The sequence below is a fragment of the Dasypus novemcinctus genome, chromosome 18 (genome assembly GCF_030445035.2).
Source record: "Dasypus novemcinctus isolate mDasNov1 chromosome 18, mDasNov1.1.hap2, whole genome shotgun sequence".
In the NCBI taxonomy this organism is placed as follows: domain Eukaryota; kingdom Metazoa; phylum Chordata; class Mammalia; order Cingulata; family Dasypodidae; genus Dasypus; species Dasypus novemcinctus.
In genome coordinates this window covers 69,270,177-69,414,355 of record NC_080690.1, presented here as the reverse complement: position 1 = coordinate 69,414,355, position 144,179 = coordinate 69,270,177, and the positions used below count along the sequence as shown (strand labels likewise).

At 39.2% G+C, this 144,179-nt stretch overlaps 4 pseudogenes; all 4 read left to right on the top strand.

Annotated features, from left to right (window-relative positions):
* The first annotated feature begins 30,414 nt into the window (after positions 1–30,414).
* LOC101424518 (chondroitin sulfate synthase 1-like) lies at positions 30,415–32,420 on the top strand (annotated as a pseudogene).
* A 4,897-nt stretch (positions 32,421–37,317) lies between these two features.
* On the top strand, positions 37,318–52,538 carry LOC101425416 (uridine-cytidine kinase 2 pseudogene; annotated as a pseudogene).
* An 11,209-nt stretch (positions 52,539–63,747) lies between these two features.
* Positions 63,748–127,874, top strand: LOC101422756 (chondroitin sulfate synthase 1-like; annotated as a pseudogene).
* Positions 127,875–130,850: 2,976 nt separating this feature from the next.
* LOC131274169 (uridine-cytidine kinase 2 pseudogene) overlaps positions 130,851–144,179 on the top strand; it is a 16,811-nt pseudogene continuing 3,482 nt past the window's right edge.

The following is a 144,179-nucleotide window of genomic DNA, read 5'->3' as shown; positions in this document are numbered from 1 at the left end:
GCAGCAATGCCCAGAGATGTACTCACCAGATGCAATGGATGTGTCATTATGATGGGGGAGAGTGTTACTGTTGGGGTAGTGGTGGGGATGGTGGGGGTGAATGGGGACCTCATATTTTTTGAATGTAATATTTTTAAAAAATGAATAAATAAAAAATATGAAGACTAATATATTACCAAATTAATAGGAAAATGAAATAGCAATGATGGGTGTAAGGTTTAGAAAGAGAACACACATTAATTTAGAAAAACTCAAAGTAAAAATAAATTGGGGCATTAAAAAATGAAAAATACTGTGAACTTTCTTTTGACATTTTGTCTTTCATCACTGTAATAGGTGTTGCCCTGTATGTACAGTAGGAAGGCAATTTCTTTCATTTCTTCCTCATTGTCTACATCCTTTTTTCCCCCTAATTTTTAATTTTGTCTTCAAAAAAGTTCAGATCACAGTAAAGTTATATATACAATATAAGGGACTCCCATATATCCAACATTAAACACATTTTCCCCTTCTCCAACAAAGATATTTTGACATGTTCATGTCATATTTCCTGTAGCTGATGTACTGATATTGAAACATAGCTATCAAACATGGTTCCATTTTGGTTTACATTATGGTTTAAATTTTAGCCTATAGACTTTGCACATTTTTGGTGAAATTCAACATATCCTATATCCATCATTCCATTGCTCCCCAGCTACCCTGCTTCCATCTATTCTATTCCTCTCTCCCCTCTCCTCATGGTCCAAAGTGACAAGCAAGCTTCACTGATTGAAGGACCAGATTAACAGATACTTGCAGCAATGCTGAGGCCTGACATACTAGACTGTCCTCCCCTGTTGGGAGCTACCAATTCTCTCAAGAGACACAATGCCCTCTGTTTGAGAACATCAGGCCTCCCCAGGATGTGGGTACACCTTCCCACTCATTGTATGGTCTCCATGCAATAATATAACACACTATGACAAGATGAGCACTCACACACTCCCTGGGAGACTACCCCTGTGCCAGATGCCCCCCCTTAAGTACCTTAAACAGGTAATCCTTCCTTATTCTATTTTCTAAAGAGTTTTCTCAACATTATAGATTCAACCACGTACCCTACAATCTCCCATGTTCAACTGTTCCCCTCAACACTCCCCCAATTCCTTGGACCATCTGACCATCCTCCATCCCTAGCCCCCCTCAAGCCTGCAAAGCCCCACCCAATAGTGCCCCTATGCCCCAGTCTCATCCCTTCCCTGTACAAATACTTAACCTCTACTTTATCATAGATTTCACCCTTGTAGGTCTCCTCTACCCCCCCAATTTCTTGTAAGCCTATCATCCAGTCTCTAGCTCTTTGAGACAGCTTCATTTGCTTATTTCTTATCAGAGACATGTAGTATTTGTCCTTCAATGCCTGGCTTGCTTTACTCAACACAAGGTCCTAAAGATTCATCAATGTTATTCCATGTGTTTGTACTCTATTCCTTCTTATAGCTGTGTAGTATTCCATTGTGTGTTTATACTACATTTTGTTTATCCATTCATCTGTTGATGGACATTTGGGTTGATTCCAACTTTGGTAAAAAATGAATAATGGTGTTATGCACATTGGTGTGCATACATCAGTTTATGTCCTTGTTTTCAGTTCTTTTGGGTATATACCCAGCAGTGAAATTGCTAGGTCATATGGCAAATACATAGCTAGTTTTTTGAGAAATGGCCAAACTGTCCTCCAGAATGGCTGGATCTTTCTGCATTCCCGCCAGCAGTGGATGAGTGTTCCCATTCCTCCACGTCCTCTCCAGCATCTGCAGTCTTCTATCTTTTTGATAGCTGCCAGTTATATGGGAGTAAGATGGTGTCTCATTGCAGTTTTATATTAAAGATTTACTTAATTTATTTCTCTCCCCTTCTCCCGCTTTGTCTGCTCTGTCTCTCTATTCGCTGTGTATTCTTCTGCATCCGTGTGCAATATCAGGTGGCACCAGACAACTGCGTCTCTTTGTTGCGTCATTCTTGCTGTGTCAGCTCTCCATATGTGCAGTGCCACTCCTGGGCTGGCTGCATTTTTCCACAAGGGGTGGTTCTCCTTGTGGGGCACACCCCTTGAGCGTGGGCACCCCTACATGGGGGCACCCTTGTATGGCACAGCACTCCTTGCATGCAGTAGCACTGTGCATGGGTCAGCTTATCACATGAGTCAGGAGGCCCTGGGGATTGAACCCTGGGTGCTCATATGGTAGGCAGACACTCCATCTGTTGAGCCACATCAGCTTCCCTCATTGCAGTTTTGATTTGCATTTCCCTAATAGCTAGTGATTTCATGCATCTTTTCATGTCCTTTTTAGCCATTTGTATTTCTTCTTTGGAGAAACATCTGTTCAAATCTCTTGCCCATTTTTTAAATGAGTTGTTTGTCTTTTTATTTTTGAGATATAGGAGTTCTTTATATATGCAGGATATTAGTCTCCTATCAGATATAAGATTACCAAATATTTTCTCCCATTGTGTAGGCTTTCTTTTCACTTTCTTGACAAACTCCTTTGAGGTGCAAAAGGCTTTAATTTTGAGGAGTTCCCATATATCTATTCATTTTTTGCTGATCATGCTTTGGGTGTGAAGTTCATGAATGATTTCCTATTATAAGATCCTGTTGTTGTTTTCCTATGTTGTTTTCCAAGGTCTTTATGGTCTTGGCTCTTATATTTAGGTCTTGAACCATCTTGAGTTGACTATTATATAAGGTGTGAGATGGTAATCCTCTTTCATTCTTTTGCTATATCCAGTTCTCCAGCCACCATTTGTTGAAGAGGTCATTCTTTCCCAGTTGAGCGAGCTTTGTGTCCTTGTCAAATATCAGATGACTATATATGTGAGAATCTATATCCAAACTCTCAATTCGGTTCCATTGGTTAGAGTCTGTCCTTGTGCCAATACCATGTCATTTTGATCACTATAACTTTGTAGTATGTTTTAAAGTCAGGTAGTGTGATTCCTCCAGTTTCATTTTTCTTTTTCAATATGTCTTTGGCTATTCGGGACCTCTTTCCTTTCCAAAGAAATTTCATAGTTAGTTTTTCTAGTTCATTAAAAAATGGTGTGTTGATTTTTATATTGCATTGAATTCGTAGATCAGTTTGGGTAGGATAGACATCTTAATGATATTTATTTATTTTTTCTTTTTTCAAATTCTACTCAATTTATTCATTTAAAAAAATTACATAAAAAAATATGAGGTCCCCATTCACCCCCACCACCCCCACCCCACCACTCTTCCCACAGCAACACTCTCCCCCATCATCATGACACATCCATTGCATCTGGTGAGTACATCTCTGGGCATCGCTGCACCCCATGGCCTATGGTCCACACCATAGCTCACACTCTCCCACTCACACTCTCCATCCAGTGGGCCATGGGAGGACATACAATGTCCGGCAATTGTCCCTGCAGCACCACCCAGGACAACTCCAATTCCCGAAAATGCCTCCACATCTCATCTCTTCCTCCCATTCCCCGCCCCCAGCAGCCACCATGGCCACTTATTCCACACCAATGCCACATTTTCTCGATTATTAACCACAGTAGTTCATGAATAGAATATCATTAAGTCCACTCTAATCCTTACTGTAGTCCTTCTTCCTGTGGACCTTGGTTTGGTTGTGTCCATCCCACATCTATGTCAAGAGGGGGCTTAGATTCCACATGGATACTGGATGCAATTCTCCTGCTTTCAGTTGTAAGCACTTTAGGCTCCATGGTGTGGTGGTTGATATTCTTCAACTCCATGTTAGCTGAGTGGGGTAAGTCCAATAAATGAGAGTGTAGGAGCTGAAGTCTGTTGAGGCTCAGGGCCTGGCTATCATATTGTCAGTCTAGAGATTCAAATCCCCTAGATATATCTTAAACCCTGGCACCAAATACAATTCCAGTAAAGTAGCATGAAAGGCTTGTGAAAAGAGATCACATCTGAGTCCAGTTCCATCACGCAGAAACACCAGCTCCAAAGAAGGGCCATCTGACATGGCAGTGAACCCCATCTGCCATGACCATAGAACCCATGGGTCTCTTTAGCCCTCAAAAGAACCAATACCTGGGGTTAATGATATTTAGACTCCCTATACATGAACAGGGAGTATTCTTCCACTAATTTAAGTCTATTTTGATTTCCTTAAACAGTGTTGTGCAGATTTCTGTGTATAAGTCTTTTATATCTTTAGTTAAATTTATTCCTAGGTAATTGATGTTTTAATTTACGATTGTAAATGGTATTTTTTTCTTGTTTCCTCCTCGGATTGCTCATTATTGGTGTACAGAAATGCTACTGAGTTTTGCACATTGATCTTATAACCTGTGACTTTACTGAAATCATTTATAAGTTCTAGAAGATTTTTGGTAGACTTCTCAGGGCTTTTATGTATAGGATCATGTCATCTGCAAATAGTGAAATTTTTACTTCTTCCTTTCCAATTTGGATGCCTTTCATATCTGGTTCTTGCCTCAGTGCTTGAGCAAGTACTTCTAAGAGAATATTAAATTGGAGGAGTGATAGTGGACATTCTTGTCTTGTTCCTGATCTTAGAGGGAAAAATTTTAGGATTTCACCATTGTAAATGATATTGGCTGTGGGTTTTTCATATATACCCTTTATCCTGTTCAGAAAGTTCTTTCTATTCCTATCTTTTGCAGTGTTTTTATCAGGAAAGGGTGCTGTATTTTGTCAAATGCTTTTTCTGCATTTATAGATATGATCATGTGATTTTTTCCCTTTGATCTGTTTATGTGGTGCATTACATTAATTCATTTTCTTATGTTGTACCATCCTTGCATACCAGGAATGAAACCCACTTGGCCAGGGTGTAGAATTCATTTAATGTGTTGTTGAATATGATTAGGAAGCATTTTATTGAGGATTTCCACATCTAGGCTCATTACAGTGATTGTTCTGTAATTCTCGTTTCTTGTGGTGACTTTGTTTGGCTTTGGTATTAGGGTAATGTTGGCATCATAGAATGAGTTAGGTAATGTTCCTTCTATTTTGATTTTTTTTGAAGAATTTAAACAAGATTAGTGTTATTTCTTTCTGGAATTTTGGGTAGAATTCACCTGTGAAGCCATCAGGTCATAGCTCTTCTTTGTTGGAAGGTTTTTAATGACTGGTTCTGTCTCTTTACTTGTGACTGGTTTATTGAGATCATCAATTTCATCTTTTGTCAATGTAGGCTGCTTAGGTGTTTCTAGGAATTTGTCCGTTTCCTCTAAATTGTTCTTCTTCTTGACATGCAGTTTTTCAAAGTATGCTCTTATAATAGTCTTTATTTCTGTGAGTGATACTATCCCCTTTTTCATTTCTTATTTTGTGTATTTGCATCTTCTCTCTTTTATTCTTTGTTAGTCTAACTAAGGGTTTGTCAATTATACTGATCTTATAAAAGAACCAGTTCTTTGTTCTGTTTATTTTTTCCAGCACTTTCTTATTTCGATTTCATTTAGTTCTGCTCTGATCTTTGTTATTTCTTTCTTTCTTCTTCCTTTGGGGTTAGTTTGTTGTTTTTTTTAAAATAATTCCTCAAGTGTGCAATTAGGTCTTCATTTTTAGCTCTTCTTTTTTGATGTGTACATTTATAGCTATGAATTTCCCTCTTGGTACAGCTTTTCTACATCCATAAGTTTTGATATGTTGAGCTGTCATTTTCATTAGTTTCAAGGTAGTTACTGATTTCTTTTGAGATTTCCTCCTTGACCCACTCTTTGTCTAAGAACGTGTTGCTTAATTTCCATATCTTGGTGCTTAATCTGGGTCTCTGGCCCTTGCAGATATCCAGCTTCAATCCACTGTGGTCAGAGAAATTATTTTGAATGATTTCAATCTTTCTGAATTCATTGAGACTTTCTCTATGGCCTAGCATGTGCTCTATCTTGGAGAATGATCCATGTGCACTTGAGAAGAATGTATATCCTCCTGTATTTGGGTGTAGTGTTCTGTATATGTCTATTAGGTCCAGCTCCTCTATTATATTGTTGAAAGTCTTTGTTTCTTTATTGATTCACTGTTGACATGTTCTGCCCAATGGTGATAGTGGTATATTAAAGTGGCATATTAAAGTCCCCCACTATAAGGCATCTATTCCTTCACTTAGTTTTTCCAGGGTTTGCCTAACATATTTGTAGGCACCCTGGTTAGGGGTATAAAAGTTTATGATTGTTCTTTCTTCTTGATGTATTATCCCTTTCACTAATTTATAGTGTACATCTTTGTCTCTCACAGTAGATTTGCTTTTAAAGTCTATTTTGTCTGGTATTAATATAGCTACTCCTGCCTTTTTGGTTATTGTTTGCCTGTAAGATTTTTTTTCAGCCATTCACTCTCCACCTCCTTGAATCCCTGGGTCTAAGATGTGTTTTTTGTAGACGGCATATACATGGGTCATATTTCCTTATCCATTCTTCCAATCTGTGTCTCTTGATATGTGAGTTTATTGCATTGTCATTCAGTGTTATTACTCTCAAGGAATTACTTATATTAGCCATATTTTCCTTGTATTTGTGTTTGTTATATATTTCTGCTTTTTTTCTCTCTTTTTGTCTCTTTAGTTGTTCTTACACTCTCCTCCAACTCTGTCTCTCCTGTTTTTTTCTTTTCTCCTGCAGAACTCTCTTTAGTATTTCTTGCAAGGCAGGGTTCTTGTTGGCATACTCTTTATTTCTGTAATCTGTGAATATTTTGAACTCTCAATCATTTTTGAAGGCCTGCTTTGTTGGATAGAGTATTCTTGGTTGTAAATTTTTTCTTTTAGTACCTCGACTATGTCATGCCACTGCCTTCTTGCCTCCTTGGTTTCAGATGAGAAATCAGCACTCAATCTTATGGAGCCTCCTTTGTATGTGATGGTTCTCTTTTCTCTTGCTGCTTTCAGTACTTTCTCTTTGACTTGAGCATTGGATAATTTGACAAGTATATGTCTTGGAATAGACCTGTTGGGATTTATGCTGTTTGGGGTGCATTGTGCTTCCTGGACATGTACATCCATCTCCCTCAATAGGTTTGGGAAATTTTCAGCCATTATTTCCTCCAATACCCCTTCTGTCCCCTTTCCATTTTCTTCACCTTCTGGGATACTTATAATGCATATGTTTCCATGTTTTGTGTTGTCATTCAGGTCCCTAAGTTCCTGCTGGATTTTTTCCATCTTTTTATTGATCAATTCTCCTATCTGTTTGATTTCACATGTACTGTCTTCCACATCACTAATTCTTTCCTCTGCCTCTTCAAATCTGCTGTTATTTGCTGAGAGTGTATTTTTGATTTCTTGGATTGTGCTGTTCATCCCCATCATATCCGTTATCTGTTTCTGTATGTTTAAACTTTTCTACTGTATTCTTTCCAAGTGTTTCCTTAATATTCTTAATCTCTTCCTTCACTTCATTAAATTGGTCTATGATATACATTTTGAGAACTTTGATTAGTTGTTTGATGTTCTGCTCCTCTTCCTGGTTTTTAGTTTGTTCATTGGATTGGGCTGTGTTTTCCTAATTATTGGTGTGGTTTGTAATTTTTTGTTTTGCTGTCTGGTCATCATTTTTACCTTGATGTGTTTATTCTGTTGATTATCTTCTCTGTCTAGTCTTTGGGGTTTATTTCAGTGTTGTTTTTGTGTGCATGTTAAGTCTTCTCTTTGATGCTTTGTTCTTCTTATTCTAATTCCTTGTTGTTGTCTAAGTTCCTTTGAATGAAAATATTAGGGCTGAGGAAAGGAAAAGAGGTAAGAAAATAAAAAGTATAATAGTAGCATTGATAGTAAATATTGGCAGAAGAGCCATGTGAGATCTAGGAGAATGAATATTTAACTCATGTAAGCTGTGTAGAATTAAAACAGTAAAAAAGTGGAATACCTATAATGAGGTGGTAAACTGAATATGGGGAAGAATGTAGTATGAATTAAAAGGCCAGTGTGATCAGGAGACAGGGAAAGAGAAAAGAAAGGACTGTACTATAAAGAGTGAATAAAAATAGAAAACAGAATAGAGGTGTTAGAAATAAAAAGTCAGAAAAATTGGTGGCTAAAAAAGAGAGGTGAAATTTAAGAGAAAACAACAGACAATGGAAGGGAAAAAGATATAAAGGAAAGGGAGTAGCATTGGTAGCCAAAATCAATACATACAGAAAAGAGGAAATTAAGGATGAGGAAGCACAGCAAATAAGAAACAATGGCTGCAGCACCTTAAAGAAACAAACAAAAAAGAAAAAAAGGGAGGGGGGGAAGGTAAAAGAAAATAAAAAAGGGCCATGAGTGGATAAAGAGGAAGGAAAGACAAGAAAATGAACCAACAAAAAGGACCAGATAGAACCTCAAGCAAGGAATTCTCTTCGCAATTGAATAAACAGCTTAGGAGTCTACCCTTCCCCCTTTCATCATCCTCACTTCCTTCTCTCCCAGGGAAGCAGGAAGTCTGTGGGAGCACTCACTTTGGACATTCAAATGGTATCCTGGTGAACAAAGTCACCACAGAAGATAATGACTCTTAGTTTCTTTGAGAGAGAGCACCCATATCTTGCCAGGAACCCAAAATATGCTATTGGAAGCTTACAAAGCATGTCCTGCTGTCTCCCTCCCTTAGCAGTGCTACAGAGGACTAGTTAATGTTCTGATTCCATCCTCTCCCAGACCAAGTTTCCCTATCCCAGGACTTTTAGGTAAATCAGTCTCTCTCAGCAGATTCACCTCTCCTCTCTTCCTAGCCTCTCTCCAAGTCAGCTGGTATGCTACTCCAAGCTTGAAAAAAGGGGGGAACCAGAAAATTTTTTTGTCTTTATTTATTTTTTAATGTTACATTAAAAAAATATGAGGTCCCATATTCCCCCCCCCACCCCACTCCTTCCCCCATAACAACAACGTCCTTCATCATCATGAGACATTCCTTGCATTTGGTGAATACATCTCTGAGTACCGCTGCACCTCATGGTCAATGGTCCACCTCATAGCCCACACTCTCCCACAGTCCACCCAGTGGGCCAAGGGAGGACATACAATGTCTGGTAACTGTTCCTGCAGCACAACTCAGGACAACTCTAAGTCCCAAAAATGCCCCCACATCACATCTCTTCCTCCCACTCCCTACCCCCAGCAGCCACCATGGCCACTTTCTCCACACCAGTGCCACTTTTTCTTCGATTACTAATCACAATAGTTCATGAATAGAATATCAGTAAGTCCACTCTAATCCATACTCTATTCCTCCATCCTGTGGACCTTAGAATGGTTGCATCCACTCCACATCTATATCAAGAGGAGGCTTAGATTCCACATGGATGCTGGATGCAATCCTCCTGCTTTCAGCTGTAGGCACTCTTGGCTCCCTGGTGTGGTGGTTGACCTTCACCTCCATGTTAGCTGAGTGGGATAAGTCTAATAAACCAGAGTGTAGGAGTTGCAAGTCTGTTGAGGCTCAGGGCCTGGTTATCACATGGTCAGTTCAGAGATTCAGGTCCCCTGGGTATACATTAAACCCCAGCACCAACTACAGTCCCAGTAAAAGTAACAGGAGAGACTTGTGGACAAAGATCACATCTGAGTCCAGCTCTGTCACACAGAAACACAAACTCCAAAGTAGGGCCAAATGACATGGCACTGAACTTCATCTGTCATGACCATAGAATGTGTGGATCTCTGTAGCCCTCAGAAGAACCAATACCTGGGGTTGTCTCTACATTATCTGTCTCTGGGACTCTGCTCAAGTGTGCATAAGGGCAACCTCTTTGATACCCTCCTGGCTCTTTTTGGAGACTCATAGCCAAATTATCTCATTTGTCCTTTCCTTTTCCCCCTTTGATTCAGGTCAAAAAGCATTTTTAACTCCTGGTATTATATGTAGACTGAGATATTCTGCTGGTCTGAGTTGACCCTTTTATTCAAGGCCATTTTCTAGTTACATCATTGGCTGGTACTTGGTAGTAATCCCTCGGTGCCAGGGAGGTTCATCCCTAGGAGTTATCTCCCACGCTGGGGGGAAGGCAACACATTTACATGCTGAGTTTGGCTTCGAGACTGGCCATGTTTGAGCAACACGGAGGTTCTCAGGAGGTAACTCTTAGGCACCCTGTAACTCTAGGCCTTGTTCTTATTTCAGGTGCACAGGCTCACAAGCATAGTCATTAGTATCAAGGGCTCATTGTTGGACCTTCCTTCTATTTTGGTCTTTGCTGTTGCACTTGGGGGATTGTTGCTGTTACTGTAGGGACTGTGATAGAGCTCCCCTGGCTAGGAACTCAGCATTCCCTCAGTTTTTAATTGTAACCACTATGAAAATATCCAAACATTTTTATGTATCCTGGATATATGCCCTGTAGAACTCCCTGCCAACCATGTGGGGGACCAGAAAATTTAACTTGCATTCCTCAGAGTTCCTCTGCACCCCTCACCAAAACCCTCCCACTCTCAGAGTTTTTCTGAGACCAGAGGGCTAGGGAAATGCCTGAGTTTGGGGAGTGCTGGGTTCAGGGAATGCGGGCTTGGGAGAATGCGGGTTAGGGGAATGTGGGTTTGGGGAACGTGGGTTACGGAGAATGCAGGGTTAGGGCAATGGAGGTTCTGGGAACATGGGTTTGGGGATTGTGTGTTTGGGGAACACAGAGTTTGTGAAGGTGACCGTGTGACCAACAGTGTTCAGGGAATGCTGTGGCTATCAGCCCTAGGGAAAGGGTTTTGCCTTCTCACAGTCTCAGGCTCAAGTGTCAGAAATCTGTGGTTTTACCTTGAGCAAGCTCTACTTTTGTTGTAGTTTCTCCATATCAATGTCCATATACTTCCTGCTTTGTAGGTTCCTAGAACTGCTCACTCAGGCAGGTTCTGTCCCTACACAGCTGATTGTTTTGCAGGAGAGATGGCAAGGGTGCACTCACTTGGACGCCATCTCGCCCTACACTCCAAAAATTTCTGATAGTGGGAGGATGGTGTAGATGTATTTCTCCTTATTTACCCAGCTAAGTGTGGCTAAAAACTCTGGACTTCACATATAAAACCAGCGTAAGAAGATGCTCAAAGGAGGAGAGAAGGCAGACTAGCTATGAATGCTCACATATGCCAAACCATATACTGGAGGTTTTGGCAACCCAGAAACACCAAATAGCACAGACAAAATGAAAAGTCCCCCCAAAAGTCGTCTTTCTAACCAAAGCACAAGAAAAATGGCATTCTTGCAGGATAGAAAATGTTAGACAATAATAAATATAATATCCTTACCCCCACCTGCAAATGTTGAGGGGAACACTTAAGTTTCCACCATTCCTTGGCTGTTGTGTCATCTTGTGTCAGCTCTCTGTGTGTGCAGCACCATTCCTGGGCAGGCTGCACTTTCTTTCACTCTGGGCAGCTCTCCTTACGGGGTGCACTCCTTGTGCGTGGGGTGCCCCTACGCGGGGGACACCCTTGTGTGGCATGGCATTCCTTGTGGTCATCAGCACTGTGCATGGGCCAGCTTCACATGGGTCAAGGAGGCCCGGGGTTTGAACCGTGGACCTCCCATGTGGTAGACGGGTGCCCTAACCACTGGGCCAAGTCCGCCGCCCCACTCTGCATTTAATTGAGGGAGTTCTTTAATCCCACATGGCCAGTGGAGGGGAATCTCTTGCTTGAAGGTGTAAACTCTCTCAGTTCCTTGGTATGGTGGTTGTCCATCATCTCCTCCTTGTTAGTTGTCCTGAGTGAATCCAATGAACTGGAGAATCTCCACTGAGATTCAGGGTCCAGCTGTCACATGGAGTGTCCCAAGATTTAAGTCTCTTGAATGTACACCTACCAACTCTGGTACTAATTATTGGTTCAAAAGGACAGAAGTGTCATGCATAGGGAAAACACAGCTGAGTCCAACTTGTCACACTGGGGAGCATAAATTCCAAATTAGGGCCCATTGGCAAGGGACCAAACTCCTGTGCTATCTACCCTACCTATAGTGTCTGGATGTCTCCAGAGTCCTCTGGACCCCTTTATTTGGGATAGTAACTATTTTCCTGCCTCATTCTTCAAAATATCCCAGCATCTCTGATCTTGATAGTCTTTGGGTTTATTTGTGGGATTTCTTGGCCTTCTCTCTGGATTCCAATATGGGAAGAACTCATTCCCCATTGCTTTTTTCCTCTGCAGCTAGAAAGATGTCCAATTCATAGCAGGCACATCATATAAGTATTGAATAAAAAAATGAATGCCATCATATTATCTGCTTCTTGTCCAAATTCAGGATATTTTTTCAGTGTTTATGTTTCTTTTATTTAAGAAAGGTTTTGCTTTGTCTCAAGGGCATTCTGGGACCTTAAAAGGCAAAGTCTGGAATAAAATAGAAAAAAAAAGCAAATAGAAAGGCTTTTGGCTGTGTGGGGTGGTATAAGAGAGCTGACGATCTGTTCTGCATTCAACTCACCATAAATCCAAACTGTGCTACGTGACAGGTTATGGGGAATGTAGATTCATTTGATGTTGGCACACATGGAATCTGAGTAGCTGCAAAAGGAGGTGCACCACGAAATCCATCAGAATTTTAAACAACATGAATGATATTGGGTAAAAGTGTAAGACCATGCTAAAAGTTTACCGGTAAACATTGTTTCATTATTTACCAAAATGGTTGCTCTAATTGGCAAATCTTCCATCATCTTATAATTTCTGCACCATCAACAGTGCTGATATTATATTAAACTAAAAAAAATGTTTAGACCTTTGATGTTACTATTTCACTTGCAGAATTCATTTATCTAGACTATATATTTATGTAGGACAATATGATATATTTTATTTTGGCCTTCATATTTTCTAACACATTTTCTTGCAAATAGGAGTATAAAGAATATTGGAAAAATTTATTCTTTCATCTGATTAATTTCCTTAATTGCTAGTGGGTGACCCTTTGCTTAACTGGATTCCATTGTGTGGTAAGATTCAATGCAGGATCTTTACCTTATGAACAGGAATTAAATTATTTTAATTGGTTGTATCAAATACTGGAAAAGCTAAATAAAAGTGTATGATTGATATTTACCTCATCCTCCAGTATTCTCCTCTTTCCTAGTGAATCTTCAGCTCGGTGCTGCATTAGCCTCTCCCACTTTCTCAGGTTAGTAAAAAACATATATTAAAAGTCAGAGATGTGTTTGATTTCAGGAGGACTTTGAGTGTTTTGGTATCATTCAGTGAGTGTTCATTACTTTGATCCTTGTCATTTACAAAGACTAAATAACATCAGAGACTTTTTAAATACAAACAGTGAGTATGGTTTTTCTTAAGCAAGAATGTTAGTAATATGCAAACAAAAGAACATGCAGGAACAAATTATTGAGGAAAAAATATCTTGCATCTGAGGAATTATAATTAAATGTAGTTTGATGTGGCTGAAACCTACATTTGTAGAGGGACAGAATAAACATGAGACCAAAGGGGTAGGCAAGAGCCGAATGGTATAAGCACAAGAATGGCAGTGGAATGTTTGTACTTTACACTGAAAGCAAAGGGGAGCTATTAAAGAGCATGGATGGTTGATTGTGGATTGGGAATGGCACAGAATGTGGGGAACTGAGATAGGAGGCTGTTTTAAAAATCAGGATCAGGAATTACCCAGGCACTGGTTAAGGTTTCTTAACCAAGGTCTATGGCACAAATGAAAAACAGAAACTAGCAAAGGAGTGATGCGCAAAGTTTGGAGGGGAGAAATGAGATCGAGCAAAATACATTCCTTGAAAGCACCCTAATTCATGGATCACAGAAATTGGATCCATGTCTTCTGAATGTATGTCTGTAAGGTTTAGGCAACATGTAAGCAACTCTTAGATGGGCATAGGTCTTGAATCCTGTAAGGGAGTCTTTCCTCTCTGAGTCTACAATCCATTCTCCCATCCAGGTGCAGCGTTTATGAAGGAATACCACCGGAACCTCCAAGCCAGGTTGGGGGGCCTGGGTGGGGTTCTGGTTGACCTTCAGGACTGTGAGGTCCTCCCTGAGAATGAGAAGGAGCTGGTGGAACAGGTACAGACCTGGCAGAAGAGGAATGAGGCCCTGCTGAGGCTGGTGGAGACACAAGAAGAAAAACATAATGAGAGGCACAACAAAGTAGGGAACAGAGGTGGCTTAAGTGATTAGGCATCTAACTTCCACATCAGAGGTTCCAGGTTTAGTTTCCAGTGCCTCCTAAAGAAACAGAGAAGATGAGCACCAAATACAAATAGCAAGGGGTTGGGGAAAAATCAATCAATCAATAAAAAGAAATCCTTTTAAAAAAATTTTCAAGAGCTTTTGTTACTGAGCAAAGGCTGGCTGCCTGATGCACACAAAAATCAATGCTGGGACACCAGGATTTCGAGAAAAAAAAAAAAAGAGCTTTTATTGCAGGGCTGTCAAGCAAAGAGATAGTTTAAAAAAAACTCACATCTGTCTCCCCGAGTTTAAAGAGCTTAGGGGTTTTTATGCGATGCAAACAAAGGGAGGTGGAGATAGTGCAGTCACATATTGACTGGTTATGTTTTGGCTGCAGTTAATAGGACGTGTATAAGCATAGATCATTCGGCTTACAAATGTTATAAATTGTTAACGTGAGACAACAACTACAATAACGAAGTAATGAAATAAGTTGAAGGGAAGGGCTGTAAATATAAGGGACAGGCATCTGTTTAGAGCAATACTATAAATTGTTCAGTTAACAGAATATAACAACAAGTAAAAAAAAATAAGTTAAAATAACTATAATTAGAAGCAAGACCACTGTAGTCTGTGATTATGTGGCAATGAAGGATAGGAATGCCTGAGAGATACACAGTGATCCTTATGATCACCTCTGATCACTGCCTGGAGAGAGTTTCCAGGCCATGGAGAAGGGAGGGAGTCCCAGGCAGTATCTGGCAGCCTTCATGAGTTGCAGAGACAGAACTGTGTCCAGGGGGGACAATGTGGCAGAGTTCACAGGTAGAATATTGGAGAGGAGAGGACTGGGAGGAGAGAATGCCTGCAGTCTGCAAAGGGTACCCACAAATATTCAGCGGAGTACTGATCTGCACATGCTTGTGAGGCTGGAAGAAGAAGCACCTGAAAGAGTTAGAGGAGAAGCAATATGAGAATTTACGTAGGCCTGGGAAAAGTGCCTGCTCCCACCAAGCCACACTGGAAAAGCTCATAATTCACGGGGCACTGGGTTGAGTACTTAGAAGTGGGGTAAAATTAGCCTTAGACCAGATGCCACAGTGCCCCTACCTAACAGTGGTTAAAGTCAAAACCTGTGAAGATCAAACTGTTATGAAGTAATTTAACTATGTCCCAGAACCAAGGCTAGGAATAGTTATAGGAATACAAAAATATCATGCAGAGTAAATCATCCTATTAATAGAATAAACAAGAAAACCCATGTGATCATTTAAAAAGATGCAGAAATAGAATTTGAAAAATTCATCATCCATTTATAATAAATACTTCCAGGAAACTAGAAATAGAAGAAAATTTCCTCAATTTGATAAACGACATTGATGAAAAAACCTACAGCTAACATAATTAATGGTGAGGGACTGAATGGCTTTCCTCCAAGTTTGGGAACAAGCTAAGGATGCCTTTTACCATCACTTCTACCCAGCATTTGTACAATAAGAAAGAAAAAGAATTAAAAGCCACAAAGATGGGAAAGAAACAAGGCACTTTTCTTCATATGGAGGCAACATGATTGTCTACATGGAAAATCCTACGGAATCTACAAAAAAGGTGCTAGAATCAATTGAATTTTGAAAAGTCACAGAATTTAAAATTAACAAACAAAAATCAATTGTATTTCTGTATGCTAGCAAAGAACAATTAAAAAATTACCCATTACAATATGTTCAAAACGATGAAATAGAGAATCCCAATAAAAGATGGGTAGGAACTGGGCATTGAAAAATGTAAAACATTGTTGAGGGAAATTAAAGATCTAAATAAATGAACAGAGATACCTCATTCATGAGCCAGAAGACCCAATGTCATCAAATACCAATTCTTTCAAATGGATCTACTATTCAAAGCAAAAAACAACGCGAATCTCAGCAGGCTTTGTTGGTTGAAACTGACAAGGAGATTCTCAAACTTATAGGGAAATGTCAAGAGCCAATAATAGCCAAAACAGCTGTAAAAAAGAACATTACCTGCCTTCAAACACTATTACATAGATTTCCGATTCTAGGAAGATGGAGTAGACATACTTCACCAGCTAAGTGCAACTAAAAATTCTAGATATTATGAACTTTTTAAAAGCATAAGAAGTCTCTGAAAGTTGAAGAGAAGAGGGTAAACTGGCTAAGGACTCTCCTATATGCAGCTCATATTCTGGAGAAGGTGGCAATGTTGAAACACCAACAAGCACAGGCAAAAAAAGCCCCAAGAAAGGACTTCTCCCTCCAGCCAAAGGCAGAAAAGTGGCAGCATAACAAGATGAAAAATGCTTCACAATTATCCTCCAGCCACACACCAGAGAAAAATTGCAGTTCTATTCTCATTCCCCATCTGTCCCTGCTGAATGGAGAGCTAGACTCCCACTCTTGCTGGGCTGTAACAAAGGCAGAATCTGAGAAGGCCAGGGGATTTTCCTCCTCTTCAGGAGATAACAAGCCCCCTCCCACCACAGTGCCAGTGGAGCCTGTGGGGGGGCCTGGGTCCCCGCCTGTGACAACAAGGCACCTCTCCCCCTCCACACTAGGGTAATAGCAGAGGACGCTTAGTGAGAGTCAGACCTTTCAACTCACTCAGTCCTAATGAGCCTGTCCTCCCCAACCACGTTACGGAGACCACATGGAGAGCGGTAACCAGGCCCCCCTTCCCCTCCCAGCCTGGGTGGTACCAGCTGCGCACTGCTTAATTCCTGACCCACAGAACCAGGAGAGGGGAGAAAAAATTGTTCTAAGACAATAAATTTTGGACAAAACAGCAGTAGCTAAACGGAACGATATGCTATTGATATGTCACAATAATATGATCATGGGCAATTTTTTCACTTGGCTGATATTTTCTGTATTGCTGACAATAAGCATTTATTATTTTCATACACAAAAGATAATTTCAGAGGAATGGACATTTTTTCCTATTTCCATCAGTTCTGTATCTTCCTTTTAACTTTGTATACGCCTTTTTGTGTGTGTGTGAAAACGTGAAATATTTCTTACTGTTGAAAAACAAAACACATAGAAAAATCAAAGATATTTCATAAATAACCTGAATTATTCACTATCTGGTGTTTGAATTTCCTTTATCACACCTAACCATGTAGAAATCCATCACTAAGTATGGGAAATGAGTGCTACCAGAAGTCACTCATTTGATTTTTAATTCCTAGAATGCTAGGAAGTTGAATATATATTAATTCTACTGGAGCCTTGACTATTGAAAATAGCTCTCTTTGTATAATAGCATGTATAATGCCTTAAGTTAAAAATATATGAAGAAAATAGTAAATTAATTTCTTTTTTTTTTTTTTAAGGATTTATTTGTTTATTTCTCTCCCCTTCCCCCCGGTTGTCTGTTCTCTGTGTCTATTTGTTATGTCTTCTTTGTCTGCTTCTGTTGTTGTCAGCGGCACAGGAATCTGTGTTTCTCTTTGTTACGTCATCTTGTTGTGTCAGCTCTCTGTGTGTGTGGTGCCATTCCTGGGCAGGCTGCACTTTCTTTTGCGCTGGGTGGCTCTCCTTACGGGTGCACTCCTTGCGTGTGGGGCTCCCCTACGTGGGGGACACCCCTGCGTGGCAGGGCACTCCTTGCGCACATCAGCACTGCACATGGGCCAGCTCCACACGGGTCAGGCCTGGGGTTTGAACTGCGGACTTCCCATGTGGTAGATGGACGCCCTCACTGCTGGGCCAAGTCCGCTTCCCAGTAAATTAATTTCTAAATTTCTTCTAAACTTGGGTAAAAATCACTGTTTCTTCATTGACACATTTCTTTTTGTGTGTGTGTCTTTATTTTTAGATTTTTATTTCCCCCTCCAACATGCCTCCCTTGTCTGTCTCCTCGATTCTGCTGGCTGTTTGTACTCGTTGTCTGCTTGTCTTCTTTAGGAAGCACCAGGAACCAAACCCAGGACCTCCCAGGTGGGAGGTGGGCATCCAACTGCTAGAGCCACATCCACTCGTGACAGTTTCTTGGAGACTAAGGGAAGAGGAAGGTAAGGCAAGATGTATTTATGGCTGAGAAGCCCAGGAGAAGAAAATTCTCCCTATTAATGTGGAAAGCAATTCTAGGCAACACTACATGTAAAATCTCACCTTCTCACAATAAAGCCAGAAGTCTTGCAAGAGCTCTTCATTCAGGGCACTCAAGTTAAATCTTAATGGTTGTGTTTAATCCTGTGCTTGCATTTAATATTTTATCTATGACTTGAGTTACCAGAATAATGTAAATGCAATTGATGTAACAAAGCACAGGAATTGGGAAAAATGCAAAAATGGGCAGAAAATCCTTTGCCATTAGTGTACAGGAATTTATTGATTGGTCAAATTTTCACAGAACAGCTCCATGGATCAGGGAGTTAGAGAGCAGGTAAGTGGGCTCCAAAGAACTAGCCAAAGGAAAATGAGGAGGTGCCACCTAATTCTGAATGAGGCCTGGCTAAGTAACACTAAAATAAGCAGAACCTGACATTTGCTATCTACTCTTTGACCCTTCTATTTTATAGCCATTTCTTTGGTCCCTTGATTAGTATATAATTTTCCATTCTTTTACCTTTATCTTCTCTTTATCATTGTATTTGAAGTGAATTTCTAGTAAACAGCCTATAGCTGAGGCATTTTTTAAACCCCTTTTGGCAAGCTCTGTTTTTTCATTTGTGTGTTCAGGCTATTTAAATTAATGCAATTATTTTTATGTTAGGATTTAGGTCGGTGGTTTTAAAATTTGTTTTGTATTTGGCCCTTCTCTTTTCTGTTCCTCTTTTCCCTTTGCTATCTTTTATGGGTTATTTAAATATTTCTGAATATATCTTTTGTGTTTTTGATACTTTCTCTTTGTATGTTCTTTAGTGATTATTCCACAGACATGTGTGTGTAAACTTTCAAAAAACTCATGAAGCGACCAGTCTGTTATGTTTATGCAGATATCTACCATTTCTGTTGCTCTTCATTCTTTATGTTCCAAGGCTTAATCTGGTCTCTTCCCTTCTGGATGAATAACTGCCTTTAGCAATTCTTTTAGAGAAAATCTGCTGACTCTGGATTCTCTTAGTTTTCTTTCTTCTGCAAAGGTGTATCTCACCTTCATTGCTGAAAGATCTTTCCTGGATATAAAATTTTGGGATGATAGTTCTTTTTCTTCAGCACTTTAAAAATATTGTGCTATGTCTTTCTGGCCTCCTTGGTACCTAAAGAGACATCTATAGTTATTCATATCATTGTTTTCTTGTAAATAGCAAGTAAATTTTCTCTGGCTGGTTGCAAGGTCATTTGTTCTTTAAAGATCTTTAGTTTTCAGCTGTTTCATTACGATGTGCCTGGGGATAGATTTCTTTGGGTTTATCCTGTTTGAGGATTTCTCAGTGTCTGAAATGTTTAGGTTTATATCTTTTTTCAACATGAGTTTTCAGCCATTATTTCTTCAAATACTTTTTCAGCCCAGCATTCTTTCTCCTCTCCTTCTGGGATACTGACAACACAAATGTTGAATGTTTCTTGTTTTTCTACAGGTCCTTAAGACTCTGTTCATTTCTTCAATCATTTTTGTTTCTATTGTTCTGATTGGGTAATTCCTGCTGATGTACTATCTTTAAGTTCTCTGACTCTTTCCTCTGTCTTCTATATTCTGGTATTGAGCACATTCGCTGATTTTTAAAAATGTTGGTTATCGTGTTTTTTCAGTTATAAAATTTTCATTTGTTTCTTCTTTATATTTACTATTTCTTAGCTGATAATTTTAATTTTAGCATTTCTTGCAAGAGTGCTCATGATTGCTAATTTGAGCAGTTGCTCTTTGGAGTCTTTTTCAGATAATTCCAACATCTGTGTGTCATTGCATTGTTTGTGTCCATTGATTGTCACTTTTCACATGAGCGTAGATGTTTGTGCCTTTCACCAATAGGCTGAGTTATTGTGGTTTGTATTCGGAATTTTTGAATGTTATATTGTGAAACTCAGGGTCTTATTTATTTATTTATTTATTTATTTTAATTGATTTTGTGAAAATATTACATGAAAAAAATATGAGGTCCCATTCAACCCTACCACCCCCACCCCACCACTCCCCCCCCAGCAACCCTCACTCCCATCATCATGACACATCCATTGCACCTGGTAAGTACATCTCTGGGAATCTCTGCACCCCATGGTCAATGGTCCACATCATGGCCCATACTCTCCCACATTCCATCCAGTGGGCCCTGGGAGGATTTACAATGTCTGGTGATTGCCCCTGAAGCACCATCCAGGGCAACTCTAAGTTCCAAAGGCGCCTCCACCTCTCATCTCTTCCTGCCATTCCCCATACCCATCGGCCACCATGTCCACTTTTCCCACTCCAATGCCACCTTTTCTCTGTGGACCTTGGATTGGTTGTGTCCGTTGCACCTCTATGTCAAGAGGAGGCTCAGATTCCACATGGATACTGGATGCAATCCTCTTGCTTTCAGTTGTAGGCCCTCTAGACTCCATGGTGTGGTGGTTGTCCTTCTTCAACTCCATCTTAGCTGAGTGAGGTGAGTTCAATAAATCAGATTGTAGGAGCTGAAGTCTGTTGGGGCTCAGGGCCTGGCTATCATATTGTCAGTCCAGAGATTCAAATCCCCTAAATATATCTTAAACCGCACCACCAACTACAATTCCAGTAAAGTAGCATGAAAGTCTTGTGCAAAGAGATCCCATCTGAGTCCAGTTCCGTCATGCAGAAACACCAGCTCCAAAGAAGGGCCATCTGATATGACAGTAAACCCCGTCTGCCATGACCATAGAACCCGTGGGTCTCTTTAGCCCTCAAAGGAATGAATACCTGGGGTTTTATCTACTTTATCTGTCTCTTAGACTCTGCTCAGTTGTGCTTAAGGGCAATCCTTCTGAAAACCTCCAGACTCTTTTTTAGAGACTCGTAGCCATATAAACTCATTTCTCCTTTCCATTTCCCCCTTACATTAGGTCAAACAGCATTTTAAAGTCATGTTATTATATGTAGACAGGGATATTCTGCTGATCTGCATTGAACCTTCAATTCAAGGTCATTTTCCAGTTGCATCATCAGTTGGTACTTGGTAGTGATCCCTCGGTGCCAGGGAGGCTCATCCCCAGGTGTCATGTCTCATGCTGGGGGGAAGGCATTGCATTTACATACTGAGTTTGGCTTTGAGACTGGCCACATTTGAGTAACATGAAGGCTGTCAGGAGGAAATTCCCAGGCACAGTGCTGCTCTAGGCCTTGTTCTTATTTCAGGCATATAGGCTCACAAGCATAGTCATTAGTATCATGATCTCACTGTTGGACCCTCATTCCTTCCTGGTCCTTACCGTTGCACCTGGCAGACTGCCGCTGCTCCCCTAGGGGCCATGACAGAGCACCCCCGGCCAGGAACCCAGTACCCCCCCAGCTTTAGTTTATAATTGTTGCCACTATGAGTATATCCAAACATTACCATGCACCCTGGACATATGCCCTGTATAGCTCCCTGTCAGCCCTATATCACCTGTCAATAGTGTCCTATACCAGTATACCTCTGCCACCACTGCCGAACCACTCTGTGATCCAAAACCTCCCGAAAATTGAAGCCCAATATAATGTCAGGATCCCTTACTAGCAAAATGGGATAAGGCGATGGGTTTAAAGGTCAGATACAGAATACGTGTTGACTTGGAAAAATTCTACATCTTATCTTTTTCGTTTTCTTTTTTTTTTCAGGGTCTTATTTATATCCATTGGAGAATGCAGATTTGTTTTCTTTTGTTTCAGCTGTCTGTGAACTGGGATTCCAATGTCAGTTCAGTTTTCAAATCCCATATAATACTATTTGGGTGTATCCTGTGTGTATGCTCATACAAATGGGATGGAAGTCTACCTGTTAACTCAGGTCTCAAATTCTTTGTATGCTAATTAGGAACAGATTGGAGTTAAGCACCGGAGATCATAAACAACTCTATGGGGTAGTATTCTGGAGCTCTTCTCTCCACATTATTTTGTGACCTTCTATATCCTAACTAGAAGGAGAATCAAACATTTAAAGTTGAAAGTAAAACTTTACAATTTTTCAAAAAACAGGAAAACATGTTAATTGTTAAAAAGAAGAGAGAAGAACAAATTATTTGAGTTAGATTGGTGAATTTAAGCATATAAATTAAAAATAGAAACCAGGTAAAAAGAAAACACAAACCAGAAAATGGAAATAGCAAATGATATTTACAGCATAGAACAAATTATTTAACGTCATTACAAAAATTTAAATGGGCAAAAGTCATAAGAAAAATTTTGTAGATCATGAGCCACAATGGACAATAAATAAATTTTTAAAATTTCAATTCATTGTTGCATCAAACCATAAAGAGTGATCATTTTACATTCATCAAATTGTTAAATGTTAAAGTCTCCAGTACCTAATATTGGTAAGCATGTGGAGAACCAAAAATATTTAACTACTGCTTTTAGTAATATAAATGTCTACTTTGGAAAATAATTTGAAGTCATCTAGTAAAACAAGATGACCACATACATTTAAAAATTCCACACCATTTTATATACATTAGAAAAAAATTAAATAACTGTGTTCCAAGATACACACAGAGCTCTGTTGATTATGGCACTCTGCCCCATGTAAAATAAATAGAAATAACCAGATATTTACCAATTAAAATTGAAAAATGAAAAAAATACTGTGTATTCACAAAATTCATTACAACAGAGTAGGGAAAATGAATTAACTATAGCTACAAATGTCAACTTCGACATTTCCAAAAAATATATTTGACAGGAAGAGCCCAATTTTGATAAGTTTAAGAGAATATATTGCCATCTATATGAAGTCTATGCAAACATTATATATATACATATTTATATACACACACACATGTTAAATCTGTAAGGAAAAGCAAAATGAAACTTTCGGGAATGATTACCTCTGGTGGAAAGGGAGGAGCATGGTAACTTACAGAAACACACATGGGAGCTATTGACAATATTCTGTTAATTAAGCAGCACTGTATATGAATATATGCTTTTTATTATTTTATCTCTTATATGTTATGTATGAAATATTTAACAGTAAACTTTTTGGAGCAATTAAATGTTTGTATTGTGGCGTGCAAGTTTGAAAAGAAAACAGAATTTATAGCAAACCATGTATATTACACTCCTGTGTAATACTTGTAACGGTTGGGTTACAATAAAACCCAAAGAACTTTATTTTGCTTGAATTTTATGGAAATTGGAGCACACTGTAAAAGAAAGAAGCACAACAGGCTCAGGTGGGAAAGAGAATGTGTTCTCTGAGGTTCTCCTCTGTGGTCAAATTATATCTAATCCTCTGGTAATTTCAATTAGCTTTAGGAAAATTAACACCTGATCACTTCTGTAGAACCTGAAGTATTTATTACATAGTTCAACTTGGGAAAAGTACATCCTCAGATTATGACTTTGCACTTTTAATTAATGAATCTGTCACATTTACCAAAAGAATCACTTTGCATCTTTCAAAATGATCCACTGTAAACAGTCATTGAGACAGCAGGTGGCATGACATCACTGTCCACTGGGAGAAGTCCCAACATCTCGTACCTGATATATCATCATTGCCCCTCAGAGCCAGCCTCTTTGAGATGCCTCCCTGTGTGAAAGCCGGCTGTCTTTAGTAAGTATTCTGCGGTACCCAGCCTTGAGAATGAGAGCTAGGTACAAAGGGACTTTTTTCAATATTCCCATTCCTCATTTTGTATTCCTTACACTTAAAGATTTTTTTTTCAGATTTACCCTGCCATTAATTTTCTGTTATGATACACATGTAATTGTCTTTTTTTTGTTTCTTATCATGACTCTTTCTCTTTTATTCCTTTACTCAGTCCTTTTCTCTGTGTTGCTTAAACTTTCCTCAGCTTTTATTTATCTTACTCTTTAAATTCTCTTACTACTATCTAAATTCTTTCATGGTCTCTAATCAATTTAATTTATTTTAAAAGTGTATCATACTTCCTTAATTGTATTTTGGCTTTTTTTTCTGTATTATTAAAAATTATGTGGAAATTCCATATAATTCCATGTATTGCCATATATTCCCATCTTTCATATTTTATTTCATGTTCTCTTTTTTTTTAAGAAAATATGTATTTATTTCTCTCCCCTACTCCCATCTGCTGTTTCCTTCCCTGTGTGTTCTTCTGTGTCTGCTTGATTTCTTTTTAGGTGGCACTGGGAAATGATCCTGGGATGTTCCGGAGTAGGAGAGAGGGGCTCAATCTCTTGTGCTACCTCAGTCCCGAGGTCAGCTGTGTCTCTTATTGTCTCGTCTCTGTGTCTCTTTGTGCTGTGTCATCTGGCTGTGCCAGCTCTCCTCTCAGGCAGCTTGCTGTGTGGGCCAGCACTGTGTGGGCCAGCTCTCTGCTTGGGCCAGCTTGCCACCTGGGCCAGCTTCCCTTCACCAGGAGACGCCAGGAATCAAACCCTGGACCTCCTAATGGTAGACGGGAGCCCAATCACTAGAGCCACATCTGCCTCCCCATGTTCTTTTTTGTTCTCTATAAATATTTATTTCCATTTGTTATAATTTTCCTCTCTGTTTCGGTTCATTACAACCTTTTCTACTCTAGAGTTATACACACTTTTGTTCATCCCAGCACTACTCAATTTTTATAGGTAACACTATTTCAATTTATTGGGCTTGTTTTTTCATTTAAACTGCTTGAATCATATTTAAATGAATATATAACCTCATTTCTTCTTAGAGATTATATACATTTTTATCATTTATTGATTCCTAGTTTCTCCGTATTTTTATGCTATTTGAAGATATTCTTTACAATACATTTTAAAAATTATATATACTGATATGTGGGAATTCAGATACTTTTTATACTGACTGATTTCAGCAGTCTTGAAAAACCCTGGTTATAATTCTGATGAGTTAGCCTGTGGTTGCATAGATTCCCTTTTGAAAAATGATATACTCTTTCAGTGATAAAATATAATGTTATATATTTGCCTTTCTTTCTTAACTATAGAGCCCAGGGGGTCCAAAATCATGAGGAATAGAAGTGGTGATAGCAGATATTTTTCTCTTATTTCTAATCTCAGAAGACAAACTTTTAATATTTAACTTTTAATGTTTTATTTTATTTATTTATTTTTATTTATTTTATTTCTTTTTAATGTGATATTTACTGTTGACATTTTTAGATGTTTTTATCAGGATAATTTATTCCATGTTTTTATTAATTTTGCTAAGAATTTTATCTTAAATTTATGTTGAATTGCATCAAGTGTTTTTATGCATCTCTTGTGGTAATCATAAAATTTGCTCTTTTAATCTATTAGCATGGTTAATCATACAGATGAAATTTCTAATGTCAAATTTATCATCTTTGAGATAATCCTGTTAGTCGACTATTTGATTCTGTTTATATATTGTGGAATTAATTTTACAATTATTTTATATAGATTTTTTTCCATCTATGTTCATGAAATTGTCTTGTAATTTTCCTTTTTATACTATCCTTGCTAAATTTTGTTACTAAGATTATACTAACTTTATAATATGTGAAACCCTGTAATGTTCCCACTTTTTCTATCCTTAGGAAGTATTTGTAGATATTATTTATATCTAGTATTTTGGCATACTTTAGTAATGAAGCATTCTTAGGAATTTCTCAGGGAATGATTTTTTTTGGCATAGGATTCAATTTTGTTATCTTTATTATCATTGAAATAAACCCCTTTATATGCAAAATTCCATTCTCTTTAAGTTTGCTTTTTCTGACTTTCTGTTATTCTACTATTTGTTTAGGTGTTATAAATTAAGTCTTCTAGGAACTTTACCACCTCTTCTAAAGTTCCAAATTTATTGACCTAGTTAGTAGTGATAATATATTTGTTTTTAATGCCTTCTCTTTTGCTATCCCTTTAAACATTTTAATCCTGATTTTACAGGTGTCTTTTTTTTGGGAGAGTTTTGTTAATTTTATTATTCTTTTCCAAGAAGTGACGTTTTGTTTCCCTTTCCACACTAAGATTGTTGTCTATTAATATTTGCTCTTACCTTTATTAATTTCATTTATTTCTTTTTGAGAATTTATTTTATTATTCATTGTCTAATGTCACCGCTTTCTTCTATGGTTCTTACCTAGTCTTTGCAATTAGCCTACAGAATGGAATCTCCATAATGGGTTTCCATAATAGAGTTTTCTTTCACTAAGTGAGTACCTGTAGTTGGAACAAAGTGAGATATGAATTATTTATTTATTTTTTAGAAAGATTTATTTATTTATTTATTTATTTATTTATTTATTTATTTATCTCCCCTTCCCCCTCCCCACGTCAGTTGTCTGTTCTCTGTGTCTATTTGCTGTGCCTTCTTCTTTGTCTGCTTCTGTTGTTGTCAGCGGCACGGGAATCTGTGTTTCTTTCGGTTGCGTCATCTTATTGTGTCAGCTCTCCGTGTGGGTGGTGCCGTTCTTGGGCAGGCTGCACTTTTTTTCGCCCTGGGTGGCTCTCCTTATGGGCCGCACTCCTTGCGTGTGGGGCTCCCCTACGCAGGGGACAACATCCCTGCGTGGCAGGGCACTCATTGAGCGCATCAGCAGTGCGCATGGGCCAGCTCCACTTGGGTCAAGGAGGCCTGGGGTTTGAACCGCGGACCTCCCATGTGGTAGACGGACGCCCCAACCACTGGGCCAAGTCTGCTTCCCTGAATTATTTTCTCTTATTTAAATATTTGTCCTTGATTTATATCTTACTATAATTGTGCTCAGACAATTTCCTCTATATGAACTAAATTTTGCAGATCCTCCAGTGTTTGCTGAATGGCTGCATTTACTAAGTGTCTCAACAGTGCTTGAGAAGAGTGAAGATTTTTCAGTCACTGTGTGCATTGTTGATCTACGGCAGGTAGGTAGAGTTCATGAATTGTCTTGCTCATATTTTCTACATCCCTATTGATATTTTGCCTGTTTTGTTAATTGCTAAAAGACTGGATAAAATCTCCCACCCATAGTGATGGAGTTTCCTATATCTTTATATCATTCTATCTTTACTTCATATATATTGATGTCATGTTGATTTGCGAACACAAATTTAAAATTTTTATTATTATGAAATGACCCTCTTTACATCCAGTAATGCTATTTCCTTAAAGTTTCTCTGGTTGCATATTAATGAAGGTGTACCAGCTTTCTGTTGGTTAGATTTTACAGGTTGTCATCTTCCATTCTTTCATTTTCAAACTCTCTGTACCTTTTTTTGGATATGTCTCTTATAAACCACATGTAAATGGTTTTGAAATCTAGTTTGTCTGATAATAGTACAGCAACTCCAGCTTCCTTTTGATTAGCATTTGCATGGTGTATCTTTTTCCACCCCATTTCTTCCAACCTGTTTGTGCCTTAGTGGGATCCTAGTACATAGCACATATTTGGGACATGATACTTCTCAGTTTTGCCATCTCTGCTCTGTTTATTGCCATTAAATGTCCTCAAAACTATATTAGAGAAGTTGTAAGCATATAGGAAAATCATGTGGAAAGTACAGAGTTCTCATCCACCCTCCCTCTCAACACACAACATTCCTTATTATTAACATTTTGCGTTAGTGTGGTACCTTTGTTAGAACTGAGGAAACACTATTATAATAATTATATTATTACTTATAATCCGTAGTTACATTAGGATTAATCTCTGTCTTTTTATTAGAGTATTTAGTCCATTTTCATTTATTGTAAGTATTGATATGCTTGGATTTAGGTCTGAAATTTAGCAATTTGTTTTCAGATTATGCCTTCTGTTTTTTGTTCCTCTGTTTCACCTCTCCTAGCTTCTTTTGCATTAACTATTTTTTTGTTATTTTAGTTCAATTCTCTATTGAACTTTTCACTGTATCTTTTTACATTATTTTTCAGTGGATGCTCTAGGGATCATAATATTCATCCTTAATGTTTCACTATCTATTTAGAGTTAGTGTTGAATTACTTCAGGAAACTATTCTTCAAATTGTCACCATTATCCAAGATTCTCACTATTTTTCCCCTAGAATCACCAATTAATTCTTTTAAAGGGCCAGATCTTTCATGAATTACTTCAACTACTGAACTATTTTCTCCATCTTTTCTTTGGCTTCCTTGTGCTGAATTGCCTTTATCAACCCGTTCTTTCTAATGTGGATTTTATGTGTCTCTCAGAATCCCCTAGATTAGTATTAACCAAAAACGACTTCCCTGAAATTGAGAAGAGAGAAACAAAGCCCTTGTTATTGTTTTAAAGGGGTCATGACAATTAGAACTAATAGCAAACAGAGTCATGGGAACTTCATAGGCTTCCAGATGTCCAGCTCATCTTCCTGATAGCTGGGCCCTAGAAAGAAGTGTCGAAGCCAACTGGCAAGTATGAGCTGTAGCTTCACAGAGGGGGTAACTTCCTCTGACCTCCCTGTGAGCTTCCCCTTTACAACACCACTACAGTGGCTAGACTCACAGCGATGCCTGTGTTTTCCATCAATTCTTCCTGCCCACCTGCCAGTGTTTTAGGCTCTCCTGGTTATTGGTTTTATTTGATCCTCCAACTCCTCTTTTCCAGTCTCTCCTACATTTCAGTAAGTTTAAACTCTGAAAGTACTTCCCTTAGTTTAATAAAAAAAAAGTTAGTCAGTCTGGTTTCCTGATTGATACAACCTTTAGTATCAAAAGTGGTTCCAGGGTATCAGAAACTTCAGAAAGGAAATGAGGTTTTTCCCCCTCTCATCTGACTACATTTTAAAACATTAAAACCACATCGTCAATGGAAAATGAATACTGGTTACCTGCCCCATGTGGTGGCATGACATTGAGTTAAATTACCACCTGTAGTTATTTGGAGTCAAATATCCATGGAGGGCAAGGCTTTGTGCAACCACATACCAGCTTCCATAGAAAGTTGCGGTGGAAATAGAAAAGATAAAATGGTGGAATATACTAGTTGCTTCTAAGTGCACTGGAAAACTTGAAGGAAAAAAAATGATGGATTCAGAGGATGTCAATGATGTCTTAAAATGAGCCCTTATATCCTAGAGTCACAGAGTTGAGGTTTCTGAAAATGAAATTCAGAATTTGCTCCCAAGAGTGGCTGAGCAATAATAACATGAAATACATTCCTGTCTCACTGTTTTACTAATTTTAAAGGTAGCGCTTTGACTAGAAAAGATTGGGACACTGAAATTGTGGTAGGGATATCTGGAAAGATCTTGAACTCCCAAGTTTTGTGACAAATTTCAACATACAAATGGTCCTTCCTCACCTTTTCTTAGTATCATATCCTCTTTTTGCTTGAAAAAAACTTAATAACCTCTCCTTGTCCAGGAAAGGTAAACATTTTTAGACCCATTTTCACAATTCTCATTAATTTCAAACCTTTACCCACACTCAAATCCTAGCAGGCCTTGGTATGTCGGATAAAAGGTTAACTGAGATCAGGTACCATGTACGGCAAAAGAATCGCAAGAATTTACCCTTCTATATAAACAGAAATCTGAGGAATGTGGGATCTAATGGCAGGAATGTCATGGGATGGCATCAAATTCATTGGTAGGGATGCCGTTAACTAGACATTCTGAAATTGTCATCTTAGCTCAAGCAGCTGGGTCCATCTACCGTATTCTTGTTAGCATGTTTGAATCTTTGATTCAGAATTAGTCTGAATTATGGGAACGGGCATAACTCAGTGGTTGAGCAACTAGTCCCCATGTCCGAGGTCCAGGATTCAATTCCTGGTACCTCCTTAAAAAAAATGGTCTGAATTAAATAAATTTATGTTGTCAGAAATTATTTGGTACATGTGGGGGAAGTTATACAAAGGCCAAGGAAGATAGGAAAAATGGAGTGGGTTTTCATTACAACTCAGTAACCTACCTCCCCATGTACCCCAGGAGATCCAAGATGATGTCCCCTTCAGCAAGGATTGAGGAAATCCTGGGATGAAAGTGTATCCTACCTTCAAAATTTCTGTAGAGACTGTTTTCTGCAGGCTAGGCATGACATTTAGTAACATCATCATTAAAATGAGCTCCCCGATTTCCGTGAGGAAGATGGGATCCTGTAGTGGCAGAAGTCAAAGTGGTGACATTCAACTGTCAGAGACAAGGAAGAGGTGTTTTACTCCAATGGGCAATAGGTCCAAAGACTGAGAATGGCTTGATGTACAGAGATCTTTGGCATAGCTAAGTGATCACGGGGTCCAGGGCAGTGAATTAAATGGGAAGACAACAAAAGCCTTTTTAGGTGGGAGTGGGGCCTGTGGGTGGCTTGGGTTGGATGGGCAGGGGCGCCAGGCTCCGTGGGCTGCTCGGGCTGGTGCTGGTTCCTGTAAAAATTACATTCACGATCCATAACAGTCAAATTCACCAAGCCATCACATTACACCCCAACATAAACCCACCCTAACAGTACTGACTTCACTGCTCTATGCTTAGGGGCGATAGCTGAACTCCATCCTGGCACATAGAGCTCCACTGAGAAATTGTCCTCATGAACAAATAGGGTAATCCCGAGATTTAGAAAGAAGCTCTGTAGCTGGAACGCCTCCTTCTTTTGGGAGGTTTCAGCCCCAGGAAGAGATTTTGGAATGGGAATTTCTTACTGTAAAATATTTGTATTTGGCTGCTGATCGTCAGTCCCCTCAAAGAAGGATGGACTCTGCCCAGAGAGAAACTTTGGATGATGTTGTCATACAGGTTATAGAAATGATCAATGCCAAGGCCAAGGACAGAGGTCACCTGCTTGGTTTTAAGGAGATTCACCATGTCCATCCTTGCGTTAATTCCATGCATGGGTCTGAACAATCCTGGACCTGCTGCTCCTCCTTAAAGAGCACAGAGGCAAGAAGATGATGGGTCCATGCATAAGTGTTACCATAAGCACTGTGATTTCTAGTAGACAGGCCTTCCCGACCCGGCCATGAAGGACAAATGCATTTCTTAGTGAAAAGTTGATTTATTGCGAGTGCACAAGCAAAGAACTAGGGGAATAATCCCAAAACCAGTTCAAAGTGAAAATGGGAGCTAGGGTTTTTATAGGAAAAAAGAAAAAGAAAAGGGGTATTGAGAAGAAAAACAAATAAAAGCCAAAACCAAAAAGACAAAACCAAAACAAACAAAAAACCGAGTGAGGCCAAGGGTCCTGTGAGGAGAATATGAGCAGTTTCTCAGTCCTGTTTTGTCTCACGTACATCAAACTTGTAGTCGATTTCAGCAGCTAAAAAATTCAGTTTAGATATAGTGGTGCAGGTGCAAAGCTTTCATGGCCCCTTTCTCAGGCAGCCGCTTAAGGATATCAAGCCTTTTGTCCCTGAGAAAAGTTACAGAGGCAGGCATGTCTATAGCACGTCTTCAGCAAGATCCATTGTGGAGCACAAAGTACAGGCCAACAAAATTAACCAATAATCTGGATCCCTATCCCTTCTCTTGAATTCCCTGAAGAAGCTGGTTTCATTTCAGCTCCTCAGTCCAAAAAAAGAATACAAAAACCCAAAGATGAAAAGATAAACATATTGATTCCTGTGTCTGGATGTTTTGATATGTTTGTGAGATTCATGGGAAACTTTGCAAGGCATATCTTATCCCAAATCAGAATGTCAAGCTTGTTCTGCTTTTCAATTCTGATTCCAGCCCTGACAAGTCCAAAATGTTTGAACTAATGAGAGATTATCCCAAACATTATCCTACAGCTGATATGCAGATTTTGCCTGTGTCTGGAGAATTTTCCAGAGCCCTGGCCCTTGAAGTAGGATCCTCTCAGTTTAGTAATGAATCCTTACTCTTCTTCTATGACACTGACCTCGCATTTACTATAGAATTCCTTCAGGGATGCTGTGCAAATATGATTCTAGGCCAGCAAATGTATTTTCTAGTCATCGTTAGCTAGGACAATCCAAAGATTGTTTATAGATGGAAAGATCCCAGAGACAACCATTTTGCATTTATTCAGAAAACTGGCTTCTGGAGAAACTCTGGGTTGGCATCACTTGCATTTATGAGGGAGATCTTGTCCCAGGAGGCCGCTTCGATGTTTCCTCCCCAGGCTGGGGGCTTGAGGATGTGGACCTTTTCAACAAAGTGGTTCAGGCAGTTTTAAGACATCCAGAAGTCAAGAAGTCGGAGAAGTCCACATCCATGATCTTGTCTTCTGAGACCCCAATCTTGACCCCAAGGAGTACAAAATGTGTGTGGGGTCCACACAGCAATTGGCTGAAATGTGACTAGAGAAAAACAATCAAGTGAAGTAGAAGCAGCATTAGTAATGACTCAGTGAGGACAGCCTAATGTGCAGCCTGCTGGAAAAAATATTTATATCATCTATTTTTAAAAGGTTCTTGAAGTCCATACAAGGATATACTTTACATGTGATTTTCTTACAAAAGACTCTTTTAAGATTGAGGTTTTGGAGCAAAAATGTGATCAGTGTTTGCCTTTGAACACATCTTTGCTGAACGTTATGCACCAGAAATGCTAACCAGTCCTATGATGGAAAATGTTGGATGCTCCTACAAAGTGTTATAACAGAACACTGCCATGCTTGCAAATTTTCCATTGTGCCTGTTAACATTGCATAGATTCTATCTTTTATCTTTTCTACAGCAGTTTTTGTTTTTGTTGTTGTTTGTTTTGTTTTAAGGTACTGGGGCCCAGGGATTAAACCCCAGACCTGGTATGTGTGAAGCTGATGTTCAACTCCTGAACTACCTCAGCTCCCCCAGCTTAGCTTCCTCGTCTGTGTGCTTCTTGTTTGTTTCTTTGCCCCTAGGAGGCACCGGGACATCCTGTGGGGGAAGCGAGTGCCCAACAGCTTGAGTTACATATACTCCCCTACAACAGTTTTTATTCAAAACAAAACAAAGCAAAACAAAAAACAAATCTATTTTTTGTTCAGTTGTAAAGTAAGGAGATGTGATCATGATTGTAGTGTCATCTTAGGAGAGCTTTCCAAAATTGATTGTTTCCCCCAAACTGTGCTTCCTGTGGCTCTGTAATAAATATATATTAAAGTGAGGGGAGTGAAGAAAATGAGTGCAGCTCTTTTGTTGTACAGAGTAACTGTCACTGGTTTGGTCTAAATGGACCCAGCAATAAATTTCCAAAAGGATTTGTTAATTCCTTTCTTCCTGACCCTTCTCTTTAAAGTGTAAAATATTACTATTTAGAATGGAAAGAAAAATTACTGTAATCTAATGCATACAGCTTAAAGAGAAAAGAGAAAATACTGATGAAATCATTGGGGTTGTCAAAAGATGTTTCTACAATCCAAGGTCCACAGAGAAAAGGTGGCATTGGAGTGGGAAAAGTGGCCATGGTGGCTGATGGGAATGGGGAATGGCAGGAAGAGATGAGATGTGGAGGCGTTTTTGGGACTTGGAATTGCCCTGTATGGTGCTTCAGGGGTGATCACCAGACATTGTAAATCCTCCCAGGGCCCACTGGATGGAATGTGGGAGAGTATGGGCTATGATGTGGACCATTGACCATGAGGTGCAGAGATGCCCAGAGATGTACTTACCAAATGCAATGGATGTGTCATGATGAAGGGAGTGAGGGTTGCTGGGGGGGGGGAGGAGTGGTGGGGTTGAATGGGACCTCATATTTTTTTAATGTAATATTTCTACAAAATGAATAAAATTAAAAAAAAAGTTTATTAAAAAGTTGTAAAATTAAAAAAAAATCAACCAAAAAAAAAAAAAAAGATGTTTCTAACTGCAGGTACTGCTCCAGCTGTGGTTTCTTTACTAAAATAAACACAGCCTCTGGAAACTGGTATGCAGTTATTGATTTTGTGAATTCCTTGTTTCCCCTATACCTCTTAGTAAACACTACCAGAAGCAGTCTGATTTCTCTTGGGAGGAATAACAGTATACCTTCTCTGTTCTGCATAAGGGAAATACTAATTCTCCATCTTTTTGTCATCTCTTTTCCCCACTCCCGATTTCCCCCAATAACTAACATAAGGTCTATTAATAGTTTTGAGTCCTAGATCACTGGAAATTAATTTACATGATACCAAATGTTATAGGAGGAACAAATATCATACAAATACAGTCATGTAAGGATGTCCTTTTATATCCTCTTTGGGGAGAGGTTTTCAATGTTTTCAGCTCTTTGAGGAATAATTGCACCATGTTACATGGAAGCATGACTTTGTTATTATCTTTACTTGGAAGTTAAAGGGGTATATATAGATGTCAAATTGACAAAGGGGTGGACTCTGCTTGATTTCAAGTTGTCAGCTTGGGCTTATCTGTTGTCTAAGATTCAGAACTGCACTTCACAGAATACCCTTCCGTGTAAAATTCTGGGTTGGGTTGGCAAAAAGAGGACCCTCATGAACTTGGGAAGGTAAGAATGAAGCAGAGGCCACTAATCTTGTCATATTAGGGCATTCAGAGTCAAGGACAGACACAGAAGTTCACAGCAGGCCCCAGATTCCAGATTGTCTGCTTCCAAATGGCCCCAAGCCAACTACCAAGCACAATGTAGTATCCTAAGATTTGGCAGCTTTCACAGTATCTCCACAAGCTACCTTGTCACAAACCAATCTCAGTGACCAGACATCCATGGCTACTTGGATTTCCCTACCAGATCCTCCCTACACTCCTATTCTACTTCTCCAGAGTATTGTGGTTAGTGGCTTGCTCTATTCCTTTGACTCAACTCACCTTTCCTAGACCTTGACTTTCTTAGCCCCTCCCACATTGATGTAAACTTAAATTCCTCTACTGAATGTCTTATTCCAAAAAGGGTTTTGTAGTTTTATTTTCCTGATTGATAACAAATGAAGTGTTGTTCTAGTTATTTAAAATTCCCTACATGCATATCCTATATCTGGACAACTGTTGGCATGCCTTTATTGCTGCCTTAATCATCGTTTTAAATTATTTGCGTGTATTTCTACTCCTGATGTTTTATTGAATGTCAAACATTGGGTATTTTAACTAAAAGGTTTCGGATGATATTATCTTCCATTGCAGGGTGCTTACCTTTTCCTCTGGAGTCTTGTAGAGTGGGTGCCGATAACCATTTATCCAATCAGGTACTGTACAGAGAGGAGCCTGAGTTAATTTCAGATGAGAGTCTAGGAAGTTATTCAGGGGTTCTCTCCTGGCACAAAGAAGTCTGAACAACATAAAGACCTATGGGAATTTGGGGAATTGAGATGGGTGATAAAGTTACTGACAAAGAGAAGGTGTGTGGACTGAGGGGAGAAATGAAGAAAGAAGTCTGATTAACATTAAGGAATGAGTAAAGGTCAATCTTAGTGAATTGGACAGAAAGATAATGTTAAAAAAATCTTCAGTGGTGAAGCTGAAAACTGTCATGCCTCAAACTAAACATAAGATGTATTTTCAAGAATGAGTGTATGGTCAACAATTGTCAGCCATATTGAGTATCCCAATTTCAAAGAAATCAGTAATAAAACCTAAATTATAAAGTTGATGGAAAAACAAATAAGATAATGGAGGACAAGTATCTCCCATGTCATATGTGTTCAATAAATACTTTGGTCTCTCCTCCCTCTCTGCTAGATAATGAGAATATCACTAGTGTGGTAAGGACAAATGTCAGAGTAGAGAATTTGAAGGAAAAGAACACAGGTAAGTTTAGAATACTTTCGTGGACACTTTCAGCATAAAAACAAGACACATGGAACTCACTAGAGGCCTGTGAAGTAAAGAAGGATTATGAACTAAAAAACAACACCTGGGTGAGTAGAAGAATGAGTTTGAGAGAGAATAATGTAGTAAACAACTAAAAAACGCAGTAAATATAGATGAGGTAATAACCTTATGAATTTGAATGTCAGCCTTAATGAATGTCATACTCATTCCTACCCTAACTACAGTGTGCAGCTACTAATTCTGTTGACATAACAAACATACAAACAAAATGCTACAGCAGAATGTGGGTTTTAGATATGGTGTCGTCGGCAAGATACATGTATGACTTGGTCTATCTGTTTCTCAACCTTCGTATGGTTACTATTTTGAGCCAGAAAATTCCTTGTGATGGGAGTAGTCCCGTGCATTGCAGTATATTTAGCAGTATCCCTGTCTTCTACTTACCAGATGCCGGCAGCACCCCCACCCAGCTGTGAGAACCCAAAATGTCTCCAAACACTGTCGATTCTCCCAGGAGAAAAGGGCACAAAATGGCTGCCAACTGAAAACTTCAGTATTAGTTAAACATTAAAAGTGATGACTATTTCCTTAGAAGAATTGTTTAATGTACTCAAAATCTTATAAAGATGTTCAAGTACGCATGCTAATAATCTCTGTTCCTTAGAAAAGTCAGAATTTTAAACCTAAAGATTTAGAGGTAAAATGCAACCTAAAACTGTGAAAACTTGTTTTTCATTTAGGCCAAATGAAGGGTGTTAGCATTTACATTCCAACTTCTTCATAAAACCTAATCTGCTTTCTAGGATTTGTGAGAATTCACTGAATCCATCCTCTGGAACTGCCTCATCTTGGCCTGAAATACAGATTGTAACATTTGAACACTTTGAATTAATTTCTTCCACAGTCTGAATTATTTTTAAAGTTTACATCTTAATCTATTTATGTTTTATGTGAGGTCTGATTGGGCTAATTAAATCATATAAAACACCATGAAGAGCATTTTTTCAAGTGACATGATTTGGGGGATTTTCCTTATAGCTCAGTTTTGTATTGGGTTCATGGGGAATTTACTGCTCTTCGTGTTATATATGTACACCTTCTTAGTTCAGCCTCACCTAAAGAAGCCCATTGATGCGATTCTAATACACTTGACTTTGGTAAATGTCATGACCATCATGTTCAGAATCATTCCAGGTATAATGGCATCATTTGGAGTAAGACAATTTATGAACAATATTGGTTGTAAAACAGTATTGTACATTTACAGAGTTACCCGGGGTCTTTCTATCTGTAATACCTCTCTCCTGAGTGCATGTCAAGCCATCATTATCAGTCCCAGTAATTCTAAATGGGTACAGCTTAAATCTGAAATTCCCAGGCTCATTTTTCCCTTTTTCCTTTTCTTCTGGATCATCAACATGCTGATATATATCCGGGTTATCATAAGTGTAGGAGTCAATAACAACGTAACTGCTGTTCCAGCTGGGTTTCATGATGTATACTGTAAAACTGTGGAGTCTGACCCCCTCCATTCAGCGGCATTTGCAAGCGCTATGGTGATTCGAGATATCCTGTTTGTGGTCCTCATGGTCTCGACCAGTATCTACATGGTGAATCTCCTCCAAAGACACCACAGGAGAGCCTGGCATATTCACAGCACCAGCCTCTCTTCTCAGTTATCTCCTGAAATCAAAGCTACACAGAACATCCTTTACCTGGTGGTTTGCTTTGTTTTCTTTTATTGCTCAAATTGTTGCCTTAGCATTTATATGACCTATGGACCTGAGAAATACCTGAGATTGGAGAGAATTACTGGAATCATTTCATCATGCTACCCAATGCTCTGCCCTTTTGTGCTGTTGAAAAATAATAAAATTCTTTCCAGGCTTACTTCTTTCCTTTCAAAGAAGAGAATTACTTTTCATAAAGGAAGATTCAATGGATGTTTCTGACTTGCCACACCTTCTTCTCCAATAGAAGCGTCACTATAAAGATTTATACAAGGGGGAAAATGTCATAAAATTAGAAAGTGCCTAGACCATTCAATGGGGAAAAGAATAGTCGCCTCAATAAATTGTACTGGAATTACTCTTCTGGGATATCTGCCTGCAAAAGAATGGAGACGAAACCCAACCTCTCATCATATAAAAAATTAAATGAAAATGGATCAATGGCATAAATATAAGAGCTAATAATATAAAGGCCTTCCAAGAAAACAGGGAAATAACTTCAGGAACTTGTAGTCAACAATGGATTTTCACTTTTTATGCCATAAACAAAAGCAACAAAATTTTTAAAAAGTTGATAAAATGGACTTCATCCAAATTTAAAAGTTTTTGCATCTGAGGACATTATGAAGAAAGTGAAAATCGAACCTATAGAATGAGGGAAAATATTTGGAAACCATGTACTTGATAAGGGCTTAATATCTAGAATAAAGAACTCCTACATCTCAAAAACAAAATGGCAATCCACCCAAGTAAAAATAGGGCCAAGGATTTGAATGCATATTTCTCCAAAGAAGATATTCCAATGACCAACAAATAAGTGAAAAGATGCTCAACATCATTAACCATTAGAGAAATACAGATCAAAACAACAAAAATCCAAAGAAATATAAATATAGTGGAATACAAGAAATATGGTTAAATATCGCAAAAGTAGCAAATAAAGGAGAAACAGGAATAAAACCCAGAGGAAATAAACAGAAAAGAAATAAAATGTGTGGTTTACATACTCATGTATAAATAATTACATTAAATGCAAATAGTTTAAACATACCCTTTAATTAAAAGAGATAGTGAGAATGGGTAAAAGAAAAATGACCCAACTATATATGATATCCTAGAAACCCATTTCAAATATAAGTAGGTGAAAAATAAAAGAATGAAAAAAGATATACCATGTTAACATGAATCAAAAGCCAGCTGGGGAGAGTTGAACTGACAGGAACTGTCTGAATCAACTACTTTGAATTCTGGAGTCTAGTGGAACACTATGGAGGAAGAGATATGGTAAGTTGCAGTGAATTTCACCCTCCACTCAGCAGCTATCATTCCTCATCTCCCAGGTACAGGCCTGGGGACTGCAGCCCAGGCTCCTGAGCATCTTGTGGGTGCCAGGATGGGTAGTCTATAAGGACCCACTTCCCTAAAATTCTGGGGTGTATGGTCTGATCTCTGATGACTTCTTTGAGTCAGCTACTTCAGATCACTGGTGGGCTGGCTCTGAAGGTGCAAATTTTCCCAACTCCTGTCAGGCAAAAGCAACAGAGGAATCTTAAAGAGGCACTCTCTAATTTTTTCTCCACTTGTCACTTTCAGTTTCCTGTTTGGGGCAAAAGTAGTTTGGAAAAGTTAAGAATTGTTGCTCCAGTCCCCAACAAAAGCAGCAGCAACAACAGATAATCCCAGAGGAATGGGAGAACTAGATTTTCTGAGTTACAACAGTATAATACTCAGAACGTCCAGTTCTCAACAAAAAAATTACAAAGAACATAAGGAAGCAGGAAAGTATAACCCATTCACTGGGATAAAAAGAATTTACCTGAAAACATCCTTGAGGAAATTTATACATTGGAACTATTAGTAAAAGACTTCAATGGGAGCAAATGTAGCTCAGTGATTGAGCATCTGCTTCCCATGAAAAGGTTCTGGCTTCAATACTCTGTATTCCTGAAGAAAAAAAAAAAAAAAAGACTTTATATCAACTGTCTTAAATATGTTCAATGCAATAAAGGAAACTATATACAAACAACTAAAGGAATTTGGGAAAATATTGACTGAACATAATTAAGAGATGGAAATGATATAAAAGAGCCAAACAGAAATTATGGAACTGCAAAGTGCAGTACTTGAAATGAAAACTCACTAGAGAGATTTAACAGTAGATTTGAACAGGAAGAAGAAAGGATCGGCAACCTTGAAGACAAGATAATTGAAATTATCCAGTGTGAGGTGCAGAAAGGAAAAATGAAGAAAATTGAACAGTGGCAGAGGAACATGTAAGATGCCATCAAGCATACCGACATACACATAAGAACAAAAGAGAGAGAGAGAAAGGGCAGGAAAGAGAATTTGAAGAAACAGTAGCAAAAAACATCCAAAATTTGATGAAATATATGAATATACACATGCAGAATGTGCAACAAACTCTAATCAGGACAGACTCTAAGATGTACACACCAAGATACATTATAGTGAATTTGTCAAAGTCTAAAGACAAAGAGAGGAATTCAAAAGCAAAAGAAGGACTTCTTAAATATTAATATAAGTGATCCCCAGTAAGACTGATAGCAGATTTCTCATCAGAAATCCTGGAGGCTAGAAGACAGTGGGACAACATATTTAAAGTTCTTAAAAAATAAAATCTGTCAACTGATAATTCTATATCTGGTAAAATCATTTCTCAAATAAAGAAGAAATTGAGAAATGTACAGATAAACACAAGTTTAAAGATTACCAGAAGACCTGCCCTACAAGAAATTCTAAAGAGAGTAATTCATGCTGAAATAAAAGAACAATAGACAGTAACTCAAAGCCACATGAAGAAATAAAAACACTGGTAAAGATCACTACATAGAGAAGATGGGTGTTCAAAAACTATCTGTGCTGATACATGGTATAGCATGGATGAATCTTGAAGACATCATGCTAATTAAAATAAGCCATACAGAGAAGGATAAATATTCTTTGATTTCTCTTATATTAAATACTTAGAATAAGCAAATGAATAGATACAGAAAGTAGATTAGCATTTATCAGGGCTGGGGTAAGGGAGAATAGGAGTTATTGTTTAATGGATTTGAGTTTCTGTTTTGGACGATGAGCATGTTCTTGAAGTAGTGGTGAAAGTACAGAACATTGTCAATGTACTTAAATGTCAGAGATGTACATTCAAAAATGGTTAAAATGATATTATGTCCATGTACTTTTACCACTATTAATTATTAGGGAATAGATAGCTGACAAGACTATAAATAGGCAGGGTCAAGTGGTAGAATGCAACTGCCAAATTCTGCTTATTTTGGGGAGATACTTAGCTAGGAAAGCCTCTCTCAGATTTTGTTGGATTCTGTTCATTTTCCTCTTCCTGGTTCTAGGAAGCCCATTTATCCACTTTGTATCTCCATGTTTCATTGAGGTGTTCAAGAAAATTTGAACCATCAATTTCTCAAACCAGTCTATATACTAGGGGGAAATTTTTTCTGCCATGTTTGCATTTTCTTCCTTCCTGTACTCTACCACATTAAATGTACTTAGAGTATTCAATAATTCTAGCAACAGCTAAAATGTTAAAGGTATTGTGTATGAAAAAAACACAAAATATTAATACTTGTGATACCAAAACAGTCCTGAATAGGGAACTTGTTTTAAGAGTTCCTGACTTTAATTGTGAGAAGGTATGATTCAAACCATGTTTACTGAAACTCTTTTCCACATGTAATGGTTTGAAGCTGTGTGGACCCCAGAAAAGTATGTTGTTAAAGGTAATCTATTCTGGTTAATGTAAATCTATTGTAAGTAGGACTTTTGATTAGGTTACTTTAATTCGGATGTGGCCCAGGGTGGGTCTTAATCCTCTCCCTGGAGTCCTTCATGAGAGAATGTAATTTAGAGGGAGAAGAAAAAGCCATGGAAGAAGCTGAAAGTAATGAAATCTGGAAGAGAAGGGGAGACCAGCAGACAACACGATGTGCCTTGCCATGTGACAGAAGAATCCAGGATCACCAGCAGCCAGTCTTCAGGAAGAAAGCATCAAAGATGATGCCTTAATTTGGACATTTTTCTCACCCTTGAAACTGTAGGCTTGTTAATTAATAAATTCCCATTATTAAAAGCCAGCCCATTTTATGATGTCTCCCTGAGCAGCTCTAGCAAACTAGAATATGCATGAATAAGGAGAATTTTCTTCTCACGCCCTGTCCACCATAAACTCATCCTGCCTTGCCTTCCTCCTCCCTCCATTCTCTAAGAAATGTGTCAATGAATGATACACATCAGGCTTATATAAAATTTAGAAGAAATATTATTACTCTCTTTGGATATCATTGAAGTTAAAGCATTAGGGATGCTACTACATAAAGGGGGATAATTATCTTCAAAGATTCAGAGATATGGAAAATAAATTAATGTAAATCAAACTTTTTAGCATCTAGTACATCTAAAAATAGAAGAAGCTGCTTCTGGTAGTAGTCATTCCCCATACTTGATGATGAATTACTGTTCAGTCAGATGTGGTGAAAGAGATTCAAACAACAGAGTGTGAGAAATGTAGGCTATTTCTGAAACAGCTTTATTTTTTCTATTCTGTAGGTTATTTTCCAACCATAAGAAATTACTTCACATTTCACAAGAAAGAAATATGGTAAATAAAGCTAAGAGGGAGATCCAGAATAGATGTAAAGAGGGAAAATGTCCATTCATTGAAGCGATTTTCTCTTTGCAAAAATAATAAATGCTTATTATCAGCAGTATAGAAAAAATCAGCCAAGTGAAAAACCTGTCATTATCATATTGTTATGATGTATCTATAGCAAGTAGTTCCTGTTACCACTTGTTTTTTTTTAATCCAACATTTTTTGGCTTAAAATAATTTATTATTCTGTCCCATGATTCTGTGGACCAGGGGTTGAGGAAGCCCTCAGCTGGTCCATCCAGGCTGGGACGGGGAGCGGCGCCTGGTTACTTCTCTCCTTGTGCTCTCCAGCGACACCACCTGGGGAGGAGGGGCTCTAACAGCGAGTGGTGTTGAAAGTTCTGACTCTGAACTCAGTCTCCAGTGGTTCCCCAGCAGGCTGCACAGACAATGTGGTGGGAAAAGGGGCTTGTTATCATCCAAGGGGGATGAAAAATCCCTTGGTCGCCTCTAATTTTACACTTCATCACAGCCAAGGAATGGTGGAAATTTAAGCATTCCCCTCAACGTTTGTAGGTGGGGGTGAGGATATTATGTTAAATTTATTATTGTCTAGCATTTTCTATCTTGTAAGAATGCCATTTTTCTTGTGTTTTGGTTAGAAAGTAAACTTTTGGGGAGAATTTTTGTTTTGTTTGTGCTATTTGGGGTTTCTGGTTTGCCAAATTCTCCAGTATATGGTCTGGCATATGTGAGAGTCCATAGCTAGTCTACCTGTTCTCCTCCTTTGAGTTTCTTCTTACGCTGGTTTTATATATAATGTCTAGAGTTTTTAGCCACAATAGTTGGAAGAATAAGGAGAAGTATGTCTACACCATCCTCCCAGAATCAGAAACCTATGTAATAATATTTGAAGGCTGGTAATGTTAAGTCTTCCACCTGTGTTCTTTTTTCAAAGTTATTTTGGCTATTCTGGGGTCTTGATATTGCATTTAAATCTAAGAATCTGATTATCAACATCTCCCAGCAAAGTCCACTGGGGTTTTGATTAGGATTGCTTTGAATATACAGATCCATTTGGAAAAAATTGACATCTTAACAATAACAAGTATTCTGGTTCATGAATGTGGTTTCTCTCCCTATTTAGATCTTTAATTTCTCACAACAATGTTTTACAGTTTTCTCTGTATAGTTTTCACACATCTTATGTTGGATTTATTTCTATTTTATATATTTGAAGTTATTGTAAATGGTATAGATTTTTAATGCCTGCTTTTAATTGCTCTTTACTAGTATATAATACAGAATTGAATTTTTAGATTAATTTAATTTTATTTTATTAGTTTCTCCCCCACCTCATTGTTTGTGCTTGCTTGTGGGCTTGCTATTTTGAGCTTGCTACTTTGAGTTAGCAACCCACGAGGACCGGGCGGGCTTCCACGGCTCGGCGGTGAGCCCCTAGGCCAGTGCGTAGGCCTAGGTTCTCCAGGTGTGGGGGACGCGCGGTAAAAACCATGGAGACAGCCTGTGAGAGTGAGCTAGTCCACTTTATTGCGGAAATACACTTGATTATATAGGGTCGGGTTAAGGGAGGGGTAGGAGCTGGGGCGGATTAACTACGGGGCGGTAGTGGATAGGCGGAGCCGTGCAGGCAGCTATGAGGTAAGCGGTGACTAAGGAAGGGGGCAGATTATGAGTTGGCTAAGTGGGCGGGACTGGCGGGAAGGATAGCAACGGCTGGAAAAGGGAGATAACAAAGGCTAGGAGGAGGGGTGAAGGGAGGCAGCAACACTCGCTGTCCACTCTCTGTTCATCTTCTTTTTTTAGGAGGCACCAGGAACTGATCCCAGTATCTCCCATGTGGAAGGGAGGCACCCAATCAATTAAGCCACCTCTGTTCCCTGCTTGATGTATCTTTCATTGTGTTTCCTCACTTTCATCTCTTCACTTCATCATCTTGTTGCACCAGCCCATTGTGCAGCTCGTTGTCTTCCTCGTCATCTTTAGGAGGTACTGGGAACCAAACTCAGGACCTCCCTTGTGGTAGGCAGGTGCCCAACTACTTGAGGCACATCTACTTCCCTATTGAATTAATTTTATATGTTAATGTTGGAACTCACTTAATTTTAGTTACTTTTTTTATCAAAGGATTTCCTTTATTCATTACACACAGAATGTTTTATATATTTTGAAACCTTGTGTCTTTCAAAATGTCACTCTGTAAGTAAATTATTTTTCCTGTTATTTCATTGAATAACTTCACCAGAAAAATATTTATCTGTTTTTACCCCAGATTCTCCTTCTCATGGAAAGTCTTTTCCTTCCAATTACCTGTTTTAGGTGTTATTCCTACTCTGAGTTTTTCTCATATCACCAGGGCTAGAGCTCTGATACAACCTTTTGCAGCCTACAGACATAGCATTCCTCCAAGTATAATACAATCATATTGTTCGAGGAGAAATTGTAAATAAAAGCATTTATATATTGATTACATTGACATAGTAGTATACTCCTGTGTGGATACTTTCACTTGTTTGAAAGTTAGAGTTATGGCTGAAGACACTTCCGTTGTCATAACATTTTTAGAGTGAATTTCCTCATGTCATCTAAGGGCAAAATATTAACAAAATGCTTTCCTCTGTACATGATAAACATACGGTTTCCTCTATTTTCATCCAAGGTTAGAACAATTAGTGAAATGTTTCCCACATATCTGGTATTCACATTGCTTCCTCCAATGTGAGTTTTCTCCTGTTGTCTAAGTGTTGAAGGAAAATGGAAAGGTTTCCCATATAGCTGACATTCATATGATTTTTCTACAGTGCGCATTTTCCCATGTTTATCAGGTTGGAAGACTGGCTGAAGTCTTTCCCACATAGATGGCAGCCATATGGTTTCTCTCCAGTGTGAATTCCCTCATTGTTGTCTAAGGACACAAGTTTTTCTGAAGGCATTCTCACATTGATGATAGTCACATTATTGACTTGTAGTGTGATTTTACTTATGTTCATTACATGATGACTGGTCGCTGTGGAATTTTGAAAATTGTTGATATTGAGTTTTTCTCCCATGTGAGCTGGCACTACTGAGTCAATGTAGAGCTGTGATTGAAACATTCTCCCAAATAAATCATCCATTAAAATGGATTCTCTCCAGTGTGAGAAAGTGATTGACAGTGGATTATTGATATTCTCTGCATGACATTTCTGAATATTTTTCTCTGGGTTGCACCAGCATAGCCCATTCTTCCAGGGTGAAATTTATAGCTAATCAGCGGTTATAGTATCAATGTATTATCAATTGTCTTGGCCGTCAATTGTCTTCCTCTGGTTTGTTACTCCTAGACAGCTCAAGCATTAAGCAGGCAATGATTTCAGTGGAATTCATGTTTTTTCTTTCTCATAATTCCTGAATTTTAGTTTTCTTTTGGCTGAATATTGTTGAAAACCTTTCTAATGATACAATGTTAGATTATGTCTTTCCTGCAATTATAGCATGTGGTTATCATTTCTTGTTTTTTAAGGCTTACTTTCCCTGTGTGGATGCAGCCTGAGTAGTGTCAGGGCCATGAGTGTCTCTTCCATGGGTCCCGCAGTAATGAAGCCTTTGTTCTCCTTGTCACCAGTTACTTTTTAAAATAGATTCCATAGGATTTTTTTTTATTTTGTCTTTTTTTAAAAAAGATACATAGATTATGCAAAATGTTACAATAAAAAATATAACGTTTCCATATACACCACTCCCCAAATACCCCACTCCTCCCACAGGACTTCTTTCATTAGTGTGGTACATTTGTTGCATTTGATGAGTATGTTTTGGAGCATTGCTACACAGTTTTAGTTTTATACTCCCTCCCACTCCATTCAGTGGGTGATGGCAAGATACATAATATCCTGCATCTGTCCCTGCAATATCATTCAGGACAACGCCAAGTCCCCAAAAGACACCCTTATCACACTTCTTTTTCCCTCTCCCTGCGTTCAGCAAGTCCTGTGCCCACTGTCTTCACATCAATGATATAATTCCTTCCATTGCTAGAGTCACAATAATTCCATAGTAGAATACCAGTAAGACCATTCTAATCCATATTTTATTCCTCCATCCTGAGGACCCTGGGATGGTGATGTCTACCCCCTCTCTAAATCGAGAGTGGTTTAGATCCCACACGGCTGATGGATGGGATTCTCTTGCTTGCAGTTGTAGACTCTCTCGGTTCCCTGGTGTAGGGTTGACCATCCTCATCTCCCTGTTAGCAGACCTGGGTAAGTCCAAGGAACTGGAGAGTAGGGAGAGTAGGTTTCCATAGGATTTTTTACATAGACAATCATGGTGTCTCCAAATAGAGTGTTTTTTCTTCTTTTCCAATGTGTATAATAATTTATTTACTTTTCTTTCTGTTTCACTGACTATAACCTCCAGCTCCTTTTTGAGTAGAATTGGTGGGTGCAGGTATCCTTATTTTATTCCTGATCTTGGGGGTAAAGCATTCAGTATTCACCATTAATTACTCTTTTAGCTAAAGGTTTTCCATAGATAATTTTATTAAATTTAGAAAATTTCCTTCTATTCCCAGCGTCTGAGAGTTTTTATCAGAAATGTTGTTGAACTTTTCCCAGTCCTTTTCTTCATCTATTGAGATGCGATGTGATTTTTATTCTGTTATTCTAATATGAGTCACTGTGACAGATGTTGTATTCCCATATCTATTTTTGACCTTTGTTCTGAGAAGCAGTTCATTTATATGTAAATAATTTGACCCTTCCAGTTTTTTATTTTAAGCTTTTGTTAGGAGGAACCAGAACGACATTTAATTTAAGACTCATTTCCCTCCAATTCTAAGAATTTGAACCAATGCCCTACACATTATGAGCTTTTCCAGTGTGGCTTGGTGGGAGAAGGCACTTTTCCCAAGCCCATGTAAATTCTTGCATTGTTTCCTCTCGAATCCTTTCAGGTGCTTCTGCTTCCAGCCTCACAATGATGTGCTAATCAGTACTTGGCTGAATATTTGTGGGCACCCTTCACAGAGTGCTGGCATTCTCTCCTCACAGTCCTCTCCTCTCCAATATTCTACCAAAGAATTCTGCCCCATTGTTCGACTTGGACACAGTTCTGTCTCTGCAACTCAAGAGGACTGCCAGAGTCTGCCTGGGTCACCCTCCCTTTCGTGTGGCCTGGAAACTCTCTCCAGGAAGTAACTGAGGGCAAACCTGGGGATCACTTTGTATCTCTCAGGCATCACTGTCTTTCATTACCTCATGTCCAATCTCTTTAAAACTTGTTTCTTGTACTTTATTTAGTATTTGTGGTTGTTTTAGACAAGAGGGTAAATTTAGTCCCTACTATTCTATCTTGGTGGAAGTAGAAGTCCCAATTTTTTCTTGGTTGCATTTTATGTCTCTCCTTCCCAGTTTTGTACACAATAAATAGGTGTCTGCTAGGTTACATGTCTGTCCTCAGGAGAGCCTGTGCTATGGATCCAGCCCTGCTATTGGTCTCAATGGTTTAGCCATGTCCAGTGAAAATGGGTTGGATTCTCTCTCCACGTTCAAATTTGGGACAGGGGTACCCAAGACCACCTTCAAGTTCAATTAAATATTAGAAGGACTCCCAGAATACAGCAAAGTCATCATTCTCATGGTTACAGTTTGTTACGCTTATTACAGTAAAAAGATACAGATGAAAATCAGCAAAGGGAAGAGGTACGTCAGGGAGGGTCCAGGAGAGACCAGGTGTGGAGCTTCCAATTGTCCACTCCCAATGGAGTCGTGCAGACAGTCGTATCTCTAGACATAATAGACATGTAATCTCTTTATTTTGTTAAGCCTTTAAAGAGTTCTTTGATCCATGGAAATCATGGACATGAAGAAAATACCATTCACAGCAGAGATGGGAATGGCCAAGGCTATGCAGTTACTACATGCAGTGGTCTAGCCCCTGCTGCTTTTATTCTTTCTTTTGGTTGAGATGTAACAAATGTTCATTAAAGCATATTCCTACATCAATAGCAGGATTCAGGTTTACATATATCATGCAACCACCATAACCAGACCAAGAATAGAAAATCTCGAGAAATTCAGGAGACTCTCTTTTGAATCCTCTCACCTAATAGCTCACCAAAAGAAGCTGCTATTCTGACCTCTGTTAGCACAGATGAATTTGCCTGCTTTTTAAAAAAGATTTATTTTTTATTTCTCTTCCCTTCTCCCTCCCCCCATTGTCTGCGCTCTGTGTCCATTAGCTGCGGGTTCTTCTGTGTCTGCTTGCATTCTTGTCAGCAGCACCAGGAATCTGTGTCTCTTTTTGTTGCATCATCTTCCTGCCTCAGCTCTCCATGTGTGCGGTGCCAGTCCTGGGTCGGCTGTGCTTTTTACTGCAGCTCTCCTTGCAGGGTGCACTCCTTGTGCGTGGGTCCCCTATGCGGGGGACACCAAGCATGGCCTCAGCACTGCATGTGGACCAGCTCACCCCAAGGGTTAGGAGGCCCTGAGATTGAACCCTGGACCTCTTATATGGGAGACAGATGCTCTATCAGCTGAGCTAAATCTGCTTTCCTTGCCTACATTTGACATTTGCACAAATGGAAGAGTACAATGTGGTACAAACTCATTTGCACCTGGCTTTTTCCACTCAGTATTATGCCTGTGAGATTCTGCTATGTCTCACAGCATTAATTGGTTCTTTTTCACTGTTCTGTACTATTACAGCCAATGAAGCCATTGCAATGTGTTCATGGATTTTACAGGTGATAGGCATTCAGGCTGTTTCTAGTTTGGGGATACTACGAATACTACAATAGATCATTTATAGAGTTTTTCAATTCTTCTCATGAAGAATCATTTTTTTTTAAACAAGTATCGGGGATTGAACCTGAAAACTGGTACATGTGAAGTAGGTGCCAACCACTGAGCTCCACCTTCTCCACCTCACAGAAATTCTTATTTGTGAAAAAATGACTATTTAAATTCTTTTTTTCCACCAAACTGTATACCTCCAATTTGTTTTCCTGTCCTTACTGCCCATATATTGGTCCTCTTTGGTTCTCTTTATTCCTTTCTGTAGTTTCCTGGTTTTGGCTGATATTATTTCATTTCTACCTGTTCAATTCCCTTTATTCTTTTTAGTAGTGCAAGGTTGCTGGCAATGGTTTCTAGGAACTTTTATTTCTTTGGAATGCTTTATTCTGTTTTCATTTTTCTTCTTAGTTTTTACTTTGGCAAACATATATGTTTAACAGAAAAATTGTCATCCCAATCATTTTAAATCATCTAATCCAGTGGACTGCATACTGAGATGAAGCTGGGAGCTTTCTTCTAAATTTGTGCCTGTCTATACTCACTCTCCCAGCAATCCATAGGAATTTTGGAGTAATCTTGTATCTTATGTGTCACTCCTGTGCTCAATAACCAATCAGGGCTTCCTATACATTCATGAAGGTTTACGCAGTTATTCTCAAACTATCCTATGCCCCTTTCCAATCACATATAGCATAGCCGGCCAGATGAAAATATGCAACCCTGATAAAAAACAGAGCAGGATATTCCTCATTATGCATATAATGGTCTTTTGGACAGCACTGATTCTTTGAAAAGTGAAATCTTAATCAAATGTTATCCTCAAAGTGGACATTTCCAGGCCTCCATAGCTGCACTGTTTTCTTTCCTCTTAATTTTTTTCCAACTGCTTAACCTATTACTCTCTGCACAAAATTACTCACCCGACATAAAAGGTGAAGTTCAATTCCAAATTGCCTAATCTTTCAATATGACGGAGGTATATTCTAAGTGGTCCATTTTCACTTATCTTTTTTTCATTGTTGGCCACTGTAGCTGTTTGATAGAATTGATGAACTCCAAAAAGAAATATTAGATTATGCTTGTAATCTGATCTGTACCTGAGCATGATTGAGTTATGATTACGGCGTTGCATTCCCACCCCTTGGTGCATGAGGACTCACAGATAAAGCCATGGTGAAGAACAGGGTTGGGATTTCTGATGTTAGAATTTGATGCTGAAGACCCAGGAAGTCAGCACCCAGAGGAAAGAGAAGCCAGCACCAGGAAGGAAGGAACCTTGACCCCAGAGAAAAGCAAGCCCCAGGAACGTAGGGACCCAGGAAGCCTGAACCCTCGCAGAGGTCGGCAGCCATCTTTTTCCAAATAGACTTGGGTGAGGGAAGTAACTTATGCTTTGTGGCCTGGTATCTGTAAGCCCCTACCCCAAATAAATACCCTTTATAAAATCAACCATTTCTGGTATTTTGTATCAGCATCCCCTTTGGTTGACTAATAAAGTCACCAAGTAAAGAGTATTCAGTTTCCATTCTACTAAAACCATTTCTATAAGTATTCCTTTGCTCTGTGTGAGCTGATGTATGAAAAAGAAACAATAAAAAACCCCGTTGTTGATAATAAGCGCCTCTGATGTGATCGTAGAACTCAAGAGAAAAACTGAAAAAACCAAAAACCAAAAAACAGCAATAATCCTGAAATTAAGTAAGATTCCATGCTTGCAGGTCTGATGTTGTGCATCTTTGGCCACCACATATTGTGATGAGCTTTGTCACAATTCTGGTGCCATAATTTTTGCCATAGAGGCAAGGCAATGTAAAACTCTGAATTCAATACCTAATATTACACACAAACGCACACATATTTAGGGAGTCGGTCTCTCTCTTGGTACCTAAGAACCTAATTCTTGTTCTGGTTTTTCTTCAGTCAAAACCCGGGCAGATGGGAAGTGGATTTTGCTCGAGTGATAGAGCATCCGCCTACCACATGGGAGGTCCAGTGTTCAAACCCAGGGCCTCCTGATCTGTGTGGTGAGCTGACCTATGCGCAGTGCTGATGTGTGGAAGGAGTGCCGTGCCATGCAGGGGTGTCCCCCATGTAGGGGAGCTCCATGCCCAAGCAAGGAGAGCCACCCCTCATGAAAAAAGTGCAGCCTGCCCAGAAGTGGTGCTGTACACACGGAGAGCTGACACAGCAAGATGATGCAACAAAAAGAGACACAGATTCCTGGTGCTGCGGACAAGATTGCAAGTGGACACAGAAGAACCCAGAGCGAATGTACAGACAGCAGACATCAGTGTGGGGGGAGGGGAGGTAAGGTGTGGTGGGAAGGGATGAGAAATAAATAAAAAATAAATCTTTTAAAAAAAAGCAAAAAAAAGCCCTGGGCAGAGCAGCAGGTCAGGCCAAGTGCAAAGGTCAAAAGCAACATATTCATCCTGATATAAGCTGCCCCTCACGTTCTCTCAGCACCTATCAATTTGTTGCTGGTGGGTGATGGATCCTGAAATTTGGCTTGTTTTATACAACAGTGTGTTGATGTGGCATGCTGTGACTTAGTTGCCCCTATATAGGTAATCTTAAAATAATAAAAATAGCATCCAGGTGACAGGTACAAACTTTACATTACCATTATAGGAACAGGTCGGGTGTTGGTATTTGATCCTTAAGCTAACAATGCTTAACAATTAATAAATGACATTTTCAGGACAATGTTGTTTTCAGTTCTCCTCCTCAACATTTAGTCTTGGATAAAACCAATATAAAGAATGTGGCTAGTAATTTTGGTGTTCCATCTTTAGGTTGGTCAAATATATATATATTTTCTTTTCTACAAACGCTTACGTCTGCCTTCATTGCTCTAAAGTGTGTGGTCAGGCAGAACCACCAGCAGCCCAACGGCAGCGAGCCCTTCCTCATCGGCATCAGCGGGGGCACGGCGAGCGGCAAGGCTTCCCTTTGTGCTAAGATTGTGCGACTGCTGGGACAGAATGAGGTGGACTACCTCCAGAAGCAGGTGGTCATCCTGAGCCAGGACAGCTTCTACCGTGTCCTCACATCGGAGCAGAAGGCCAAAGTCCTGAAGGGCCAGTTCAACTTTGATCACCCAGATGCCTTTGATAATGAACTCATCTTCAAAACGCTCAAAGAAATCACCGAAGGGAAAAGTGTCCAGATTCCTGTTTACAATTTTGTCTCCCATTCCCGGAAGGAGGAGACAGTTACTGTCTAACCCCGCGGACGTCGTGCTCTTTGAAGGGATCCTGGCCTTCTACTCCCAGGAGGTAAGAGACCTGTTCCAGATGAAGCTTTTTGTGGATACGGATGCGGACACCTGGCTCTCCCGCAGAATATTAAGGGACATCAGCGAAAGAGGGAGGGACCCTGAGCAGATTTTATCTCAATACATTACCTTTGTCAAGCTCGTCTTTGAGGAATTCTGCTTGCCAACAAAGAAATAAGCCGATGTGATCATTCCTAGAGGTGCAGATAATCTCGTGGCCATCAACCTCATCATGCAGCACATCCAGGACATCCTGAACAGAGGGCCTTCCAAATGGCAGACCAATGGCTGCACCCCATCACGCAAGAGGCAGGCTTCAGAGTCCAGCAGCCGACCGCATTGACCTTGCCTTCTTCCAGCCCCAACCCCTGAAACAGACAGGAGGAACGGTCAGGAGGCACTGTTGATCTGTACATATCATTTCCTCTGATGTTAGTGTAGTTAAGAAAACACCATGGAGATGAAACGCCTTTGATTTTTTTTTTTTTACTTTGGATTGGGTGAAATGATACAGAACTTGACCCTGAGCTTAAATGACAAACTGTGCCAACTACTACTGATGATGCCTAATTATGAATCCAACGTGTAACCAGTTATAAATACAAAACATACATACATATATATATAGAGAGAATGATCTATTTTTGTGTAAATGTACAAAGAATGTAAAGCTGTTTGCCATGAGTATTTTGCAGGGCTGCCTGTACTTGTGTGTTTCAGGACTAGAGCAGGAGTTTCACCAAGGGGAAATGGCCTGCTATATTCCAGGTGAGGCCAGCTCAGGCATCTGTCTGGGAGATGAGGAATGGGGGAAGGCCAGCTCATGTCACTTCAACCTAACTCCTGGAACTCTCTTGGGAATGGGGTTTGAAACCCTTAAGTGGCTTCCCTGGCAGATGCCACCTCCTTGGAGCTGAACCTTAGTGATATGATAAGAGATACTGTCTATTTTTGTTTTTTTAGTTCAAATTTAGATCTCAACTCAAACTCAGGGAAGAGGCCCACTGAGGAGAACAAGTCTTCTGCCTTTTCTTTTTGCCCTACTCCCCACGTCTGGCTGCTCGGACAGCTCAATGACTTCTTCCTTTACCACTTCCCAGTCTCTCCCAGCAGCCAGAGCTACCTCTCTTACCTTCTTAGGCAGGGATTTTATGAGATCATTTCCTGTTAAAATAGAGAAGGAGGGAGATCTACTGTGCCTGTTGTAGTGTTTAAGGAAGCACTGGTTCCTTCTGCCTACCAGGGAAGTAATTGGCCAGACACTTTGGGACTTTCCTGTATTACTGAATACATAGGAGTTGGTGTTTGGTGGAGGATTTCTGGTAACTGGCTGCTGGCAGCCCTGCCCGGGGTGGCAAGAGAGCTTTGCCCATGTAGGGGCTTTTATTTGCAGCGAGATGAGGATGGCATGCCCCCTTCGCCAGGGATTTCCACTAGCATCATCACAGCCAGGATGGTCTCCTAATTTATGATTTGCTGCATGACTACAGTGGCCACTGGGCATTAAGGGGCCAGGAAAAAGGAAGAGGGCATTTAATTAATGAGTACACAGATTGGAGTCCTAGGTTGAAAACTTAGGGAGCAGGAGAATTCCAGCTTTCCTGAGGTCTTCCTTTTGGTGGAAACTTCCTTCTCTGGAACCAAGTACACATTCCAGACTGATTTTTGGCAGAGGGATGAAGGAAGTGGAGGGAAACTAATACAGAATTCTGAGCCTCCATTTGTAAGTGCAAAAGAGCTGGAGCTCATTCATTTGAGGGTTGACTGCCCCGAGTGCTTGGTAAGCCATGGTATTAGTTATTCCATGCCACTCCTAAAACCTTTGGGGAACCTTTACCCTTCAGTTGCTTTCAGAGCCCGTTTGAGCCATATAGATAAACCTCTCACACCTAATTTCCAACCCTCAGACTCTGCACCATCCTATTCAGTTTCCCTTTTGTAGACTCCGTTTGACTCTAAATCTATTTTGCTGTTCAAAAAGTTGAACCTAGCTCCCCAGCAGCACTTTACCACCCCTGAGACATTCAGAAGATTCTGGTGCAGACTCTGGAGGGGGCTCCCAAAGGCAGCAGTAGCCTGGCTGGAGTAAGTGAGGCTCCTGAGATGCCTGCTCAGAAGGCCAGTGCTTACTGGTACGGAGAAGTTGTGGAGTCAGTCTTTTTTTAATCTTCATCATCATGCCTTCTAGAGTTCTGAGATGAAGGGTGGATGGCAGGCCTGGGTTAGGATCCTGAGGTCACAGGGCCCTTGGCCTCAAGGGGCCTGGCTGTGCTCAGGTGAAGCCCATCTCTGGGCATGCCTTGGCGTTCAGTGGGTAGGATGCTCAACTTTACTTGAAGCTCCCAGGTGCCAAACCAGTTAGTGCCTTGGCTGTGCATCCCACTGCCTTGGAAGATGGATTTTTCTTATCTCTGAGCCTTTACTTAGCTGCTTCCTCATCTACCAGTGGTGTTGGGACCAAGCCTCCAGCATCTCTGAGTAGCCCTCTCCTAGCTTGGAAACAGCTTTAGGGCTGTCCTGCCCCTTTGTAAAGCAGTCACCAGTCCTTGGTAGTTTGGCTGGGGACACTGGGCAGTACTTGCTGGTTAACTGACAAGGTTTAGACAGCTTCCCTAATTCTGTGGCACACTGCATCTGGGAAAGGAAGTGGTGGGAGGCTCTACTTGCTGGCTACCCCAGCATTTAACCCACTGAGTCTCTGAACTTGAGCTTCCTATAGGAGAAATCCTGGTGCTAGGTAGTAGTTGAAGAACCACTGGGATTCTGATTCAGGGATAGAATTATTATCCTGGAAACTACACATTTGGCATCTGGGTATCCTTGGTTGTTCAAGGAGGGGGCACATGAGCAGGTTTGGGCAATTTTGGTGCATGGGAGTCCCCAGAGCTACCCAGTGGTGCTTGCTTCTTCCTCTCTGCCCGGGTGGACCTTGGACCAGCCTTTTGGGAGTTAAACATCTGGACTGTCATGGAAGCTCCCTCACTCTAATGGAACTTCTGCCTCAGGTTTCTTCTTCTTGGGGCAGGCGAACATTGATTTGAGCAAAGTGATGGGAACCTATGTGAGGAGGACAGGAGTGTTTTCATGTCCAGGTGTCCTTAGATTTGGAATGGATAGGGTAAGCCTTCGAGGAGGCAGTGGTTACAGAACTGGACCTCCATGGGACACGGCAGGAGAGGGTGACAGGGCTGCCTCATCTGGAAAGGTCTCCTTTTCACCTTTTGTCAGAACTCATCATCCATGCTACTAGCTTCTGTGGAAGTTGGCTCCCCGCCTCTTCTGGGCTTGGGAGTGAGCACTTGCTTCCATACCCAGGTGGGGTTGCGAGTCTCTGTTAGGCCACTACGTCGGCCTGGAGACACATGTGCTCCTCAGAGCCTGGCTGGTTTGTCTGTTATCTCCTTGCTGCCCTAATGCAGCTGATGTGATTCAGCAACACTGACCTGCACTAATGTCCACGGCCGTTGGAGGGAAGTAGCCTCTTGGGGGGAGTTATTTCCCTCTGCCCAATGGTCTCCTATTTGCCTGTCAATGATTCTAGTGCCAAGAAACGGGGCTGGTTTGGGTGGACGCTAGGCTAGGTTCTGGATTGCAGAACTGTGCTTCTGGGAAGGACCGAGTGGACTTCACCCTCCTTGCCCTTTACACTTTTCTCAGGGTGGAATGGGGAAACATTTGGGGTGTGAGATAAAATGGGATGATAACAGGTGGTTGGGAAAGACATCTTTGGGATGAATCTGAGCTCAAAATCCTCTAATCTTTTGTCTTTGGGCCTTTTGCTGCCCTGCTTTAATACCAAGTGATGGGTATTAAAGATCAGGTTTTTGTTGCTTAGAGGCAGTGAGTGCCTAGCCAGTCCTGCCTCAGGAACAGGGTGAGTAGCTAAACAAAGTTCTTCCCCCCTTCTTTCAGATGCTTGCTTTTTCCCCTTTTTCTTTCTGCTGCTCTGCCTTTATTATTAGTTATGAAAATGACCACGTATGATGTACTTTCCTGTAAATAAAGACTGAGCAAAAAAAGATTAAAAAAAAAGTGTTTGGTCGTTGAAACATCCCTTTGAATTGCATCTAATACAAATTCAATTATCTCGACACCCTTTGGCAAGTTTATATGCTAAGCCTTATAAACATTTTAGGAAAGAAGATTTGGAAGACAACGCCTTACCGCACCCATCTGTGGAGTTTTCTGCACACCTTGGTTTTGATTTGGCACCATTTATGTTTTCTAGGAATAAAACAACATTACTCTCCTTCCCCAAAGTTCCCCCCTTTGTGGGTCTGCACTGTTGGGAAAGCATAAAGCAGGCTATGTGTGGAACATGATTCTGTTTTTTAAAAAATTATAATTAATTTTTTATTTATAGGGAAGCTTTCGATTACATACAGATTACATAAAAAATATAAGGGATCCCCATACACCCCACTCCCTTCCATGCTTTCCCACATCAACAATGTCCCTCATTAGTGTGGTGCATTTGTTACAATTGATGAACACATATTGAAGCATTCCTACTAACCATGGATTACAGTTTACCTTATAGTTTATACTCTGTCCTGCACAGTTTTGTAGGTTATGAGAAAATATACAATGACGTGCATCCGTCACTACAGTGTCATGCAGGACAACTCCAATGTCCTGAAAATGCCTTCAAATTATACCTATTCTTCCCTCTCTTATCTCAGAACCTCTGGTGGCCACTGCCTTTATATCAGTAAGAGTTCTCCCAGCCCACACTTTTTAAAAAAAATGTATCTTCTTTCAAAAGTTATTAGATCACACAAAATGTTATATTAAAAAACACAAGAGGTTCCCATATACCCCACCCCCAACCCCATCAATTTTTTAATTGTATTCTTTTGAAGATATGTAGATCATAAAAAATGTTACATTCAAAAAATAAAAGAGGTTCCCATATAACCCCCAACCCCCTCACCAAACTCCTTCCACATCAACAACCGTTTTCATCATTGTGGCATATTCATTGCATTTGGTGAATACATTTTGGAGCAATGCTGTACCACATGGATAATAGTTTACATTGTAGTTTACACTCTCCCCCAGTACATTCAGTGGATTATGGCAGGATATGTAATGTCCAGCAACTGTCCTTGCAATATCATTTAGGACAACTCCAAGTCCTGAAAATGTTCCCATATCTCATCTCTGCTTCCCTCTCCCTGCCCTCAGCAATGACCATGGCCACTTTTTTCATATCAATGCTACAATTTTTCCCATTACTAGTCACAATAGTTCCATAGTAGAATATCAGTAAGTCCACTCTAATCCATATTTTTTTCCTCCATCCTGTGGATCCTGGGATGGTGATGTCCATTCCCTCTATATCAAGAGGTGGTTTAGATTCCACATGGATGATAGATGCAATTCTTCTGCTTGCAGTTGTAGGCACTCTCTGTTCCCTGGTGTGGTGGTTGACCATCTTCACCTTCTTGTTAGCTGACCTAGGTAAGTCCAATGAACCAGAGAGTAGGAGTTGCAACTTTGCTGAGGCTCAGGACCCAGCTGGCACATGGACAGTCCAGAGATTCAAGTCTCCTGAGTATACACCAACCCTAGCACCAACCACGGGTTCAGTAATAGTGAAGGAAGAGGTATGTGTACAAAGGTCACATCTGAGTCCAACTCCATCACACCCAGGAACACAAATTCCAAAGTAGGGCCCATGCCATGGCACTGAACTCCAGAGCCATCTGCCATGACCATTGAACCTGTGGGTCTCTGTAGCTGTCAGGAGAACCAGTACCTGGGGTTGTATCTACTTTGGCTGTCTCTGGGGTCCTGTTGAGGTATGTGTAAGCATGACCTATCTGGTGATCTCCCTACTCTTTTTTGAAGTCTCTTAGCCACATAAACTCATTTGTCTTTGCCATTTCCCCCTTTTATTCAAGGTCAAGAAGTTGTTAACACATGATCCTACATGCAGGCTGAGATATTCTGCTGGTCTGAGTTGAACCTTTTATTCAAGGTCTCTTTCTAGTTGCATCACCACTTAGTGATTGGTAGTAATCCCTTGGCGCCAGGGAGGCTCATCCCCCAGAGTCATTCCCACATTGGGGGAAAGGTAATGCATTTACATGCTGAGTTTGACTTAGAGAGTGGCCACATTTGAATACCATGGAGGCTCTCAAGAGGTAACTCTTAGGCACCCTGCAGCTTTAGGCCTACTTCATATTTCAGGCACACAGGCTCATAAGCATAGTCATCAGTATCAAGACATCATCATTGGACCATCCTTCTTCATTGGTCTGTGCCATTGCACATGGTGGGTTGTTGCTGCTCCATTGGGGAATGTGATAAAGCTTCCCTGGGTAGGAACTCAGCACTCCCTTAGTTGTCATTTGTAAATGTAACTACTTTCAAAATACCTAACATATATTTGAACATTTTTATGTGCCCTATATACATGCCCTAGAGAACTCCCTCCCAACCATGTGTCCCCCATCAATAACACCCCACGCCAGTGTTCCTCCCCTGCCATAGTTTAACCTCTCTGTGGTCAAAACTTCTTCAACAATGAAGCCTAATATATTGCCAAATTCAATTAATAGGAAAATGAAATATAGTGATGGGTTTAAAGATTAGAAATAGAATAGATACTAATTTATAAAAATGAAAATAAAGTAAAAATAAGTTGGGGTATTAAAAAATGAAAAATATTATAAAGCTTTGTTTTTGACGTTTGGTCTTTCTTCACTGCAGTAGGTGTGGAACATGATTCTATAATCAAACCTCAAGGAATCCATTTTGAATCCAACCATCTACCAGCCAAGTCTCATGGTGTTCAAGTCCTCGTATAAATGGATGGCTCTCAGTGGTATATTCAATAGACTTATGAGGGAAGAATTTAGTAAAATAAAGGCTGATATCTTAAATTAGTCAATATATCTGAAAGTCATAGAATGTAATCATGCCACACACTAGAATAGTTATATTCCATAGGTTGAGTTATTTTGCTTATTTGAGTCAAAGATGTTAAGACTACACAGTGATCCTGACATTTAACCAATTTATATCTCTATTTTACATTTTATTTAAGTAATAGGAATTCTTCCAGCTAATGAAACAGAAAATTAAGTGCATTATAAGGATTTTATCCCATGTTTTAAATCTATGTGCTGGGAAATTAAGTCTACTTCTATTTTGCTGTCAAAGAAACACTTGAAGGATTTGTATTTGTTTGTATAAGTGCATATATTTATGTGTATGTGTTCAGGGCAAACTGATTATATTTTAACTACATTTTTCCAGACACCATATTATGTATTTAGCTGTATAAAAATTTATAGTTGACTAGGGAAAGTATGTATTAAAGAAATTATAGCAGTGAAAATATGACCATTCTTCTTATAGGCACATAAATTTTGGTGACACAAAAGTAAATTCATCAATACTTCTTAGAGGAAAAGGAGTGTTTCCCAACATAGTTGGTACTTAAATTGGTTTTAAGGATTGAACAAAAATTATTCCTGTTGAAATGATAAAAATGAAATATCTTTTTTGAATAGCATCATTTAGAGCTCTTTGCAGTTACTGGGTTATGAGTCTCAAATGGTTTTAAAGAAAACTGTGCATAATGTGAATACTTTGATATTTCTTCCCTAATATAATACTGCTGAATATACTAAGTTTTATTTTTACATTATGTTAAAATTTCAACCTCAGCATAGATCTTAAATCTGATTTTCTGAGGGGTAGCTTATAATGTTGTTGGTTTTCTATATTGATTGCCAAAAAAGAAAAAAGAAAATAAAAGAGAAATTTGGTATTTGCATTGCTCATAACCCTATTAAAACCACTTTTTAGACTTTCGTTATTAAGTATCTATTTTTTCCTTTATGGGTGAAGCCTAATGAATAAACATGCTCTGCACGTTTCTCCAAGCACTCAGATTCAGTGAGGAGGCTCCTGTCCTCAGTGTCCATCTCTTTACAAGTGCAGAAAGGAAGCTGGTTTGTTGCACAGAGTGGAATGCAGGGATCAGGCTATGAACCATCGATTCTCAACTCTAGGTAATTAGCACCGACTCATTATCATTTAATTTTGCTGACTTTCATGGAAACTCTTGAAATCTCTGGGTCATTCGGAAAATAGTATAGATTTTCAAGAATAAAAGCTCTGAAACCAGACATCCTGCGTGGAAATCTTGGCTCTGCGTGTGTCTTTGGGAAGACTTCTTAATCATGATGAGCCTGCTTCGTACTCTCTTTAGCCATTTCTTGCTGTGAGCGATAAATAAATGAGTGCCTGCAAAGCCATTATCATATTTCTTTGCTTATAGTAAGCTTTTAAGGGATGTCATGGTTATCATTGCAATAATAAAAACTGCAATAGTATCTAAAAATAAAATGAGCACAGTTCACAATGGCCAGTCCTACTTACAGTGCATCCTCTACCAGGTACACCCAGATTTCTTTGCACGGACAGTGAACTTTTGGCATGTACAATTAACCCTTGAAAACAAAACAATGCCAAATTAATGAAAAGTCACTGAATTTATTCTTTGAAAGAAATACTTAACTAACATTTACAAGTGGCACTTTTAAAAGACATGTAATCTTTTTATTTTGTTATGCCTTCAGAAAATTCTTTGATCCATGAAAATCATGGACATGAAGAAAATACCATTCCCAGCAGAGATGGGCATGGCCGAGGCTATGCGGTAGCTACGTGCAGTGGTCTATCCCCGGCTGCTTTCATTTCTTTCTTTTGATTGAGATGGAACTAATGTTCATTAAAGCATATTCATACATAAATAGCAGGATTAAGGTTTATATATATCATGTAACCACTATAACCAGACTAAGAATGCAATATCCCAAGAAAATCAGGAGACTCTCTTTTGAATCCTCTCACTTAACAATTCACCAAAAGAAGCTGCTATTCCGACCTCTCTTAGCATAGATGAATTCGCCTTCTTTAGACATTTCCTCTTGCGAAAGAGTACAAACTCATTTGCGCCTGGCTTTTCCCACTCAGTATTATGCCTGTGAGATTCAGTTATGTCTCACAGCAGTTAATTTGTTCTTTTTCACTGCTCTGTACTATTCCAGCATATGAAGCCATCGCAATGTGTTCATGCATTTTATTTGATTTTTTTAAAGATTTATTTTATTTATTTCTCTCCCCTTTTCCCCGCCCCAGTTGTCTCTTCTCTGCGTCTATTTGCTGTATGTTCTTCCTTGTCCATTTCTGTTGTTGTCAGCGGCACAGGAATCTGTGTTACTTTTTGTGGCATCATCTTTTTTTAAAAAAAGATTTATTTATTTATTTATCTCCCCTCCCCCCAGTTTGTCTGTTCTTTGTGTCTATTTGTTCCATCTTCTTTGTCCACTTCTGTTGTTGTCAGCGGCACAGGAATCTGTGTTTCTTTTTACTGCACCATCTTGCTGCGTCAGCTCTCCGTGTGTGCGGCACCATTCCTGGACAGGCTGCACTTTCTTTCGCACTGGGCGGCTCTCCTTACAGGGTGCAATCCTTGTGCATGGCGCTTCCCCACAAGGGGACACCCCTGCGTGGCAGGGCACTCCTTGTGTGCATCAGCACCGCGGGTGGGCCAGCTCCACACGGGTCAAGGAGGCCCGGGGTTTGAACCGCGGACCTCCCATGTGGTAGATGGACGCCATAACCACTGGGCCAAGTCCACTTCCTTGTTCATGCATTTTACAGGTTACATACGTTCAGGCTGTTTCTAGTTTCGGGATACTATGAATGCTATGACAGATCATTTACAGAATTTTTTTGTTTGGTTGCTAGATACAGATTTATTTTCAGTTCAAAGACAAAATATAAAACTCGGTGGTGAAAAATGTTGCCTTTTCACTTGCATTCTTTAGTAGTATTTTTTTATTCTCCTGATAATAATCCTTTTTTTAAAAAGAAAGAGGTATCAGAGATTGAACCCCAAATCTCATACATGCGAAGCAGGTGTCAACCACTGAGCTTACACTTGCTCTGCCTCACAGAAAATCTTATCTGTGAAAAATGACAATTTAAATTCTTTTTTTCACCAAACTGTATACCTCTCATTTGTTTTCCTATCCTTATTGCCCATATACTCATTCTTTTCTGTTCTCTTTATTCCTTTCTGCAGTTTCATGGTTTGTAATGGTATTATTTCATTTCTACCAGGAAAATTTCCTTTACTATTTAGTAGGGCAATCCTCCTGGCAATGGTTTCTAGAAACTTTCATTTCTTTGGAATGCCTTTGTTTTGTTTTCATTTTTTTCTCAATTTTTACTGTGGCAACATATATATACATAACAGAAAATTTGTCATCTCAATCATTTTTAAGTGTCTAATCCAGTGGATTGCACTCTGAGATAAACTGTGAGCTTTCTTCTTAAGTTGTGCCTGTCTATACGCTCTCTTCCAGCAATCCTTAGGAGTTTTGGAATAATTTGTATATTTTGTTTCACTCCTGTGCTCAATATCCATTAGGGATTCCTATTCATTGAGGAAGGTTTACACGTTTATTCTCAAACTATCCCATGCTCCTTTCCAATCACATATAGTATAGCTGGCCAGATGGAAATAGGCAACTCTGACAAACAATATAGCAGGTTATTTCTCATTTAGCCCATTTAGGTCCTTCAGATAGCACTAATTCTTTGAAAAGTAAAATGACTTCTAAAAAATTAAATTGTCCTTTTTTTTAAGGTACGTAGATCCCAAAAATTTTACAAAAAAAAAAAAAAGAGGTTCCCACATACCCCACACCCAACTCCCCCACTCCTCCCACATCAACAACCTCTTTCATCATTGTGGCACATTCATTGCATTTGGTGAATACATTTTGGAGCACTGCTGTACCACATTGATTATAGTTTACGTTGTAATTTACACTCTCCCCCAGTACATTCAGTGGGTTATGGCACGATATATAATGTCCAGCATCTGTCCCTGCAATATCACTTAGGACAACTCCAAGTCCTGAAATGCCCCCGCATCTCATCAATCTTTCCTCTACCTGCCCTCAGCAACTACCGTGGCCACTTTCTCCTGATCAATGCTACAGTTTCTTCCCCGATGTGGACATTTCCAAGCCTCCATAGCTGCATAGTTTTCCTTCCTTTTAGTTTTTTTCCCAACTGCTTAACCTATTACTCTTTGCACGAAATTACTCACCTGACATAAAAGGTGCAGTTCAAGTCCAAATTGTCTAACCTTTCAATATGACGGAGGTATATTCTTAGTGGTCCATTTTCACTTATCTTTTTTATGTTGTTGGCCACCAGGTAAACAGTATTCCAGTTTCCATCCTACTAAAAACATTTCTATAAGATACGTTAGTAAGTCTTTGCTCTGTGTATGCTGATTTATGCACAATAAAAAAGAAACAATAAAAACCCCATTGTTGGATAATAAGCATCATTGCAAAACTCAAGAGCAAAGCCAAAAAAAAAAAAAAAACCACCCCAAAATGCAAAAAACAGCAATAATCCTGAAAGTAAGCAGGATACCATGCTTGCATGTCCAATGTTGTGAATCATTCAGCACCACATATTGTGATGAGGTTGGTCACAACTCCGGTGCCATGGTTTTTACCACAGAGGCAAGTAAAGGTAAAACTCTGAATCCAATACCCAACTCTACACACACCGACACAGACACTCACACACTTAGGGAGTCGGTCTTTATATTGGTACCTCATAACCTAATTCTTGCTCTGGTGTTTTTTCAGTCAAATTCTGGGCAGAGCAGCAGGTCAGTCCAAGTGTGAGGCTCAAAAGCAGCATGTTCACCTTGAGGTAAGCTATGCCTCGCTTTCTCTCATCAGTTGTGAATTTGTTGCTGGTGGGTGAGGGATCCTGAAGAATTGTCTTGATTTAGAACAATGGTGTGTTGACATGGAATGTTGTGACTTAGTTGCCCCTACTTGCCAAGAGGTAATCTTACAATACAAAAATAGTGTCCGGGTTGGCAGGTGCAAACTTTAATCACCATTTTAGAAATCAGTCAGGTTTTGGTATTTGATCCCTAAGCTAACAATGCTTAACAATTAACAAATGAGATTTTAAGGACAATGAAGATTTCAGTTCTCTTCCTCAACATTTAATCTCGTATAAAACCAATAAAAATAATGTAGCTAGCATTTTTGGTGATCCATCTTTAGATTGGCCAAATTATATGTTATATATTTATATATATTCTTTGCTTTAAACTCTTATGTCTGCTTTCATTGCTCTAAAGTGTGTATTCATTGAAATGTCCCTTTGGATCACTTCTAATACAAATTCAATTATCTTGACAATCTTTGGCATGTTTATATGTTAAACCTTACAAACACTTTAGGAAAGAAAAGATTTGGAGGACAAAGGCTTACTACATCCATTATGGAATTTTCTACACCTTGCTTTTGATTTGGCACAATTTATGTTTTCTAGAACCAAGCACAACATTACTCGCCTTCTCCAAAATCTGTCCCTTCATGGGTCTACTTGTTGGGAAAGCATAACACAGGCCATGTGTGGAACATGATTCTATAATCCAGCCTCAAGGAATTCATTCTGACCCCAACCCTCTACCAGCCAAGTCTCCTGGTGCTCAAGTCCTGGTATTTGATGGATGGCTCCATTGGTGTATTTAGTAGACTTATGATGGAGGAATTCAGGAAAATAAAGGCCAATATCTTAAATTAACCAATATATCTGAAAGTCAGAGAATGTAATCATGCCACACACTAGAATAGTTATATTTCACAGGCTGAGGTATTTTGCTCATTCGGGGCAAGGATGTTAAGCCCACACAGTGATCCTGACATTTAACTAATTTATATCTCTATTCGACATTTTATTTAAGCAATAGGAACTCTTCCAGCTGATGAAACAGAAAAGTAAGTTGATTGTAAAGATTTTATCCCACGTTTTAAATCTATGTGCTGGGAGATTAAGTCTACTTCTATTTTCCTTTCAAAGAAACACTTGAAGGATTTGTATTTGTGTATATATGTGCATATATTTATGTGTGTGTGTTCATGGGGAATTGATTATATTTTAACTACATTTTTTATGGTATTTTACCAGACACTGTATTATGTATTTATCTGTATAAAAATTTACGGATTAGGGAAAGTACATATTTGAACAAATATAGCAGTAAAAATACGACCAATGTTCTTAGGGGCACATACATTTTGGTGAAACAAAAGAAATATTGATCAATATTTCTAAGAGGAAAAGGAGTGTTTCATCACATAGTTGATACTAAATTGGTTTTAAGGATTGAACAAAAATTATTCTTGGTGAAATGATAAAGAAATGAAATATCTTTTTAAAAGATTTATTGATTTACTTTATTTATTCCCCCACCCTCAAGATTGTTCTCTGGTCTTTCTGTTCATTTTTTCTTCACCTTCTCCATGAGGCACTAGGAACTGAACCCAGCACCTCCCACACAGAGGGTAGTGCCCAGCAGCCTGACCTCATTTGCTTCCCATGAGCTGCGGCATCTGCTGGCTTGTGGGACCTGCTCATTTAGGCGTCTGCCTGTTGTGGCAGGGTGTGGCATGGTGCGGCATCTACTTCGTTGGGGCGCGTATGGAAACTGGTCGTCTTCTTTAGGAGGCACTGGACCAAACCCAGGACCTCCCATGTGGTAGGCAGGTGCCCATCTGGTTGAGCCACATGCTCTACTTGAAATGAAATACTAATGGCTTTGCATGTAAAAGGACGACCATCAAGACATGAGTCTACATAATCATAGGAAATTAGACGTATTAACATGTTTATTATGTCAAGTGCAGATGATTCATATACGGGTCTTAGATGTTGGAAATATGTCTAAAGACGTGTTTTAGAAACTATGTTCTAGTAAGATTTTGGATTATTGTTTGATATAAAAGCACAGACTGAGGTACAAAACCATTAGATTCATGAGAAAAATGTTTATGTGCATCTGAAGAACAGCAATGATATTGTGGGTGGAGTGAGCTTTGGCATGGTGGCGGATGATGCATATTAGATATTAAAATCAGAAATACGCTATAACTCAGAAAGCCCCAATCATCCTGTGGACAAGCAGAACCTATGCACTGGACAGCTTTAACTTGTCCTAAATAGCATGAAAATTCCATGGCTTTGAAATGATGAAATTTTCTCATATGAAACAACCCGCTTTTATGTCCTAAGCCATGATCATCCACAAAAGTCACTTATGAGCTTTCATTGATAATGACTTTGAGTTGGGTTTCCAGTACCTACCTTTGTCATGGACACCCACGCAACATAGAAATTGCTATCAGTATCTTTGCTACCAAATCTGACCCCATGATATGGGTAATCAATCTGTGAATGATTCACTTTAGCTATCAATGTGATACAATTATAATATCTAGTAATGCTGGGTCATTGGTCACATCAGGAAAAAAATATTTTTGCCTGTTGATTGTTTACTTAACATAATCCTTTCTTGTTCCTTAATATATGAGCCCCAGAGTTTGGAGATGGTTACTTTACAAATTTTAAGCAATAGGGAAGGTTGAAACTATTAATTTTTCTCAATGTTCCTTACAGTGGAATTGTTGTGTAACTAGATTATGGCAAATGAGATGTAAACAAATGCTATTGTATTCCTTAAAAAAAAACTGACTTAGCATGTGCTTTTCTTTCTCTGCACATCCACTTTCCAACTACTTGAAATGTAGGGCTTTTAGTTAGAGCTCTAACAACAATATGACTCTCAATTATTTCAGGGTATGGAAATAACTAGACACCCCAATGAATCTCTGGGTTTCAAAAGAATATTACTCCTTGCCACCATTGGATAGAGCAAGCCAGTTTCCTCTTAGCAATTAGGATCATTCACTTCAATCAACAGAGTATACTCCTTCTCTATCACATTAATGGCATAAGGAACATGAAATGGTCAGGGGCAAGTCTACATTCAATTTAGTGAATCATGCCTGTCTTTTGTGGGGAATTGTCCTTTCCTTGGCAGGTAGGGCTTTGAAACCTGCTAAGCCTAAGGTGGTGAGGATGGGAAACAAAAACTACTAAAGCGTGATAATAGGTATATTATTGGAAGGGGTCACTGCCAAATCTATGCTTTGTTCAGGAGTCCATGGATTCTGGTTATGTGTGAAAGAGCACAATATAATAGATGATTACCACATCTTGTAAGGAAGAGACAAACAGGATACTATTATTTAACCTTATCTAGGCTATTCCAACTTTTTATCGGCTAGCTCCTATTCAGTGATAAGGCATAGAATAAGACCAGTGTATTCCATGAGTGTAATCTGTCACCTCTGTTCCTTCATGGTAATGATTTTCTGGCCAGAAGCAAAGTTGTACAGAAAAAGTTGGTGTAATTAAGGCACTTTAAATTCACAGATATGATGAGTTATAGAAGAAAAACCATACTAAAAATATGTATCCATCATACCTATGCACATGAGGGGACTGCAATCAATCCACATTTTCTTATTGAAAAGGGACGATATCAAAGGTAGAGGAAGGGATTTAAGGACCAATCGCTGGATAGTAGTCCTCATAGATATCACACAATCATAATTGGGAATCCTTAAAACGGTGAAGCACAGGTAGCTGAAGTGCTACAAAAATAGAAACCAATGTCAGAGTCACGGACCAGAAGGGTATCGGGAATGAAAGACAAAGAGAGATTGGGATCAGGGGATCTGAGAGCACTGAAGCCTCAAGCTCGTCAGACAAGCTTATTAATCTCAGGGGCTTCTTTATATACCCCAAGCAATCATGAGAGCCAGCAACTATCCTAGTTAGCTATTCCCATTACCTCAAACCTGTAACACAATGAATCAAAATCTGCGATTTTAATTCAAAGTACAGAATTTCAATGTTCTATACATTGTCAAGAAAGCACACCCATGAATCTTGTTGCCCAGGTCGCCCCATTCTACCTAGTCCTTGTTCCACCTGAATGTACGCATCTCCTTGCTAGATTTATGACCTGCACGTATAGCTGTGGAGACAGCATGACTCGGTAGTCAAGGAAGTAATTTGTTTCCATGGAAACAAGATGCTTTTGTTTCCCACAAACCAACACCAATTAGACTCAATCTTAGGTTAAATTGAAGTAATGGGTCTTTAATCTATCTGCTGATAAAGAGGATTAGAAACCCTCTTTTAAGGAAGGTATCATTATCCATAGCTTCTACAACTTACCATACACAATATCTATCACTTAAGCAAAAATTTCTAGGCATGGCAAGAATGAAGTAAAAGAGAAAAATAGACCTACTATTCACCCAGTCATCAAGTATGACATTCCAAGGGTTTAGCAATACTCTCCCAGAAAGTGAGGACAAAGGCCATCCCTCTTTTGGGGTAAGGCTAAATTCTTCATACACAAAGACCTCTCAATCTATTTTTGTCTTTGTTAGCAGTGTTTTTTTTTTTACCAATATAACATTCTTAAAATCTTGGTAAGCTCTTTACAAATCTGTTGCATGTGCCCAAATCCTTATGTACAATTAAAAAAAAAATAGGCCTCACTCTAATCTGAGCATATAAAGCTCCTTTTGGACAATGCTCTTAGGTTCTTAAAATCCTCTTTTAGAGCTAAAAGGTATAAGATGTACCTCTCTAAATCTTTCAGAGATCTTAAAAGAACTTACAGACATACCCTCTATTTGATCTTTGTCTTCAGGTTTTATTTTATTTTGAGAACATGTACCGTTCAGGCAACTGGAGACAATAAATCCTTTCAATTAAAAGTCTAGAAACCTAATTCCTTTAGATTCCCTTTAGACCCTCCTTGCAAAGTAAAGAGTTCCTTCTTTAGCTCTCCTCTGTGTTCTTATTCTTTTTCCTATACAGCTAGAAGCACTCAGATAACATGCTCAATGTTGTGCCTGGAGATCTCCTTAGCAAATCCAAAACTTCATTATGCACGTTCCAATCTTCTAAATTACTGCCAGTGGCAATTTGTGTACAAGTATATTAAATGAGTCTCCAGTGTTTCAAACTCCAGTAACAATTTTATCACTATTTTTCAGCTTTTGTTGACCATTTTCTCTCTGTATTCTACCCTTCTCTAATAGTTGCCTTATCACTTTCAGGCTCCGCTTTGTCAATGACAGGAACATTTTAGGACAAGAAATCCAAGACTCAATGATGCAAATATCATGCTGTGTTTAGGTGACATTAATTTCATTAAGAAATAAGACTGTAGCTTTAGGTAGATTCAGATCATGGAGTTTTATAGAGACTTAATAAAGGGATTTAGACTTTAATACTTGGCCAAATAGAATCCAAAAAGGTTTTGTTTTTGAGGAGCTACTTGAATAGATATGAGTTTTAAAAAGGTTATCCTGCATTAGGTGGGGATGGTTGGGAGAAATCATAGCCTGATTGGAGGATATTGCAAGAGCTCATGGTAGAGATGATCAGGCTATAAACTTCAGTGGTAACTGATTTGGAAAAGATATGCTGTATTAAAATATATAATTGTTAGATCTGAAAGTCTTCTCGAAACAGAAACACTAAATTTTTCTTACTAAATCTTTAGTAAGATTTTCTTACAGCAAATCTTTATTCCGAAGAAAAGCTGCCTGAGGAATGGACTTAATACCTGTGAAATTAGTTAACAGAGATATCAAACTTATCTTGATACTTGACTTCTGAAATTCAGAAATGAATCTCTGTGGCAAAAATAGCCATCTCCAGATTCTGGGTTCTATCAATATTTTCCCAAACTTGGGCTCCCTTTCAATAAGAAAATATTTTCAACTTGTTTTCCAGTAGCCACTTCCACCAAGGATATTCAGCCACAACTTGGGATACCAAACCAGTTAAAACATAGTAATTCAATAAACCAGAATATGTTTTCTAAAATGATATGATGTTCAACTACTATTTTGGTAGTAATTATGGCCTGAGGCAGGAGAGGCAGTAAAATAGACTGGTCAGGAGCATGGACCTGTTGCTGGAAGTTGAGTTTAAGGACTCAGGGATGTCGATGTGGCTCAATTGGTTGAGCACCTCTTTCCCACATGGGAGGTCCTGATTCAGTTTCCAGTACCTCCTAAGATCAGAAAAACAAACAAGGAAACAAATGACAAAACCAACTCAGGGGAGCCGATTTGCCTCATTGGTTGCCCGCTGTCTGCCTATCACGTACAAGTTTCAAACCCAGCCCTGGTACCTCAAAACAAACAAATAAACAAACAAATGAACAAACAAAAAGCAAACAAAAACCAGACCTACTGCTCCCTGACTGTGTTTTCCTGGATTATTTATCCACCACAGTCCTAAATGCAATCATATGTATCCTTTTAAGACCAAGCAAGGCAGAGGGAGTTTGGAGAGACACACATGCACAGAGGAGGAGGCGATATAAGAAGGAGCAGAGTAAGATTGAGGCAACAATGGAACTCAACCAGCAGAAGCTGGGAGGGGCAAGGAATTCTCCTCTAGAGCCTTCAGAGGGAGCCTGGAATTCTGGCCTCCAGAGCTGTGAAAGGATTCGTTTCTATTGTTTATTTTTTATATATCTTTAGAAAGTACCGGGGATTGAATCTCGTACATGTGAAGCAGGGGTTCAACAATTGAGCTACACACACTCCACAACTTTCTATTATTTAAAGCTATCAAGTTTGTTGGTTATGGCAGATACAGGAAACTAATTCACCTTTTGTATAGCAAATCATGGTTTAACCAATATTGAATATAAAAAAGTGCTTTAGAGTAAGAGTAGGCAGGTTGAGATTCTAAACCTAAAAGCAATATAGAAAAGAAGCAGAAATAACATGGGTCAGGGTGCAGCCCATTGCAATTACTTCTTAAGAATGACCATTTGTTTAGCTTTTCTTTCATTGGCAGTTCAGTTAAAGACCTTTTTCCCAACTCACCAGAACAATCTCTTTAGAGGACCCAGGGGACCATACACTAAAATGACTGATCGTTTTATTGAGGTCAAATACATGCACAGTTGATGGTTTGTTATTGGTTCTATTTCCTTAACATTTGCATGACTGTGTACAATTTACAAGGAAAAATGGGAACCTTCACTCCATTGCTTCTCACAAAATAAAACTCAACACAGTGAAACAAGAGGACTCTTTAAAGTTGAAAGTAGTGCCAATAATTTCTCAACAGGTGAAATGTAAAAGCCTTCTGGCTTCTCTATATCGCAGGTACACTGAGAAATATTATCTTTGGACTTGTTTTATATTTCATTTGGTTATTTAATGTTTTGCCCAGTAATAAATGAAATGAAGGTCATTAAGATATTTTCTGTTCATTACGTAGGAAGAAATAGTGTATTTGCTGGAAGATTTTCAGGTTAGACTACTATAATTACCCTTGAAGTTGACACAGGGGGTTCTGTTCCAGAACAGTGCTACCTTGGAATGATTTCCAAAGGAAGCATGGTTCTGATCTTTCATTTGTGCTCAACTAAATGTTTAAACTGATCATCTAATGCAGGTGTCAGTAAAATTTCCCTGTAAAGCACCGACAACACTTGTAAGGCAGTAAGTTAACTGTTTGCTCCGTGCTCCCACCCTTCAGAAAAAACCTTCTCCTTAATGGAAATCAATGGAAACTTACCCCAGGTTTGAAAGTTTGTATGTAGGTGTTTTTGAGTCATCACACAGCAGCTTTAACCCAATATCCTTCCGATTCCTGTATGCTGGGTCCAGAATTACCAGTTTCTGATTGTTCTTTTAAAGAAATGAGAGGTTCTGATAACAGTCACTGGTGATAACTCAGCTGTACAAACTATAAGAGAAGCCCAAAAGGAATAAAGGGAGAACAGTTGTAGATTAAGTGGTTGAGTGCCTGCTTTCCATGTACATGGTCTGAGTTCAATTCCCTGTACTTCCTAAAATAAAAAACAAAAAAAGGAGTAAAACACCACAAGACCCATGGCCTGCTTCAGTTTATATGAAGAAAGTATTCTCACAGCTTAAATCTCATTTCATTTCCCATTGCTCTCATTATTACAACCCAATGGTCTAAACACTTTCCATTATCTCTTTATCCTTTCCTTTGCCATTTGGGGATTATCAGACCAGCACATATCCCCATTTTTCTGCATCAATTTCTGTAGGACTAAAGGGACTCAATATATTCAGTCTTCTAGATTGGGCAGCCATGGTTGGCAATAAAACAGGGAAAAATTATGGTGTGCAAGACTCTCTCCTTGAAAATGTGATTATTGAACTATCAAGTGCAATTATTATGATTACTATGTGGAAGGAGCCATGCTTCTACTTGTCTCTTTCCTCTTTTCCAGGTCTTGTTGTTTTCAGCTTCAGGCTTCAGTGGCTCCTCTCATCTTCTGTGTTCCATTGATTTCAGCTTCTGGCTCTTGGGTCCTTCTCTCTCAGCTTCTGAGCATTTTTCTTTCTCTGAGACTTCAGGTTCTCTGATTTATAAAGGACTCCAGTAAGAGGATTAAAGCTTAGCCTTGGTTATACAACCTGATCAAAGGCCCTTGAAAAAGTGATTTAATCAAGAGATCCCACCTTTAATAGGTTTATATGCACAGGAAGGGGTTGTCTCTAAGGACATGTTCTTCTGGCATCCACCCAGCTTCCAAATGTCACATGTAAGTTTTCGCACAATTCAGTGGAAAAGAGTCTTCAATAAATGTTGCTAGGACAGTGAGATATTCATGTGAAAAAAATGGAAACTCTGATCCTTATCCCAAATGATACTCAAAAATTAATTTGAAAGAGATCAAAGATCTAAATGAAAACTAAATGAATTAAGATTCAAGTGGTAGACATAGAAGAATAAATTCATGATGTTTGCAAAGGTAATTAAGCAAGATATGAAGCATGAACCATTGGAAAAAGTATTTATCAAAAGATACCATTAAGAGAGTGAAAAAGGGGACTTGGGGTTGTCCTGGGTGATGCTGCAGGGACAGTTACCATACATTATATGTCCTCCCATGGCCCACTGGATGGAATGTGGGAGAGTGTGGGCTATAATGTGGACCATTGACCATGAAGTGCAGAATGCTCAGAGACGTATTCACCAAATGCAATGAATGTTTCATGATGATGGAGGAGATTGTTGCTATGGGGGGAGGAGTGAGGTGAGGGGAGTGGGGGGTATATGGGGACCTCATATTTTTTGAATGTAATATTAGAGAAATAAATAAAGACAAAAAAAAGAGTGAAAAGGGAAGTCAATGAATACCTTTTAAAAATCAGTCATGGGACATTCATCACGCTTGGTGAATACATCTCTGAGCACTGCTGCATCACATGGTCAATGGTCCACATTATAGTTTACACTCTCCTCCAGTCCACCCAGTAGGCCATGTGAGGACATACAATGTCCGGTAACTGTCCCTGCAGCACCACCCAGGACAGCTTCAAGTCCTGAAAATTCCCCCACATCACCTCTCTTCTTCCCATTCTCTACCCTCAGCAGCTACCATGGCCACTTTCTCCAAATCAATACTACAGTTTCTTCAATTACTAATCACAATAGTTCATGAATAGAATATCAGTAAGTCCACTCTAATCCATACTCTATTCCTCCATCCTGTGGATCCTGCAATGGTTGTGTCCACTCCACGTCTATATCAAGAGGGGGCTTAGATTCCACATGGATGCTGCTGGAGGTAGGGAATGGGAGGAAGAGATGAGATGTGGGGGTGTTTTTGGTACTTGGAGTTGTCCTGGGTGGTGCTGCAGGGACAGTTACCAGACATTGTATGTCCTCCCATGGCCCACTGGATGGACTGTGGAAGAGTGTGGGCTATGGTGTGGACCATTGACATGAGGTGCAGCAGTGCTCAGAGATGTATTCACCAAGTGCAATGAATGTCCCATGATGATGTAGGAAGTTGTTGTTAAGGGGGGAGGAGTGGGGTGAGGGAGGTAGGGGGTGTATGGGGCCCTCATATTTTTTGAATGTAACATTTAAAAAATAAAGAGGGGAGGGCGGGGCAAGATAGCATCTGAATGAGTGCACCTCAGAATCTCTCCTGCAAAGAAGCAGCTGATTAGGGTTGGAGTCCTGCTGGACCAGACTGTTTCAGGTGTTTGCAGGGCAGGAGGTGTCTGTACGTTGATTTGGTGGGACAGTGACAGAGGACATTCTTGTAAGAGGTAGAATTTTGGGTCTCTTTCATGTAAGTCGGTGTTGTGCGCAAGACAGTTCCCCTGGGGCTGGCGGCCCGGCGGTGATGATTCCTGGTGACCTTGCTGTGCTTGGGAGTTCCCAAGTCCTGAGTGGGCTGTTTTGGGGGCTTGCAAGGCAGGGCAGGGCAGGGCAGGAGGTGTCTGGAAGTCGATTTGGTGAGACAGTGACAGAGGAGATTCTTGTGAGAGGTGAAATTTTGGGTTTCTGACTCGAAAGTCAGAGGTTGTGGCTGGAGTCGCTCCCCCTAGGGCTGACAGCTGGGCTGCAGTGATCCCTGGGATCTTTGTAGTGTGGGGTGCTCCCAAACCCTGAGTGGGCTGTTTCAGGAGCTTGCAGGGCAGGAGGTGTCTGGATGTCAATTTGGTGAGACAGTGACAGAAGAGATTCTTGAAAGAGGTGGAACTTTCAGTTTCTGACATGGAGGTCAGAAGTTCTAGGAGGAACCCTTCCACCTAGGGCTGGCAGCCCATCCGCGGTGGTCCCTGAACTCTTTGTAGGGCAACACTGCCACCAGCAGGGTGTTTCAGGGGCTTGCAGGGCAGGAGGTGTCTGGATGTCGATTTGGTGAGACAGTGACAGAAGATATTCTTGTGAGAGGTGGAATTTTGGGTTTCTGACATGGAGGACAGAGTTTGTAGGCGTGACCCCTCCCCCTAGGGCTGGCACCCAGCTCCGGGGATCCCTGAAGGCTCTGTTGTGCTGCGGTGCTCCCAGGTTCCCTGTTAACTGGATGCGTGATTCCCAGGTCTGTGTCCACTAAACCCTGGTGGCTGACGCTCCAGAGACTCACACACCTTGAGTCTGCAATATCACAGACTTCCCATCCCTGAATCCACCATGCCCTGAGGTCCATCTGAGGTCCTTGATTATCCTAGACCTTGGCATTTGCGGGTTTTTTTCTTTTTTTTTTCTTTTTTCTTTTTGTCTTGATGGCTAATATTACATTATCTCCTGGTCTTTTCTCCCATTTTATCCCCCAAGGTCCTTTTTCATTTATTTAGTTTTTTTTTTCTCCTTTTCTTTTTCTTGCTTGTTTCCCTCTGTTTTCTTGGCCCACCCCCTTTTTTCTTCTCTTTTTTTCTTTTCTCTCTTTTTCTTCTTGTTTTATTTTATTTATATAATAGGTGCTGCAGGGAGTGCTTCACATTTGCTGTGTTTCCTCATCTCCATTTCCTCTTTTCTGTGTGAATTGATTTTGGCCACTTACACTATCCCCTTTCCCGCACATCTTGCTATCCTCCGTCATCTACTGTCTCTTTTTCATTCCACCTCCCTTTCTTTGGCCCTTAAATTGTCTGACCTTTAATTTCTAATACCTTTGCTCTGTTTTCTGTCTTTTATCCACTCTTGATATTATTGTCTTTCTTTTCTCTTTCCCTCTCTCATGAAAACACTGGCTTTTTAATTCATGCTATATTCCTCCCCACATTCAGTTGACTGTCTCATTATAGGTGCTCTACTTACTGCTATAACTCTATACAACTTACTTGAATCTAATATCCATTCTCCAAGATCTCACATTTTTACTCTGTTAACATTTATTACCAGTACTACTTTACACAATTTCTTTTCTTTCTCATTTTGCTTTCCCTGGCCCTAATATTTTCCTTCAGAGTGAACTTAGCCAGCAACAAGAAAATAGAGTAAGAAGAACAAAGTGACAAAGAGAAGACATAACACTTATGCAAGAACAACAACTAATTAATCCTCAAGACTAGAAAAAGAGGCTAAAGAACTTATTAAACCCATCAAGATAAAATGATGACCACACAGCAACAAAAAACTACGAACCAAATCAATAATCAGGAAAACATGGCTGAATTCAATGAACAAACTAAAAACCAGGAAGGGGAGCAGAACATCAGACAAGTAATTAAAGATCTCAAAACATATATTAGAGACCAACTTAATGAAGTAAAGGAACAGATTAACAATATGAGGAAAGCACTTGGAGAGGAAATTGCAGACATATGCAAAAAGGAAACAGATATGATGGGGATGAACACCACAGTTCAAGAAATCAAAAATGCACTCTCAGCAAATAGCAGCAGATTAGAAGAGGCAGAGGAGAGAATTAGCGATGTGGAAGACAGCACATCTGAAATCAAACAGATAGTAGAACTGATCAATTAAAAGATAGAAAAAATACAACTAGGACTTAGGGACCTGAATGACAATGCTAAAAAGCACAAACATACATATTATAGGCATCCCAGAAGGAAAAGAGAAGGGAAAGGGAACAGAAGGGGTGTTGCAGGAAATAATGGCTGAAAACTTCCCAAATATACGGAGAGAGATGGATGTACATGTCCAGGAAGCACAACGCACCCCAAACATCATAAATCCCCACAGGCCCACCCCAAGAAATATACTTGTCAAATTATCCAATGCTCAAGATGAACAGAAAATTCTAAAAGCAGCAAGAGAAAAGAAAACCATCACATACAAGGGAAGCTCCATAAGATTAAGTGCTGATTTCTCATCTGAAACCATGGAGGCAAGAAGGCAGTGGTTTGATATAGTCAAGGTACTAAAGGAAAAAAATTTCCAACCAGGAATACTCTATCCAGCTAAACTAGCATTCAAAAATGATGGAGAGTTCAAAATATTCACAGATAAAGAGAAACTGAAAGAGTATGCCAACAAGAAACCTCCCCTTCAAGAAATTCTAGAGGGAGTTCTGCAGGAAGAAAGGAAAAAACAGGACAGGCAGACTTGTAGGAGAGTGTAAAAGCAACAAAAAAGAGAAAATGAGAAGGGAAAAAAACACAAAGAAACAAAATATGACAAACACAAGTCCAATCAAAATATGGCTAACACAAATAATTCCTTGAAAGTAATAACAATGAATGTCAATGGATTAAACTCACCTATCAAAAGATTCAGACTGGGACATTGGATAAGGAAATATGACCCATCTATATGCTGTCTACAACAGACACATCTTAGACCCAGAGATTCATGGAGGCTGAAAGTTAATGGTTGGAAACTAATCTTACAAGCAACCAATAACCAAAAAAAAGCAGGAATAGCTATATTAATATCAGACAAAATAGACTTTAAATGCAAAACAGTTGTGAGAGACAAAGAAGGATACTAAAGATTAGTGAAAGGGACAGCCTGTCAAGAAGATCGAACAATAATAAATTTTTATGCTCCTAACAAGGGCGCCTCTAAATACGTGAGGCAAATGCTGGAAAAACTAAGTGAAAGAATAGATGCATCTACAATTATAGTGGGGGATTTTAATACACCACTATCAACTCTGGAGAGAATATCTCAAAAGAGAATCACTAAAGAAACAAAATATTTGAACAGTATATTAGAGGAGCTGGATCTAATAGACATATATAAATCATTACACCCAAACACAGCAGGATATACATTTTTCTCAAGCGCACATGGATCATTCTCCAAGATAGACCATATGCTAGGCCACAAAGAAAGGCTTAATGAATTCAGAAAGAGTGAAATCATACAAAATAATATCTCTGACCACAGTGGAGTGAAGCTGGAAATTTGCAAGGGCCAGAGGCCCAGATTTCACACCATGATTTGAAAATTAAACAGCACACTCTTAGAAAAACAGTGGGTCAAAGAGGAAATCTCAAAAGAAATCAATGACTGCCTTGAAACAAATGATAATGATAACACAACATACCAAAATTTATGGGATGCAGCAAAAGCAGTACTGAGAGGGAAATTGATAGCCATAAATTCATATATCAAAAAAGAAGTAAGAGCTAAAATTGAAGAATTAACTGCACGTTTGGAGGAATTAGGAAAAAAACAACAAAGTAATCCAACAGGAAGAAAAGGAAGGAAATAACAAAGAGCAGGACTAAATGAAATAGAAAATAAGAAAGCACTTGAAAAGTTAAACAAGACCAAGAGCTGGTTTTTTGAGAAGATCAGCAAAATTGACAAACCTTTGGCAACACTAACAAAGAAAAAAAGAGAGAAGATGCAAAAACACAAAATAAGAAATGAGAAAGGAGATATCACCACTGACCCCACAGAAATAAAGACTATCATAAGCGGATACTTTGAAAAACTATATTCCAACAAAAATGACAATTCAGAGGAAATGGACAAATTCCTAGAAACACATAAGCAGCCCACATTGACGAAAGAAGACATTGATGATCTCAACAAACCAATCACAAGTAAAGAGATAGAATCAGTCATTAAAAACCTCCCAACTAAGAAGAGCCCAGGGTCAGATGGTGAATTCTACAAAACATTCCAGAAAGAACTAACACCAATCCTGTTGAAAGTATTCCAAAAAATCGAAACAGAAGGAGCATTGCCTAACTCCTTCTATGATGCCAACATTACTCTAGTACCAAAGCCAAACAAAGACACCACAAGAAAGGAAAATTACAGACCAATTTCTCTAATGAACCTAGACACAAAAATCCTTAACAAAATACTTGCTAATCATATTCAACAGCACATTGAACGAATTATAAATCATGACCAAGTGGGATTCATTCCAGGTATGCAAGGGTGGTTCAACATATGAAAATCAATCAATGTAATACACCATATAAACAGATTGAAGGAAAAAATCACATGATTATATCTATAGATGCAGAAAAAGCATTTGACAAAATACAGCACCCTTTCTTGATAAAAACACTCCAAAAGATCAGAATACAAGGAAATTTTTTGAACATGATAAAGAGTATATATGAAAAACCTACAGCCAACATTGTTTACAACAGAGAAATCCTAAAATCCTTCCCTCTAAAATCAGGAACAAGACAAGGATGCCCACTGTCTCCCCTTCTATTTAACATTGTCTCAGAAGTACTTGCTTGAGCACTGAGGCAAGAACCAGATGTAGAAGGCATTCAAATTGGAAAGGAAAAAGTAAAAATTTCATTATTTGCAGATGACATGATCCTATACATAGAAAACCCTGAGAGTTCTACAACAAAGCTTCTAGAATTCATAAATGAGTTTAGTAAAGTCACAGGTTATAAGATCAATGCGCAAAAATCAGTAGCATCTCTGTACACCAATAATGAGCAAGCTCAGGAGGAAATCAAGAACAAATACCATTTACAATAGTCAATAAAAAAATCCAATACCTAGGAATAAATTTAACTAAAGAGGTAAAGAACTTATTAACAGAGAACTCCACAAGACTGTTCAAGGATATCAAAGAAGAGCTAAATAAATGGAAGAATATTCCCTGTTCATGGATAGAAAGACTAAATATTAGGAAGATGTCTATCCTACCAAAACTGATCTACACATTCAATGCAATCCCAATAAAACTCAACACAGTATTCTTTAAGGAACTAGAAATATTAGCTATGAAATTTATTTGGAAAGGAAAGAAGCACCAAATAGCCAAAGACATATTGAAAAAGAAAAATGAAATTGGAGGAATCACACTACCTGACTTCAAAACATACTACAAAGCTACAGTAGTGAAAACAGCATGGTATTGGCATAAGGAGAGACACACAGAAGAATGGAACCGAATTGAGAGTTCTGATATAGATCCTCATATATATAGCCATATAATATTCAATAAAGTCACCAAACCCTCTCAACTGAGAGAGAATGCCCTTTCAACAAATGGTGCCTGTTGAACTGGATAACCATATTTAGAAGAATGAAAGAGGATTACCATCTCACACCTTATACAAAGATCAACTCAAGATGGATCAAAGACCTAAATATAAGAGCCAAGACCATAAAGACTTTGAAAAGCAGAGTAGGGAAGCATATACAAGACCTTGTAATAGGAAATGGCTTCATGAACTTCACACCAAAAGCATGAGCAGCAAAAGAACAAATAGATAAATGGGACTTCCTCAAAATAAAAGCCTTCTGCACATCAAAGGAGTTTGTCAAGAAAGTAAAACGGGAGCTTACACAATGGAAGAAAATATTTGGTAAACATATATCGGATAGGAGACTTATAACTTGCATATATAAAGAACTCCTATTTCTTCAAAATAAAAAGATAAACAACCCATTTAAAAAATGGGAAAAAGATTTAAACAGAGACACTTCTGCAAAGAAGAAATACAAATGGCTAAAAAGCACATGAAAAAATGCTCCAAATCTCTAGTTATCAGGGAAATGCAAATCAAAACTACAATGAGATACCATCTTACTCCCATAAGATTGGCAGCTATGAAAAAAACAGAAGAATACAAATGCTGGAGAGGATGTGAAGAAATGGTAACACTCATCCATTGCTGGTGGGAATGCAGAAGAATCCAACCATTCTGGAGGACAGTTTGGCGGTTTCTCAAAAAACTAACCATAGATTTGCCATATGACCTAGCAATTCCACTGCTGGGTATATACCCAGCAGAACTGAAAACAAGGACTCAAACTGATATATGCACACCAATGTTCATAGCAGCAATGTTCACTATCGTCAAAAGTTGTAAACAGCCCAAATGCCCATTAACAGATGAATGGATAAATAAAATGTGGTATATACATACAATGGAATACTACTTGGCTTTAAGAACAAATACACTACAAACACCTGTGATAACATGGATGAATCTTGAGAACCTTATGTTGAGTGAAGCAACCCAGGCATTGAAGGACAAATACTACATGACCTCAATGATATGAAAAAAATAAACCAAGCTGCCTCAGAGAGCTAGAGACTGGAAGGTAGGCTTACAGGAAATCAGGGAGTAGAGGAAGGATGTAAGCTGACATCTACATGGGTGAAATCTATGATAAGATGGAAGTAAGTATATGTACGAGGAAGGGGAAAAATGGGGGCATAGGGTTACCTTTGGGTGGGGATTTGCAGGCTTGAGGGGGTCTAGGGATGGGCGGATGGGTAATATTGTCCAAGAAATTGGGGGAAGGGTGGGGCAACATACGAACATAGGACATTGTCAGGTGTGCATTGAGAGTATAATGCAGAGAAAACCTTTTCAAAAATATAATAAGGAAAGTCACCTGATTAAGATACTTAAAGGGGATAATCTGATGCAGGACAGACTCCTAGGGAATATGTGAATGCTTTTTGTCAGAGTGGGTTATACCATTGGGTAGAGACCCATATAATGAGAGTGAAGGTAGACCCACATCCTGGGGAGGACTGATGCCATCAAATAGAGGGAACTGTATTTCTCAAGAGAAATGGTGCCTCCCAGGGCGTTAGGGTATTTGAGTATATCAAGCCCTCAACACTGTTACAAGTATCTCTGAACATGGCTCTTCAAGAAATGAAGATTGACTGTCACTGTGGGCCCTAAGGGGAGTGGGAAATAGGTATTGAATAGATAGAACCAACGTAACTGTGTGGGCAATCGAAGTGTTTCACAAGAATATGCAAGGATGGATATAGAACATGTAAAATTACACCAAAATATATAGGGGCTGATAGACTAAAATGTATATCATAATGTAAAACATAGGATAACTATAAATTTAGAAAATTGTATAGCCTAAGATATAAACCACAATGTAAACACAAATGTTATCTTGTTTGAAAGCTTTTGTCTCAATATCTGTACATCAGTTTCAGTAGATATGGTATGAATATGTTAAAAGATTATTGCTGTCGAAGGGAAAATGTTTTATGTTGGATATGTGGGAGTGCTGTATATTGTATATATGAATTACTGTGATCTAAGGCTCATGTGAAGAGAAGCTCAATAATTAGGGGAAAAAAGAAAAAGATAGGATGCAGAATTTTTCCAAATCAGTATGTATTCTATATCTAACCTTTAAACTCATCGCTATATTCCATATTACTATAAAGGGAACCTAACATTATATTGGTCTTCAATTTTCAGGAAGTTTTGGATCACAGAGTGGTTCAACAATGGCAGTGGAGGAATACTGGTATGGGATATTATTGACAGGGGATATATGGTTGACAGGGAGTTATATAGGCATGTGTCTAGGGTGCATGGAAATGTTTGGATATACTCATAGTGGAAACAATTAAAAACAACAGCTGGGGAGGTACTGGGTTCCTGGTCGGGGGGGGGGGAGCGATCTGTCGTGGTCCCTAGGGGAGCAGCGGCAGTCCCCCAGGTGCAATGGCAAGGACCAGGAAGGAATGAGGGTCCAATAGTGAGCCTCTGATACTAATGACTATGCTTGTGAGCCTATACACCTGAAATGAGAACAAGGCCTAGAGCAGCACGTGCCTAAGAGTTCCCTCCTGACAGCCTCTGTGTTACTCAAATGTGGCCAGTCTCAAAGCCAAACTCAGCATGTAAATGCAATGCCTTCCCCCCAGCGTGGGACATGACACCCGTGATTGAGCCTCCTTGGCACCGAGGGATCACTACCAAGTACCAGCTGATGACGTAACTAGAAAATGACCTTGAATTAAAGGTTCAACACAGAACAGCAGAATATCCCTGTCTACATATAATAATAGGAGTTAAAAATGCTGTTTGACCTAAATTAAGGGGGAAATCGAAAGGACAAATGAGTTTATATGGCTAGAAATCTCTAAAAAAGATTCTGGATGTTGTCAGAAGGATTGCCCTTATGCACAACTGAGCAGAGTCTCAGAGACAGATAAAGTAGATACAACCCCAGGTATTGGTTCTTTTGAGGGCTAAAGAGACCCACAGGTTCTATGGTTATGGCAGATGGAGTTCACTGCCATGTCAGCTGGCCCTTCTTTGGAGCTGGTGTTTCTGCATGATGGAGCTGGACACAGATGGGATCTCTTGTCACAAGACTTTCATGCTACTTTACTGGAATTTTAGTTGGTGCTGGGGTTTAAGATATATCTACGGGATTTGAATCTCTGGACTGACAATATGATAGCCAGGCCCTGACCTCAACAGACTTCAGCTCCTACACTCTGATTTATTGGACTTACCCCACTCAGGTAACATGGAGTTGAAGAATGTCAACCACCACACCATGGAGCCTAGAGTGCCTACAACTGAAAGCAGGAGTATTGCATCCAGTATCCATGTGGAATCTAAGGCCCCTCTTGACATAGATGTGGAATGGATACAAACAAGCCAAGGTCCACAGGAAGGAGGAACCAGTAAGGATTAGAGTGGACTTAATGATATTCTATTCATGAACTATTGTGGTGTGGCATTGGTGTGGAAAAAGTGGCCATGGTGGCTGCTGGGTGCGGGGAATGGGAGGAAGAGATGAGACATGGAGGCATCTTCGGGACTTGGAGATGTCCTGAGTGGTGCTGGAGGGACAATTGCCAGACATTGTATGTCCTCCCATGGCCCACTGGATGGAATGTGGGAGAGTGTGGGCTATGGTGTGGATCACAGGCCATGGGGCCAGCGATGCCCAGAGATGTACTCACCAGATGCAATGGATGTGTCATGATGATGGGGGAGAGTGTTACTGTGGGGGCAGTGGTGGGGTGGGGGCAGTGGGGGTGAATGGGGACCTCATATTTTTTTTAATGTAATATTTTTTAAAAAATGAATAAATAAAATAAAATTTAAAAAAATAAATACATTTGTAAAAAAGAAAAAGAAAGAAAAAAGAAAAACCTTCTCCTTAATGGAAATCGATGGAAACTTACCCTAGGTTTTGAAGTTTGTATGCAGGTATTCTCGAGGCGTCACACTAAAGTTTTAACCCAATATCCTTCAGATTCTCATATCCTGGGTCCGGAATTATCAGGATCTGGTTATTTTTGAAAATAAATGAGAAGTACTGACAACAGTCAGTGGTGATACATCAGCTGTACAAACTATAAGAGAGGGCCAAAGGGAATAAAGGGGGAAGTGGATGTAGCTCAAGCAGTTGAGTACCTTCCCATGTACAAGGTCTCAGGGTCCATCCCTAGTACCTTCTAAAAACCAAAACAAGCAATTGGGCAAAAAAGCCCACTCCCATCAGGGAGCAGTTGTAGCTCAGTTGTTGAGCACCTGTTTCCCATGTGCGGGGTCCTGGGTTCAATTTCTGGTACCTCTAAGAAAAAAAGAATAAAGGACTTCAATCTCCATTTTGGAAGAAGACTTGAAGACTCTGGGGAAGAAGGTGGACAAGAAGACATGGAACTCTTTTCTCACTTCAGAAAAAACAGCTAGCGCATGGGTGGAAATAGTCTTGAAAAAGACCCTCTAGGATTTAGTACACCAGGCAAAGCCTGGTCACTGCCCAGAGGAGAAAGAGTCAAAGGGGCAGGATTGGAGCCACAGAACTATGAGTTGAAACCAGTGACTGCTATTGCCCACACCTCCCCCACCCTAAAGGCACTTCATAAAAGTCTGGCCTCTGGGCCTGTGGCTACAAAAGGGCACCAGGAATCCACCACCCCAGGAAAAGGGAGAGAGTGGGACACATTCTAAGACTGACTCAGCTTTTGACTAACAGATTTGGCCTGCTATGTCCCAGGAGCCCTTCCAGGCAGTGGGGCCATGCCATTGTGTTCCTTGGAACCAGCAAGGGGCTAAAGATATATGACCCTCCAAATCTCCTCCTCTACTAATAGGGACTGATTGTTGAGGACTAGGAAGCAGTAAAATATTTCTGACCTGGGAAAAGGGAAGGGGCTGCCAGAGAAAGCTGGAGAACTGTCACTGAGAAAGTTTGAAATACAAGGCTCTTAGCCTCCAAGCAGGAAGCTCTAGCACATTGATCTTGTCTGTGTTGCAACAAACACACTCTGACCAGCACTGAACTGACAGCTGTGAAAGAATGCCATCTGCTGGCAGACCAAGGAGGCGCACGTGAGAAAATTTAAAATAAATAAGAGAGGATTTTTTCAGCCTTTATAGCGTCCCTCCTCAAGGCCTTAGGAAGTGGTTCTGCAACCATTTACAGAGCCCAGAGCCTAGTTTGATCAACTACAAGGGACAATCCTAGCAATCCAGGTTAAGCCAACAATAAAAGAGCTATGGTAACACACAGCCTCCTGCCACTAAATCTCTACAAAAGGAATTGAGCATCTGAGTAAACTATATCCTAATCAGATGACTAGACATCAGCAAAAAATTATGATCTATGATGAGAAAATGGAAGACATTGCCCAAGAAAAGGAATATATCAAAGCCCCAGAAGGGACTCAGGATTTGAGAGAACCAATTAGCGAGATGTGCACAACTTTCAAAAATCAAATTAATGAGTTGAGTAACAATATAATTAAAGAGATAAATGACGTTAAGAAGTAACTGAGTCAGTGCAAAGAAGACTTTGAAATCCTGAGTAGAAAAGTAGCAGAGCTCAAGGGAATGAAAGACACAATAGGAAACCACATTAGAGGCATACGATAACAGACTCGAAATGATAGAAGAAAGAATAAGTGATACAGAAGACAGAACAGCTAATATTGAAGAGAGAAAAGAAAGGAAATAATTGAGCAGGGGCTCTGAGAGTTGAATGACAAAACAAAAATGCAACAACACACAGGTCATGGGAGTTCCAGAAGGAGAAGAGAAGGGGCAGAAAGAGTATTAGGGGAAGTAATAGCTGAAAAATTCCCAACTGTCAAGAAAGAAAAGAAGTTACATGTCCAAGAAACACACTGTAGTCCAATCAGAATATATCTGAATAGATGTATTCCAAGACATGTACTACTCAGAATATCATACATCAAAGATAAAGAGAAAATTTTAACAAAAAATAAATAATTACAAATTTAAAACAAAGAAGAAGAGTAAATCCTCAAGGAGCAAGGGAGAAGGAAACCATCACATACAAGGGATTCCAGTAGGACTTAGTGCATATTTCTCTTCAGAAACCGTGGATACAGGAAGACAGAGGTATGATATAATTAGGATACTAAAAGAGAAAAACTGCCAGACAAGAATTCTTTATTCAGCAAAACTGTTCCTTCAGATATGAAGGTGAGTATAAAATATTCATCAACAAACAGAAACTAAGAGAGTTTGCAAAAAAGAATCCACCTTTGCAGGAAATATCAAAGGAAGCCTTAGAGCCTGAAATGAAAAGACAGGAGAGAATATAGAAGAAAGAAGAGAGGAAGGATAACCAAAAGAGTAAAAAGACAGACAAAAATATGATACAACATAAGAAAACCAAAGAATAAAATGGTGGAAGTTAGCAATGCACTTACAGTAATATCATTGAATGTGAAGAGATTAAACTCCCCAATCAAAGAATACACAATTGACAGAATGGCTAAAAAACCAAGAGCCATCTCTATGTCACTTACAAGAAACTCAACTTAGTTCTCGGGATACAAACCAGCTGAAAATGAAAGGTTGGAAAAAGATACTCCATCTGAATAGTAATCAAGAAAGAGCAGGGGCAGATATGCTAATATCAGACAAAACAGGCTTTAAATGCAATAATGTTTTAAGAGATAAAGAAGGCCATAATATATTAATAACAAGGACAATCCAGCAGGAAGATATAACAGTCATAAGTATCTATGCACCTAACCAGGGTGCTCCAAAACACAGGAGGCAAACTCTAGGAAACCTGAAGGGAGAAACAGACATCTTTACAATAATCACTGGAGACTTCAACACCCCACTCACGTCATTAGATAGAACAACTAGACAGAAGATCAACAAGGAAACAGAGAACTTTAACAATATGATAAGTGAGTTAGGCCTAACAAACATATACAGAATGCTGCATCCAACCTCAGCAGGTTATACATTTTTTCCCAAGTGCCCATGGAACTTTCTCCAGGATAGACCACACGTTAGGGTGCAATGCAGCTCTCAATAAATAATAAAAGATTGTAATTATACAAAGCACATTCTCAGATCATAATGGAATGAAACTGGAAATCAATAATAGAAGGGAAAAGGAAATTCACAAATGTGTGGAGGCTCAACAATACACTCCTACATAATCAGTGGGATAAAGAAGAAGTTGCAAATGAAATCAGTAAATGTACTGAGATAAATGAATATGCAAACACAACTTATCAAAACTTATGGGATACAGTGAAGGCAGTCTTGAGAGGGAAATTTATAGCTTTAAATGCCTATATTAAAAAAGAAGAAAGAGCTGAACTCAAAGATTTAACTGAACAAATAGAGAAACTAGAAAAAGAAAAAGAAGAGCAAGCAAATCCCAAAGCAAGCAGAAGGAAAGAAATAATAAAGATTAGAGCAGAAATAAATCAAATTGAGAAAAAAATGATAGAGAAGATTAACAAAATTAAAAGTTCATTCTTTGTGAGGATCAATAAAATTGACAAACACCTGGCTAGACTAACAAAAAAAGAGAGAAGATGCAAATAAATATGATCAGGAATGAAAGTGGGAAATTATGACTAACCCACAGAAAAAACAACTGCATATATTCATACCACCACCATCAAAATCAAGATAGAGAACATGTCCATGCTCCTTTGAGCTCTATCTCTCCTCACCCTTGGTCCAAGTCATCCTATCTCCTTTCTTGACTAGATCAGAAATCTAGATAAGAGTCATCTTTTCTAGAGTTTCATCTAAATGGAGTCATGCATTCTTTTGGGTCTGTCTTCTTCAGTATGATGATTCTCAGATCCTTCTGTGTTGCTGCATGTCCAATGACTCTACTGCTCCTTGTCCTTATCCATATGGCATTACACCAAGAATGTGGGCCGTACAGCCCTTGGCTGTGAGTGTGTCTCCCTAGGAAGTGATCTGCCCAGTAAAAAACCAGCCAAGACTTGCCAACACATGAGTACAAAGACATTGGAAGGACCCTAGAATACATATCAGAAACCTTGTAAGAGAAACTCAAATACAGACAACATGAATAAAATAAAAAATTTAAAAATTTAAGTCACAACTAAAATTTGGAAAAGATATTTTGGAATATTCCAATTAAATAGGAGAAAATGCCAGCCTCTCATTTAGTTGTACATAAAATAACAATTCTTTTCAGGCCACCTTACATTTTTGTTGCTGTTGTTGTTGTTAAAATAGTGAAGGAAAATTTAATTATTTAAAGGAATATGAAAAAATATGCAGTAAAATGAGCAATAAAATAGATATTACTCTGCCATTGAGAAGTAAATGATAACGAAAATATTTTTATAACAGATGAAGTTGGAATTCTTTAGAAGGAAATGATAAAAAGCAACGAAAATGAAGAGACATTAACAGATGCAGCAGACTGGGGAGCTGAGGTGGCACAAGAGAGTGAGCACCTCTCTCCACTCCGAATGGTCCCAGAATGAGTTACCACTGCCACTTAAGAAAAAGACAAGCAGACACAGAGAAAGGACACAGAGAGCAGACAAAGGGGGGGTGGTGAAGAAATATTTAAAAAAGCAATGAATACAGTGACAGTTGTGTAAGATGGTAAATGTATTAAATGTCATTAATGGTAAGTTTCATGTTATATGCATTCTACCACACACACAAACAAAAAAACAATGAAAAGGTTTTCAATGGCGGCAGACTTGGCCCAGTGGTTAGGGCAACTGTCTACCACATGGGAGGTTCACGGTTCAAACCCCGGGCCTCCTTGACCCATGTGCAACTGGCCTATGCGCAGTGCTGATGCATGCAAGGAGTGCCCTGCCATGCAGGGTGTCCCCCACATAGGGGCGCCCCACGCGCAAGGAGTGCGCCCCGTAAGGATAGCCGCCCAGCATGAAAGCAAGTGCAGCCTGCCCAGGAATGGTGCCGCACGCATGGAGAGCTGACACAAGATGACACAACAAAAATAAAAACACAGATACCCGTGCTGCTGACGACAACAGAAGAGGACAAAGAAGACACAGCAAATAGACATAGAGAACAGACAACCGGGGTGGAGGGAGAAGGGGAGAGAAATAAATAAAAATAAATAAATCTTAAAAAAAAAAAAAGGTTTTCAAGTTGTTTGATAATTCAAGTAGTGAATGACATCATCTGAATATACTTGATGTAAATTTCTTTCTGAATAATAAAGCAATCTAAACATTGAGACAGAGAACATAAATCTCTTCCTGCTGTAAATGTGACATTTGGTGGCCAACTGGTTAATAACTGTTGTCAACTAAAATAGTATAAGATCAGCCACTGCACAGGGAATGCCTTGCAATTGAAGACTAGTATTTGAAAGAAATTTGGTGGAAAATTTCTCTAACTTGAGAATAATCCTGAACACTTACATGACATTATTGATAGGGAATTGTGCACTGGAAACCTTTCTAAATTATGAATAAAACAAAACAAAGTTCATTGAACCATACTAGAAAAGGCTGACATCTAAATATTTTTCTTCCAATGATATATTAGCAAGATATGAGAAGTGCTCAGAGAATGTACAGCCATAATCATAACATCTGGCTTATGATTTTGTCTGCCAGGCAATGAATAAATAAAGATGTTATATGGGTTACTTTCTGTTTTGTGAAAGCATTAGGACTTATCAGTTTTTAACAATTTGCAATCATATGGTTTTTCCCAGTCTAAATATCCACTTTCATACCCAAAAGAGGACTTACCAATCAGTTCATATCTTGAGAATACTGGTGACAAAAATTGGTGCTGAATTTTCCCCAGTGACTTATCTGCAGCTATATCTTTCTTGCTTACAGTGATGTTAACATGATAGATTATTGTACTGGTTTGAGTCTTTTGTGGACACCAGAAAGTTATTTTCTTAAGCACATTCCTTCCTGTTCATGTAAGCCTATGATATATGGGACCTTTTGATTAGATTCAGTTAAGGGACCTTTGATGAGGTCACTTTTGAGTAGATCTCTTCTCTTAAGGACCTTTGATTCGGTTGCAGGACCCAGGTGGCTCCCAATCCTTTAATTGGAGCCTTACCTTTGGTGAGACAGAGAGTCTGATCATACCTTGATTTGGACTTTTTCACAGCCTCAGAACTGTAAGATTTTGCCCTAATAAATTGCCCTTATAAAAGCCAGCCCTTTTCTGGTATTTTTGCATTGGCAGCCTTAGGCAAATGAAAACATTATAGTAATGGATTTACAGGTATGGAACCTCTTTCCAATTCCTTGAATAGACTCCACTTGATCATAAGGAATTATGAACTAATGAGCTGTCAAATTTCATCAAGCAATATATTTTGTAATATTTTAGCTTTGACACTTGTATTAGTCAGGGTTTTGTAGGGAAACAGAATCAACAAGAGATATCTGTCAATAGGGTGCGATTTTATAAGAGTCTCTCACGTGACCATGGGCATGCACAAGTCCAGGTTCCACAGGCAGCCTGCAACCAGGGGCGCCAATGAAAGTCCAATGAAGCTTCTTGTTTTTTGTTTTTAAGATTTATTTATTTATTTATTTCTCTCCCCTTCCCCCACCTCCCCCCTCCAGTTGTCTGTTCTCTGTGTCTATTCGCTGCATATTCTTCTTTGTCCGCTTCCGTTGTCGTCAGTGGCACGGGAATCTGTGTTTCTTTTTGTTGCACCATCGTGTTGTCAGCTCTCCGTGTGTGTGGTGCCATTCCTGGGCACGCTGCACTTTCTTTAGTGCTGGGTGGCTCTCTTACGGGGTGCACTCCTTGCGCGTGGGGCTCCCCTACGCAGGGACAGCCCTGCGTGGCACGGCACTCCTTGAGCGCCATCAGCACTGCACATGGGCCAGCTCCACACGGGTCAAGGTCAAGGAGGCCTGGAATTTGAACCGCAGACCTCCCACGTTGTAGACGGACGCCCTAACCGCTGGGCCAAGTCCGCTTCCCCCAATGAAGCTTCTTTTTTTTTTTTTTAATTCACTTTTTAAAAATATTACATTTAAAAAATATGATGTCCCATTCTACCCCACCGCCCCCATCCCCCACTCCCCCCACAGCAACACTCTCTCCCATCATCATGACACATCCATTGCACCTGGTAAGTACATCTCTGGACATCACTGCACCTCATGGCCAGTGGTCCACATCATAGCCCATACTCTCCCATGTTCCATCCAGTGGGCCCTGGGAGGATCTACAATGTCCGGTAATTGTCCCTGAAGCACCACCCAGGACAACTCCAAGTCCCGAAAACGCCTCCACATCTCATCGCATTCCTCCCATTCCCCGCACCCAGAAGCCACCATGGCCACTTTTCCCACACCAATGCCACATTTTCTCTGTGGACCTTGGATTGGTTGTGTCCATTGCACATCTATGTCAAGAGGAGGCTTAGATTCCACATGGATACTGGATGCAGTCCTTCTGCTTTCAGTTGTAGGCACTCTAGGCTCCATGGTGTGGTGGTTGACATTCTTCAACTCCATGTTAGCTGAGTGGGGTAAGTCCAATAAATCAGAGTGTAGGAGTTGAAGTCTGTTGAGGCTCAGGGCCTGGCTATCATATTGTCAGTCCAGAGATTCAAATCCCCTAGATATATCTTAAACCCCAGCACCAACTACAATTCCAGTAAAGTAGCATGAAAGTCTTGTGACAAGAGATCCCATCTGAGTTCAGCTCCATCACACAGAAACACCAGCTCCAAAGAAGGGCCAACTGACATGGCAGTGAACCCCATCTGCCATGACCATAGAACCTGTGGGTCTCTTTAGCCCTCAAAAGAACCAATACCTAGGGTTGTATCTTATGAGTTCTGGGAGATGTTGGCTGTCCAAAGATGAGCTGGCAAATTCTCACTCAATGCTGGAATCTCTTCCCCTTCTAAGGCATTCAGCTGATTGAATAAAGCATCACTCGTTGCTGATGGCAATCTTCCTGATCGATGTACTTGTAATCAGCTATCTGTGACTTACTACTTTATTCAATGGTGACTAAAGTCCATAAATGTCCTTGTATTACAGTTAGACAATGCTTGCTTGACCAAACAACTGGGCACAGTTACCTGGCTGAGTTGACATATTAGTGAAGCAGGCTAGTAAGATAGGGAATAGACAGATCTGGAACCTGGCAGAGCCCTCCTGGACATCGGGAACCCCCAAGATTCCTGGAGGAACTCCACCCCCGGGATTCTGCTACCTAGAACAAAGACTTCTTCCTGGGGACAAGGAAAAGTCCCGGATGTTCTCTAGAAACTTTGTCATTGGGTCCTCACTAAGGAATTGACGGGTGGGGTAATCAATCCAAACAGCAAACAGCTGGAGCCCCCTCCCCTTCCATTAGCAAGGGGTGGATAATTAGCAATTTAAAAGCAAACTGTGAGGCTTGAGCTCGCTCTCTCACCTTATTCTTGTCTGCGGACCTGTCCTGTCCTCTGTGCACCGCTGTCGCCATTTTTCCTCTGTCGTGTGGCGACACAAGTAACCCTGGGGACTTAAAATCTATAATGGGGAATTGTAGCTTGTAAATAAGCCCTCTTCATCCCTTGTCATCCCCTTGCTCACTACTGGGACCCCTGCTCTGTTATTTTCTGTTGTTTTCTCTTCCTCCCTACCTGAATAAATTACTGGCTTACCTCTCCCGATGTGCTCTTGAAATTCATTTCTCTAGCATAGTCAAAGAACCTAATTAAATCCGGTACATTAGCCTAACCATCACAATACTTAAAAGTTTCTTCCCACTGAAACTGTACTCTCACATCATCTTAAGTGCACCCATTCCATTTCTTAAGAAATATGCAGCCATACTACTTGTATAAAAAAAAATCAGTTATAATTGCTGGGTCCCAAAATTCCTTTGCACTGGACACTCTGAGTTGACATCAGATAGGGTTTTCACCTCACAAAAACAAAATGCGAGACTCAAATAATAGATGAAAGTTATTTGTGCTTGGCCAAACTAGAGGTTTTTGCAGAACTCTTTTTTGGAGGATGTGGAAACTGTCCCTGGCTGTTCATTCATGAGGCAAAGGTGACAGGTAAGGCCCCGCCAGCTGTGAGGCACCCCTTCCTCTGCTTTCTTACTCAATGAGAAACTTCTCTAAACTTAGCTCTGGTATCCCAGCAAGAAGAATGGAACCCCCCACCTCGCCGGGAGGGTCTAGGGCACAGACGGGGTGCAGGGGCTCCGAGAAAGTGTGTCTAGACACAACATTTCACATTTATCTTAACCTTGAGGTTTCCCAGGAAACAGGTCCCTGAGTCCACTTCCAAGTTCAGACCTTTCACAAGCACTTCGTGAAAGTTAAATCACAGCTGCCTTTAGCTTTCCCCTGCACGGCCACCTCTGAGGTTGAGATGAGGGTTTGGACCTGCCGGGGGCCCCCCACCACCAGCGGCTGGGCCTGAGCCCGCGGGGTCAGGCTGGCGGGGCCTGCAGCGCTCCCTCCACGTTCCCGTAGGGCTCCAGCCTCCGCTCGCGTCGTCCAGGCCCGCAGGGGGCGCTCCGCGCACCGCCCTGCGCCCTTGGCAAGGTCCCAGGAGAGGACCTGCCCGCCTACCCAGATCGCTTCCAGTGAAGGAGGGTGTTCTCCGCCCTGCAAGAGGACAGAAGCAGACAAAACCCAGAGGCCCCAGGTCCCCTCTTTTGCAGCCTTTTTTCTTTTTGCAACCCTCTTCCCGTGCTGCTCTAGAGACAGCCTCTGGTCCCAGGCAGTTTGCGCCCTTGCTGGGAGTCCAAAGAAGCTTCGGGGAGACGCGCCGATGGTCTCAACCTTTATTTGGGGACGTTTACAGATTAGACATGGGTCGGAACTGCAAAAAAACACAAATGATGGGGTTAAAAATGAGCAAATGGTTATGATTACTGAACTCTCATATAGATGCTTTCCCCTTAACTTTACAGTATATTCTACAACAGCCAAATGTAAATACCTGAAATTACCTAAACTGGCTGCTCCCTCCTCACCCTTGCTTACAGTTATTTCAAAACTAGGCTCATCCTGTTTATATTACTATCGTGATATAATTCTAGAGCTTCCCTTTGTATACTGAAATTGGGGACTACTTCACCCTCCTCCTTGACGTCCTTAAAAAACCTTGTAATTATCTCCCGTTTTCTACCCACTGTCCCCAGATGCCTTCGTTTTCCTATTTTTAAATCCTTTTTTTTTCTCCCTATCGCCTCCTTGTTGCTGGATTTTGTCAAATGCCTTATCTGTGTCGATTGACAAGATCATGTGGCTTTTTTCCTTCAATTTGTTAATGTGGTGTGTTAAGTTGATTGATTTTCGTCCGTTGAACCAGCCTTGCATACCAGGAATAAATCCCACTTGGTCATGATTTGTAAGTCCTTCAATAGGCCGTTGAATTCGATTTGCAAATATTTTGTTGATAGCTTTTGCATCTGTGTTCAATAGAGAGATTGGGCTGTATTTTTCTTTTTCTTATAGTTTCTTTATCTTGCCTTGGTATTAGGGCGATGTTGGCTTCATAAAATGTGTTGGGTAATTTTCCCTCCTCTTCAATTTTTGGACGAGTTTAAACAGGATTGGTGTTAATTCTCTTAGAAATGCTTTGTAGCATTCACTGCGAAGCCATCTAGACCTGGACTTTGCTGGGAGATTTTTGATATGTATTCAATCTCTTTAAATGTGATTGGTTTGTTAAGTTCTTGTATTTCCTGTAACGTCAGTGTAGGTTGTGTATTTCTAGGAATTTCTCCATTTCATCTAGGTTGTCTAATTTGTTGGCATGCAGTTTCTCGTAATATCTGCTTATGATCCTTTTCATTTCTGAGGTCAGTGGTAACTTTCCCCCTTTCATTGTGTTTATTTGCAGCTTCTCTCTTTTTATCTTTGTTAATCTAGCTAAGTGTTTGTCAATTTTATTGATCTTCTCAAAGAACCAACTTTTGGTTTTGCTGATTTTCTTTTGTTCTCAATTTCATTTATTTCTTCTGTAATCTTTATTATTTCTTTCCTTCTCCTTCCTAGTTTCCCTATTGATTGGTTTCTGTTCTTTTTCTAGTTTCCCTATTTTTTCAGGTAAATATTTGAGTTTAGCTCTTTCTTCTTTTTAAATATAGGTGTTTAAGGCTATACATTTCCCTCTAAAGACTGCCTTCACTGTACGCCGTAAGTTTTCATAAGCTGTGTTCTCATTTTGATTTGTCCTAGTATATTTACTGATTTCATGTGCAATTTCATCTTTGACCCACTGATTATTTAGGAGTATGTTGTTGAGCTCTGCACATTTGCAAATTTACTTTTTTCCCATCTATTATTGATTTCCTGTTCTATTCCATTGTGATTTGAGAGGGTGCATTGTATAATTTCAGTCTTTTTATATTTATTGAGAGTTGCGTTGTGCCCTAACTCATGGTCTATTCTCAAGAAAGATCAGTGGGTACTTGAGAAGAATGTATAATCTGCTGAGTTAGGATGCAGCATTCTATATATGTCTGTTCAGTCTAACTTGTTTACCATATTGTTCAAGTTATCTGTTTCCTTGCTGATCTTCTGTTTAGTTGTTCTACCTAAAGATGCGAGTGAGGTGTTGAAATCTCCAGCGATTATTGCAGAGATGTCAATTTGTCCCTTCAGTTTTGCCAGAGTTTTCCTTATTTATTTTGAGGTAGGGGTTAGGTGTATAGATATTTATGACTGTCCTATCTTCAGGTGGATTATCCCTTTTATTAATATATAATGGCCTTCGGTGTCTGTTTTGTCTGATATTATCATAGCTACCCCTCCTTTATTTGTTGTTAGTATTTGCATGGAGTATCTTTTTCCATCCTTCACTTTCAGCTGGTTCATATTCCTAGGTCTAAGGTGAGTTTCTCGTAAACAGCATATGGATGGCACATGTTTTTAATCCATTCTGTCAGCCTGTATCCTTTGACTGGGGAGTTTAATCCATTCACATTCAACGATATTACTGTAAATGCATTATTTATGTCTACCATTTTATTCTTTGATTTTCATACGTCGTATATTTTTGTCTGTCTTTTTACTCTTTTGGCTATCGTTTCTGCTATTCTTTCTTCTATACTCTCTTCCAGGCTTCTGTCTCCTGTCTTTTTATTTGAGGTTCTAGGGATTCCTTTAATATTTCCTGCAAAGGTGGATTCTTTTTTGCAAACTCTTTTAGTTTCTGTTTGTTTGTGAATATTTTATACTTACCTTCATATTTGAAGGACAATTTTTCTGGATAATGAATTCTCTGCTGGCAGTTTTTCTCTTTCAGTATCCTAATTGTATCATACCACTGTCATCTTGCTTCCATGGTTTCTGAAGAGAAATCCCTGCTAAGTCTTACTGGGCATCCTTTGTATGTAATAGTTTGGTTCTCCCTTACACCTCTGAGAATTTTCTCTTTATTTGTGACATATGACGTTCTGAGTAGTGTGTGTCTTGGAGTAGGTCTCTTCAGATTTTTTCTGATTGGGGTACAGTGTGGTTCTTGGACATGTGTTTTCATTTCTTTAGTGAGAGATGGGAAATTTTTAGCTGTTATTAACTCAAATACTCTTTCTGCCCCCATTCTCTTCCCTTCTCCTTTTGAAACTCCCATGACATGTATATTGTTGTGTTTTCTATGGTCATTCAACACTCTGAGCCCTTGCTCAATTTTTTTTCCTTTTTTTAAATTCATTTTTTAAATATTACATTAAAAAAATATGAGGTCCCCATGTACCCCACACACCCCTCAACCCACTACTCCTCCTATAGCAGCATTCTCCTCCAACGTCATGAGACAGTCATTGCATTTGGTGAATACATCTCTGAGCATCACTGCACCTCATGGTCAATGGTCCACATCATAGCCCACACTCTCCCACGTTCCATCCAGTGGGCCATGGGAGGACCTACAATGTCCAGTAATTGTCCCTGCAGCACCACCCAGGACAATTCCAAGTCCTGAAAACACCTCCACATCTCTTCTCTTCCTCCCATTCCCCACACCCAGCAGCCACCATGGCTACTTTCTCCACAGCAATGCCACATTTTCTTCGCTTACTAATCACAATAGTTCATGAATAGAATACCAGTAAGTCCACTCTAATCCATATTCTATTTCTCCATCCTGTGGACCTTGGATTGGTTGTGTCCATTCCACATCTATGACAAGAGGGGGCTTAGATTCCACATGGATGCTGGATGCAATCCTCGTGCTTTCACTTGTAGGCACTCTTGGCTCCATGGTGTGGTGGTTGACCTTCAACTCCATGTTAGCTGAGTGGGGTAAGTCCAATAAACCAGAGTGTAGGAGCTGAAGTCTGTTGAGGCTCAGGGCCTGGCTATCATATGGTCAGTCCAGAGATTCAGATCCTCTGGGTATATATTAAACCCCAGCACCAACTATAATTCTGGTAAAGTAAGAGGAAAGGCTTGTGAAAAGAGATCATATCTGAGTCCAGCTCTATCACACAGAAACACCAACTCCAAAGAAGGGCCAACTGACATGGCACTGAACTCCATCTGCCATGACCATAAAACTTGTGTGTCTCTGTAGCCCTCAGAAGAACCAATACCTGGGGTTGTATCTACTTTATCTGTCTCTGGGACTCTGCTCAGGTGTGCATAAGGGCAACCCCTCTGATAACCTCCTGGCTCTTTTTTAGAGACTCATAGGCATATAAACTCATTTGTCCTTTCCATTTCCCCCTTTTATTCAGGTCAAAAAGCATTTTTAACTCCTGTTATTTTATGTAGACAGAGATATTCTGCTGGTCCGAGTTAAACCTTTCATTCAAGGTCATTTTCTAGTTACATAATCAGCTGGTACTTGGTCATAATCCCTCGGCACCAAGGAGGCTCATCCCTGGGTGTCATGTCCCAAGCTGGGGGGAAGGCAACACATTTACATGCTGAGTTTGGCTTTGAGACTGGCCACATTTGAGCAACACGGAGGCTCTCAGGAGGTAACTCTTAGGCACCCTGCAGCTTTAGGCCTTGTTCTTATTTCAGGTGCACAGGCTCACAAGCATAGTCATTAGTATCAGGGGCTCATTGTTGAACCTTCATTCTTTTTTGGTCTTTTGCCGTTGCACTTGGGGGATTGCTGCTGTTCCTTTAGGGACTGTGATAGAGCTCCCCTGGCTAGGAACTCAGCACTTCCTCAGTTGTTGTTTTTAATTGTTTCTACTTTGAAAATATCCAAACATTTTTATGTACTCTGGATATATGCCCTGTAGAACTCCCTGCCAACCATGTGTCCCCTGTCAATAACATCCCACACCAGTATTCCTCGGCTGCCATTTTTGAACCTCTCTGTGATCCAAAAGTTCCTGAAACATGAAGCCCAATATATTTCCAGGTTCCCTTAATAGTAAAATAGAATATAGCGATGAGTTTAAAGGTTAGATATAGAATACATATTAATTTGGAAAAATTCTATATCCTATCTTTTTCTTTTTTTTTTCTAATTATTAAGTTTATCTTCACAAGAGTTTTAGATCACAGTAATTCATATATACACTATACAGTACTCCCACATATCCAACATAAAACCTTTTCCCTTCCACAGCAATAATCTTTTAACATATTCATACCATATTTACTGAAACTGATGTACTGATATTGAGACAATAGTTTTCAAACAAGGTAACACATGTGTTTACATTGTGGTTTATATTTTAGACTATTCAATTTTCTAAAATTTTAGTTATCTTATGTTTTACATCATGATTTACATTTTAGCCTATCAGCCCCTATACATTTTTGGTGTAATTTAACATGTCTTATATCCATCCTTGCATACTTTTTTTTTTAATTGACTTTGTAATAATATTACATTAAAAATATATATGTGAGGTCCCATTCAACCCCACCCCCCCACCCCCCTCTCCCCCCCCCAACAACACTCGTTCCCATCATCATGACACATCCATTGGATTTGGTAAGTACATCTTTGGGCACCTCTGCACCTCATAGACAATGGTTCACATCATGGCCCATACTCTCCTCCATTCCATCCAGTGGGCCCTGTGAGGATTTACAATGTCCGGTGATTACCTCTGAAGCACCATCCAGGGCAGCTCCATGTCCCAAAGACGCCTCCACCTCTCATCTCTTCCTGCCTTTCCCCATACCCGTCGTACACCATGTCCACTTTTCCCAATCCAATGCCACCTCTTCTATGTGGACACTGGATTGGTTGTGTCCATTGCACCTCTATGTCAAGAGGAGGCTCAGATTCCACATGGATGCTGGATGCAATCCTCCCATTTTCAGTTGTAATCACTCTTGTGAAACACTTCTATTGCCCACACAGTAACTTTGGTTCCATCTATTCAATACCTATTTCCCTCTCCCCTTAGGGCCCACAGTGACAGTCAATCTTCATTTCTTGAAGAGCCATGTTCAGAGATACTTGCAACAGTGTTGAGGGCTTGACATGCTCAACTGCCCTAATGCCCTGGGAGCCTCCATTTCTCTTGAGAGATACAATTCTCTCTATTTGATGGCATCACTCCTCGCCAGGATGTGGGTATAACTTCACTCTCATTATATGGGTCTCTATCCAATGATATAACCCACTCTGACAAAATGAGCATTCACATATTCCCTAGGAGTCTGTCCTGTGTCAGATTATCCACTTTAAGTATCTTAATCAGGTAACTTAACTTATTATATTTTTGAAAAGGTTTTCTCAGCATTATACTCTCAATGAACACCTGACAATCTCCTATGTTCATATGTTGCCACACCCTACCCCCAACTTGGGCAATATTACACATCCTCCCATCCCTAGCCCCCCTCAAGCCCACAAAGCCCCACCCAAAGGTAACCCTATGCCCCCATTTTATCCCTTCCTTGTACAAATACTTACCTTCAGCTTATCATAGATTTCACCCATGTAGGTGTCAGCTTACATCCTTCCTCTACCCCCCGATTTCCTGTAAGCCTGTCATCCAGTCTCTAGCTCTCTGAGGTAGCTTGGTTTACTTATTTCATATCATTGAGGTCGTGTAGTATTTGTCCTTCAATGCCTGTGTTGCTACACTCAAGATAAGGTTCTCAAGATTCATCCATGTTATCACAGGTGTTTGTAGTGTATTTGTTCTTAAAGCCAAGTAGTATTCCATTGTATGTATAAACCACATTTTATTGATCCATTCATCTGCTGATGGGCATTTAGGTTGATTCCAATTTTTGGCAATAGTGAACAATGCTGCTATGAACATTGCTGTGCATATATCGGTTTGTGTCCTTGTTTTCAGTTCTGCTGGGTATATACCCAGCAGTGAAACTGCTGGGTCATATAGCAAATCTATGGTTAGTTTTTTGAGAAACCGCCAAACTGTCCTCTGGAACGGATGGATCCTTCTGCATTCCCACCAGCAGTGGATGAGTGTTCCCATTCCTCCACATCCTCTCCAGCATTTGTACTCTTCTGTTTTTTTCATAGCTGCCAATCTTATGGGATTCAGATGGTATGTCACTGCAGTTTTGATTTTTATTTCCCTGATAGCTAGAGTTTTGGAGCATTTTTTCATGTGCTTTTTAGCCATTTGTATTTCTTCTTTGAAAAAGTGTCTGTTTAACTATATTTCCCATTTTTTAAATGGGTTGTTTATCTTTTTATTTTCAAGATATAGGAGTTCTTGATATATGCAAGTTATAAGTCTCTTATCCAATATATGGTTACCAAATATTTTCTCCAATTGTGTAGACTCCCTTTTCACTTTCTTGACAAACTCTTTTGAGGTGCAGAAGGCTTTAATTTTGAGGAGGTCCCATTTATCTATTTGTTCTTTTGCTGCTCGTGTTTTCGGTGTGAAGTTCATGAAGTCATTTCCTATTACAAGGTCCTGTAGATGCTTCCCTACACTGCTTTCCAAAGTCTTTATGGTCTTGGCTCTTTTATTTAGGTCTTTGATCCATCTTGAGTTGATTTTTGTATAAGGTGTGAGATGGTAATCCTCTTTCTTTCTTCTACATATGGCTATCCAGTTCTCCAGACACCATTTGTTGAATAGGCCACTCTCTCCCAGTTGAGAGGGTTTGGTGACTTTATCGAATATTGTATGGCTATATATATGAGGATTTATATCAGAACTCTCAATTCGGTTCCATTGGTCTCTGTATCTCTCCTTGAGGAAATACCATGCTGTTTTCAGTATTGTAGCTTTGTAGTATGTTTTGAAGTCAGGTAGTGTGATTCCTCCAACTTCATTTTTCTTTTTCAATATGTCTTTGGCTATTTGGGGCCTCTTTCCTTTCCATATAAATTTCATAGTTAGTTTTTCTAGTTCCTTAAATAATGCTGTGTTGAATTTTTTGGGATTGCATTGAATGTGTAGATCAGTGTTGGTAGGATAGACATCTTAATAATATTTAGTCTTCCTATCCATGAACAAGAAATATTCTTCCATTTATTTAGATCTTTGTTGATTTCCTTGAACAATCTTGTGTAGTCCCCTGTGTATAAGTTTTTTATATCTTTAGTTAAATTTATTCCTAGGTATTTAATTTTTGTATTAACTATTGTAAATGGTATTTGTTCTTGATTTCTTCCTGAGCTTGCTCATTATTGGTGTACAGAGATGCTACTGATATTTGCGCATTGATCTTATAATCTGTGACTTTACTAAACTCATTTATGAGTTCTAGAAGCTTTGTTGTAGACCTCTCAGGGTTTTCTATGTATAGGATCATGTCATCTGCAAATAGTGAAATTTTGACTTCTTCCTTTCCAATTTGAATGCCTTTTATACCTGGTTCTTGCCTCAGTGCTCGAGGAAGTACTTCTAAGACAATGTTAAATACAAGGGGAGAGAGTGGGCATCCTTGTCTTCTTCCTGATCATAGAGGGAAGGATTTTAGGATTTCTCCATTGTAAACGATGTTGGCTGTGGGTTTTACATATATATACTCTTTATCATGTTCAAAAAATTTCCTTGTATTCCAATCTTTTGGAGTGCTTTTATCAAGAAAGGGTGCTGTATTTTGTCAAATGCTTTTCTGCATCTATAGATATAATCATGTGATTTTTTTCCCTTCAATCTGTTTATATGGTGTATTACATTGATTAATTTTCTTATGTTGAACCATCTTTGCATACCCCGAATGAATCCCACATGGTCATAGTGTATAATTCATTTAATGTGTTGTTAAATATGGTTAGCAAGTATTTTGTTGAGGATTTTTGTGTCTAGGTTCATTAGAGAAATTGGTCTGTAATTTTCTTTTCTTGTGGTGTCTTTATTTGGCTTTGGTCTAGGGTAATGTTGGCATCATAGAATGAGTTCGGTAATGATCCTTCTGTTTCGATTTTTTGGAAGAGTTTCAGCAGGATTGGTGTTAGTTCTTTCTGGAATGTTTTGTAGAATTCCCTGTGAAACTGTCTGGCCCTGGGCTCTTCTTAGTTGGGAGGATTTTAATGACTGATTCTATGTCTTTACTTCTGATTGGTTTGTTGAGATCTTCAATTTCTTCTTTCATCAATATAGGCTGTTTATGTGTTTCTAAGAATTTGTCCATGTCCTCTGAGTTGTCGTTTTTGTTGGAATATAGTTTTTCAAAGTATCCTCTTATGACAGTCTTTATTTCTGTGGGGTCAGTGGTGATATCTCCTTTCTCATTTCTTATTTTGTATATTTGCATCTTCTCTCTTTTTTTCTTTGTTAGTCTCACTAAGGATTTGTCAATTTTATTGATCTTCTCAAAGAACCAGCTCTTGGTCTTGTTTGTCTTGTCAAGTGCTTTCTTATTTTCTATTTCATTTACTTCTGCTCTTATCCTTGTTCTTTCTTTCTTTCTTCTTCCTGTGTGGTTTCTTTGCTGTTTTTTTTTTACTAATTCCTCCAAATGTGCAGTTAGTTCTTCAATTTTTGCTCTTTCTTCTTTTTTGATGTATGAATTTATGGCTATAAATTTCCCTCTCAGTACTGCTTTTGCTGCAACCCATAAGTTTTGGTATGTTGTGTTGTCATTATCATTAGTTGGAAGGTAGTTATTGATTTCTTTTCAGATTTCCTCTTTGACAACTGTTTTTCTAAGAGTGTGCTGTTTAATTTCCATATCTTGGTGTGAAATCTGGGCCTCTGGCCCTTGCAGATTTCCAGCTTCACTCCACTGTGGTCAGAGATATTATTTTGAATGATTTCGATCTTTCTGAATTCATTGAGCCTTTCTTTGTGGCCATCATATGGTCTATCTTGGAGAATGATCCATGTGCACTTGAGGAAAATTTATGTCCTGCTGTAGTCGGGTGTAATGATTTGTGTATGTCTATTAGATCCAGCTCCACTAATATACTGGTCACATATTTTGTTTCTTTATTGATTCTCTTTTGAGATGTTCTGTCCAAAGTTGATAGTGGTGCATTAAAATCTCCCAGTATAATTGTAGAGACATCTATTCTTTCACTTAGTTTTTCCAGTGTTTGCCTCACGTATTTGGAGGCGCCCTTGTTAGGAGCATAAATATTTATGATTGTTCATTCCTCTTGAGAAATTGTCCCTTCCACTCATATGTAGTATCCTTCTTTCTCTCTCACAATTGTTTCGCATTTAAAGTCTAATTTGTCTGATATTAATATAGCTATTCCTGCCTTTTCTTTTGGTTATCGTTTGCTTGTAAGAGTTTTTTTCAACTCTTCACTTTCAGCCTCCATGAATCCCTGGGTCTAAGATGTGTTTCTTGTAAACAGCATATAGATGGGTCATATTTCCTTATCCAATCTCCCAGTCTGAATCTTTTGATAGGTGAGTTTAATCCATTAGCATTCAGTGTTATTACTTTAAAGGAATTTTTTATGTACACCATATTTTGATTGGACTTGTGTTTGTCATATTTTGTTCTTTTCCTTCTCTTTTTGTCTTTTTTGTTGGTCTTACACTCTCCTCCAACTCTGCCTCTCCTATTTTTTGCTTTCTTCCTGCAGAGCTCCCTTTAGTATTTCTTGAAGGGGAGGTTTCTTGTTGGCATACTCTTTCAATTTCTGTTTAACTGTGAATATTTTGAACTCTCCATCATTTTTGAATGCTAGTTTAGCTGGGTGGAGTATTCTCGTTTGGAATTTTTTTTCTTTTAGAATCTTGACTATACCATACCACTGCCTTCTTGCCTCCATGGTTTTAGATGAGAAATCAGCACTTAATCTAATGGCGCCTCCCTTGTATGTGATGGATTTCTTTTCTCTTGCTGCTTTTAGAATTTTCTCTTTGTCTTGAGCATTGGATAATTTGACAAGTGTATGTCTTGGGGTGGGTCTGTTGGGCTTCAAGATGTTTGGGATGCGTTGTGCTTCCTGGATATGTACATCTGTCTCTCTCAGTAGATTTGGGATGTTCTCAGCCATTATTTCCTGCAACACCCCTTCTGACCCCTTTCTCTTCTCTTTTCCTTCTGGGATGACTACAATATGTATGTTTGTGCGTTTTGCATTGTCATTCAGGTCCCTAAGTCCTAGCTGGATTTTTTCTATCTTTTTATCAATCAATTCTACTATCTGTTTGATTTCCGATGTACTGTCTTCCATGCTGCTAGTCTCTCCTTTGTCTCTTCTAATCTGCTTCTATTTGCTGCGAGTGTATTTTTGATTTCTTGAACTGTGGTGTTCATTCCCATATTTTCTGTTATCTTTTTGCGTATGTCCGCAATTTCCTCTTCAAAGTGCTTTCTTCATATTGTTAAACCCTTCCTTTACTTCATTAAGTTGGTCTCTAATATATGTTTTGAGATCTTTAATTACTTGTCTGATGTTCCGCTCCCCTTCCTGGTTTTTAGTTTGTTCATTGGATTCAGCCATGTTTTCCTGATTATTGGCTTGGTTTTTATTTTTTTGTTGCTGTCTGGTCTATTTTATCTTGACAGGTTTAATCTGTTCCTTAACTTCTTTGTCCAGTCTGGGAGATTAATTAGTTGTTGTTCTTGCATAAGTGTTATGTCTTCTCTTTGTCACTTTGTTTCTCTTACTCTAATTTCTTCTTGCTGTCTAAGTTCACTTTGAAGGAAAATATTAGGACCAGGGAAAAGAAATTGTGTAAGAAAAGAAAATATTTAAAGTAAACTTGGTAATAACTGTTAACAGAACAACAATGTGAGATTTGGGAGGATGGATATTTATACTCACGTAAGTTGTGTAGAGTTATAGCAGTAAGTAGAGCACCTACAATGAGATAGTCAACTGAATATGGGAGGAATATAGTTTGAATTAAAAAGCCAGTGTTTTAGTGAGAGAGGGAAAGAGAAAAGAAAGACAATAATATCAAGAGTGGATAAAAGACAGAAAACAGAACAAAGGTATTAGAAAATAAAAGTCAGACAATTTGGGGGCCAAAGAAAGGGAGGTGGAATGTAAGAGTGACAGTAGATGATGGAGGATAGCAAGATGTGGGGGAGAAGATGGTGCTTGAGTGAGTGCACCTGATAGTTTCTCCTGTTAAGAAGCAGCTGGGCAGCATTAGAAATTCTTCAGGACCAGACTGTTTCGGGATTTTGCAGGGCAGGAGGTGTCTGGAGATTGATTTCATGGGAAGGTAACAGAGAAAATTTGTGTTAAAGATAAAATTGAAGCTCTCTTACACGGAGATAGGGGCTGCACACGGGACACTCCCCCCTGGGGTGGGCAGAATCGTGGCACTGGCACCAAGGCAGCAATTCCTGGAGGCTCTGTGGTACTGGGGAATTCATAAGCCCTGAGCGGGCTATTAAGGGGCTAACAGGGCAGGAGGCCTTCGCAAACCAATTTGGTGAGACAGACGGGAGTTATTTGCGAGGTGGGGAAATTTTGATTTCTGACATGAATAATAGCGCTGCTAGCAAGAGCCCCACCCCCAAGGCCGGCTGCTGATCTGCAGTGACCTTAAATCGCTCGCAGCAAAGAGACGTCACCAGGAGGCGATTTCAGGGGATTGCAGGGTGGGAGGCAGCTGGAAGCCGATTAGGGGAATCTTTTGCGAGGCGTGGGATTTTTGGTTTCGTACACTGATACAGCACTTCTGGCTAGAGTCCCACCCCCTAAGCCTGGCTGTGGATCTGCAGCATCCTTAAATTGGCTGCAATATAAAGGTGCCCCCAACTGGCTGTTTCAGGAGACTGCAAGGTGGGAGGTGTCCTGAAGTAGAGTTGGTGATACAGCCAAAGAAGAGACCCTAGTGAAAGGGGAAATTGCGGGTTTTGGACACATAGGCCAGAGTTTGCAGATGTGACCTCTCCCATAGGGCTGGTTCCCAGCTGCGGGGATCCCTGAAGGCTGTGTTGCACTGCAATGCTCCCAGGCTCCCTGTTAACTGGATTTGAGGTTGCCATTTCCGTTCCCCTTAAAACCTGGTGGCCCACACCCCAGAGACTCACACCTCTTGAGTCTGCAATATCACAGACTTTCCATCCCTGAATCCACCAAGCCCTGAGGCCCATCTGAGGTCCTTGATTGTCCTAGTCCTAGCATTTGCGTTTTTTTAAAATTTAATATTAATTTTTAATTTTTAATTTGTTATTGTCCTGGTTGCTAATATTGCATTATTTCCTAGTCTTTTCTCCCATTGTATCCCCCAAGGTCTTTTTTTTTTTTTCCTCATTTATTTAGGGGTTTTTTGTTGTTGCTGTTGTTGGTGTTCTATATCTTCTTTTCTTTTCCTTATTTGTTACCCTCCCTTTTCTTTACCCACCCCCCTTTTTCTTTATTTCTTTCTTCACTCTTTTTTTCTCTCTTTTCTCTTGTCCCTCATTTTCTTCTTATTTTTATTTTATCTTAATTATACAATAGGTGCTGCAGGGAGCACCTCACATTTGCTGGGTTTCCTCATTCTCTGTTGCCTCATTTCTGTGTGAATTGATTTTGGCTACCTACACTATCCCCTTTCCCCCACATATTGATATCCTCCATCATCTCCTGTCTCTCCTATATTCCACCTCCCTTTCTTTCATCCCCAAATCGTCTCACTCTTAATTTCTAATACCTTTGTTTTGTTTTCTGTCTTTTATCCACTCTTGAAACTATTGCCTTTCTTTTCTCTTTCCCTCTCTCATGAAAACACTAGCTTTTTAAATTCATACCATATTCCTCCCATATTCAGTCCACTACCTCATTATAGGAACTCTACCTACTGCTATAACTCTACACAACTTACATGAATCTAACATCCATCCTTCCAGATCTCATATTGTTGCTCTGTTAACATTTATTACCAAAACTACTTTAAACATTTTCCTTTCTAACACAATTGCCTTTCTGTGGCCCTAATATTTTCCTTCAAAGTGAACTCAGCCAGCCATAAGAAATTAGAATAAGAAGAACAAAGTGAAAAGAGAAGATATAACACTTACACAAAAACAACAGCTAATTAATCCCCAAGACTAGACAAAGAAGCTAAGGAACTGATTAAACCCGTCAAGAAAAAATGACCAGACCACAACAAAAATCTACAAACCAAACCAGTAATCAGGAAAACATGGCTGAATCCTATGAACAAACTAAAAACCAGGAAGGGGAGCAGAACTTCGCACAAGTAATTAAAGATATCAGAACATATATCACAGACAAATTTAATGAAGTAAAGGAAGAGGTTAACAATATGAAGACAACACTTGGAGGAGAAAAAGCAGACATATTCAAAAAGATAACAGATATCATGGGAATGAACACCACAGTTCAAGAAATCAAAAACACCCTCACAGCAAATAGCAGCAGATTAGAAGAGGCAGAGCAGAGAATTAGCAATGTGGAAGACAGTACATCCGAAATCAAACAGATAGTAGAATTGGTCGATAAAAAGACAGAAGAAATCCAGCTAGGACTTAGGGACCTGAATGACAATGCAAAACACACAAACATATGTATTATAGGCATCCCAGAAGGAGAAGAGAAGGGAAAGGGGTCAGAAGGAGTGTTGCAGGAAATAATGGCTGAAAACTTCCCAAATCTACTGAAAGAGACAGATGTACATATCCAAGAGCACAGCACACTCCACTGGTCATAAACCCCAACAGGCCCAGCCCAAGACACATACTTGTCAAATTATCCAATGCACAAGACAAAGAGAAAATTCTAAAAGCAGCAAGAGAAAAGAAAACCATCACATACAAGGGAAGCTCCATAAGATTAAGTGCTGATTTCTCATCTGAAACCATGGAGGCAAGAAGGCAGTGGTATGATATAGTCAAGGTACTAAAGGAAGAAAATTTCCAACCAAGAATACTCTATCCAGCTAAACTAGCATTCAAAAATGATGGAGAGTTCAAAATATTCACAGATAAACAGAAACTGAAAGAGTATGCGAACAAGAAAACTCCCCTTCAAGAAATTCTAAAGGGAGTTCTGCAGGAAGAAAGGAAAAAACAGGACAGGCAGAGTTGGAGGAGAGTATAAGAACAACAAAAAAAGACAAAAATAGAAGGAAAAAAATACAAACAAAATATGACAAACACATATCCAATCAAAATATGGCTAACACAAATAATTCCATGAAAGCAATAACACTGAATGTCAATGGATTAAACTCACCTATCAAAAGATTCAGACTGGGACATTGGATAAGGAAATATTACCCATCCATATGCGGTCTACAAGAGACACATCTTAGACCCAGAGACTCATGGAGGTTGAAAGTGAATGGCTGGAAAACAATCATACAAGCAAACAATAACCAAAAAAATGCAGGAGTAGCTATATTAATATCAGACAAAATAGACTTTAAATGCAAAACAATTGTGAGAGACAAAGGAGGATACTACATTTTAGTGAAAGGGACAATCTGTCAAGAAGATCGAACAATCATAAATATTTATGGTCCTAACAAGGGTGCCTCTAAATACGTGAGGCAAACGCTGCAAAAACTAAGTGAAACAATAGATGCATCTACAATTATAGTGGGGGATTTTAATACACCACTATCTACTCTGGATAGAACATCTCAAAAGAGAATCACTAAAGAAACAAAACATTTGAACAGTATATTAGAGGAGAAGGATCTAGTAGACATATATAGATTATTTCACCCAAACACAGCAGGATATACATTTTTCTCAAGCGCACATGGATCATTTTCCAAGATTAGACCATATGCTAGGCCACAAAGAAAGGCTTAATGAATTCAGAAAGATTGAAATCATACAAAACAATATCTCTGACCACAGTGGAGTGAAGCTGGAAATTTGCAAGGGACAGAGGCCCAGATTTCACACCAAGATTTGGAAATTAAACAGCATACTCTTAGAAAAACTGTGGGTCTAAAAAAGAGTCTGGAGGCTTTCAGAAGGATTGCCCTTAAGCCCAACTGAGCAGAGTCTAAGAGACAGATAAAGTAGATACAACACCAGGTATTCATTCCTTTGAGGGCTAAAGAGACCCACGGGTTCTATGGTCATGGCAGATGGGGTTTCCTGCCATGGCAGATGGCCCTTCTTTGGAGCTGGTGTTTCTGCATGATGGAGCTGGACTCAGATGGGATCTCTTTGCACAAGACTTTCATGCTATTTTACTGGAATTGTAGTTGGTGTTGGGGTATAAGATATATTTAGGGGATTTGAATCTCTGGACTGACAATATGATAGCCAGGCCCTGAGCCCCAACAGACTTCAGCTCCTACAATCTGATTTATTGGACTCACCTCACTCAGCTAAGATGGAGTTGAAGAAGGGCAACCATGACACCATGGAGTCTAGAGGGCCTACAACTGAAAGCAAGAGGATTGCATCCAGTATCCATGTGGAATCTGAGCCTCCTCTTGACAGAGAGGTGCAACGGACATAACCAATCCAAGGTCCACAGAGAAAAGGTGGCATTGGAGTGGGAAAAGTGGACATGGTGGCTGATGGGTATGGGGAATGGCAGGAAGAGATGAGAGGTGGAGGCGCCTTTGGGACTTAGAGTTCCCCTGGATGGTGCTTCAGGGGCAATCACCGGACATTGTAAATCCTCCCAGGGCCCACTGGATGGAATGTGGGAGAGTATGGGCCATGATGTAGACCATTGACCATGGGGTACAGAGATGCTCAGAAATGAACTTACCAGGTGCAATGGATGAGTCATGGTGATGGGAGTGAGGGTTACTTGGGGGGGGGGAGTGGTGGGGTAGGGGTGGTAGGGTTGAAAGGGACCTCATATTTTTTTAATGTAATATTTTTACAAAATCAATAAAAAAAAGAAAGAAAAACTGTGGGTCAAAGAGGAAATCTCAGAAGAAATCAATGATTAACTTGAAACAAATGATAATGATAACACAACATACCAAAATTTATGGGCTGCAGCAAAAGCAGTACTGAGAGGGAAATTTGTAGCCATAAATTCATGCATCAAAAAAGAAGAAAGAGCAAAAATTGAAGAACTAACTGCACATTTGGAGGAATTAGAAAAAACAACAACAAAGTAACCCAACAGGAAGAAGAAGGAAGGAAATAACAAAGATAAGAGCAGAACTAAATGAAATAGAAAATAACAAAGCACTTGAAAAGATAAACAAGACCAAGAGCTGGTTTTTTGAGAAGGTCAACAAAATTGATAAACCTATAGCGAGACTAACAAAGAAAAAAAGAGAGAAGATGCAAATACACAAAATAAGAAATGAGAAAGGCGATATCACCACTGACCCCACAGAAATAAAGACTATCATAAGAGGATACTTTGAAAAACTATGATCCAACAAAAATGACAATTTAGAGGAAATGGACAAATTCCTAAAAACACATAAGCAGTCCATATTGATGAAAGAAGAAATTGATGATCTTAACAAACCAATCACAAGCAAATAGATAGAATCAATGATTAAAAATCTCCCAACAAGGAAGAGCCCAGGGCCAGACGGCTTCACAGGTGAATTCTACAAAACATTCCGGAAAGAACTAACACCAATTCTGCTGAAACTATTCCAAAAAATCAAAACAGAAGGAACATTGCTGAACTCCTTCTATGATGCCAACATTACCCTAGTACCAAAGCCAAACAAAGACACCACAAGAAAGGAAAATTACAGGCCAATTTCTCTAATGAACCTAGACACAAAAATACTTAACAAAATACTTGGTAATCGTATTCAACAACACATTAAAGGAATTATACACTAAGTGGGATTTATTCCAGGTATGCAAGGATGGTTCAACATAAGAAAATCAATCAATGTAATACACCATATAAACAGATTGAAGGAAAATAATCACATGATTATATCTATAGATGCAGAAAAGCATTTGACAAAATACAGCACCCTTTCTTGATAAAAACACTCTGAAAGATCTGAATACAAGGAAATTTTTTGAACATGATAAAGAGTATATATGAAAAACCTACAGCCAACATTGTTTACAATGGAGAAACCCTAAAATCCTTCCCTCTAAACTCAGGAACAAGACAAGGATGCCCATTGCCTCCCCTTCTATTTAACATTGCCTTAGAAGTACTTGCTCGTGCACTGAGGCAAGAACCAGATATAAAAGGCATTCAAATTGGAAAGGAAGAGTCAAAATTTCATTATTTGCAGATGACATGATCCTATACATAGAAAACCCTGAGAGATCTACAACAAAGCTTCTAGAACTCATAAATGAGTTTAGTAAAGTCGCAGGTTATAAGATCAATGTGCAAAAATCAGTAGCATTTCTGTACACCAATAATGAGCAAGATCAGGAGGAAATCAAGAAACAAATACCATTCACAACAGTAAATAAAAAAATAAAATTCTTAGGAATAAATTTAACTAAAGAGGTAAAAAACTTATACACCGAGAACAATACAAGACTGTTCAAGGAAATCAAAGAAGACCTAAATAAATGGAAGAATATTCCTTGTTCATGGATAGGAAGACTGAATATCATTAAGATGTCTATCCTAACAAAACTGATCTACACATTCAATGCAATCCCAATAAAAATCAACGCAGCCTTCTTTAAGGAACTAAAAAAACTAACTATGAAACTTATTTGTAAAGGAAAGAGGCCCCGAATAGCCAAAGACATATTGAAAAAGAAAAACGAAATTGGAGGAATCACACCTCCTGACTTCAAAACATACTACAAAGCTACAGTAGTGAAAACAGCATGGTATTGGCATAAGGAGAGGCACACAGACCAATGGAATTGAATTGAAAGTTCTGATATAGAACCTCATATATATAGCCATATAATATTTGATAAAGCCACCAAACCCTCTCAACTGGGAGAGAATGGCCTCTTCAACAAATGGTGCCTGGAGAACTGGATAGCCATATATAGAAGAATGAAAGAGGATTACCATCTCACACCTTATACAAAGATCAACTCAAGATGGATCAAAGACCTAAATATAAGAGCCAAGACCATAAAAACCTTAGAAAGCAGTGTCGGGAAACATCTACAGGACCTTGTAATAGGATATGGATTTATGAATATCTCACCAAAAGCACGAGCAGCAAAAGAACTAATAGATAAATGGGACTTCCTCAAAATTAAAGCCTTCTGCTCCTCAAAGGAGATTGTCAAGAAAGTAAAAAGGGAGCCCACACAGTGGGAGAAAATATTTGGCAATCATATATCTGATAAGAAACTTATAACTTGCATATATAAAGAACTCCTATATCTTGAAAATAAAAAGATAAACAACCCATTTAAAAAATGGGAAAAAGACTTAAACAGACACTTCTCCGAAGAAGAAATACAAATGGCAAAAAAGCACATGAAAAAATGTTCCAAATCTCTAGCTATCAGGGAAATGCAAATCAAAACTACAATGAGATACCATCTTACACCCATAAGATTGGCAGCTATGAAAAAAACAGAAGAATACAAGTGCTGGAGAGGATGTGAAGGAAGGGGAACACTCATCCACTGCTGGTGGGAATGCAGAAGGATCCAACCATTCTGGAGGACAGTATGGCGGTTTCTCAAAAAACTAGCCATAGATTTGCCATATGACCCAGCAATACCACTGCTGGGTATATACCCAGCAGAACTGAAAACAAGGACACAAACTGATATATGTACACCAATGTTCATAGCAGCATTGTTCACTATTGCCAAAAGTTGGAATCAACCCAAATGCCCATCAACAGATGAGTGGATCAATAAAATGTGGTATATACACACAATGGAATACTACTCGGCTGTAAGAACAAACACACTACAAACACATGTGATAACATGGATGAATCTTGAGAACCTTATGTTGAGTGAAGCAACCCAGACATTGAAGGACAAATACTACATGACCTCAATGATATGAAATAAACAAGCTGCCCTAGATAGCAAGAGACTGAACGATAGGCTTACAGGAAATCGGAGGGTGGAGGAAGGATATGAGCCGATGTCTGCAGGGGTGGAATTTAAGACGAGATGGTGGTAAGTATGAACACAAAGAAGAGATAAAAGGGGGGCAAGGGGTTGCCTTTGGTTGGGGCTTTGCGGGTTTGAGGGTGGCTGGGGAGGGACGGATGGGTAACATTGCCCAAAAGTGGGGGGAGGGAGGGGTAGCATACGAACACAGGAGAGGGTCAGTTGTTGGTGGAGAGTAAAATGCCGAGAAAATCATATCAAAATATAATAAAGAGGGTAACCTGTTTAGAATGCTCGGAGGGGAGGGTCTGATGCAGGACGGGCTCCTGGGGAATGTCTAAATGCTCATTCTGCCAGAGTGGGTGACACCATGGGGTAGAAACCCAAGTAGTGAGAGTGGGGGTGGACCCACATCCTGGGGAGGACTAATGCCATCAAATAGAGGGAACTGTATCCCTCGAGAGAAAGGGTGGCTCCCAGGGCATTGGGGCAGTTGAGCAAGTTAGGCCCTGAACACTATTCCATCTATCTCTGGAAGTGGCTCCTCAGGAAACGGAGGTTGGCTGTCACTGTGGGCACCAAGGTGGAAGGGAAAATGGACGTTAAATGTGTGGAACCAAGGTAAATGGGGGGAAGGAGAGGAGTTTCTTGAGAGTACACAAGGATGGATATAAAACATGTAATATTACACCATAACATATAGGAGATGACAGACTGATAATGTAAACCATAATGTAAAACATAGGATAACTAAGAATGTAAAGAACTGTGTATCCTAAAGTATGCACCATAATGTAAGCACAGATGTTACCTTGTTAGAAAGCTAATGTCTCAGACTCTGTACATCACGTTAAGTAAATATGATGTGAATAGGGTGTAAGATTATCGCTGTGGAAGGAAAAAGGTTTTGTGGTGGATGTATGGGAGTGCTGTATATTATATATATGCATTGCTGTGGTCTAGGACTCCTGTGAAGAGAAGCTGAATAATTAGGGGGAAAAAAAAAAAGAATAAGATAGGATGTAGAATTTTTTCAAGTCAACATTCTTTATCTAAGTTCTTTATCTAACTTTATCCAAGTTCTTTATCGAACCTTTAAACCCATCGCTATATGCCATTCCCTAGTAAGGGACCATGACATTATATTGGGCTTCAAATTTTGGGGAGTTCTGGATCACAGAGTGTTTCAACAATGGCAATGGAGGGATACTGGTATGGGATACCAATGACAGGTGATATATGGCTGACAGGGAGCTGTACAGAACATATGTCCAGGGTGCATGGTAATGTTTGGATATACTCATAGTGGTAACAATTAAAAACCACAGCAGGGGGGGTACTGGGATCCTGGCCAGTGGTGCTCTGTCGTGGTCCCTAGGGGAGCAGCGACAGTCTCCCAGGTACAGCGGCGGGGACCGGGAGGGAGTGAGGGTTCAACAGTGAGCCCCTGATGCTAATGACTATGCTTGTGAGCTGATAAGCCTAAAATAAGAACAAGGCCTAGAGCAACATTGTGCCTGGGAATTTCCTCCTGTCAGCCTTCATGTTACTCAAATGTGGCCAGTCTCGAAGCCAAACTCAGCATGTAAATGCAATGCCTTCCCCCCAGCGTGGGACATGACACCCGGGGATGAGTCTCCCTGGCACCGAGGGACCACTATCAACTACCAACTGATGATGCAACTGGAAAATGACCTTATACGGAAGGTTCAATGCGGATCAGCAGAATATCCCTGTCTACATAAAATAACATGACTTTAAAATGCTGTTTGACCTAAAGTAAGGGGGAAATGGAAAGGAGAAATGAGTTTATATGGCTACGAGTTTCTAAAAAAGAGTCTGGAGGCTGGCAGAAGGATTGCCCTCATGCACAACTGAGCAGAGTCAGAGAGACAGATAAAGCAGATACAACCCCCAGATATTGGTTCCTTTGAGGGCTAAAGAGACCCATGGGAGTTATGGTCATGGCCGATGGGGTTAACTACCAGGTCAGATGGCCCCTCTTTGGAAATGGTGTTTATGTGTGATGAATCTGGACTCAGATGGGATCTTCCTTCATAAGACTTTCATGCTAATGTGCTGGAGGTGCAGTTAATGTTGGGGTTTAAGATATATTTAGGGGATTTGAATCTCTGGACTGACAATGTGATAGCCAGGTCCTGAGCCTCAACAGACTCCAGCACCTACAATCTGATTTATTGGACTTACCACACTCAGCTAAGATGGAGTTGAAGAAGGACAACCACCACACGATGGAGCCTAGAGTGATTACAACTGAAAGTGGGAGGATTGCATCCAGTATCCATGTGGAATCTGAGCCTCCTCTTGACATAGAGGTGCAATGGACACAACCAATCCAATGTCCACATAGAAGAGGTGGCATTGGATTGGGAAAAATGGACATGGTGGCTGATGGGTATGGGGTAAGGCAGGAAGAGATGAGAGGTGGAGGCGTCTTTGGGACATGGAGCTGCCCTGGATGGTGCTTCAGAGGCAATTACCGGACATTGTAAATCCTCACAGGGCCCACTGGATGGAATGGAGGAGAGTATGGGCCATGATGTGGACCATTGACTATGAGGTGCAGAGGTGCCCAAAGATGTACTTACCAAATCCAATGGATGTGTCATGATGATGGGAACGAGTGTTGCTGGGGGGGGGAGAGGTGGGGTGGGGGATGGGGTTGAATGGGACCTCACATATATATTTTTAATGTAATATTATTACAAAGTCAATAAAAAAATAAAAATAAAAATAAAAAATAAAAAAAATTAAAAAAAAAAAAAAGAACTAATAAATAAATGGGACTTCCTCAAAATTAAAGCCTTCTGCACCTCAAAGGAGTTTGTCAAGAAAGTAAAAAGGGAACCCACACAATGGGAGAAAATATTTGGCAACCATATATCTGATAAGAGACTTATAACTTGCATATATAAAGAACTCCTATATATTGAAAATAAAAAGATAAACAACCAATTTAAAAAATGGAAAAGATTTAAACAGACACTTCTCCAAAGAAGAAATACAAATGACTAAAAAGCACATGGAAAAATCCTCCAAATCTCTAGCTATCAGGGAAATGCAAATCAAAACTACAATGAGAGACCATCTTACTCCCATAAGATTGGCAGCTATGAAAAAAACAGAAGAATACAAATGCTGGAGAGGATGTGAAGAAAGGGGAACACTCATCCACTGCTGGTAGGAATGCAGAAGGATCCAACCATTCTGGAGGACAGTTTGGCAGTTTCTCAAAAAACTAACCATAGATTTGCCATATGACCCAGCAATACCACTGCTGGGTATATACCCATCAGAACTGAAAACAAGGACACAAACCAATATGTACACCAATGTTCATAGCAGCATTGTTCACTATCGACAAAAGTTGGAATCAACCCAAATGCCCATCAGCAGATGAGTGGATCAATAAAATGTGGTATATACACACAAAGGAATACTACTCGGCTGTAAGAACAAATACACTACAAACACACGTGATAACATGGATGAATCTTGAGAACCTTAGGTTGAGTGAAGCAACCCAGGCATTGAAGGACAAATACAACATGACCTCAATGATTTGAAATAAGCAACCTGCCTCAGAGAGCTAGAGACTGGAAAATAGGCTTACAGGAAATCGGGCGGTGGAGGAAGGATGTGACCGACGTCTACAGGGGTGTAATCTATGATGAGCTGGCAGTAAGTATGAGCACAAAGAAGAGACAAAATGGGGGCAAGGGGTTGCCTTTGGATGGGGCTTTGCGGGTTTGAGGGGGGCTGGGGATGGGCGGATGGATAATATTGCCCACAAAATTGAGGGGAGGGAGGGGCAACATACGAACATAGGAGAGTGTCAGGTGTTGGTTGAGAGTAAAATGCTGAGAAAATCGTATTAAAATATAATTAGGAGGGTTACTTGTTTAGGATGCTCGGAGGGGATGGTCTGATGCGGGATGGACCCCTGGGGAATGTCTGAAGGCTCATTTTGCCAGGATGGGTTGTACCATTGGGTAGAGACCCAAGTAGTGAGAGTGGGGGTGGACCCACATCCTGGGGAGGACTAATACCATCAAATAGAGAGAACTGTATCTCTCGAGAGAAAGGGTGGCTCCCAGGACATTAGGGCAGTTGAGCAAGTCAGGCCCTGAACACTGTTGCAAGTATCTCTGGACATGGCTCCTTGGGAAACGGAGATTGGCTGTCGCTGTGGGCCCCAAGGGGAGGGGAAAATGGATGTTGAATGGATGGAACCAAGGTAAATGTGGGGGCAAGAGAGGAGTTTCGTTAGAGTACACGAGGATGAATATAAAACATGTAATATTACACCAAAAACATATAGGGGATGACAGACTAATAATGTAAACCATAATGTAAAACATAGGATAACTAAAAAATTTAGAAAACTGTATAGCCTAAAGTATAAACCAGAATGTAAACACAAATGTTGCCTTGTTTGAAAGCTATTGTCTCAATAACTGTACATCAGTTTCAGTAAATATGATATGAATAAGTTAAAAGATTATGACTGTGGAAGGGAAAAGGTTTTATAATGGATATGTGGGAGTACTGTATATTGTATATATGAATTACTGTGACCTAAGGCTCTTGTGAAGAGAAGCTCAATAATTAGGGAAAAAAGAAAAGAAAAAGATAGGATGCAGAATTTTTCCAAATCAATATGTACTCCATATCTAACCTTTAAACTCATCACTATATTCCATTTTACTATTAAGGGAACCTGACATTATATCGGGCTTCACTTTTCAGGAAGTTTTGGATCACAGAATGGTTCAACAATGGAAGTGGAGGAATACTGGTATGGGAAGTTATTGACAGGGGACATATGGTTGACAGGGAGTTATACAGGGCATGTGTCCAGAGATGTACTCACCAGATGCAATGGATGTGTCATGATGATGGGGGAGGGTGTTACTGTGGGGGGAGTGGTGGGGTGGGGGAGGTGGGTGTGAATGGGGACCTCATATTTTTTGAATGTAATATTTTTTTTAAAAATGAATAAATAAAATAAAATAAACCAGTTTGGGGTTAAGCACAGGAGATCATAAACAACGCTATGGGTTAGTATTCTGGAGTCTTCTCTCCACATTATTTTGTGGCCTTCTATACCCTAACTAGAAGAATAATCAAATATTTAAAGTTGAAAGTAAAACTTTACAATTTTTCAAAAAACAGGAAAACATGTTAATTGTTAAAAAGAAGAGAGAAGAATAAATTATTTGAGTTAGATTTGTGAATTTAAGCATATTAAATAAAAAATAGAAGCCAGGCAAAAAGAATACACAAACCAGAAGATGGAAATAGCAAATGATATTTACAATATAGAACAAATTATTTAACATCATCACAAAAAATAAAAATGGGCAAAAGTCATAAGAAACATTTCATAGATCATGAGTCACAATGGACAATAAATAAATTTTTAAAATTTCAATTCGTTGTTGCATCAAACCATAAAGAGTGACCATTTCACATTCATCGAATTGTTAAATGTTAGCATCTCCAGTACCTGATATTGGTAAGCATGTGGAGAACCAAAAATATTTAAGTACTGCTATTAGTAATATAAATGTCTACTTTGGGAAATAATTTGAAATCATCTAGAAACTAAAGGACCACATATCTTTAAAAATTCCACACCATTTAATATACACTAGAAAAAAATTAAGTAACTGTGTTCCAAGATACACACAGAGCTCTGTTGATTATGGCACTCTGCCCCATGTAAAATAAATAGAAATAACCAGATATTTACCAACTGAAAATGGAAAAATGAAAAAAATACTGTGTATTCACAAAATTCATTACAACACAGTAGGGAAAATGAATTAACTATAGCTACAAATGTCAACGTCAACAATTCCAAAAAATATATTTGACAGGAAAAACCCAATTTTGATAAGTTTAAGAGAATATATTGCCATCTATGGGAAGTCTATGCAAACATTATATATATACATATATATATATATACACGCACATGTTAAGTCTGTAAGGAAAAGCAAAATAAAAATATTCAGGAATGATTACCTCTGGTGGAAAGGGAGGAGCATGGTAACTTACAGAAACACACATGGGAGCTATTGACAATATTCTATTAATTAAGCAGCACTGTATATGAATATATGCTTTTTATTATTTTATATCTTATGTGTTATGTATGAAATATTTAACAGTAAACTTTTTGGAGCAATTTAAATATTTGCATTTTGGCAAGCAATTTTCAAAAGAAAACAGAAATCATAGCAAACCATGTGTATTACCCTCCTGTGTAATACTTGTAATGATTGGGTTACAATAAAACACAAAGGACTTTATTTTGCTTGAATTTTATGGAAAGTGAAAGAAATTGGAGCACACTGTAAAAGAAAGAAGCACAACAGGCTCAGGTGGGAAAGTGAATGTGTTCTCTGAGGTGCTCCTCTGTGGCCAAATTATATCTAATCCTCTGGTAATTTCAATCAGCTTTATGAAAATTAACCTCTGATCACTTCTGTACATCCTGAAGTATTTATTACGTAGTTCAACTTGGGAAAAGTACATCCTCAGATGATGACTTTGCACTTTTACTTAATGAATCTGTCACATTTACGAAAGAATCACTTCGCATCTTTCAAAATGATCCACCGTAAACAGTCATTGAGACAGCAGGTGGCAATGACATCACTGTCCACTGGGAGAAGTCGCAACATCTCATACCTGATATATCTTCATTGCCCCTCAGAGCCAACCTCTTTGAGATGCCTTTCTGTCTGACAGCCGGCTGTCTTTAGTAAGTATTCTGCAGTTTCCAGCCTTGAGAATGAGAGCTAAGTACAAAAGGACTTTTTTCAATATTCCCATTCCTCATTTTGTGTTCCTTACACTTAAAGATTTTTTTTCAGATTTATCCTACCATTAATTTTCTGTTATGATACATTTGTATCTTGTCTTTTTTTTTATATCATGACTATTTCTCTTTTATTCCATTACTCACTCCTTTTCTGTGTTGCTTGCACTTTTCTCAGTTTTTATTTATCTTATTCTTTAAAGTCTCTTACTGCTATCTAAATTCTTTAATGGTCTCTAATCAATTTAATTTTATTTTAAAATTGTATCATACCTCCTTAATTGTATTTTAGCCCTTTTTTCCCCTGTATTATAAAAAATTATGTGGAAATTCCATATAATTCCATGTATTGCCATATATATCCGTATTTCATACTTTATTTCATGTTCTCTTTTCTAAAAAAAATATTTATTTATTTCTCTTCCCCACCCTCATCTGCTATATGTCCATTCGCTGTGTGTTCTTCTGTGTCTGCTTGATTTCTCTTTAGGTGGCACTGGGAACCAATCCTGGGATGTTCTGGAGTGGGAGAGAGGGGCTCAATCTCTTGTGTCACCTCAGTCCCCAGGTCAGCTGTGTCTCTTATTGTCTCTCCTCAGTGTCTCTTTATGCTGTATCATCTGGCTGCGCCAGCTCTCCTCTCAGGCAGCTTGCTGCATGGGCCAGCACTCCTACATGGGCCAGCACTCCGTGTGGGCCAGCTCTCTGCTTGGGCCAGCTTGCCACCTGGGCCAGCTTCCCTTCACCAGGAGGCACTGGGAATTAAACCCTGGACCTCCTAATGGTAGACGGGAGCCCAATCACTAGAGCCACATCTGCCTCCCCATGTTCTTTTTTGTTCTCTATAAATATTTATTTCCATTTGTTAAAATTTTCCTCTCTGTTTCAATTCATTACAGCCTTTCTACTCTAGAGTTATACACACTTTTGTTCATCCCAGCACTATTCAATTTTTATAATTAACACTCTCTATTTCAATTTATTGGGCTTTTATTTTCATTTAAACTGCTTCAATCATATTTAAATCATATTTCTTCTTACAGATTATATACATTTTTATCATTTATTGATTCCTAGTTTCTCCATATGTTTATGCTATTTGAAAGATATTCTTTACAATGCATTTTAAAACCTATATATATGTATATACTTTTTATACTGACTAATTTCAGCAGTCTTGAAAAATCCTGGTTATAATTCTGATGAGTTAGCCAGTGGTTGCATAGATTCCCTTTTGAAAAATGATATACTCTTTCAGTGATAAAATATAAGGTTATATATTTGCTTTTCTTTCTTAACCATAGAGCAGAGGGGTCCAAAATCATGAGGAATAGAAGTGGTGACAGCAGATATTTTTCTCTCTTATTTCTAATCTCAGAAGACAAACTTTTACTATTTAACTTTTAATGTGATATTTACTGCTGACATTTTTAGATGTTTTTATCAGAATAAGCTTATTCCATCCTTTTACTAATTTTGCTAAGAATTTTATCATAAATTTATGTTGAATTGTATCAAATGATTTTATGCATCTTGTGGTGATCATAAAATTTGCTCCTTTAATCTGCTAGCATGGTTAATCATACAGATGAAATTTCTAATGTCAAACTTACCATGCATCTTTGGGATAATCCTCTCAGTCAATTATTTGATTCTGCTTAAATATTGTGGAGTCAATTTCACAATTATTTTATATAGATATTGAAGTTATCTTGTAATTTTCCTTTTTATACTATCCTCACTAAATTTTGTTACCCAGATTATACTAACCTCATATTATGCAAAACCCTTAGTGTTCCCACTTTTTCTATCCTTATGAAGTATTTGTAGATATTATTCATATCTAGTGTTTTGGCATACTTTACTAATGAAGCATTCTTGGGAATTTCTCAGGGAATGATTTTTTTTGGGCATAGTATTCACTTTTGTTATCTTTATTATCACTGAAATAAACCCCCTTTATATGCAAAATTCCATTCCCTTTAAGTTTGCTTTTTCTGACTTTCTGCTATTCTAATATTTGTTTAGGTGTTGTAAATTAAGTCTTCTAGGAATTTTATCACCTCTCCTAAAGTTCCAAACTTATTGACCTAGTTAATCGCGACAACTAATGACTAATGACTAATGACTTCTCTTTTGCTGTCCCTTTAAACATTTTAATCCTGATTTTACAGGTGTCTTCTTTTGGGGAGGGTTTTGTTAATTTTATTATTCTTTTCCAAGAAGTGACTTTTTGTTTTCCCTTTCCACTTTAAGATTGTTGTCTATTAATTTTTACTCTTACCTTTCTTAATTCCATTTATTTCTTTTTGAGGATTTATTTCATTATGCATTGTCTAATGTCACTGTTTTCTTCTATGGTTCTTATCTAGTCTTTGCATCTAGCCTACAGAATGGAGTCCCCATAATGAGTTTCCATAATAGAGTTTTCTTTCACTAAGTGATTACCTGTAAGTTTGAACAAAGTGAGATATGAATTCTTTTTTCTTATTTAATTATTTGTCCTTAATTTGTATTTTACTATAATGGTGCTCAGTTAATTTCCTCTATATGAACTAAACTTTGCTGATCCTCCAGTGTTTGCTGAATGGCTGCATTTACCAAGTGTCTCACCTGTGCTTGAGAAGAGTGGGGATTTTTCAGTAACTCTGTGCATTGTTGATCTCCGACAGGTAGGTGGAGTTTATGAATTGTCTTGCTCATATTTTCTACATCCCTACTGGTATTTTGTCTGTTTTGTTAATTGCTAAAAGACTGTGGGTAAAATCTCCCATCATAGTGGTGGATTTTCCTATATCTTTATATCATTCTAACATTACTTCATATGTATTGATGCCACATTGATTTGTGAACACAAATTTAAAATTTTTATTATTATGAAATGACCCTCTTTACATCCAGTAATGCTGCTTCCTTAAAGTTTCTTTTGTCGCGTATTTCTGAAGGTGTACCAGCTTTCTGTTGGTTAGATTTTACAGGTTGTCATCTTCCATTCTTTTATTTTCAAACTCTCTGTACCTTTTTTGGATATCTCTTATAAACCACATGTAAATGGTTTTGAAGTCTAGTTTGTCTGATAATAGTACAGCAACTCCAGTTTCCTTTTGATTAGCATTTGCATGGTGTATCTTTTTCCACCCCATTTCTTCCAACGTAATCGTGTCTTTGTGGGACCCTAGTACATAGCACATATTTGGGATATGATAGTTCTCAGTTTTGCCATCTCTGCTATATTTTTTGCCATTAAATGTCCTTAAAACATTTATTAATTAGAGAACTTGTAGGCTTATAAGAAAATCATGTAGAGAGTACAGAGTTCTCATCCACCCTCCCTCTCAACACAAAACATTGCTTATTATTAACATTTTGCATTAGTGTGGTACCTTTGTTACAACTGATGAAACACTATTATAATTGTTACATTATTAATTATACTCCATAGTTATATTAGGAGTAATCTCTGCCTTTTCATTAGAATATTTAGTCCATTTTCATTAACTGTAAGTATTGATATGCTTGGATATAGGTCTGAAATTTAGCTATTTGTTTTCAGATTATGACTTCTGTATTTGTTCTCTGTTCCACCTCTCCTAGCTTCTTTTCCACTAATTATTTTTTTGTTATTCTAGTTCAATTCCTCTATTGACCTTTTCACTGTATCTTTTTACATTATTTTTCAGTGGATGTTCCAGGGATCATAATATTCATCCTTAATGTTTCACTATCTATTTAGAGTTAGTGTTGAATTACTTCAGGAAACTATTCTTCAAATTGTCACCATTATCCAAGATATTTTTTCCCTAGAATCACCAATTAATTCTTTTAAAAGGACTACTTCAACTTCTGAACTATTTTCCAATCTTTTCCTCAGCTTCCTTGTGCTGAATTGCCTTTATCAACCCATTCTTTCTAGTGTGGATTTTAAGTATCTCTAGATTAGTGTTAACCAAGAAATGAATTCCCCAAAATTGAGAAGAGAGAAACACAGCCCCTGTTATTATTTGAAAGGGGTCATGGCAATGAGAACTAATAGCAAACAGAGTCATGGGAACTTCATAGGCTCCCAGATGTCCAGCTCATCCTCCTGATAGCTGGGCCCTAGAAAGAAGTGTTGAAGCCAACTGGCAAGTATGAGCTGTAGCTTCACAGAGGGGGTAACTTCCTCTGACCTCCCTGTGAGCTTCCCCTTTACAACACCACTACAGTGGCTAGACTCACAGCGATGCCTGTGTTTTCCATCAATTCTTCCTGCCCACCTGCCAGTGTTTTAGGCTCTCCTGGTTATTGGTTCTATTTCATCCTCCAACTCCTCTCTTCCAGTCTCTCCTACATTTCAGTAAGTTTAAAGTCTGAAAGTACTTCCCTTAGTATAATAAAAAAATTTAGTCAATCTGGTTTCCTGACTCATACAACCTTTAGTATCAAAAGTGGTTCCAGGGTATCAGAAACTTCAGAAAGGAAATAAGGATTTTTCCCCCTCTTAGATAAGATAATGTTTTAAAACATTAAGACCACATCGTCAATGGAAAATGAATACTGGTTACCTGCCCCATGTGGTGGCATGACATTGAGTTAAATTACCACCTGTAGTTATTTGGAGTCAAATATTCATGGGAGGCCAGGCTCTGCATGATCACATACCTGCTTCCATAGAATGTTGTGGTAGAATTAGAAAGGACAAAATGGTGCATTTGACTGGTTGCTTCTAAGTGCACTGGAAAAATTGAAGGAAAAAATAGATGGGTACAGAGGATGTCAATGACATCTTAAAATGAGCCCTTATATCCTAAAGTCACAGAATTGAGATTTCTAAAAATGAAATTCAGAATTTGCTCCCAAGAGTGGCTGAGCAATAATAACATGAAATACACTCACTGTCCTACTGTTTTACTAATTTTAAAGATAGCACTTTGAATAGAAAAGATTGGGACATTGAAATTGTGGTAGGGATATCTGTAAAGATCTTGAACTCCCAAATTTTGCGACAAATTTCAACATACAAATGGTCCTTCCTCTCCTTTTGTTAGGATCGTATCCTCTTTTTGCCTGAAAACAATTTAATGACCTCTCCTTGAACAGGAAAGCTAAACATTTTTAGACCCATTTTCACAATTCTCATTAATTTCAAACCTTTACCCATACTCAAATCCTAGCACACCTTGGTGTGTCAGATATAAAGTTAACTGAGATAAGATACCATGTACGACAAAAAAATCACAAGATTTTACCAATCTACATAAAGAGAAATCTGAGGAATGTGGGATCCCATGACGGGAATGACATGTGGGATGGCATCAGATTCATTGGTAGGGATGCCGTTAACTAGACATTCTGAAATTGTCATTTTAGGTCAAGCAGCTGGGTCCATCCACCTTTTTCTTGTTTGCATGACTGAATCCTTAATTCCAAATTGGTCTGAATTATGGGAATGGACATAACTCAGTGGTTGAGCACCTAGTCCCCATGTCGGAGGTCCAGAATTCAATTTCTGGTACCTCCTTAAAAAAAAAAGGTCTGAGTTAAATAAATTTATGTTGTCAGAAATTATTGGTATATATGGAGGATGTCATACAAAGGCCAAGGAAGATAGGAAAAATGGAGTGGGTTTTCATTATAACTCAGTAACCTACCTCCCCATTTACCCCAGGAGATCCAAGATGATGCCCCCTTCAGCAAGGACTGAGGAAATCCTGGGATGAAAGTGTATCCTCCCTTCAAAGGTTCTGTAGAGACTGTTTTCTGCAGGCTAGGCATGACATTTAATGACATCGTCATTAAACTGAGCTCCCCGATTTCCATGAGGAAGATGGGATCCTGTAGTGGCAGATGTCAAAGTGGTGACATTCAACTGTCAGAGACATGGAGGAGGTGTTTACCCCAATGGACAAGAGGTCCAAAGAGTACTGAGAATGGCTTGTTGTACAGAAATCTTTGGCGTAGCTAATTGATTGCTGGGCCCAGGACAGTGAAAATATGGGAAGACAACCAGTCTTTTAGGCGGGCGTGGGACCTGTGGTTGGCTCAGGCCAATGAACGGGATGGGGGGGTGGGGGTGCCCAGCTCCACGGGTCACTTAGGCTGGTGCTGGTTCCTGCAAAAGTTACATTCATGATCTCTGTAACAGTCAAATTCACCAAGCCATCACATTACACCCCAACATAAACCCACCCTACCAGTATCGCCTTCACTGCTCTATGCTTAGGGGCAAGATAGTTGAACTCCATCCTGGCACATTAGAGCTCTATGAAGATTGCCTTGATGAGCAAAAGGGTAATCCCAAGATTCAGAAAGAAGCTCTGCTTCTGGAACTCCTCCTTCTTTTAGGAGGTTTCAACCCCAGGGAGAGATTTTGGAATGGGAATTTCTTACTGGAAAATAGTTGTAATTGGCTGCTGATGGTCAGTGCCCTCGAAGAGGGATGGACTCTGCCCAGAGAAAAACCTTGGATAATGTTGTCATACAGGTTATGGAAATGATCAACCCCAAGGCCAAGGCCAGAGGGCACCTCCTTGGTTTTAAGGAGATGCACCATGTCCATCCTTGCATTAACTCCATGCATGAGGCTGAACAACCCTGGACCTGCTGCTCCTCCATAAAGAGCACAAAGGCAAGAAGATAACTGATCCATGTGGAGGTGTTACTGTAAACATGGTGATTTCCAATAGACAGCCCTTCCCAATCAAGCCATGAAGGACAAATGTATCTCTTAGTGATATGGTGATTTATTATGTCCGCATAAGCAAGGAACTAGGGGAATCTTCCCAAAACCAGTTCAAAGTGAAAAAAGGAGCTAAGGTTTTTACAGGAAAAAAGAAAAAGAAAACGGATATTGAGAAGAAAACAAGTAAAAACCAAAACCAAAACAAACAAAAAAATGGGTGAGACCAGGGGTCTTGTGAGAAGAGTATGAGCAGTTTCTCAGTCCTGTGTTGTCTCAAGCATATCAAACTTGTCTTCGATTTCAGCAGCTAAAAAACCAGTTTAGATATAGTGGTGCACTTGCAAAGCCTTCATCACCCCTTTCTCAGCCAACCGCTCAAGGATATCAAGCCTTTTGTTCCTGAGAAAAGTTACAGAGGCAGACATGTCTATAGCACGTCTTCAGCAAGATCCATTGTAGAGCACAAGGAACAGGCGAACAAAATTAACCGATAATCTGGATCCTTCTCCTTTCTCTTAAATTCCCTGAAGAAGCTTTTTTCATTTCAGCTCCCTTGGTCCAAAAAAAAGAACACAAAAACCCAAAGATTAAAAGATACACATATCGATTCCTCTGTCTAGAAGTTTTGATATGTTTGTGAGATTCATGGGAAACTTTGCAAAGCATATCTTATCCCAAATCTGAATGTCAAGCTTGTTTGCTTTTCAATTCTGATTCCAGCCTTGACAAGTTCAAAATTTTTGAACTAATGACAGATTATCCCAAGCAGTATCCGACAGCTGATACACAGATTTTGCCTATCTGGAAAATTTCCAGAGCCCTGGCCCTTGAAGTAGGATCCTCTCAGTTTAATAATGAATCCTTATTCTTCTTCTAAGATACTGACCTCATGTTTACTATAGAATTCCTTCCGGGATGTTGTGCAAATATGATTCTAGGCCAGCAAATGTATTTTCTAGTCATCGTTAGCTAGGATGATCCAAAGATTGTTTATAGTAGAAAGATCCCAGAGACAACCATTTTGTATTTATTCAGAAAACTGGCTTCTGGAGAAACTCTGGGTTGGCATCACTTGTATTTTTGAGGGAGATCTTGTCCCACGAGGCAGCTTTCATGTTTCCTCAAGGCTGGGGGCTTGAGGATGTGGACCGTTTCAACAAAGTGGTTCAGGCAGTTTGAAGACGTCTACAAGCCAAGAAGTAAGAGGAGTCCATATCCACCATCCAGCCTTCCGACACCCCACTCTTGACCCCAAACGGTACAAATGAACTTGGAGTGCACACAGCAATTGGCTGAAATGTGGCTAGAAAAAAAAATGGTCAAGTTAAGTAGAAGAAGCAATAGTAATGGCTCAGTGAGGACAGCCTAATGTCCAGGCTGCTGGAAAAGACATTTGTATCATCTAATTTTAAAAGGTTTGCAGATGATGAGTTCTTGAAGTCCATACAAGGATATACTTTACATGTTATTTTCTTACAAAGGACTCTTTTATGATTGAGGTTTTTGAGGAAAAATGTGATCAGTGTTTGCCTTTGAACACATCTTTGCTGAACGTTATACAGCAGACCTGCTAATCAGGCCTATGGCAGGAACATCTGATGCTCCTACAAAGTGTTATAACAGAACACTGCCATGCTGGCAAATTTTCCATTGTGCCTGTTAACATTGCACAGATTCTATCTTTTATCTTTTCTACAACAGTTTTTGTTTTGTTTTGTTTTGTTTTGTTTGAAGGTACTGAGGAACAGGGATTGAACCCCACACCTGGTATGTGGGAAGCCATGTTCAACCTCTGAGCTACATCAGCTCCCCCAGTTTGGCTTCCTCATCTTTGTGCTTCTTGTTTGTTTCCATGCCCCTAGGTGGCACCGGGACATCCTGTGGAGAATCAAGTACCCAACCGCTTGAGTTACATCCACTCCCCTACAACAGTTTTTATTCAAAACAAAACAAAGCAAAACAAAAAAACAAATCCATCTTTTTGTTCAGTTGTGAAGTAATGAGATCTGATCATGGTTGTAGTCTCATCTTAGGAGAGCTTTCCAAATTGATTGTTTCCCCCAAACTGTGCTTTCTGTGGCTCTCTAAGTATTAAAGTAAGGGAAGTGAGCAAAATGCATGCAGCTCTTTTGTTGTACAGAGTAGCTGTCATGGGTTTGTCCTAAATGGACCCAGCAATAAATTTCCAAAAGGATTTGTTAATTCCTCTCTTCCTGACTCTTCTCTTTAAAGTGTAAAATATTACTATTTAGAATGAAAAGAAAAATTATTGTAATCTAATGCATGCAAGTTAAAGAAAAAAGAAAAACATTGATGAAATCATTGGGGTTCTCGAAAGATGTTTCTAACTGCAGGTACTGCTCCAGCTGTGGTTTCTTTACTAAAATAAACACAGCCCCTGGAAACTGGTGTGCACTTATTGATTTTGTGAATACCTTTTTTCCCCTATACCTCTTAATAAACACTAACAGAAGCAGTTTGGTTCCTCCTGGGAGGAATAACGGTATACCTTCTCTGTTCTGCCTAAGGGAGGTACTCTTTCTTCATTTTTTCTCATTTCTTCATTTTTTTCTCATTTCTTTTTCCCACTCCATGTTTCCCCCAATAACTAATGTAAGGTCTATTAATAGTTTTGAATCCTATGTCAAGGAAATTAATTTACAGGATAGCAAATGTTATAGGAGGAACAAATATCATACAAATACAATCATATAAGGATGACCTTTTATATCCTCTTCGGGGAGAGGTTTTGAATGTTTTCTATTCTTTGAGGAATAATTACCCCATGTTACATGGAAGTATCACTTTGTTATTTTCTTTACTTGGAAGTTAAAGGGGTATATATAGATGTCAAATTGACAAAGGGCGGATACTGCTTGTTTTCAAGTTGTCAACTTGGCCTTATCTGTTGTCTAAGATTCAGAAGTGCTCTTCACAGAATACTTTTTCATGTAAAAGTCTTATTTGGGTTTGCAAAAAGAGGACCCTCATGAACTTGGGAAGGTAAGAATGAATCAGTGGCCACTAATCTTGTCATATTATGGCATTCAGACTCAAGGACAGACACAAAAGTTCACAGGAGGCTCCAGATTCCAGATTGTCTGCATCCAAATGACCCCAATCCAACTACCAAGCACAATGCAGTATCATCAGATTTGGCAGCTTGCACAGTAATCTCCACAAGCTACCCTGCCACAAACCAATTTCAGTGACCTGACATCCATGGCTACTTGGATTTTCCTACCAGATCCTCCCTACACTCCTATTCTACTTCTCCAGGGTATTGTGGTTAGTGGCTTGCTCTGTTCCTTTGACTCAACTCATTTTTCCTAGACCTTGACTTCCATAGCCCTTCCACACTGATGTGAACTTAAATTCCTTTACTGAATCCTTTACTGAATCTCTTATTCCAAAAAGAGTTTTTTAGTTTTATTTTCCTGATTGATTGCAAATGATGTGCTGTCCTAGTTATTTAAAATTCCCTACATGCATATCCTATATCTGAACAATGTTGGCATGCCTATTTTGCTGCCTTAATCATGGTTTTAAATTACTTCTGTGTATTTCTACTCCTGATTTTTTATTGAATGTCAAACATTGGGTATTTTAACTAAAAGGTTCCAGATGATATTATCTTCCATTGCAGGGTGCTTACCTTTTCCTCTGGAGTCTTGTAGAGTGGGTGCTGATAACCATTTATCTGATCAGGTACTGTACAGAGAGGAGCCTGAGTTAATTTCAGGTGAGAGTCTAGGAAGTTATTCAGGGCCTCTCTCCTGGCACAAAGAAGTCTGAACAACATAAAGACCTATGGGAATTTTGGGAATTGAAATGGATGATAAAGTTACTGACAAAGACTGGATGGCTGAGGGAAGGTGTGTGGACTGAAGGGAGAACTAAAGAAAGAAGTCTGATTAACATTAAGGAGTGAGAAAAGGCCAATCTTAGTGAACTGGACAGAAAGTTAATGGTAAAAAAAACTTCAATGGTGAAGTTGAAAACTGTCATGCCCCAAAATTAAACATAAGATGTATTTTTCAAGAATGAGTGTATGGTCAACAATTGTCAACCATATCGAGTATCCCAATTTCAAACAAATCAGGATAATAAAACTTAAATTATAAAGTTGGTAGAAAAACAAGATAATGGAGGGCAAGTATCTCCCATGTCATATGTGTTCAATAAATATTTTGGTCCCTCCTCCCTCTCTGCTAGATAATGAGAATATCACTAGTGTGGTAAGGATGAATGTCAGAGTAGAGAATTTGAAGGAAAAGAAGACAGGTAAGTTTAGAATACTTTCATGGACACTTTCAGCATAAAAACGAGACACAAGTAGCTCACTAGAAGCCTGTGAAGCAAAGGATTATGAACTAAAGAACAACACCTGGGTGAGTAGAAGAATGAGTTTGAGAAAGGATAATGTAGTAAACAACTAAAAAACGCAGTAAATATAGATGAGGTAATAACCTTATGAATGTGAAAGTCAGACTTAAAGAATGCCATACTCATTCCTACCCTAACTACTTTGTGAACCTACTAATTCTGTTGACATAACAAACATACAAACAAAATGCTACAGCAGAATGTGGGTTTTAGTTATGGTGTTGTCGGCAAGATGCATGTATGATTTGGTCTATCTGTCTCTCAACCTTCGTATGGTTCCTATTTTGAGCCAGAAAATTCCTTGTGATGGGAGTAGCCCCGTGCATTGCAGTATATTTAGCAGCCTCCCTGTCTTCTACTTACCAGATGCCGGCAGCACCCCCACCCAGCTGTGAGAACCCAAAATGTCTCCAAACACTGTCGATTCTCCCAGGAGAAAAGGGCACAAAATGGCTGCCAACTGAAAACTTCAGTATTAGTTAAACATTAAAAATGATGACTATTTCCTTAGAAGAATTGTTTAATGTACTCAAAATCTTATAAAGATGTTCAAATACGCATGCTAATCTCTGTGTTAAAAGCATAATGTTCTTTAGAAAAGTCATAATTTTAAACCTAAAGATTTAGAGGTAAAATGCAACCTAAAACTGTGAAAATTTGTTTTTCATTTAGGCCACATGAAGCGTGTTAGCATTTATATTCCAACTTCTTCATAAAAACCGAATTCTGCTCTCTAGGATTTGTGAAAATTCACTGAATCCAACCTCTGGAACTACCTCATCTTGGCCTGAAAGACAGATTGTAACATTTGAACACTTTGCATTAATTTCTTCCACAGTCTGAATTATTTTTAACATTTACATCTTAATCTATTTATGTTTTATGTGAGGTCTGATATGGCTAATTAAATCATGTAGAACACCATGAAGAGCATTTTTTCAAGTGACATGATTTGGGGGATTTTCCTTTTAGCTCAGTTTTGTATTGGGTTCATGGGGAATTTACTGCTCTTCGTGTTATATATGTACAGCTTCTTAGTTCAGCCTCACCTAAAGAAGCCCATTGATGAGATTCTAATACACCTGACTTTAGTCAATGTCATGACCATCATGTTCAGGATCATTCCAGATATAATGGCATCATTTGGAGTAAGACAATTTTTGGACAATATTGGTTGTAAAACAATATTGTACATTTACAGAGTTACCCGGGGTCTTTCTATCTGTAATACCTCTCTCCTGAGTGCATGTCAAGCCATCATTATCAGTCCCAGTAATTCTAAGTGGGTACGGCTTAAATCTGAAATTCCCAGGCTCATTTTTCCCTTTTTCCTTTTCTTCTGGATCATCAACATGCTGATATATATCCGGGTTATCATAAGTGTAGGTGTCAATAACAACTTAACTGCTGTTCCAATTGGGTTTCATGACGTATACTGTAAAACTGAGGAGTCTGACTACCTCCATTCAGTGGCATTTGTAAGTGGTATGGTGATTCGAGATATCCTGTTTGTGGTCCTCATGGTCTCGACCAGTATCTACATGGTGATTCTCCTCCAAAGACACCACAGGAGAGCCTGGCATATTCACAGCACCAGCCTCTCCTCTCAGCTATCTCCTGAAATCAAAGCTACACAGAGCATCCTTTACCTGGTGGTTTGCTTTGTTTTCTTTCATTGCTCAAATTGTTGCCTTAGCATTTATATGACCTATGGACCTGAGAAATACCTGAGACTGGAGAGAATTACTGGACTCATTTCATCATGCTACCCAATGCTCTGCCCTTTTGTGCTGTTGAAAAATAATAAAATTCTTTCCAGGCTTACTTCTTTCCTTTCAAAGAAGAGAATTACTTTTCATAAAGGAAGATTCAATGGATGTTTCTGACTCGCCACACCTTCTTCTCCAATAGAAGAGTTACTATAAAGATTTATACAAGGGGGAAAAAGTCATAAAATTAGAAAGTGTCTAGACCATTCAATGGGGAAAAGAATAGTCACCTCAATAAATTGTATTGGAATTACTGTTCTGGGATATCTGCCTGCAAAAGAATGGAGGCGGAACCCAACCTCTCATCATACAAAAAATTAAATGAAAATGGATCAATGGCATAAATATAAAAGCTAATAATATAAAGGCCTTCCAAGAAAACAGGGAAATAACTTCAGGAACTTGTAGTCAACAATGGATTTTCACTTTTTATGCCATAAACAAAAGCAACAAAATTTTTAAAAAGTTGATAAAATGGACTTCATCCAAATTTAAAAGTTTTTGCATCTGAGGACATTATGAAGAAAATGAAAATCGAACCTATAGAATGAGGGAAAATATTTGGAAACCATGTAATTGATAAGGGCTTGACATCTAGAATAAAGAACTCCTACATCTCAAAAACAAAATGGCAATCCACCCAATTAAAAATAGGGCCAAGGATTTGAATGCACATTTCTCCAAAGAAGATATTCCAATGACCAACAAATAAATGAAAAGATGCTCAACATCATTAACCATTAGAGAAATACAGATCAAAACAACAAAAATCCAAAGAAATATAAATATAGTGGAATACAAGAAATATGGTTAAATATTGCAAAAGTAGCACGTAAAGGAGAAACAGGAATAAAACCCAGAGGAAAGAAACAGAAAAGAAATAAAATGTGTGGTTTACATACTCATGTATAAATAATTATGTTAAATGCAAATAGTTTAGACACACCCTTTAATTAAAAGACAGAAATAGTGAGAATGGGTAAAAGAAAAATGACCCAACTATATATGATGTCCTAGAAACCCATTTCAAATATAAGTAGGTGAAAAATAAAAGAATGAAAAAAGATATACCATGAAAACACTAATCAAAAGCCAGCTGGGGAGAGTTGAACTGACAGGAACTGTCTGAATCAACTACTTTGAACTCTGGAGTCTAGTGGAACTCTGTGGAGGAAGATATGGTAAGTTGCTGTGAATTTCACCCTCCACTCAGCAGCTATCATTGCTCATCTCCCAGGTCAGGCCTGGGGACTGCAGCCCAGTCTCCTGAGCATCTTGTGGGTGCCAGGATGGGTAGTCTATAAGGACCCACTTCCCCAAAATTCTGGGGTGTATGGTCTGATCTCTGAGACTTCTTTGAGTCAGCTACTTCAGATCACTGGTGGGCTGGCTCTGAAGGTGCAAATTTTCCCAACTCTCGTCAGGCAAAAGCAACAGAGGAATCTTAAAGAGGCACTCTCTAATTTTTTCTCTACTTGTCACTTCCAGTTCCCTGTTTGGGGCAAAAGTAGTTTGGAAAAGTTAAGAATTGTTGCTCCAGTCCTCAACAATAGCAGCAGCAATGACAGATAATTCCAGAGGAATGGGAGAACTAGATTTTCTGAGTTACAACAGTATAATAGTCAGAACGTCCAGTTCTCAACAAAAAAATTACAAAGCATATAAGGAAGCAGGAAAGTACAACCCATTCACTGGGATAAAAAGAATTTACCTGAAAACCTCCTTGAGGAAATTTATACATTGGAACTATTAGTAAAAGACTTCAATGGGAGCAAATGTAGCTCAGTGATTGAACATGCGCTTCCCACGAGAAGGTTCTGGGTTCAATTCTCTGTATTCCTGAAAAAAAAAAAAAGACTTTATAGCAACTGTCTTAAATATGTTCAATGCAATAAAGGAAACTATATACAAACAACTAAAGGAATTTGGGAAAATATTGACTGAACATAATTAAGAGATGGAAATGATATAAAAGAGCCAAACAGAAATTATGGAACGGCAAAGTGCAGTACTTGAAATGAAAACTCACTAGAGAGATTTAACAGTAGATTTGAACAGGCACAAGAAAGGATTGGCAAACTTGAAGACAAGATAATTGAAATTATCCAGTGTGAGGTGCAGAAAGGAAAGTGAAGAAAATTGAACAGTGGCAGAGGAACATGTAAGATACCATCAAGCATACCGACATACACATAAGAACAAAAGAGAGAGGGAAACGGACTTTGGCCCAGTGGCTAGGGTGTCCGTCTACCATATGGGAGGTCCGCGGTTCAAACCCCGGGCCTCCTTGACCCGTCTGGAGCTAGCCCATGCGCAGTGCTGATGCGCGCAAGGAGTGCCATGCTACGCAAGGGTATCCCCCGCGTGGGGCAGCCCCACGTGCAAGGAGTGCGCCTGTAGGAAAGCCGCCCAGCGTGAAAAGAAAGAGCAGCCTGCCCAGGAATGGTGCCGCCCACACTTCCCGTGCCGCTGACGACAACAGAAGCGGACAAAGAAACAAGATGCAGCAAATAGACACCAAGAACAGACAAACGGGGGGGGGAAGGGGAATTAAATAAATAAATAAATCTTTAAAAAAAAAAAAAGAACAAAACAGAGAGAGAGAAAGGGCAGGAAAGAGAATTTGAAGAAATAGTAGCCAAAAACATCCACAATTTGATGAAATATATGAATATACACATGCAGAATGTGCAACAAACTCTAATCAGGACAGATTCTAAGATGTCCGCACCAAGATACCTTATAGTGAGTTTGTCAAAGTCTAAAGACAAAGAGAGGAATTCGAAAGCAAAAGAAGGAGTTCTTAAATATTAATACAAGTGATCCCCAGTAGAGACTGATAGCAGATTTCTCATCAGAAATCCTGGAGGCTAGAAGACAGTGGGACAACATATTTAAAGTTCTTAAAAAATAAAATCTGTCAACTGATAATTCTATATCTGGTAAAATCATTTCTCAAATAAAGGAGAATTTGAGAAATGTACAGATAAACAAAAGTTTAAAGATTTCATTACCAGAAGACCTGCCCTACAAGAAATTCTAAAGAGAGTAATTCATGCTGAAATAAAAGAACAATAGACAGTAACTCAAAGCCACATGAAGAAATAAAAACACTGGTAAAGATCACTACATAGAGAAGAAGGGTGTTCAAAAATTGTCTTGTGCTGATACATGGTATAGCATGGATGAATCTTGAAGACATCATGCTAATTAAAATAAGCCATACAGAGAAGGATAAATATTCTTTGATTTCCCTTATATTAAACACTTAGAATAAGCAAATTAATAGATACAGAAAGTAGATTAGCATTTATCAGGGCTGGGGTAAGGGAGAATAGGAGTTATTGTTTAATGGATTTGAGTTTCTTTTTTGGATGATAAAAATGTTCTGGAAATAGTGGTGAAAGTACAGAACATTGTCAATGTACTTAAATGTCAGAGCTGTACATTGAAAAATGGTTAAGATGATATTATATCCATGTACATTTACCACTATTAATTATTAGGAAATAGCTAAACAAGACTATAAATAGGCAGTGTCAAGTGGTAGAATGCAACTGCCAAATTCTGCTTATTTTGGGGAGATAGTTAGCTAGGAAAGCCTCTCTCAGATTTTGTTGGATTCTGTTCATTTTTCTCTTCCTGGTTCTAGGAAGCCCATTTATCCACGTTCTATCTCCATGTTTCATTGAGGTGTTCAAGAAAATTTGAACCATCAATTTCTCAAACCAGTCTATATACTAGGGGGAAATTTTTTCTGCTCATGTTTGCATTTTCTTCCATCCTGTATTCTACCACATTAAATGTACTTACAGTATTCAATAATTCTAGCAACAGATAACATGTTAAAGGTATTGTGTATGAAAAAAACACAAAACATTAATACTTGTGATACCAAAACAGTCCTGAATAGGGAACTTGTTTTAAGAGTTCCTGACTTTCCTTGTGAGAAGGTATGATTCAAACCGTGTTTACTGAAACTCTTTTCCACATGTGATGGTTTGAGGCTGTGTGGACCCAGAAAAGTATGTTGTTGAAGCTAATCTATTCTGGTTAATGTAAACCTATTGTAAGTAGGACTTTTGATTAGGTTCCTTTAATTCAGATGTGGCCCAGGGTGGGTCTTAATCCTCTCCCTGGAGTCCTTCATGAGAGAATGTAATTTAGAGGGAGAAGAAAAAGCCATGGAAGAAGCTGAAAGTAATGAAATCTCGAAGAGAAGGGGAGACCAGCAGACAACACCATGTGCCTTGCCATGTGACAGAAGAATCCAGGATCACCAGCAGCCAGTCTTCAGGAAGAAAACATCAAAGATGATGCCTTAATTTGGACATTTTTCTCACCCTTGAAACTGTACACTTGTTAATTAATAAATTCCCATTATTAAAGGCCAGCCCATTTTATGACGGTCTGCCTGAGCAGGTCTAGCATACTAGAACATGCATGAATAAGGAGAATTTTCTTCTCATGCCCTGTCCACCATAAACTCATCCTGCCTTGCCTTCCTCCTCCCTCCATTCTCTAAGAAATGTGTCAATGAATGAATCACATCAGGCTTATATAAAATTTAGAAGAAATATTATTACTCTCTTTGGATATCATTGAAGTTAAAGCATTAGGGATGCTACTACATAAAGGGGGATAATTATCTTCAAAGATTCAGAGATATGGAAAATAAATTAATGTAAATCAAACTTTTTAGCATCTAGTACATCTAAAAATAGAAGAAGCTGCTTCTGGTAGTAGTCATTTCCCATACTTGATGATGAATTACTGTTCAGTCAGATGTGGTGAAAGAGATTCAAACAACAGAGTGTGAGAAATGTAGGCTATTTCTGAAACAGCTTTATTTTTTCTATTCTGTAGGTTATTTTCCAACCATAAGAAATTACTTTACATTTCACAAGAAAGAAATATGGTAAATCAAGCTAAGAGGGAGATCCAGAATAGATGTAAAGAGGGAAAATGTCCATTCATTGAAGCGATTTTCTCTTTGCAAAAATATTAAATGCTTATTATCAGCAGTATAGAAAAAATCAGCCAAGTGAAAAACCTGTCATTATATTGTTATGATGTATCTATAGCATGTAGCTCCTGTTACCACTTGCTTTTTTTTAATCCAACATTTTTTAGCTTAAAATAATTTTTTATTCTGTCCCATGGTTCTATGGATCATGGGTTGAGGAAGCCCTCAGCTGGTCCATCCAGGCTGGGATGGGGAGCGGCTCCTGGTTACTTCTCTCCTTGTGCTCTCCACGGACACCACCTGGGGAGGAGGGGCTCTAACAGCGAGTGGTGTTGAAAGTTCTGACTCTGAACTCAGTCTCCGCTGGTTCCCCAGCAGGCTGCACAGACAATGTGGTGGGAGAAGGGGCTTGTTATCATCTAAGGGGGATGAAAAATCCCTTGGTTGCCTCTAATTTTACACTTCATTACAGCCAAGGAATGGTGGAAATTTAAGCATTCCCCTCAACATTTGCAGGTGGGGGTAAGGATATTATGTTAAATTTATTATTGTCTAGCATTTTCTATCTTGTAAGAATGCCATTTTTCTTGTGTTTTGGTTAGAAAGTCGACTTTTGGGGGGAATTTTTGTTTTGTCTGTGCTATTTGGGGTTTCTGGTTTGCCAAATTCTCCAGTGTGTGGTCTGGCATATGTGAGAGTCCATAGCTAGTCTACCTGCTCTCCTCCTTTGAGTTTCTTCTTACGCTGGTTTTATATATAATGTCCAGAGTTTTTAGCCACAATAGTTGGAAGAATAAGGAGAAGTATGTCTACACCATCCTCCCAGAATCAGAAACCTATGTAATAATATTTGAAGGCTGGTAATGTTAAGTCTTCCACCTGTGTTCTTTTTTCAAAGTTATTTTGGCTATTCTGGGGTCTTGATATTGCATTTAAATCTAAGAATCTGATTATCAACATCTCTCAGCAAAGTCCACTGGGGTTTTGATTAGGATTGCTTTGAATATACAGATCCATTTGGAAAAAATTGACATCTTAACAATAACAATTCTGGTTCATGAATGTGGTTTCTCTCCCTATTTAGATCTTCAATTTCTCACAACAATATTTTACAGTTTTCTCTGTACAGTTTTCACACATCTTATGTTGGATTTATTTCTATTTTATATATTTGAAGTTATTGTAAATGGTATAGATTTTTAATGCCTGCTTTTAATTGCTCTTTACTAGTATATAATACAGAATTGAATTTTTAGATTAATTTAATTTTATTTTATTACTTTCTCCCCCACCTCATTGTTTGTGCTTGCTGTCTGCTCTCTGTTCATCTTCTTTTTTTAGGAGGCACCAGGAACTGATCCCAGTATCTCCCATGTGGAAGGGAGGCACCCAATCAATTAAGCCACCTCTGTTCCCTGCTTGATGTATCTTTCATTGTGTTTCCTCACTTTCATCTCTTCACTGCATCATCTTGTTGCACCAGCCCATTGTGCAGCTCGTTGTCTTGCTCGTCATCTTTAGGAGGTACTGGGAACCAAACTGAGGACCTCCCTTGTGGTAGGCAGGTGCCCAACTACTTGAGACACATCTACTTCCCTATTGAATTGATTTTATATGTTAATGTTGGAACTCACTTAATTTTAGTTACTTTTTTCATCAAAGGATTTCCTTTATTCATTACACACAGAATGTTTTATATATTTTGAAACCTTGTATCTTTCAAAATGTCACTCTGTAAGTAAATTATTTTTCCTGTTATTTCATTGAATAACTTCACCAGAAAAATATTTATCTGTTTTTACCCCAGATTCTCCTTCTCATGGAAAGTCTTTTCCTTCCAATTACCTGTTTTAGGTGTTATTCCTACTCTGAGTTTTTCTCATATCACCAGGGCTAGAGCTCTGATACAACCTTTTGCAGCCTACAGACATAGCATTCCTCCAAGTATAATACAATCATATTGTTCGAGGAGAAATTGTAAATAAAAGCATTTATATATTGATTACATTGACATAGTAGTATACTCCTGTGTGGATACTTTCACTTGTTTGAAAGTTAGAGTTATGGCTGAAGACACTTCCGTTGTCATAACATTTTTAGAGTGAATTTCCTCATGTCATCTAAGGGCAAAATATTAACAAAATGCTTTCCTCTGTACATGTTAAACATATGGTTTCCTCTATTTTCATCCAAGGTTAGAACAATTAGTGAAATGTTTCCCACATATCTGGTATTCACATTGCTTCCTCCAATGTGAGTTTTCTCCTGTTGTCTAAGTGTTGAAGGAAAATGGAAAGGTTTCCCATATAGCTGACATTCATATGATTTTTCTACAGTGCACATTTTCCCATGTTTATCAGGTTGGAAGACTGGCTGAAGTCTTTCCCACATAGATGGCAGCCATATGGTTTCTCTCCAGTGTGAATTCCCTCATTGTTGTCTAAGGACACAAGTTTTTCTGAAGGCATTCTCACATTGATGATAGTCACATTATTGACTTGTAGTGTGATTTTACTTATGTTCATTACATGATGAATGGTCGCTGTGGAATTTTGAAAATTGTTGATATTGAACTTTTCTCCCATGTGAGCTGGCACTACTGAGTCAATGTAGAGCTGTGATTGAAATATTCTCCCAAATAAATCATCCATTAAAATGGATTCTCTCCAGTGTGAGAAAGTGATTGACAGTGGATTATTGATATTCTCTGCATGACATTTCTGAATATTTTTCTCTGGGTTGCACCAGCATAGCCCATTCTTCCAGGGTGAAATTTATAGCTAATCAGAGGTTATAGTATCAATGTATTATCAATTGTCTTGGCCGTCAATTGTCTTCCTCTGGTTTGTTACTCCTAGACAGCCCAAGCATTAAGCAGGCAATGATTTCAGTGGAATTCATGTTTTTTCTTTCTCATAATTCCTGAATTTTAGTTTTCTTTTGGCTGAATATTGTTGAAAACCTTTCTAATGATACAATGTTAGATTATGTCTTTCCTGCAATTATAGCATGTGGTTATCATTTCTTGTTTTTTAAGGCTTACTTTCCCTGTGTGGATGCAGCCTGAGTAGTGTCAGGGCCATGAGTATCTCTTCCATGGGTCCCGCAGTAATGAAGCCTTTGTTCTCCTTGTCTCCAGTTACTTTTTAAAATAGATTCCATAGGATTTTTTTTTCATTTCGTCTTTTTTTAAAAAAGATACATAGATTATGCAAAATGTTACAATAAAAAATATAACGTTTCCATATACACCACTCCCCAAATACCCCACTCCTCCCACAGGACTTCTTTCATTAGTGTGGTACATTTGTTGCATTTGATGAGTATGTTTTGGAGCATTGCTACACAGTTTTAGTTTTATACTCCCTCCCACTCCATTCAGTGGGTGATGGCAAGATACATAATATCCTGCATCTGTCCCTGCAATATCATTCAGGACAACGCCAAGTCCGAGACACCCTTATCACACTTCTTTTTCCCTCTCCCTGCGTTCAGCAAGTCCCGTGCCCACTGTCTTCACATCAATGATATAATTTCTTCCATTGCTAGAGTCACAATAATTCCATAGTAGAATACCAGTAAGACCATTCTAATCCATATTTTATTCCTCCATCCTGAGGACCCTGGCATGGTGATGTCTACCCCCTCTCTAAATCGAGAGTGGTTTAGATCCCACACGGCTGATGGATGGGATTCTCCTGCTTGCAGTTGTAGACTCTCTTGGTTCCCTGGTGTAGGGTTGACCATCCTCATCTCCCTGTTAGCAGACCTGGGTAAGTCCAAGGAACTGGAGAGTAGGGAGAGTAGGTTTCCATAGGATTTTTTACATAGACAATCATGGTGTCTCCAAATAGAGTGTTTTTTCTTCTTTTCCAATGTGTATAATAATTTATTTACTTTTCTGTCTGTTTCACTGACTATAACCTCCAGCTCCTTTTTGAGTAGAATTGGTGGGTGCAGGTATCCTTATTTTATTCCTGATCTTGGGGGTAAAGCATTCAGTATTCACCATTAATTAACTCTTTTAGCTAAAGGTTTTCCATAGATAATTTTATTAAATTTAGAAAATTTCCTTCTATTCCCAGCATCTGAGAGTTTTTATCAGAAATGTTGTTGAACTTTTCCCAGTCCTTTTCTTCATCTATTGAGATGCGATGTGATTTTTATTCTGTTATTCTAATATGAATCACTGTGACAGATGTTGTATTCCCCTATCTATTTTTGACCTTTGTTCTGAGAAGCAGTTCCTTTATATGTAAATAATTTGACCCTTCCAGTTTTTGATTTTAAGCTTTTGTTAGGAGGAACCAGAACGACATTTAATTTAAGACTCATTTCCCTCCAATTCTAAGAATTTGAACCAGTGCCCTACACATTATGAGCTTTTCCGGTGTGGCTTGGTGGGAGAAGGCACTTTTCCCAAGCCCATGTAAATTCTTGCATTGTTTCCTCTCGAATCCTTTCAGGTGCTTCTGCTTCCAGCCTCACAATGATGTGCTAATCAGTACTTGGCTGAATATTTGTGGGTGCCCTTCGCAGACTGCTGGCATTCTCTCCTCACAGTTCTCTTCTCTCCAATATTCTACCAAAGAATTCTACCCCATTGTTCGACTTGGACACAGTTCTGTCTCTGCAACTCAAGAGGACTGCCAGAGTCTGCCTGGGTCACCCTCCCTTTCGTGAGGCCTGGAAACTCTCTCCAGGAAGTCTCAGAAACCTGGGGATCACTTTGTATCTCTCAGGCATCACTGTCTTTCATTACCTCATGTCCAATCTCTTTAAAACTTGTTTCTTGTACTTTATTTAGTATTTGTGGTTGTTTTAGACAAGAGGGTAAATTTAGTCCCTACTATTCTATCTTGGTGGAAGTAGAAGTCCCAATTTTTTCTTGGTTGCATTTTATGTCTCTCCTTCCCAGTTTTGTACACAATAAATAGGTGTCTGCTAGGTTACATGTCTGTCCTCAGAAGAGCCTGTGCTATGGATCCAGCCCTGCTATTGATCTCAATGGTTTAGCCATGTCCAGTGAAAATGGGTTGGATTCTCTCTCCACGTTCAAATTTGGGACAGGGGTACCCAAGACTACCTTCAAGTTCAATTAAATAATAGAAGGACTCCCAGAATATGGCAAAGTCATCATTCTCATGGTTACAGTTTGTTACGTTTATTACAGTAAAAAGATACAGATGAAAATCAGCAAAGGGAAGAGGTACGTCAGGGAGGGTCCAGGAGAGACCAGGTGTGGAGCTTCCAATTGTCCACTCCCAATGGAGTCGTGCAGACAGTCGTATCTCTAGACATAATAGACATGTAATCTCTTTATTTTGTTAAGCCTTTAAAGAGTTCTTTGATCCATGGAAATCATGGACATGAAGAAAATACCATTCACAGCAGAGATGGGAATGGCCAAGGCTATGCGGTTACTATGTGCAGTGGTCTAGCCCCTGCTGCTTTTATTCTTTCTTTTGGTTGAGATGTAACAAATGTTCATTAAAGCATATTCCTACATCAATAGCAGGATTCAGGTTTACATATATCATGCAACCACCATAACCAGACCAAGAATAGAAAATCTCGAGAAATTCAGGAGACTCTCTTTTGAATCCTCTCACCTAATAGCTCACCAAAAGAAGCTGCTATTCTGACCTCTGTTAGCACAGATGAATTTGCCTGCTTTTTAAAAAAGATTTATTTTTATTTCTCTTCCCTTCTCCCTCCCCCCATTGTCTGCTCTCTGTGTCCATTAGCGGGTTCTTCTGTGTCTGCTTGCATTCTTGTCAGCAGCACCAGGAATCTGTGTCTCTTTTTGTTGCATCATCTTCCTGCCTCAGCTCTCCATGTGTGCGGTGCCAATCCTGGGTCGGCTGTGCTTTTTACTGCAGCTCTCCTTGCAGGGTGCACTCCTTGTGCGTGGGTCCCCTATGCGGGGGACACCAAGCATGTCCTCAGCACTGCATGTGGACCAGCTCACCCCAAGGGTCAGGAGGCCCTGAGATTGAACCCTGGACCTCTTATATGGGAGACAGATGCTCTATCAGCTGAGCTAAATCTGCTTTCCTTGCCTACATTTGACATTTGCACAAATGGAAGAGTACAATGTGGTACAAACTCATTTGCACCTGGCTTTTTCCACTCAGTATTATGCCTGTGAGATTCTGCTATATCTCACAGCATTAATTGGTTCTTTTTCACTGTTCTGTACTATTACAGCCAATGAAGCCATTGCAATGTGTTCATGGATTTTAAAGGTGATAGGCATTCAGGCTGTTTCTAGTTTGGGGATACTACGAATACTACAATAGATCATTTATAGAGTTTTTCAATTCTTCTCATGAAGAATCATTTTTTTTTAAACAAGTATCAGGGATTGAACCTGAAAACTGGTACATGTGAAGTAGGTGCCAACCACTGAGCTCCACCTGCTCCACCTCACAGAAATTCTTATTTGTGAA